This window comes from Condylostylus longicornis, unplaced genomic scaffold (assembly GCF_029603195.1).
Source record: "Condylostylus longicornis isolate FDR11 unplaced genomic scaffold, ASM2960319v2 ptg000004l, whole genome shotgun sequence".
NCBI lineage: Eukaryota > Metazoa > Arthropoda > Insecta > Diptera > Dolichopodidae > Condylostylus > Condylostylus longicornis.
Window position 1 is genome coordinate 15456286 of NW_026577973.1, and position 137806 is coordinate 15594091.

Here is a 137806-nt window from a genome sequence, read left to right on the forward strand (position 1 = left end):
AAAACAAAATAAAAAAAAAGAATTAAATAAAAAAAATTTCAAATTAATAAACTTACATATTTATTTATGCGAAAAAGATAAATATTACATAAAGATAGAAAAAAGATGAAATAAAATATTAAAAAGTTTAAATATTTTACCGCAAATATTTTGGAAATAATTTCAAAGAATAAAAAGAAACAAATAAAAATAATTCAAGAAAAAGAATTCAATGAATAAAGTTATTATTATGAAAATTAAGAAATAAAAGATCAAAAGGAAGTTATAATGGTAGATTTATATGGTAGTTAAACATATACATACAATTAATATTAATTTTTTATAACTCTATGTAATCATATTTACCACCTCTTCCAACCTGGATAACAATTATAAAATGAAAATTTTATTATTTTGGTTTTGTTAATTTCATTACAAGCATCTTTTATAAATCAAGGACATCTATATTTAATTTTTTGTACTAAAATGGAAAAAAAGGTCACAACAAAAATATTTTAAGGTGGCAATTTTATAATTATTTCAAACAGTATAAAATTTTAATTAAACAGTAATTATTGAAAATTATTTAAGAAAAAAAAAAACTCAACAGTGACAAAAAATTTTTTAAAACACATTGAAAATTTTTATATTTTATATTTAGTGATAATTTTGAATAATATAAAATAAAAAAATAAAAAATAATCTTAATTATTGAATGTAAGTTCTAAGTATCTAAAAAAAAATTTTTCAAAAATTTCGCCGGCGGCAAATGCAATCGATTAATATATTTATGCTTGTGTTTAATTGGGAGAAAGAAAATTGTAAAAATATTTAATGATTGATTTGACTACATTAACCAGTTTCTGTCAAAAATATTTATTGGATTAACGAGCCAATTCAAATTTATTAAGTATTTTACATACCATATGAGAATAATTTAATGTAAGACAAGAGAATCTCAAATTTCATTTCATGACAATTATGGAAAAATTATCACATATTAAATTCTAAGAATTCAAGGAGAAGGATTAAATAACATTTAAAATTGTGCTAGAATTATTTATAATTAACTTATCTAGGCTACATTCATTCATATAAATTGGATTTCCCACGGTAATGAAGTATGATTACGTTTTTCCAGCTTCATATAAAAGAGTTTTCCAAAATAAATTTGTAAAATCGTTAAAAAATAATTAGGAAAAATTAAATATTTTAAAATAGTATAGATAATACCGAAAATTGTGGTAACCTACTTCCTCTACACTACACGAATCTCAAATACTCGTATATTTAACAAATTTTTTTATGAAAGTGTGGGGTGCATCTATTTCCATCCGCTTAATACTTTTAAAATAAATAGAACGTTTAATGTTCGTTAATGGCATTTTTACCTGAAACCGGCTACCGGTAACGTTATGGTATATAAAGATCATCTACAATTCAATTATTTAATGGTAATTTATCTATTGGTACTTTTGAATCATTGTTTAATCATCCATTATAAACTTAGCACGTATATATTTAGTTTAGTGTTATAGTAAATATTATTTTGGAATATAAGTTGGAATATAAGTTAGTTGGCATAACATTCAGGATTTTTTTTTTCAATAATATTGAACCAAACCGTTTATTTTATTTTATTTAAGTTGAAAAGAATGCCTTTTGTGTTTGATGTGTAGTCAAATATAACAGCCAAGTTTAAATCCATAAAATTTATATGTATACATATATATATATTGCTAAATAAATTTGAAATATGTATGGATACAATTTGCCCAATATATATATATATATATATATATAAATAATTTGCTCAGATATTGTTCGGATGTCCCCCGTACACGCTATACTAACGTAGCTTGCATATAATTTGTTTATTAACAAACCTTATTGGCCATTTATATTGGTTCTCCATGTCACTACGTCGAACATAATTGTTGTGTATAAATAACATAGTGAGCGTTTTGGGGGTATCAGAAAAAATCTTCTCAACATTGTTGTTTAGATACTGGATGTTGCAGAGTTCTCTCTGCCTCTAGAGTTTTCATACTGCCTACATTATTTGATCCAATTAAAACTATTTTCAATGATGCCGAACAACAAGGAATCTCAAAAAAAAAGTTGGTTTACTTAACTGACTACCCTTGCAGTTCATAATGCTTTATAGAAATGCTCCGCTTTGATGCGCTTAAAGAAAAAAATAAAGGATTTATTTGCTTGTAAATCGTAACAGATGTTTAAAATAATCTGTTAAATAAGAAACGGTTGTAAAGTATTTCGGGAAAGATTTTATGTTTTGGCAAAATATTTAAGAGTTGCTCATTTGTTTATTCCTATATAAATTTTTGAAAGCTGTTATTACACACATATTGCACAATTCATTGAACTTCAAATTTGGTTGATTTTAAAAATTGTACTAATCTTTTAAAAGTTTTATTACTTAGCATCTTAATTTTGTGATTGTGTCGCCAGATGAGAAACGGAGTATACCTTTGTAGTACAACCACCTAAAAGAAATATAGAGTGAAAACAACATAGAGAAACAAAGTTCATCCAATAATGGAAACGTGTCCGACAACAATATGGATATCGATTCTTGTGTGTATGTTTTTGAAAACTCCTTTTCCACTTTTTGTTGCTCATTTTCCCTGATATATAAAAAAACGATCGAGGAAAACATCTCATTACCGTTGTGATATTCCGAATTGTTATTTATTTTTCTGTTACTGCGGATTCTTAGTTTCAAATGGTTGAGATTGCCGAGAAGTTAATTTCTATTCTTCTTTTTTCTTGTACTATAGCAAAAATTTGCATATTTCTAGGCCAATACTAGCAAATTTTAAAATATTTAAGAATTTTTTATGACAAAATTTTAGATGCCTAGTGAAAATTGGAAAAATTTTTTTTATGCAGGTACTTATTACGCAAAGAATATCCTTCCACCGTTTTAATTATTGTTTTAAACCAATAATGATACATTCTGAAAAATTGGTGATTACTTTAACTATTAAAAATTAAATTAATGTTGCGCTAAGATACATATGCAGATTTCACTGTCAACATTTTATGCTGACAGTAAAATTTTCTTCAGTAATATTTTTAATATTTTCCATTTTGGGGAACTCATCATTATTCTCTCATCCTCACAACTCATACAGGTTCGTAGTCCTCGCCAAAAAATAATTTCAAAATCTGATTCGAATTTATAAGAATTGTCTCAATCCTTGTCTAGATATTCCAATATTTGTTTTCAATAAAAAGTTATTGAAGATATTGACGGAAAATTTCACAAGATTACTGAATTCCACTTTTTAATTATAATGGCTCAATAATGTGCTTGAGAGTTCTACTAAACAAAATTAACTTCACATCTTTGAAGGTGGATTATTTTTACGTGTATGATTAATTTATCTCTTTAAATGGCTTAAATGATTAAGACTTTAGTTTGAAATCTTAAGAACCGAAATTTTTGCAAATTTTTAAGCTATTTTAAACAGGATAACAAGTAACAATACCGTCAATTTCCTTAATTTGAAGAATTTAAAGCAAAGAGTTATAATTGAAAAATACTCAAAATTTTCATATTTGCTTAATCTTAAGCACCTGTAGAATTTACGCTTTCAAAAAAAGAAAAATATGCTTTCTACCATTTTATTAGCCATTAAATACTCAACCATTTTAAACTTTTAAATGCGAAAAATTATTCAGGGAAATTATAAATTCTGTTGGAGTTATCATTCGTATAGCCTTTTTGAGTATTTTATTTACTAAATATTTGTATATGGTCTATTTCCACACATCTATACGTATGTAATTTTATATTTGAATTGAGAATAATTATTTGATATGCTGCGAATTGAGTTGCGAGTTCATTAACAATTTTTTTTTTATACAAAAACTATTTTGCATGCAATGTAAGAATATTAAAGTCACATAATAAAATTTGGGCGAAAAAAAATGTATACAGTATATACTTTTAGTTTCCATTCATTTTTCCAATTAAAAATTTTAATTGATAATTTCTTTTTCTGAAATTTGCATTGAAATTGCATTTAATTGCATTTTTTTTAAATATCTTGTTAAAATTATGCTTAAGGGGTAAAAAATATTCATGATTTCACTTTAAATTAAGCTTAAAAATTCAAAGATTTAATAATTAAAGAAAATTTTTGCATTAAATACAAATTACCCATATGAAATGTTAATGGTTAAAAAAAAGCATTGTTTAATTCTATACCATTTTTTTCTAATTATTTACTTTTATGTATGTATGTACATAATTGTTTTTCCTGGCAACCAGATGGATGAATGGCATTTTCTATAAAAGTTTCTTTAACATTATTTTTCAACTCGGTAAAATTATAATTGTTTTTCACTATAGTCAGTCAGTCTTATTATTCGTTTCTACCGATAATTATGATTTTCTTGGAATTGAGTTAATAATTTTATATATATATATATATATATATATGTAGGTAAGAATATGTAAATTTAAAATACATTTTTAAATGCATTATTAAATAAATTGCAGTTGCAAGAAAAAGTGTAAATAGGTAGGTAAGGTATACTATTGAGAATCAAAGAAAAAAATTTAAAACCTTTTGCTATTTCTAAAGAATGAATTACAATTGCTACTTCACATTATTTGTAAAACAAAAAGAGGAACAAAGCTGAATTCGAAGAATTGTAATTATAATTGTTGGAATACATACAAATTTGTTGCATATGTATTTGTGTATGTGCAATTATATAAAATATTTTATTACAATTTAATATGAAAAAGATTCACAGCAAAATCTATAAAGTTTGACAAGTATATTAAGTGAAATGATGTGTACTCCTGCATACGTATATATATATAAATGTGAATGGCTAATTTTTGACAGACCAACGGAATTTTTTATATAACAAACAAAGGCGTCAACGCATACTGTACTCCCTACAAAATTTAAATGCGTTATGGGTTGCGTTAATTGTGTTGCCTTTCAATTTTTCATAGAGTCTTTTATTGACAGAAAACCTTGTTAAAAATTGTGAACATTTTATAGTAAAGGAGGCGAAAATAAAATTTGCAAAATTCATTATAAACAGATTGGGGATCTTAGTCCAGACTTCAGAAAGTCCAGACTCTGCCAACACAACACAACTATTACTTTTATTTTAACTTCTCTAATGTACCTATGTAAATATGTATAATACAGTTTTTTTTATAATTTCAAAAATTATAAAAAAAAATTTATAAGTATGTATTTTATTCTTAGTATGAGAATAACTAATTACTCTGTCCTATAGTAATTAACTTTAATTATGTATGTGTGTGTGTTTGCATGAATATATGTATATTCACGTTTAGATGAGAAACCAATTTATTTTTGTGTTTTTTTCTTTCCAATTGAAAATTAAAAAATAAAAATGAAAAAAAACAAACAAAATATTAAAAAATTGAGTGTTGTACAGATTGGCTCCTCAGATCAGTAGACTGTCATTGAACCATTTGAAAAGTTGATTTGAATAAAAATATCATTCAAACACACACATATAATTACCAATTATACTTGCAAATGACTAAAAAAAATTATTTTGAAATTAAAAAAAAAAAAATATAAGAACTGAAATTTTAAATTGCGTGGAAATTTATAAGACATGAAACATAACAAATGAGTAAACTAGCGGAATAAAGAGTACTTAAATCTTAAAATTGCAATGTAAAAATTTAAGAAAAACAAAAAATTTTTTTCTTATTCTTTTGATTAACAATCACTTGCCATAATATTGAACGCAAATGAGTATGACGTTTTGAAATTTTTGATTTTTTGCTGAATTTTTAAGTAGATCCTTCAATTGGCATCTAAGTAATTACAGTTCCGAAATAGAGTCGTAAGCTACAGAATTTTTTAAATTTTAGGTATATAAATATAAATATAATAAAATTCGCAAATGATTATAGCGAAGTTAATTGTAATACATATAAAGAAATATATGTTGTAATTGTATATATATACACTTAAGCTTGTATTAGAATGTAAAATTTACAAAAGGAATGCTAAGCGAATTATGCTATCGCTTTGGGAAAATTTCCATTTCTACTTACATTCCTTTATAGGTTACTGTTCTAAGGGGCAGTGTTCCTTATATGAAAATTCCCCTTCACTAATTTTATTATTTTTTTTTTCTATACTAAAGTTTTTTCAAATAAATTTGTATTGTGCGAATATTAATTTAAATTTGAAACTTTATTATTTTTTAAAAATGTTAGCCACATTTTTGAATTTTTTAAATTTTCCATACGATATGGGCTTTGTTTACTCTTGTGACAGATGTGTGCTCTGTATTTTAATTTGTAAAATCTGAGTTTAACACGAGCTAAGGATTAATTTAGAGCTTGATCTTTTAATATACGTATATATATATATATACTTACTGTTACTTATTACACTTACTGTTACCATGAAGCTGAATTAAAGTTCTATTTATAACTTGCGCTACCTATAAATTTTCAATTATAATATGGCAGGGTACTGTGAAAATTTACGTTGCTTCTCTTATTTATTCGAATCTTTCCATTTGGCAAAGTAAATTTCAATTGAAATAAAAATGTTTTCCTCTCTTTCTTCATTTTGATTTATTTTTACAATCTCAAATTTGTTTTTAATTTTTCAAATAATTATTTTCATTTATATTCACGAAATTTACAGCCAAGGTGAAAACGTAAAAAAAAATATTTGTAAAAAAATAATTCACAATTAATCAAAAAAAAAAAACAAATAAAAAAAAAATAAAAAAAATTCAAAAATTTAAAATTAAAAATTAAAAAAAATTGACAGTTTTCAAAAAAAAAAAAGTTTGAAAGGAAAATAAATTTTAAATTTTTACAATAGTGTTAAAATATTAAGGATTTAATTAACGTGGTTTTGAAACAATAAAATGCTGCAACACTAATTGTCACAACAATAATAAAAATATTAAAATAAAAAGTGCATTTGGTTTGTCGAGTAACAAAATTAATTAAAAATTAATTTTAATTTAAAAATATTCAAGTAAAAGAAATAATTATAAAAAAAAAAATAAATACAAAAAAAATAAAAATCTGTGATTAACATTTGTGTGTGCAATGTGCATAAATTTTATTTGAGGACAAAGTGTGTAATTGTGATTTGAATTTGAAATAAAATAAAAAATAAAACTGTGTATGTTTTAATACCGAAATGGCAGTATCCTGCCCGGAAGTTATGTACGGTGCTTATTATCCATATTTATACGGCAGAGCCGGACCTAGTAGATCATTTTATCAATATGAAAGGGTAAGTTAAGAAAATTAAAATACATTTTGACAAAAAATTATTGTAGTAAACTATTGAAATAATTTTATGCAAAATTCTACCATTCTGCAATATGGAACTCTTCAGGTTGTTGCAGTTTAAATTAAATATTTTGTGCATGTATTTTATAACACAATCTGTTAAGTGTGTTAATTGGGAAACCAGAAACACAATTATTAAGTTCAATTACGATTTATAGGAGTCTGCAATTCTCTCATAGTTTCATACATTAATCAGAATTTTCGTATAATATTATGGCAATTCCCAAAAACGTATTCAAGGGGACAGCCTTCTTTTATTAATACTTATATAGAATTTTAAATAAAACTATATGAGTGAAAGTAATCTTACTAATTAATAAATAATAAAACTTTATCATGACATAAGTCGATATTTGATAAATATTAGCTATTTAATATACTTATACATTAATTTAAGTGTAATTTAAAATATTCACCGACTAATTTGAATACACTAAATTTCACATATTGAATTTTCAACTGAAATACACTTCATCTTGATGCAGCGAAAATAAATTATTTCTAGCGAGATGCAGGGCTATCTATCTGTGTGTATTTTTTTGTGCACATTTTGGGGATTAAATACTAATTTTCTTAAAATCTGAAGTAAGTGGAAAAAAGATTGTACAGCTCTTACACTGAGCTTATGTGAACATTATCACACGGGGATTTAAAGACGTTATCTAAAAAATACTTAATGTGGCCGTGCGGTCATATAAGCAGATTTTCGTTGTAATTAAAATTTTATACTTCACAGACACATACCCACATGTGCATATATGCAAATATATATTTCAATCAGTTTTTTTTTGCTGTATATGTTATTTTCAAAATTGCAATCGTTAAAACTGAACGAATCATAAAATTATTTAATTAATTTCTTTAAAATATGCTAAAAATTTGCCAAAAATTTCATGTCAGAGCTTCTGATATTTAAAAGAATTTAAGAATTTTATTTTATAAGGTATTAAAAAATTTTTTAGAAATTTAGAATATTTTTGAAAAGTCTTAAAGGTTTTTAATTTTGTACGGCTTTTTCATTAATAATTTAACAGTTGTATTCACAATTTCTTTAAGAATTTAATAGATTTTCAAAGTAGGTAAGAAGGAATTTTCATTTTTAAATAGGATGTCTATAAATTTTAAGTACTGTCCTTGAATCTTTGGATTTTGAATATTTTGTACATAATAAAAGAAATAAGACATAGATTTAACCATGTAATGACCCTTTAAACTGCATACACATAATTACTGCTGAAATAATTATTCCGTGAGCTTGAGTTTGTTTTATAACAATCTAAAAACTTTGTTTGTACTTTTATTACAAAACATACAAAAGCATTTAACCGTAACGTCAAACCAAATTAAAAAGTAAAACTTCCAATGTAAATTTTTTATTTTCTGTTCAATTTAGAAAATCTCTTAAATATGTTGTTAGATTTGAAGTCCTTAAAATGCGGTTCTGAATGAAGCAATTATTCAAATTTTTAATTAAAATGTTAAACTTTTTATTTTTGCGATTGTGATTAACAGATCGCAATTTTACGCCAAAAAAAATAAGAAAGTCGTTTCGGCTTTCTTTTCATTTGTAAAAATATTTTCCTAAATTAACGTGTGTGATGAAACAAATTTTTTGTTAGTTAATTTTCTTTTATTTAATAATATTAAAAATTTTCTATGTACGTAATTTTTTATGTAAATTTGCGAAAAAATTCTATTTGATACTGAAGATAAATTTGTTCTTTTTTTTTTAAGGTTGTAGCTGGCGAGTGTTGAAAGAGTTCTAAAATTAAATTAAATAAAATCATTTACAAAATTCAAAATATTTATTGTAATTCGTAATAAATAATTAAAAAATGTAAATTAAGTTTTAAAACTGTAGCATAGCATTAAAATGACAAATTGCTTCTTAAATTTAGAAAATTTACGCCTAAAAGTAAACTATTTAACAGAAATGTTGTTGCCATTTACTTATAATTTTTAAATTCAATTCAAAAATTATTTTTATGATTTTACGAATTGAAATAAGGTCCAGAAAAGCTTTGTGTTAAGGAGTTGAAATATTTTCGAATAAAAAATTTGATGAATTTGGATACTTGTAACTTTGTTTTCTTAGTTCATAAATAAGAATTTTTTTTTACATTTAACTCTTACATATAAATATATTTGAATTTTACATAAGTATATATATAAATTTTACAGGAGCACCTATCTAGAAGGACTTAATTAACATAAATATCTAAAAATTTAAGGAATATGGCAGAATAACTTTTAAAGAACTCCCCATATTTTTTGAAATTTCTTATTATTTTCAAGAAAGTTTCTAAAATAATAATTTTGTGTTCTTTGTAGTAATAGTGTTCTTTTGCATAATTGAGTAAAAGAAGAATATGAAATGTTTTGCAAGAAAATTTTTTGTAAAGGTATTAACAATAAAATCTTTAATGATCTAATTTAAATTTTATATGTATGCCTTTAATAATATTAAAGGCACGCACACAACTTACTAAATTAAAATTTTACATATAAAAACTTAATCTCATATTTTTGTTAATTTAAATAAAATAAAAATATTTTCCTATTTCCGAAATCATTATAGCTTTTGAATTTTTACCGTTAAACTGTTTGTATCATCTAAATTCTTAAAATTATTTTTAAATTTTCACCAGCTGTTCGTACAATATTTGCATAAGATTGTTTTAAATCTTAACCACTTGGGATGTTGTCCTATAGTAAAACAAATCGAAAATTTTCAAATAAATAAATTAATTATTGAAATGCCGTTTATTGTATCGCTAGAATATATTTAGAATATAGTATAGTGAACAAGAACTTTTACTATACATACTTATTGTGTTCGATTAGCCAAAAAATTTAATTTAAAAATTCATTGCTCTTCAAAAATTTTAAGTAAGTAAATTCTTTAATTTTTTTTTGGTTTTTTTGTTTTGGTTTGATTAAAGTATAAAATAAAATTTATTCGTATGTATTTTTCTTGCTACACGTACTTATGCCCCATGCAATATATAATTATGTATAGACATATAGGTGTATTGCTAAAAGACACTAATTTTAAAAATTTGAACTATAGAAACCTTTTTAGAAAAACAACGAGAAGAATGCAATAAACAAAATATGCAAAAACAAAAACCATCTCTTCCATTTGCGTACATTTTTTGGCTTATGTATACACAAATGCACACATACAAACTTATGTAAAATTGAATCTGATTGAAATCTTCTAACACAAATTCTATTTAGAAATTGAAATTTAAAAACAGAAAAGATATTTTTGTTTGTTCTTTTTAGCATTTTTCTAAAAGAATTTTGAAAAAAAGTGCTTATTAATTTCACACTGTCCGTTCGTTCGTCCGTTCGTCTGTCACAGAAATGTCCACAAAATTTCTACCCCCTTAAAGATAGAAAGCTAAAATTTCATATATATACGTAGATCTCTACTAGAAACTACCTATGTCCTCCCCTGGTGTAGTGGGGAGGACATACTAAAAAATCTGATGTGGTCAGAACATAATCAACCGCAATGTGTATTGTCTAGTTAAGTTAAAATGTCACAGAATATTATAAAAATATCTATTAAATACTTCTTTTCAATTTTTAGGGCATTAGTAAGCTTATAGTTAACATACCCAGAAAAATATAAATTTGGCTCTTAGTAGAGTTTCGCTTTGTGCTACCCGAATTCAGTGAAATACTCGCCAGTTAGTTTCGGTAATAAACAAAACTCAAATATTAAATTTCATCAATTCGTTCCGTAGATATGGTAAAAAATGTAAACTCGACCCGCAGATCAGTTTTCGAGCTCTGATCTTCCCAAAAATTATATGTTCATTGTTTCAATACGAAGAATTTAAATATTAAATTTCAATTAAATAGGTTGATTATTTCTCCTTATATACGCAAAAATGTATATTTGGCCCGTAGTAAACGTTCAGTTGCTGACGCCTGATTTCTTCCAAAAGTTACGACATTTTGCGGACGATTGAGCAAAGCTTATATATGAAATTTCAAGTAAATCGGTTGAATATTTTCTTTAAAATGGTCAAAAATGAAAAGCAGGCCCGCTAAGAAGTGCAGTTCCCGAGACCTGATATATCCCAAAAGTTGATCAATCCGTGCCATGGTCGAAATAATCTTACATATAAAATTTCATCAAAATCGGTTCAGCCGAACTTGAGATACACGCGTGCACACACAGACCAACAGACCGACAGACCAACAAATCGACAGACCGACAGATAGACGGACCGACTGGTTGCTAAAAATAGTTTACTTACACTTCCCTACTATGGAGAAATGCAATCCCACCGAAAACTCGATATGCAAAATTTGTGGCCATCACATAACCTAACAATTGTTTACACAATGCGGTCGGTAAAAAGTAGTGGCTGGCTTCTTCTCCGCGGCATACCTATTTGAACTTTAAAAAAATAAAATGGCCGTTAAAATTTACTGTTATCTTAAATCCTTTTTCAATTTTTTCTCGTTTTATTTCAAAGTTTGGATACATTGCTCATTCTAAATATATGCAATATTTGAAATTTTTTGGTATATGAAAAAAATAAATTTTAATAATGCAGTACATAGCAAGATTATTTTTAAAAGCAGTCTTTTTATTTGTTGAAGGGAAAAGTGCTATATTACAAACTGTTGGTTTGACCCAACTTTATTATCATTCAACTTCAATGAATCAAAAATCAATTCGAACTGTTTATTGGTCATTTTCACATATAAACTTTTAAATCTAATTTTAGTTAAGGAATTTCATTATTTTTCTGCTTTTAATTTTTATTAAAAAAAAAAAATTTATTTTATTTACTGCATTTTAACTAAATGCAACTGTAATTATATTTTTAGAATGAAATTTTTTAAACTTGTACAATAAATTTCGTAAAGATTTTTTTTATGCAGAGTTTTCAATCAAAAATTATATACATATGTACATGCGTATGTAGGTTTGTTATGTTTACACAGACACAAAATTCTTACATATGTATGTGTTTACATAGGAAAATATCTCGTAAATTTAAATTATTGCAAATATTTGAAATAATTAAATATAAATAAAAAAACAGGTTCGGATTTAGTAATTAGAAAATACAGTTTAGTTTATATTTGCAGTTCTAAAACCAGAATTGCAGTCCGCAACCCCTTTTTTGTTTACTGTACTGTCAAAGTAGTTAGTCAGTTTTAGTTTATAGTTTTGCTACATTGCTAATTTTAATTTTGACGATATTTGCCTTGTTTGTTTTGTTATTTGTTAGTTTTGACATTTATTGCAAATAGACGATTTTGTTTGCAAATCTTTTATTGGGTTATTGATTTTGTAGCAGTATTGACTTGAGTGAGTATATATAATTGGTAAGCTCTGTAAATTTTTAAAAAATAAATTTTTATCAATCATATCTTGGTTTATCTAAACACATGTATGTTTTCATGCATATTGGTAGTTCCGACGGCCACTGATATTTCATAAGATTTTCATAAATATGTTTAATTTAAATTATAGTTAATGTACATAAGAACATTCACTGTGTTCAGTCGGTAACTAAGTGCATACATGGCAACGGTTTATATATCATGATATCATGTGACATTTAAGTAACAAAAAATATGAAAAATGCAATTGTCAGTTGTTATTAAAACAAATATCAAACACAAAAACCACAGAAGTTTTCAGTTTCTCAGAAAATTCTCAAGCATTTCATTAGAAGTTTTTTTATTGGGAAATGTAAAAGAAGATTTGGAAAAAAATTCTTTTTATTAAAAAATTTCTAATTACTCAAAATTTAAATTAATTTTGGTTGCATTTGTTGCAATATTGGTTGTTATTAGTAATATCTATTAATTTTTTTTAATATAATTCATAAAATTGTGTAGCCTTAAAGTATTTTAAAAATTTTTCATTTCAAAGATATTACGTTTTCACAAAAAATTATTAAAATATTTTGAATATCAATTAAGTAAATCCCTCATAATTTTTTCCTCAAGCATCTTTTATTACTAAAAATTCTTAGTTTTATAAATTGTTTAACTATTGCATAACATTAGTGTCGAATTATTTAATATTCAATAATTTGTATTTAATTTCTAATTTTAAAATTGCAAAGTGCAAATTAAGTTGTTCGCTTCGGTTTTGAAAGCATATAAATATTTCTATAGTTTTTGAATTTGTTGTTGCATGGTAAACTAAAATTTTAACATTAGGTCTACGACAAAGCCTGGTGGTTGTTGACATATCAGACTGAAATGAAATTATTTGATTTGATTTGAGCTTGCATCAAAATTTAATTATTTTTTTTTTGTTTTTATTTCAAAATCAAAATCTCTGTTCAGAACTTACATAAAAGGCTAGTTGTGGCTAGTTTACTTGACAGAAACTCTGATGATAAAAGAGTAATTTTCATTATTTGCCATCAGGCAAAGTGTGGTGTTAAATAGTATTTGCATATACAACTTTCATAAAACTCAGATTGAATCTTAGATTCTGTCTTATATTATAATATACTTAATAGAACGCCTCAAATTCAGAAATCTGCTATGTTTTTAAAATTTTAGAATGAATTTTTAAATATAATAGAATAAGAACAATTTTTATTTAATAAATAAGTTGTAAATAATAATTACAAATAAAATAATATTTCTATTTGTAATATTTATTTATAATTAAAAATTACTACTAAACAAATTTTTTCTTGAATTAATGAATGTGCAGATGTATATAAATTTGAAATTGTAAAAAATATATGAGCTTGCTAATACCTTGCCTTAAAAAAAATGCTAATCAATTCAAATTAAAAGTAAATTTAATCACGTTTTATTGCTATAATTATATTTCAAATGTGTTATAATTTCATTGATTTCTAAGCTGATGCATTTTAAAATAGTTGAGATTAGTTTAAATACATAACATATTTAATTGTACCTACTTGGAAGACATGCGGTTTTAAAAGAATTTTATTTATTTCAAAGTTTAAAACTGCTACCAATATTTTTCTCTCTATAATGCAGAAAATATTTATTTAATAAAAATGCAAAAATTTAATTTATTTCTACATACATACATAAGTAATATATTTAACTAAGTATTTAATGTCATTAAAAGCTTAAAAGTTATCTGACTGCATTTTAATTACATACTTACTATAAAATGTTTGATTTATGGAACCCGCAAATGTGTCAACTTTTAAATTGTATACAAATAGCATAAATTATTTGCAGTGTTTAATTCACAATTAATTTTGTTTGGGTTTGGTTGCAAACTTTTCATGCTTACTTATCAACAAACAAATATCACTTTTAATTCTTAAATCGAATAATCTAGAAATTAAAGAATAAAAAACAAAATTTTCAGAAAACTTTAACATCAATTATAATATTATTTAATTACTATAGACATAAATTGTCATTCTTATTCGAAATTATTTGAAATCTTTAATGTTATATATGTATATCAGTAATATTTTTCTTATAATATACCTATATATCAGAATTGGTTAGCACAATAATTATAAAAATTTTATAATTTAATATTTAAATGTCACTATGTGGCAATTTTGACAGCAAATCTTGAATATTTTAATAGAAATTAATAATAAAGTGTTTGAAGTGCATTAGGTTAATTTGTTGAAAAAAAAAATTAAATTAAATATTTGCATATTTAATTATATGCAAAATTTAATTATTTATTTTCGAAAAGAATTATTACATACCGTGTTTCTAAATTATAGCATTGCATCGTTTATAATGCTATACAGAACACAATTTTTTTAATTATACAACAGAAAAAGTTTTTAATAATACTTAACGCTGTTTTAAATTTAAAAACTTAATACTAGCGCCCCTCAGGAACGTAATTTGTTGTGCAATTGCAAAAATCGTCTTCTGTACAGCACTAGCAACTACATGTAAACACAATGTAGTAAGTGAGAAAATATTTTTCTAATAAAAAAAATTACCGATCCATAATTACTCTAATATACTTACTAATTAATGAATGCATAGATTGTTGTCATCTTTGAAATAGTGTCGCTAACATGAAAAATTAAATGTAAAGTAAGGTTTACACATCAAACATTGTTCATGGATTTTGCTTCAGTCATTTTATTAGATGAAAATCTTTGAAATTTTAACAGTTTGATCTGCAAACGTCTTTGGATTTTATTGGATGGAAAAAGTAGAATATTATTTAAATTTTAAAAATAGTAGTAATTAAAAATTTCCTTTATTACTTACTGAAGGGGTAGATTTTTTTGTAATTTTTGCTTTTAATGTCATTTTAGTGTCATAGGTTTTTCTACTAAATTTTTAATTAACGCAAATTAAAAAAAGCTTAGCAGTGGTTGATGTGTAAACGCTGTCTTTGACTAAAAAGGCTTAACTCATATTACGTTTAAATTTATTATCCATATGAGACGAGGTAAACTTTGTAAAATAATGGACCAAGCATAGTTTTAATATGTGTACCGTTATGGAAGCAAAAATCACTCAGTTATAACCATTTTATTTATAAAATTTAAATTTATGTAAGTGCGTATTTGGTTCACTTTTTTTTTGTGTACAAAATAATCAAAATTCAATAAACTTGAATCTCATTTAGTTCTGAAGTTTGAACTTAAACTTTGAACTTAATTTACTCAAAACAAGGTTTTTCGACTCAAATGTTATGTTTTTTAAAATCACAAATCTTTTTATTAGAGAATATAAACTTATTGTGTATTGCTCTACTCATAATTCTAATTTATCAAAAATTATTTATCATTAAATTGGGATAAATTTAAAACAAATCTAATAAAATATATAAAGAAGGTATTGGAAGGACTTAAGGAGGATATTGGAATCTTTAAACAAGCGTCATTGAAACTGATTTATAAATGTTTTAAAAAATATTTATTGTTTAAATTTGATTATTGTTAGCAATACGACAATAAGTTAAATTGTTTTAAAATTAATTAAATTTAATAATATAGACGAATTTTAAATTAATTAAAGTTTAAAACCAAAAATGTTCGGTGTACCTCTTTGAAAATATTTAAATTTGACTTTTCAAAATTTAGTCAAATAAACGAACGCATAGCTATTAATTAGAAATTAATCGAATATTGACAAAAGTGTTAAAATTAATTATTATGCGTGCATTTAATCAAAATATCTGTAGCCTGAGAATTCTGATTCGAAATTATCGAATGTTATGTAATTTTTGCCTAATTTAAATTTCAAATATCGTAAATACAAAACAAACTTTAAAAATCAAGCAAGTACTTAGAATTTCAAAATAAGGTGAACAATAAAGAATATATTTGGAAGAAAACTATAAAATAAATTCAAATTTAGAGATTAAGTGCGACTCTGACTTATTTTTGACCCTTAATAACATACACACACATATATAAACATATATTCGTGCATTAATTCTTTTTATAATCAAAAATTTTATTTCCTTACTAAAAACTGATTTTCTTTTATTGAATTTTCTATTTTCAATTTTATAAAAATATCGTCGGATATACAAGTACTTAAAAATTTTAGACTGAAAGAAATTTTTTTCAAAATTTCTTGTTTTCGAAAAATTTTTATTTAGATTTTTTTTATTTTTCGTTTGTTTCTTCTTATGTGTATGCACGCCTATGTACAATTATTGTACAAATATATTATTGTTATAGAAATAGGAAAGAAACTTAAAATATATTCTTATCGCTTATAAAATTCTTTAAAAATTTAAATAAATTTCAACAGTTCCACTCTAAAATGTCCTCCTACAAAATATAAAGAATTTAAAATATTTATTTAATTTTTTTTTTAGCAATAAAAGAAACATGGGAGCACACGTATAGTGTGCAATGAACATACAAAAAAAAAAATCAAAAATTTTAAACTAAAATAAAATTTTAGAAATTAATTGAAAATTTTCGTGTAAAAATCCATTTTAAGTATAAATGATAATTAACGGGTTAACAAGAAATTTAGTTTTTGCCTTTTTTTTTTGTATTTTAACATTTTAATAGTTAATTTATTGGTAATAAAACATTTTATGCATTAGTGTGTTTTAGAAAAAAATTTGTAAAGTGAACTTAATTTTTTTTTCACTTTAATTCTAATTTATGAAAATGGTGTGAAGATTTTGCGATACATTTATGTCTTAAATGTATGTATACTAATGTACATAATTTTTAGTTATTCCTGTAAATATTGGGGTATACGATGATAATTACGATATGGGATGAGTGAAATTGGATTGCCTAAGGAACTACAACCAATTATTTATATAATAAAAAATTTAGTAATATTTCAAATGATATTGAAAAGTTTTACCATTTTCCAAGCTTAATACAATGAAACTTAAGTTATAAACATAAACAGAGTGCAAAAATGCTCTTCAAAATTTGACAACTGCAAAAAAACAAAATGTTATGTAATTAATTCATGTAGTTGATTAATGTACAATGTAATTAATTCTTGGTGGTGCACCCATAGTCAAGATGCAACTTCTAAGCATAAATTAAAAAGAATTTCATTTTCCAATTCTTAATAAGCCGCTTATCAAAATTTATAGTTTGACAGAAGTTTCAAATTGTTATAGTTGCTTCACCACACAAAAGTTCAAAAATGTCAAATTTTGAAATATTACTTTACATATTGATTATATTTCTATCAGTGTAACTATCAAAAATTTTTTAGTTATCACATTAAGTATAAGTAATGGGAATTTTTGCTCACTCTTTTATTTCATACGTTTTAAGTTTTGTAATCTTTGAGTTAGGAAATTTTACAGAGGGATAAAAATATACGTTGTTTCTTTACTTTTTTTGGCACATTGTTCTAAACTCCATTTTGTATGGAACATTTACAAAAACACATATTTTTGCCAATTTTATTTAATAGTGGAAGTATAGAACGCAAGTTGTTACATTTTTTATCCAACGGATAATGGAAATTGAATAAACTATGATGTTAACAACATAATCATTAATTATAAAATTTTTAAGGTTATTGAGTTCTATTGATATTAAAGAGTGTCAAAAACGTAGTGTTACTTTTATAACATTGTCAAAAACCTGAAAGAAATTCAGTTTAAATTTTCATATTCCAATGACTTTTGATGCATAAATGAAATATATATATATATATATATATACATACATTTTATATATATAGAATTTTTCTTTTCCTGATAAAGAATTTCCCTGTGATCACAAACATCTCACATAATATAGACCGTGTAATACGTGTACATATGTACGTAAACGCAGCATGTATTTTTATTGTTCAGATTGTAAATATTTTTAATGATCTTTGAACTTCCAATATAATGTCAAATGATTTAGGAAAATTTGTTGGAAATAAATGAATACTTAAAAATTTATATTTTATGTATGAGGTTAAATTTTATTTAGATTTTTTAAAAACCCAAAAATGTAATTATTATAGTTGCACTCTTTTTTAAAATCAATTAAATTGAAAATTCTTAAAATCATGTTCAAATAGGGTTAAAATTATTTTGTAAATATGTTAAGAAAAAGACACACGTGTCAACATATTCTTTATGTTGTTCGGATAATGAAAGAAAAACACTAATAAAGTGATATAGGCTTATAAAATAGGCGCCCCCTCTTTTATTTGTATGTCGGTTTACAAAACTATTTAAAATGTTATTAAGTTTTCGAATTATTTGTGATTATACACCTATTTGTAAAGGGGAAAAGTTTTATTTAAAAAACAAACAAAGGGGTGAAAAGGTTGCCTTTTTCTCTTCCACTAAAACATTATATGCATATAGTACATAGGCTTCTTAATGTTTAATATTTTGGAAACTAATGAGGTGAATTGGTTAATCTTTAAAATTACTTTACAACACATAATAAATTAATATACTTTATATATATATGTGGATGATTTCCGTGTAACAATAAAAACGATCTTATAAACAAGAGAGTTTTATAAGGTAATGGAATTGATTTATGGATAATTATGTGTGAACATTTGGAAAGAAATAAATTTTAAGAGAAAAAATAGGGAAATTTCATATGCTCTTAAGAGTTTTTATTAGATTTTCATTCCCGTTTTTATGTAAAGCTATTTAAAGTTTTTTTGGTGTCTTTTAGTTCATTTCTTATGAAAGTTATTTGTAATGGAAAAACGGAAGGTTAAAATAATTGATTAAAAACAATTTAAAAAAAGACTTATTATTAAATTTTCTTACATTTTTCATTTATTGTAAATATATTGTAAAATTAACCACAAAAATATTGCCATTATTTCATCAATTATTTAAATGCGATTCTTACTTGACTTTAAAATTTCACCATAGTACTGTATTAATACAAAATTCGGCAATTACAACCCAATTAAGTATAACAGTTTTATAGTAATTGAGCAATTACAAACCATAGGCGGAATTGTGTATTATACAATTTATCAATATATAGAATTGTTTTGTAATTTATCTGTTACATCTTATAAGCTAAAATGAATTAATGTAGTAATTCTGTACAGTAAACTGTACAGTAATGCAGAAATTATAATTTAAACTGCATTTTGTATTAATACAATATTAATGTGATTTTGAATTCTGAGAATATACTTATATTTCATTCAAGTGCCAATAAAACAAAATCATCTAAATCAAAATTCGTCTAATCGTCTAAATTTGTAGAGTTTCGAAAAAATCAAGTTCAAAGGTTTAAAATCTGTTTTAGGAATATGTCAATGATGTTAACACAAACCGAGTTTACTAGTTCATTCACTTCAAATTATCAATTGATTTCAAAAGAAAAGGGAGAGGATTGATTCAATAGAAAGAAATGATTCAATACCAAATATTTTAATAATAAGAATTTTCCTACATACACTGATTTTTCCAATATTTCATAGTATATAATATACAAGTATCGAAGACTCTATTATCAAAAGCATTGATGTCTGCGATAACAATACGTCTACTTTATGGTAATCCGGTATTATTTAGTTATTTAAAAAATTTAAGAGACATGTTCTTATAAAAGTACACTGAAAACTTTCGAATTTCTCCTATACTTCCATATATGAAAGAACAATGAACAAATACGCGTACAGCTTTCTTCAAAAATTCTAAAATAAATTATTTGAATTAATTTGAAATTCCAATGATATTAATGACAATTTTAATTTCAATTTCAGTTCATTATTACTCTATTAATTTAATTTATAATAAATGGATTTCCACTTCTTTTTGCACTATATATATACAACTAATTATTCTGCAAATATATAAGTAGTACGAAAATATTGAAAACTATTTAACATAATTTACGCTTTTATTATAAAACCTTCTCTTGTTTAATAGTATCACAAAATTTTATCTTCGCAAAATTATTCTCACACCTCTCAAGTACCCACTTTCCTTATGATTTCTAGAATCTTAAAATATATACTTCTATAAAAAAGAATATCTTAAGTATTATAAGAGACAATTGAATTATTTTCAAGTGAATATTTGTATAAGAATATTTTTATATATTTGAATATACATTTGTATATATATGTTGTACATATTGATGCTTCATATATTTCGGTACTTGTAAGTATTATTTACTTATATAATAATATATACAATAATATTTATTTGAAAATAACGCGATTAATTGAGAGATTCTTATATTAAATTCAAAAGATTTCGACAACTTAAACAGTCTTTGTTATTATTATTACTGTTATTGAGTATGTCGTCGCTATTACAATATGTTTTGCGATAAGTATAATTGTGTGTATTATAATGTCGATGAAAAAATATATTTTATATATGAACAAACTCACATATATACTTATATATACATTGATTTTTATTTATTTGAAAAAATAAGAAAGTAAGAAGAAAGAGATTCACTTGTTTAAAATTGCTATTCGAAAATATTATTGATTTAGGGGTGGAGCAGTGCTTGAGATATAAAATAACTTCAAACTTTAATGGAATTAAATTTGTTAGTATAAATTGGAAAGTTCTCCAAATATATTCATGAGGCAAATTTTTTACAGCTGATTGAATATTCCTTTTTCTGCAAAAAATATAATATGTAGCAAACGTAATCTCTCAGATGTTATTGATTTTCTAAAGTTTGCGCCGATTGAAATCTTTAATTCATATAATTAACGCAATATTTAGAGGAAAGATCCGTTTTTTTTTTAACTCAAGAACTCTAAGGGAACTCTTAGGGAATTAAAAGGGTACAAATTATATCAAGAAGTATGCAAGTTGTATAGAGAACGAAATACGAACTTGTTACCTTCCGTCTCAATATATTTAACACTAAATCGATCGATATAAAGAATCGATTACCTTTGATATCGTAATTTTTGTTCTTGATTTAAATGCTGAATTATTTATAAACCTTCGAATTACACATAAAGCCTCGAATTTAAATCGATATCAATGATATTTTTCAATCGATTCTTTCGATTTTTAACCCGATTTATCTCATTTTGGATCGAAAATAAGAATTCAGTATTTCAAATTATTTCAATTCAATTTTAAGACAAGATTTGTTAAAATGAGCTCCAATTGAATGAGAATTCTGCCGATATTACAATACTTGTTCGAATTTCACCATATAAAAACGCTCAACCCTATGAAGATAATTCCTCATACATGCCTGTGTTGTGCACCATATACAATTGAAAATAATGTCGTTTAAAAGAAAAATTGAAGATTATTGTTTCCGATAAATTTTTTTTATTTTTTTGGTTATTTTCTTTAACTCTTAAACGTATCACCGCAAAAACTCTTCATTATTATTATTATTCTTATATAAGAATCCCAGATGTAATCAGAAAAGAACTAAAACAAATGATTTTATTAAAAAAATAAAAGAACAAAAACCTTAAGAATAAAAAGACCTTAACTAACATGATTCGATAAATTTTTCTTATAACCTTACGAATTTTTCTCAAAAATTTCTCATATATAATTGACTAGTGAGTAGTGATCCCGCATGATGCAAAACAAAGAAAGAAAAAAATTACGATTAAACAGTTGCAAGATTAAACAACCTTAAATAAAATCAACAACCAACAACAGCACATTAGAATATTAAGATTTGTAATTTGAGGTAAGTTGATATAGAACATTTTTATGTTTTGCATTGCAACTTATTGATTAGAGTCAGCCAACTTTATAGCAAATTTTTTACATTATTACTCACATATCAAGAAAATTATTGACTTGACCAATATAAATGTATATGCTAACTAAATTAGCAGCTGCTTATACAACAATCCTTTAGAAACTCTTCGAAGTGAAAAGCATACATTTAAATTGTATAATCTTATTTTGTATAATACCGGGAGTTTAAAAGACATTCCAATTGTCTTAACGCCCAATTATACAAGGTCGGTTATAATTTTTGCATATATGTATATAAATGTATTTAAAAATACTCATATACGTAGCTGTATGTATAAGAATATTGGTATACCTTATCATTTTAATTTGCGAATGCATTGGAGAATATAAAGGCAAAATAAAAGGGCAAAATGAGGAGATTTCGAAAGAAATAAAATGAAAATGAAATACAAAATAAAATAATAAAAAAAATCGGAACGTTTTGTTTTTTAAAACAGAACTTGATCATCTTTTGCGTTCGGTGCTTATTACAAGGAATATATTATATACCTAACTATATCTGATTGCTACGAATGATAGTGGAATTAAAAAAAATACATAGGTTTTAAAATATTTTCGTTTTAATTTTGTTCGTTTCTTTTTTTTTGAAGTTTTGGCACATATGGAACATAGTCTCCATACAGAATATAGTATCACATTAGAGCTGCTTGAAGAGCCGTAATTGGGAACCGAAATAAAACAATGTCACCGAAAACAATTGTGTGCTCTATGTTGTGGTTTGCGAATATATATATATATGTGAAAGCTTTTCATGTTGACATCTATAACTTAGACCAATTAAATTTTGTCTGTAGTTTGCCAAATATAATTTTGCCCCTCAAATTTTTTTATTGTATTAATAAATAATCTGACGTGTTTAGAGCATAATTGCGTTCATCAATTGCAAATCATATCGACAGGCTCATGTGTTGAAACTTTAATTCTTTGAACTTGGCAACAGTGATCTGATAACAAATTACAATTTTTGGAGAAAATGTCCCTAAAGTATAAAAAATGAGGAAAAACAATAACATGTAATTTTTTTTTGGAGAAGCAAAGCAATATTGAACCCGATAGTAATGAAAAACAACGCACCGTCTATTCAATAGTAATGGCGGTTTAACATTTAACAACGACGCTGTATCGATTGCAACTACAAACCATTCCGAAATTCATATCTTTATTGATCTTTAATTAGACAAAGTTTTCGAAGTTCTATTTCATAAAGTTGGCCAAATATTTTCGAACTCCTGTTTTGTGAAGTTCACGTAATATACTTGCACTTTTAGCTCATAAAATTCATCATGGCGAACACATTTAATGAAAAGTCCCTTAGTTTTTCAGTACTTAATATCAAATAAATCTTTTTAAAATAAAATATATATTTTTCTTATTACTCTTATAAAATACTCTTATAAAATATACTATGTTTTTTAACACTATAGAATGCTTTAGAATACTTTTAGGCACTTCCATAAAAAATAGAGCTGCTTTAGCAAAATTCTACTGGTAATCGGTTAATGGATTAAAAAAACCTTAATATGTTGATTTCAGAAAAGTTTTAGTTTTTTTTTTGAATTCCAAAATTGAAATCAACAACTTGTGAATTTTCTCATCCGCACGTAATTGGCAACTGAATCGAAGCATTAAAAATTATGAATTTTTGGTATAAATAAAAAAGACTATAAGGACAATTACTTTTAAGGATTAAGGATTACTATTGAAAATTGTTAATTTTGGATCTTAAATATTGCGGTTAGAAAATTTTATGGTTTTTGAAGATTGAAAAAATTTTTTCAAATGTTTTTATCATTTTTCCATGGCATTTTTTCCCATTTTGTTTATTTTAAATATTAGTCTTGCCCAATGTTGATAGATAGAATGCGTTGTTTTTAAGAATCTTGCGTTCGATAAAATGAATAACTATAATATCAGGTCGTGTTATCTATTTTCTCTGTCTCCAGTTAATTTTTGCCGAATAAGCTTGTTTATTTTTTCGTTTTGCTTCTTTTTTCTTTAATATTTCAGAAAGTTTCTGTATTTGTTCTTAAATATATTGAAATTTCGGTTTCCTAATCTGATTTCATTTCTAAAGTGTTACAAATAAAGGATCATGTTCGTTGTTTACTGATAATTTATTGAGCTCTCGAAAAATCTACTACTTTTAAATCTTGTTATCATTTTTTTGTGTTTTTTTTTATGGAAAAATATTTGAACATTTTAACTTCTTGTTCCTTTGAACAATAACAAAATTGATTTCAGATTTATTTTATACTTGCATATGTTTATATATAGTTTCCAAAATAATACAATGTGTATAAATTTTGTGTAGCTTAATAGTAAGGACAATAATTGTTTATATAAAGTTGTGTAAAGTATTTCAGAACGATTAGAGAAATCTGCAAACACGATCGGTGATATTTATTGTCGCAAAATTCCTTTTTGTGTTTTATACAATTTGATGTTTTATTTTTTATTTTAAAAAGAACACTGCACTCTTTAAAGAGAAGGGTATATGAAGATCTTCATATGTTCGTATTTATTTATTTGTTGTATAGTAAAGATGAGTCAGAGTATGTTGTTGAAAAATTTTTATCGATTATCGTTAAAATGTTGATGACGGTCGATGAAAGTTTTGTGCAGAAAATCACGGCTAAACATTGAAAATTTAAAGAAAAAAAAATAATAAAAGTAAACAATAGGCAAACATTGTATTGAAACATAAATTAACCCTTGCTTTTTTCAAGTGTTCTAAATATTGGGTTTTATTACATTTTATTAGGTGCGAAACTTTAGCTTGAAAAACTATTAATTCGTTTTAATTTTCAAGCTTAGAATCTTGTCGTATTTCAAGTTTTATTCTTTTAAAATTCAATATAAATCTTGAGTTCCAAACTGGAATAGTACACGGTTCTAAAACTTAATTCTTAAACTTATTTTTTAAACTTAACTGTGTATAAGTTGAACTTAGCAATTTATGCCTCAATTGAGTTGTATTTAAAAGGCGCGTTGATGTATATAAATGAATAGATTAACAAATTTCATTCTTGAATTCGAAAGCTATTTATATAGGTTTATTCCAATTGAAAATATTTATTTATGATGTTAGTGCTTAAAAACAATTATAAGTTAATTGTTATAAAATAATGAAAAAAATCGACAATTCGGAATTAATGAATTTCTTTTTCACGGTCTCATCGACAACGATCGTTTTGTTGTTTGTCTTCGGTAAAGCTAAAATATGAACGTATATTAAGGATTTCAAAATATTCTATATTTGATTCGACACTTTTTAAGATAATAGCGGAAGCAACTTGTTACGGACCGACTTATTTCAAACTTTTAACATCACAATGTCAAAATATTTTGACACTTTGTGTTTTGGTATCATGAAAGTGTCAAAAGTAGATAAAGGTTAGATTTGAATCTAAAAACAATGAAAAATCTCTTCATTTTTTATTCACTTTTTTTGCAATTTTGAAAACATAGTTATTTTATTAAAATACATACATATATAAAGAACAATGGAATAAAACAATAGACTGGCTGGATTTGAAGATTAAATTCGTATATAAAATATAAATTGGAAGAAAATGTGACAAGACATGAACGAATGTGTGTTAAATCAATTTAAGATGAGTAATTACAAAATACTTGAGATTTTTTTCATACCAAAACAATGCGTAAAATAAACAAAGTAGTAGCATAAATTTTATTTACGCATAGAAACCTTGTAAAAAAAAAACTTGTCAATAAGCTTCGCTTTCAAATCCATATTCTGTAATGCCACTTTTGTGAATAATTTTCTGCTGTTATACTGAACATCTCTATAGGCTTTTCAAAATTTACTGGGAATTAGAATGCCTTTTTTGTTGTTTTTACAACATCAATGTTTAAGTGAAATTTGTTCTACCAAGAACATTAATAATTTTGTAAAAATCAATAAAAAAATATTCAAAAATTTTTTTTAAAAAATAGCAATCTTTGATTTTTAATTTAATTTTTTTCATTCAATAAGCAGCTTTTTTATTTCGAATTAAAGAAAATTAAAGAAAATTTTTTATTTGCTGAATATTTTAACTGAATTGCAGCCCACCCTATTATTATTTTCCTAATAACATAGAGAAAAAGAGGACAAAATGACTTGCATAAAGGTACGTTAATATATAAAATATCCCACTTTACACAATGTACGTACATATATAAATTAAGTAATAATATCAAGATAGAAAAATATGTTTTCAAAAAAAAAATTTTATATATGTATGTAATTAACACATAACCTATTGCGTTTTGTGTTTTCTGAATGGTTTTTACAAATCCACAATAACTCTATACACTTATTAGTTTAGCAGACGCGTTCCATGTGGTAATATGCTTCATATATGTGTGTGTAAGTACCTATACACCTTCAAATTTCATTTACTTCAAATTAATATACAAATTGTTTTAAATATCAACAAAATTACTTGCACATATGTATGTATGTATGTATGTATATCTTTTTGTTATATACTTAAAATATTGAAAATTTTCTTTAACAGATTCACCTTTGTGGAAATCAATTTCTTCTTTAAATAGAAGTTAAAAGAAGTTTGAATATCTGCTTTTCTTTAGAACAAAACAGATTGTATTCAAATTGGTTCAATGTTAAAGGAATGGATGTGCAAAAATTAAAGCAAAGCAGTATAATCTTAAGTAAATGTAAAGGAGTGTATATGCAAAGAGCACAGAAAAGCCGACTAGATAAAGAGACCAACACATTGCTTGAAAAGCAGTTTCTTTCTAGTTTTCAATTACATATAAGTTCATTCACATTAAATGTTCATAATTAAATTATCATAAGAAAGTGCTCAACTTATGCGAAATTTTTGGTGTAAAACTCATACTTCCCTGGATGGTACACGATGCGGAATGAGTAAAAATTGAAAAATACATTTTAAATAAACCATAATAAGAACAATAATAGAAAGTGGCAATACTTTCTGAATAAGAATTCCAAAATTCGGAACAAATTATTCGAATACGCACTTATTTTGGTAAAATAATTTTAAATTTCCTTTCATCTTTTTCATTAGTCACCAAAAATTATATAGTATAATTAAATAGATGAAATCAACAGATGCAGACCTTATGATTATTTTGGTTTTTTTTTTTTGGATTCTTTTAAATGAAATCATTGAATTCTTTTAAAAAAACCAAAATGTTTCAATGGTCATTTACGCTTTATACGCACAGATAAAGCAATTTCGGCTTATTCTTAAATTCACATTACACATAAGAATTTTACGATAATATAGCTATACTACCTCTTGTTTTTTTAACGTTTTCCTCTTACATACATACATACATACATTCCTGTATTTTTATGATGCAATAAAAATTTTGTTGTGTACATTAAAGAGCAACAAAAACCAACAACATTATTATCTTATTAGTTGTCCTTTCATTTCCAATAACAAGTTTATATTATCTTGTTTCAGAGTCTAGAAATTCCTATGATTCAAATTATTATTCTATTTTCATTCTTTATCATTTTGTAGAAATATTTTTTTTTTAATTCGAATGCAACAACTTCTGTTGTTTTTGCTTCTATTTTTTTTTTATTTTTAACCTTATACAATAGTTATTGCTGCCGCTGATGCTGGTCTAATCATAATAATATCTATGTATCTCCAATATACAATTTGAAATTTACTTTAAATACAAAAATAAAAGTTGGTGGCTTGTTCGCCTTGATTTTTTTCATTTTTTATCTTTTATTGTTTTTTTTTTCTTTTTAATTTGCTTTCAACATTAAAGAAACAAAAAAAAAACTCAACTAACTGAATTTGTTGAATGGATTGTTAATTTTGTTGCGCTATTCTATATTACCATTATTCTTAACACATACATACATATATATGTGTATATATAAGTATAAAGAAGTTAAATTAGATACAGATAGATTTTTATAAACCGTAAAAATAAAACGTAAAACAAGCACCATAAAGTGGTTTTTATTAGACTCATAATCGGAAGGTGTTTACATTGCAATAAAATTTGACTTTAAAATTTTTCAACGTTCCGTTTCTTTTTTTTATATAAATTACATACCCACTTACATACACACATTTATGCATTTACATTTTTGTTTTGTATAGTATTTTTTTTATTGGTATTGATACAATATACATACTCGTACGATAGTTAAGAAAATTAATATAAACTACGTTGTTTCGACAACATGTTATTCGTATTACAAAAATAGAGAAGATCTACTATACATAAAAACTAGTCAGATGCTTTCCACACAATCAAAATTAAGTATGTGTAACAAGCACATAATTAATGTCTGGAAAAATTAATTTTTTATATAAGAATAGAGGAAAATTGTGTGTGGTATACACTGGTATTAAAAAATATTGAAATATATTTATAATTTTTGTTTCATATAGACTTTCGAATTCATGAGTCGAACCTAATTTTTATTTTATAAATTTATAAGAAATTTTGAATTCAAAGAATTTTTACTTATTTTTTATTTATAATGGTACTCGAAATATCCATAATTTTCTAAATAATAGGAAGCTGACATTCATGGGCAATAAACTCACGTTTCTTAATATTTTTGTGACTAATGAAATGTTTTAATTTATTTTGGTATTTAGAATTTCAAATTCTCTAGTTTGATCCATATTTTCTCCTTTATTCTCTCCTTTTTTTAAGATAGAGTTTCCAAAAATTCTATTAATTTTTTATTTGCCATTATATTTTTCCTTAGCTTGATATTTCATTTATTGCATCTTCATATATTTTTTGATCTGCCAACTACCCCACTTCTAATCCATCGAGATTCTATTCTATCTGCTGTAGCTGACTTAATATATATAGTTTATAGCGATTTACATTATTTTCTCTTTATTTGTAGTTCAAACGAATACTTTTTGTTCAGCGACCACACTTTATTGTAAAAAATCGTATTTAACCAAAATATCTCCTATGTATCTAAATTAATTCTGAATAAAATACTTGTGCAATTTATTTAACATCAAAACCATTAAAATTATACTTAATAACATCAATAAATTTTCTCGACATCTCGGCAGAGTCGCGGTATTAAAGGTCTCGCAGAGTGGTGGAGTTCATAAGAAGGCGGTCTAGAAGGGGCATTCGTCGCTCTCAAAGTGGAGGCACAATAGACAATTACATTCGGTCCCAGTTCACTGTTACTCTGGAGCACTCTTTAATGAAAACTTACAAAAAATTTACTAGCAGTTCATATTACGGTTATTACTATTCTTGCACTTTAAATTTATCTTTGAAAATTCTATAATGTTAAGAGTACAGAGAGAGCAAGTCTTTATTATTATTATATAATTTTGCCTCCTATTCTACATCGCCTATTTTTTGCAGTCTTACATTCTTATTTTTGATATTTGAATATTCTAATAAAATTATGTCACTCTTCTTTAATTAGTATAGAATCTATACCTCGGAGTTTATAGTAATTTGTAAATGAATATTATATTTATGTAAAAATATCTCTGATAACATTACGACTATTATATTTTGTCGAGCACAATTTAAACACACTGTAAACCTGTTCATTTACATGTGCATTATAATATAATTAAACAACAAAACAAATGATTTTTATACAATTCACATGTCACATTTTGTTCGTTGTATAGGGCAACAGAGCGCACTTTTGTTTTTGTGTTTTTTTTTAATTATTCATTTTAAGCGTGTCCTAATAAATTTAAATTAACAAAGTTTTTAAAATTCAATTCTTTATCTATGATAATGAAATGATAAAATTTATTTCCATTTAAGTATTTTGTATGGATGGGCTTTGCTTTGATAATTTTTTTTGGATTTTGTTTTTCTTTAAAACGATAATAATTCGATTTTATATTCAATTCGATTGTTGATGAGATAAAAAATTAAATTATAATTTTAATTAATTTCGTTAGCGACTTTAAGGCATTTGAAAAACAATTTAAAATAAATTTTTTTTAATACTAAAAGAGAATGAATTAATTTACGCTACTAGTTTAATAGCAATTTCCAATATTTTATACTTTAAGTTTTTGTAATAATTTTATAATGTTTTTCAAAATCGATTATTAAATCGATATAGTAGAGAAATCGATTATTGTATAAGTAGTAATAATTTAGTTAATCGGGTGATAATATTTTAAAGTTACGAATTTCTCCAGTCTTGTAGTCAAAGTAATCGTGCAAAGTGTATTAAAAACAAATTCAAATACGTGATTAACTTCATGTTTATGAAACTCCTAAAGTTAAATACGCTGACATTTCCCTTGAATCGCGTATTTTTATAATTAATATCAAATTGCAATCGATTGAAGCATTGAATAGAGTACAAATTTGAAAGTAGGCTTATTAAGTTACACTCTTATTAAAAATTAATGTTGACAATTGGTTAAAATCCCAGAACATGCTTTACATTTAATACAAAATCTCTAGAGCTTCAACGAAAAAATCTCTTTCATTGTATCGCGTTTACTAAAAAGCTTACGCCAGTGCGAGTTTATTTAAGATTTAAAAGAAAAAAATTGAAAAATTTATGATAAAAATCTTTTGACATTGATCGCTTTTTTTTCAAAAAAAGGAACAAACCATAAACATGAGTTTCTATTGGGAACTTACAATTAAAAAACACGATTTTTTAGATTTTAAAGTAAAATATATTTTTCTAAATTTGAATATTTTTAAATATGTCTATATGATATTTTTCGAGGGCATGTTAAGTAGAATTTTGTTTCATAAATAACCTACAATTTTTTAGTGGTTGCATTACAAGTAGCAACTGCAAAATTTGTATTTGGTCGTTTTTGTTTTATTCGGGCAAATTTTATTAAAAATTGTTTAATTATTGTTGTAAAATTTTGAATGTAATCTACATTTAGTTTCAAGATAGTGAATTAAAATATTATATGAGTCAGACCAAAAGGTTTCTCAGGAAACACATTTTTTATAAGAATATAATAAGTGATTTTTTATTTTAGTTTCACATGAATAATTTTTTTAGTATCGCTTTACAGTATAATATCTATCTGGGATTTGACCGCATTTATCTAGGATGAATTTTAAAGTTCAATAAAGTGCAATATAATATGGCAGAATAAAAAGGGCAGTTAAATTAATTTTATTTTCTGACAGGAAGACGCCATTACTTCTTGACCATAATTTAGGGGTAGTACGCACTTGGCAAAAAAAGTAGGATTTTTCATACAAAATTACTCCAATAGAAGAATTATGGAGAAATAAATTTCTCAAAAATTGGGAACTTTGTCTGTTTTCAAACACAATCGAAAAAGTAAAACACTCTTTGTAAGTTTTTGCGAATATAACGTATTTCTTTCCAATCTTTCAAATTTTTTCTTGAATTTTATTATACTCACAATATTTTTTTCGGTTTTAAACTTTATAATAATCATGTACATCAAATAGCGCTTTAAACAAATGTTTCTAGAAATTTAGTGTAGTGGAAACAAGAACTTGTCTGATGTTTGACAACTATTAAAATTTCGAACTTCGGTCAATCAATTATTATAATATAAAAAATAAACACAAACTATACATACACAAATAATTTTCAATTTTCATTTTGTTAAAATAAGTAACATTTAACTGTTCTATTCTACGGTAACTATTTTTTTTCGGAAGAAACAGTATCTAGCAAAGATATGGCATATAAAATTGCGGCGTTTAAATATTCAGAGTAAATTTTTCTTAAATTTTCTTGCAAATGTGCTAAAGGCTAAAATTTTTTTTAAAGTAATATGAAATTTTCAATTCAATTTACTTACTTTTACAAAAAACCATTAAAGATATTTTATAATATAAAATTCAGTTTAGCAGTACTCTGTTTTTCTTAAAATTATTGTGGCATAAAAACTGAAAGCAAGCGATAATTTCCTCGAAATCGTTAATTTTGCCACATTAATGTTAAATTTTAATAAATTTTATTTTTTAAAATATTTTATGTTAATAATTTTAAATATGTTTTCAATATTATTGAAATTCAAAATTGTTATTTACAATTTTTTCAAAATACAAGTTCATAATTAGAAGTGGGAACATAAGTAATCGTCGTTGCTCTATATAATGTGAAAAGCAGTTGCCTAAAACCAATATTTTTAAGCGCTTTTCCAAAAAAATTTTGAAAAAACTGCTAATAGTTTCGCTCTGTCTGTCTGTTCGTCCGTCCACAGACATGTGGAAATTTTATATTTACATAGATCTTTGCTAAAAACTTATCTCTGTAGAAGAAAATTTTTACATATCTCCTCCCCCCCTTTAAAAGTTCCTCCCTGAAACTCTAAAAATGCTTTTTTTTCAACTTTTTATTCCAGTAAAACCACAAGCATTTTTCAAATTTTGCAAACACAGAAATAAAATGGCTGGCTTCTTCTACCGCGGCATACTATATTCAAACTTTAAAAAAACAAAATGGTTTTCAAATTTTGCCAAATGTTTTCCAATTTTCCGTTGTTTCCAAATTTTTGATACTGTTTTCCTTCTGCACTGTACGTTGTAGAAGTTTAACACTATAATAAAGTTCATTTATCTATCATTTCGTTAGAAGAAAATTTTTTCCCATCTTCACCCCTCTCAAGCTATCATCTCACGAAGTTTGTAAAATTTGAATATTTGGCACCTTTTATTTTCGAAAGCGCAAGCTTTTTCAAATTTCTATAAACGCAAAAAGGTAACGGTAAATTTCATGCCATTAAAAAATATAATTATTTTTCTTGACTCACACAATTAACCCATAAAATCGAGCAATATGTTAACACCTCTTAAAATTTTGTTTGAAATGTATTCGTATATAAATGAAAGTAATTTTAATAAATGTAGTACATCGCTAGATTGTTTTTAAAAGCAGTATTTTCTCTTGTTGAAGGTAACAGTGCTACATTACAAACTATTGGTTTGACCCAACTTTACTCAATTACACAAACACTTGTATCAACGGGCACCCTTTTTTTCCTATATGTACATTTGTATGTATTTGCATTTAAACACAAATTAACTCATATAGAGAAAAATAAGTAATGAATATGAAAATGACTTGTTTAAAAATGCTTAAATTGTATGTAATCATTGTTAATAGTTCTCGTTCTATTAAATTTTTTTTATTGAAAAAAGTAAGGATTGAAATACAAAAAAAACAAGCCAATCTTAAAAGCAATTATTTTAATGTGAAAAATATTTTCCTTTTTGAAAAATTCCGCCTGCAACTACAATTTTCCCACATCCTTTTAGATATCTTAATGGCAAAAACTCTTTTAAGGTTTCTTTTTCTCTTCATTTTTTTTTCTCTTAATTTCTTTATTCACATTCCTTTTTCAATATTTTGTCTACCTACATAGACATACATACATTATGTATTATATCAATAGACATCATTTATGTATAAAGAGTATATAGAACCAATTCCAATATGGTGTTTCTTTAAAATTTGACTAATTCTTACATTGCATTATAGGTTGTTGCGGTGAAACTGTGTTGTAACAGAGTTATGGAAAGGATGAGAATATCTTAAAAATAAATATCTATATGAATATGAGTGGTTAACGTAAATATATAGTTCTTTATGTGTATATGCGTAAAAAGTCACTTTTTGTACACCACACGTTATATAGTGGCCAGTTTTTCTTCTTTAATAGCAAACCAACAAAATTGGCTTCATTATTTGAACTCACTACATAGTCACTAGATTATTCAAGTTCAGTTGTTGTTTCTATATACTTTTACATGTTCTGTCTTCATTGTTTTTTACTGTTATTAAAAGTAAATGTTGCTGTCGACGAATAATTGCATTGCAATAATATTACTTAAAAGTGCACATATACATACAAACGCTTTATTCTCTGATGTTAAGGCACACATGATTGTGAGCAAAAGAATTGTTCATTAGTAAAAGCAAGTACACTCAAATCGAGAAAAAAACTTTTGCTTACTTGTTAAGTATCAAAGTTAAAAAACTATAATTGACCATTTTTTTTTTGTTTTTGCTGTTTTTTGTTAAGAAAAAAATAAACGAGTGGGTAACTCAACTTTTGTACCATGATTCAAGCTGGAAAATTTTTTATACACTTTACAATAAATAAAATAAAAAAATGATCAAGTATGTATGTATGTATGCATGTACCCATGAAAATTTTTGTTCTTTTCATTTGTTGCTGTTCCTTTGTACTAAAACAAAAATATAAGAAGAGGAAAGAGGATTTACTAGATAAAGCTATTAGCTTCTTGTAATACGCGCAATTTAACCGGCATATTTATTTATTTATTTACCACAGATCATGAGTTTGCATTTACAGCAAGAGTAAAAAAATAAAGTTTTGCACGAATTTGTTAGTCTTTTTATGTTTCTTATGTTTCTTTATCGGTTGCCTACAAAATAGTCAAATCAAAAAACCGAAATAAGTAATAAAAATACTATGAAAGTTTATCAATATAGTTATTTAATATAGCATATGTAGTCTAGTAAAAACAACTTTTATACAAATGCATGTACGTATAAATGAAAATGAACTCACTTATTTAAGAAGCAGCAACAATTTGCCAAGACCGTACAGTGAGAGCATGTTATATAGAAAATTTTTCTTTCGGCTGTAATTATCGGGAAATTCTGCAAATAAAATGAAAAATTTCCTATTTATTATTGTTATATTGAGTATTGAAAATTTTGAATTTTAAATATTATACAGTGTGATTAGAGTGTTAGAAGATCAAAAATGCGGTTAAAACTTCCAAGGTGTGCCAAAATTTTAGGGGTGCTACAAACATTATTATTTTAAGGGTTTTTAATTATTCATAACCCATAGTCCATAAAAAATACAAGGGCTTCGAACAAAATTTCGAATTATAAATGTTTTTACAGTATATCTACAACCATTCCAAAACATTTAGGGATCGACCAATCTAACATTCAAATAAAGTAACCAAATGGAACAGGCCGCGTAGCCAGACATTTATTGTCAAATATTTGTTATACTATGTAAAAATTTGTTGTTTTATTTAAATTCAAAAATCTTTCCAAAAGAAATTTATGTTTTGTTAAATTTTATGAGCTCGTTTTACATATGTGAATTGACAATAAAACAGACCAATTTGACATTAGAAAAAAAAGGGTATGACAATAGCTTGACATAAACACTAATCAATACGCGATCATTTAGGTAGATTCCATTAAATTTTAATTAGTTTACTTATGCTTGCTCTTATACCTTTTACGATAGAGATGCAACTGTAATATGCGCTTTATAATATAGACACATGCTCACTAGTATACATTAGTATTTGTATGTAAATATGTATCCAAGCCATTGCAAAATTTTCTTATGGTTTTTTTTTTTCAATTCAATTTTAGGTAACCACTTTCTTGTTTTGTGTATTTAATCGTTTTTAATTTTTTTTTTATTCTTTTGATTATAAAATGTTAAAAATTTGTGTAATTGAATTTGCGGTTCATTCAAAGACCTCAAAGGATGAAAAAACGTTGAGAATATAATAATAATAAAATTCATGCATACACAAGAGAGACTTAAAAGTATTAAAATCGTTTGAACTTTAAAAAATAGTTGCTTAATTATATGAAACTGTATGTATGTACAAAATTAAATTAAACTGTGCAGAATAAAAATAATAACAGTAAGAAAACTTTTTCATATATTACAAGTTACAAGATCTAAAGCCAGAGCCCACAACGGTCATTTAAAATAAGTCTAAACTTTAATTTCATCCTTGAGTTTTGCTTTTTTAACTCGTTGTCGTCTTTTTCTGTTAGGTTTAAACGTTATTTCCCGTAAAATCTTTTAAAATAAAATCAATATAACAATAACTAAGAGCAAAACAAAAAGCAGCAGAAGAATAAGAGAAATTTTCTGTAATCACGGCGGCACCTTAATTGTATGCAAATACATGAAGATAACACACATGTTTTAAGATTAAAGAAGAATTCTCCGTAGAGAATTATTGGTTATATGCGGAGTTATTTTGATTTTTATTTAATTTTCTTTTATTCGATTTTGATTTGTAGTCGGCTTGTTTTATTTTAAATTTTTTATACACAAAAATTATATAAAATGGATAATCGAGTTGAACACGAAATCAATTAATTCTTCTTTAAAGAAAAAAAAATAGTTAAATTTTTTTTATTCCATTTTAGAATAAAAATAAGTGTAATATGAATCTGAAATTTTGAATAATTATAAACTCTCAGGAATGTATGGGAATAAAATATAGTTTGATTTTGATAGTTAGAAGTCAACTACATAATTTGCATATATGTACGTATATGCACTTAGGTTTTAATAAGTTTCCAAAACAGAACAAAAAATATTTAGGGCTTTCACGTAACTGTGATTCGGTTTAAAATAAAGTCAACAATACTCTCTTAGTTGAATGACGTGAACGCGCAAAATTTATATTGCAAATGTCAGAAACACAGTGGTTTTATAACCAATCAACATTTTGGTTATCTGAACTATCAGTTCAAAGAAAGACCATGACATTCTCATAATAGGGCTATATTATAAAATTTTTTTATTTTCATAATTTATAGCCCTATTATTTATAATCAATATTTTAAAAATCTAATTTTTATCAAATTTTATTGAAAATTTAAATGCAAATAATAAAAAAGCAAAATATTGGAAATTAAATTTTATATTGCATTAAAACTAATTGAAAATTTGAAGAAACAAAAAATAAAAACTAATTTTCAATGTAGTTAAATAAGTATGTACACAAGTAAAAACTACGACCTAGTGGTCATGGCCAGTGATAACAGATTGACGCCTTTGTAATAATATGGATTATCTGCTGCGCATGGCAAACAACCAAAAACTAAAAATTAGAATTAAATAAATAAAGTAAAAATTAAATTAGACTAAAATTAGAATTATAAAAGTATTTCGCATATTCAAAAGGTTGATAAAAATTTATAGCTGACATAAATTGAAGAAAAAGAAAACTGTAAAAAAAAAAATAAGTGAATCAATTATGAAATTCTATTGTAGCCTTCAAAGTATCGTAAACTCACTCTTTTTACCGACCGTATTGTGTAAACAATAGGTAGGTTATGTGATGGCAACAAATTTTGCATATCGAGTTTTCGGTGGGAATGCACTTCTCCATAGTAGGGAAGTGTAAGTAAACTATTTTTAGCAACCTGTCGGTCCGTCGGTCTGTCGGTCTGTCGGTCTGTCGGTCTGTCGGTCTGTCGGTCTGTCGGTCTGTCGGTCTGTGTGTGCACGCGTGTATCTCAAGTTCTGCTGAACCGATTTTGATGAAATTTTATATGCAAGTTTATTTCCACCATGGCACGGATTGATCAACTTTTGGGATATATCAGGCCTTGGGAACTGCACTTTTTAGCGGGCCTGTTTTACATTTTTGAACATTTTGAAGAAAGTATTCAACCGATTCACTTGAAATTTCATATATAAGCTTTTCTCGACCGTCCGCAAAAATTCCTAACTTTTGGAAGAAATCAGGCATCAGCAACTAGACGTTTACTACAGGCCAAATATACATTTTTGTGTATATAAAGAGAAATAATCAACCGATTTCATTTAAATTTAAAATGAACATATAAATTTTCTTTATATAACATTGTTTTAATAATCCTAGTATTAAAACAATGAACATATAAATTTTTTGGAAAGATCAGGGCTCGAAAACTGATTTGCGGGCCGATTTTACATTTTTCACCATATCTACGGAACGAATTGATGGAATTTCTTGAAATTTGATATTTGAGTTCTGGTTTTTGAGTTCGGGGAATTCGGGTAGCGGAAAGCGAAACTCTACTAAGAGCCAAATTTGCATTTTTCTAGGTATGTTAACTATAAGCTTACTAATGTAGTAAAAGTTGGAAAGAAGTATTTAAAAGACATTTTTATAATATTCTGTAACCCTTTTACTTAACTAGACAATATACAATGCGGTTGGTTATGTGCTAACCACATCAGATTTTTTTGAGATGTATAGGGCATAAAGAAGACTCGTTATCAAAACTAGGGTGATTCAGAAAGCTATACAACAATGTAAACCATTGGTTAGAAGATCGAAAATGGGTAAAACTTTTGTTCTGGACTGGATGCCAAATCTCAAGGGTTTCCGAGTTCCTAGAAGTTTGAACGAATTTTCACGAAATTTTTACTTATCCAAGTTTATTTGATTATAACTTCCGTTCTGAAAAAAATAGGAACTTCAAAAAAATAGTTTCTAAAAGGCCTGGAAAAGGACTTAAAATAGACATGTTGCTTGATTCTGTATTTTATGTACCATCGGAATACCAAGCATTCGAACTTAAGGGAAAAAGTGAGTAAAATACAGTTTTCTTAACTTCTTTCTTAATAAATTTGGATGTGCTTTTGAATAGCGCAACCAACCGCATTCTAAATAAAAATTTGTTGAATAGACAAAATAAATAAAACAAAACACGGACGGTGAAGCGCAAAGAAATGCTGAGCGCCAAATTAAAAATTTTGTGGGGGAACGTTTTGAAAGTTTGCAAATTTGCGGGAAGGAGCCAGTTAATTAGAAAATATCGTTTTGTTATTTTCTATTTAAACTAGCATAAAATAGCTAGTAGTGTTAAAATTGCTATTATCAACTGACGTAATTAGCACATATTAGTATTTCATATCCTTTTCAGTGTTTCTCACGGTTTCTACCTGAACTAAACATTCTAAGACAGCATTTCGACACTAAGTACGACACCAAAATCTATACCAAACCAAGAGAACTATTCGAAATTTGTATTGGTGTATAAAAAACGCATTTTGAAAAATTTGTTACTTACCTATCTTTATTGCACTTAATTTGTGAGGTTAATGCTGCAATTAGATAACTCGCAATTATTGATTTAGAGATATTGACTTTTAAAGATTAAGCAATAACAAATAATTTATCATGAAAATATCTAGATTTGGCATTATCATTTTCAGATGGTAATGAACACTTTTAAGCTTAAATTTTGGTCTCAGATGAAAGAGTATTCGATTTTATATGCCGCTTAAGTTAATTATCTAAAAATATAAAATTTTCGAGTAATATAGTTGTAGCATTAATCTCAGGCATTAAGTTTAAGGTCAGAGTATCGTTTAGTCTAGGATAAAAAACATCGACACATTTCTTTTAAACATGCATCAAACAAAATCAGGTAAGAGTTTGATTTCAACTTTCAGAACACTACGAATAAGTGATAATTAAAAATTTAGTTATTCCGATTAACAACTTATATATTAATCAGCGATTCATAATTACTACAGATTAGGGCTATGATAATTCTGAGTCAAAACGAAGTCTTTTATATCAGAAACTGAACAAAAAACTTGAAATGGTAGTTCCGTTTTATTGGTACAAAAGTGCTTAAAAAATAGAAAAAATTTCTATTAGAAAATTTCTTTCATGTCATTCGTTCTCTAAAACTTAATATTAATTTAAACTAATACTATACCACAAAAAAAGGTTTTTACTCTAATAATTCTTTAACATCGTCATCTCTTCTTTGATTACTTGCTGGTAGCGCTTAGTTTTCCTACATACTTTCCTGACATTTCTTAATAAACAAGCTTATATCAGCTAATTAGTAGAAAAAATAGAACTGAATTTGAAAAACACGGTTCAGCAATAATAATTTAATGGAACTGCTGCGTGTAAACCACCAGTGATGCCTTAAAATAAATTTCTCAAAACATGTTTTACTGCCACATATTTACTAATATCATTCATTAATTGTTTACTTCACTAAAATATACAAATACTTATTCTTTTAAATAAAATAATTTCTTTCCTATAAAAAAAACAAAATTAAAAAAATAGAAAAGTAGTTTCATTATAATAAATAGCAAAATTTATTTAAAAATTTTTTAAATAATTTAATAATAATTTGTTGAAAATGAATATATTAAAAAATGGTAATGTCTCTACTATAATATAAACAATTTTATATTTATGTACAAATTATTTTACCCGGAAAAACTCATCAGACAACTTTACATTAAATAAAAATTATACGAAAACAAAATCATATAGTAAAAATATCAGGAAAAAAAGAAGAAAAAAAAACAATTTACAATTTAATTCAAAAAAGGAATTTCTATTGAATTTTTCTTTGAATTCTTCAATAATGTCCCAAATATGGTGGAAATTACGTTTTGTTTTTTCTTTAAGTATAAAATCATCAATTCTGGTTATCATTGATATCTTTCCCATTACAGTATATTTCAACGGTAGTATATTAAATAAAAATAAAAGTCAAGTGTTGTATTTTTATTGTTTTTTTATTTGAAATGATTAAAAATGTCGATAGAAAAAAAAAACATAGGATATATATACACACACTGACACACAACACAATATAAAAATTGTAATCATTGAGAAAGTGATGTTGACTTACCCATAGTAACGTTAATGTTCAAATGATTTTGATTTTATGCAGACGCCGCACGTTCAATATACAATTTGAAAATTTTTATTATATACACATATTCTTATTTACTATTCTTGTATATTAAATATTAAAAATCTATATAATTTACTTGGTTTTTTTTTAATAAATTTAATATTAATTATAATCAATAAATATTTCTTAAATGACATGAGAATTGCTTAATAAATTAAACTTATGACCAAGTTCAGGAATCACAGTAATTTTACGTCATTCTAATAATTAAAAAAAATGTCATATAAAAAATAATATTAAGAGTTACTCATTTTAGTAAAAATTTGTTTTCTCTTAAAAGAGAAATCATTTATTATTAAAATCTAATTCTCTTATTTCAAATTTATTACATAATTAATGTATTCAAATTTGTTTCTTCTTTTTTTTTAATTTTTTTTTTTAGTTTAATCAAGACTTATATTCATCATCTGGTGTTCCCTTAGCAGCATCATCTAGTGCATCTGGTAGTTCACATTCACCATGTAGTCCTATTTTACCATCAAGTGTAACAGCAAATGCAGCAGCAATAGCAGCTGCAGCATCACATAATGTTGCAGCAGCTAGTACTACAATACCAACATTACCAATTGGTAGTAGCGGTGGTGGTAGTGGTAGTAATAGCTCAATACATAGCCGTACAATACAAACCAAAGAAGAAGATATTAGTACAGGTAGAAGTGATAATGATGGTGAGCTAACTGTATATTAAATAATAATTGCATTTTATTGCAAAAATTTAATATTTTAATTTAATTACAACTTGCAACTAACAGACTTCGTATAATAATTTTCTTATACGTCAAGTTCCTTAAATTTTGTCTTATAATTTCCGGATTTCATTCAGTAAATGAGAAAAATAGTTTTTCGTCACTTTAATAACTTTGTATAATAACAAATTATCATACAATGCACTGATATTTTATTATTGTGTTTAATTAATGCCGTATTGTGATTATATACCGTATTAATGCTATTTTGAAGTCAAGGTTGCTTTCATGGAAAACGGATTTTTCTGCATATTGGCCGAATTTTAGTTTATTGTTTCTCTACAATTAATAGTGAAAAAATGGCAATTTTAATACTTCCATTGTTCAGCACATAAGTGCCATTGCTTCAGCACATAAAAATTTCCTTGTAGAGAAATAGATTTTGAGAGAAATTGAATTTCTCTCAAAAATCGATTTGTATAAAAAATTCCACTTTTCTATACCTACTTAGGAGTCTAGTAATTTTGTACAAAGACAGATGGACGAACAGACAGGAACAGGGTAAAAGAGAGACAAACAAACAGACAGAGATGAGGAGGGACAGAGTTGAAAAAACAGCACATTATTATTAATTTTGTTAGAAATGTGCTAAAACAGTAAAACACTTAAACGAAAGTGTAAGTGTGTAACTTATGCAAATTACCTTAGAAAGTTTTATACTTCAGTAGCACTGTGTATCAAAAAAACGTTGATGTTTGTGAAAAAGTTGATCCAGTTTTAGTCATTCCGTTGGAGTGTTATAAGTTACCTTTCCTTTATATTTATACTGATTTTATGACGTTTGCAGAATTTTAAATATAAACTATTTTTCAATTTAAATTTTAAATAAAAACAATTTTTCCCTATATAACGTAGCAGAGTTATTTCTTTATTTAAAATTTAATAGCTTCATGCTTTTAATAGACACATGCACATGTATTTCTTTTTGTACAAGAAATATTTTGACTCCAAATAGACGTTTGCTATTTGATTTCCGGAAAATTGTTCTATAGCTACTTTTCTTTTTTCTTTAGATTTTTTTCTCATAAGCCCTAAGGTATGCAATTTTTTCTTTGAAGTTTTTATTTTCTCCTTTTAATTTATTTCTTCTTCAGATCTTTTTCAGATGTTTCGATCGTGGCTTATTTAAGTTTTCTTTAACTAATTCCCCTGTTTTTTAAAATATTATTTATTGTTTTATTTTAATTAAGGCCAAATTAATTTAAGGCAATTTTATTAGCTGAAGGTCAAATAAAAACAAACATTAAACTTACAAGCTCAATAATTTCTTTAAAAAAATCAAGTTTAGATTTTTAATTTCTTTGTCTCCATTGCCTCACATTTTATATTCATGAAATTCTAGAAAAATTATACATAGCTGAGAAAATTAATTTTCATGCCATTTAATTTCCCATTTACTGGCTATATGTATTTAAATTTGATTTCAGCTGCGTTTTCGACATTCTATATTTGTTTTAATATTTTTAAAATTTCTTTCAAAGTTTTAAAGTTAAAATGAGCCCAAATTGAATATTTAATAAGTTTCTTATTAGCGTTCTAAAAAAAATTTTTTTTGTACTTTTCCATTTGAATATTGTTTATCTCTTTTTTCTATTTAACGTCTCAGAATTGCGGCTCGAATATACTTCGTTTATCTATTTTTCTTAACACACAATAAAGGACACTAAAAACTTAAAACTATAATATGCTTCACAAAATTCATAATAAATTAAAAAAATTCTAAATTTCCACAGCTTTTATTAATTTTCTAAGCACGAAAAATAATTTTGTAAAAAATGTAACACTCATAACGTAAAACAAGATAAAAGAAGTGAACGCATTACCGTGTTGCAGTAATTGTGCTTAAATATATTGCATTATTGCTAAACAACTAAATAATACAATGATATTGAAAATAATGGAAAAATTGCCATTACAATGGAGCGTTTTATAAAATGACGGAAAATTAATTTTTTTTTCACCAATTTAAAAAGCATATAACTTGAAGGTTACGTGAGGATTTTGTTCTAACGAAATGATTTTTCAACTAAAAATTCTATTTACCTTCAAAATGTATGCGTTTTTTAAAGGATTGGACTAAAGGACAGATATCTAGACTGATTGAAATGCATAGTACATGAAACTAATTGATAAATTTGAAATAACTCTGATTTGTCGCAAATATTTGACATAGACTAGAAATTTACCGTCGGCAAACGAACCATTTTATAGATAATACTAATTTAAGAAGGAGCATCACTTACACTTCTTATGTGTGTCAATCCATGCTAGTTCTTCTATAATCTATATTATTTTAAAATTCATAATTAAATGAAATATTTAAACATACTTATTTTTCTGATACTAGCTATGTATATTGAAAATAATTTTTTTTTTTTGCAAACTTTTATATTTAAAATTAACTTGACCTACATTTCTATTTAAGAATGCTATTTTTATAAAATTTGTGACTCATCGACAAATATTTGTACAAACTTTTAATATATGAGTACATACATACATAAATGTATGTGTATGACTGTATTAATAATTTGACTAAAATCTATTAAAATAATTTAAAATGATAATTTGCAAAATATTTTGTTTTAATCACAAGGGAATCATTTTGTATTTTATAATTTTTGTTAAAAATACTACAAAAGACTACACACTAAAAAAAAAAACAAAAAAAAAACACAAAAATTAATTTTTTTTCTTCTTTTTCTTCTTTTTATAAGTAATTTTTTAAATATTTGTGAAATTCCATTTGAATATTTGAAATCACATATCGCCTCGCCACCTACAATTTTTTTTTTTTCATTTTTATTGTTATTTTATTTCTGTTTTCCTCTAAACTTTTTTTTTGTTTTTTTAAATAAAGTTACCGCACACGCAAATTAAAACAAATTAAGTTTTGTTTTTTTTTTTATTTCTGTTTTTCTTTTTATTTAGTAAACAACAGATTTTTAGAACAAAACACAGTATACCAGTGGCGCAAAACAAAAAAAAAAAACAAACATAAAGAAAAAATTATAAAAATTCCTCAGAACTAACATAAGTTTAATTACAAATATTTTTATTATGAAAAAGCGTAAAATAACAAAAAAAAAGAGAAAAATTAATAGGAAATATTGCAAAAATCTCATAAGAATGGCGAGCATTTAAAATTCCAATTTGTCAAAATAAATCATAAGGAATCTTTTAATATTATACAAAAATTAAAGCACAAAATAGCAACAATAAAACAGGCGAACTCACGGCATTTTAGTATAGAAGATTAAAAAAAAATAAAACAAATTTTAGTTCATTTTAGTATTATTAAATTAGAATAACATTATTTTGTACATATATACTCGTACATACAGATATTAGCGCAAAAAGTATTTAATTATGACGCCATCGCCATGCTATTATTGTAGTTATTAAAAGAATTTAAAATGGCGTTCTATTCTCTACGAAATTCTCATTTCAATTCAAAAATATTTTTCGGGTGACAACTTCTTAATTCTATTTTACTATTTATTTACTTGATTTAAAATTGTATGTGACATATGTGAATGTATGTAATTATTATTAAATAAAAATATTTTTGTTTTTTTGTTTTCGCTTTTGCTCTGCTGACTTAAAATCGCATGCCGTCATTAATGATAATTTGTTTTCCAAACTAATATTAGCAAAATGTAATTAATAATAAGGCAATGGATCAAATCAACAAATGATTTGTAAAACATAGGGTCTTTTTCATACAAATTCAGAAATATTGAAAATATGACGTTATTTTGGTAAATTATTATTGAAAAGATTCTTCTATTATGACCTCTTGTTGAATATTTCTAGGAGGTTATTTATGATTCAGTTGATAAAAAATTATTACTCACCGCGTGGCGTGGGTTATGTGATGGCACTATATTTTGCATATCTGTAGAAATGTTTTTGGTAGAAATGCACTTGTCTATGGTTTGAGGAAGCGTAAATAAAGTATTTTTGAAAAGATATCGGTCTTTCAGTTTATGTGTACAAGCATGTATTTTATGTTCAGCGAAACGATGTTAATGACAATTCACATACGAGTTTATTTTGGCACGGATTGATCAACTTTTGGAATGTGTCTCGGAAATTGGACCTTTTTAAAATGAATTAGGAAATGGGGGTCGATTTTACATTTTCTACGATATCTTAAGAAATAATTCAACGAATTTCTTGAAATTTATTATTTGAGTTCTATTTACTGCCAAAACTCACTGGCGAACTTCTCAGGGAGCACGGATGGCATAAAACGAACCTCTACCAAGAGTCAAATTTACCTTTTTCTAGGTATGTTAATAGAAAGCTTTCTTACTTCCTTAAAATTGGAAAAAAGTTTTTATGTTCTGCACAATATTTACACTTTGCATTGTGCAGCTTTCTTGTTTAATTAGACAATACACGATGCGGTCGTTTATTCGCTGATCACGTCAGTTTTTTTATAGGATTATGGGAGGATTTATAGAAGGAATTTTCTTTCTTTTGAAGAAAGTTCGATATGAAGATGAAAAATGTTTTTAACCATTTTTTTTAAAACCATTATTAAAATATAAATTTTCGTTGTAAAATTAAAATTCTTTCAAGCTAATATGAACCATCATTTGGGTATTTCACGGTAGCAGAGGAAAACTATTTCTTGTTTAGTTTGTTGGATTTAAAACCTATTCAACACATTTGAACATAATTTAACCTCAACAAACAGATGGCACAAGTTTCTCGAGGTTAAATTAATTTTTTTATTTCTGATTATGTCATGCGTTACATTGATTTTCCTTTGAATACACCTTTAAATAAAAATATAATTAAATATTTCATAATTCCATGATAATTTGTGAATTGATTCAGACCCAGTCCCGATTTATTAAAATTAAATAATTGGTGCTATCTTATTTATTTAGACCTGAAATTTTATACTATTTATATTAAACCCGATTTTAACAACCAAAATAAATTGGCGATTTCAAATATTTTAATTTTCTTATTTAATTCAAAATTAACTTAATTTTTATCAATTACACATTGCATAAAAAAAGGGAGGTAATGTGACCGTGCCAATTTTCACGTGCCGATTTTTTACCGAAAATTCTATGCCTTTATAGCAAAAAATGCAACAAAACTATTCCGGTCGAAATTTCTGCGAATTTGTACTCTCTTGTATTTTGTAAGTTTAGCTGAACGGATTATAATGAAAATTTACATTTGAATTCATGTTTGGCATGTAACGAATTGGTTAGCTATTTGTCTTCTTCAAATCTAAAGAACTGAATCTTTATTGCCGAACGATTTTCCATTACACGTAATTCTTTAGAAAATAGTATATTGAATTCCTTTGGTTGAAAAGAAAAAAATTCTGCAAGTTTCCTGTTGATCAGGGAAACTTTTTTTATGTATAAGAAAATAATTAGGGATTTTATAAGAAAATTTATATTTTAATAACGGTTGTAAGGAAAGTAATTTAAGAACTTTTTCAAAGGATTCAGGGATTGAAAACGCAACGGTTTTTATGGGCTTTCGCCACATTTATTAAATAATCAATGGAATTTCTTAGAATTTAATAAAATCACTTCCTATAAACTGATAGCTAATAAATATTTCAGGAAAATCGGAATCCGGAAAATGAATGTATTAAGAAGAATGAAATTTACATTTATAGCTGGGGGTAATTTGACTAGAAGGTTTTCTTTTATTTAAGATAAATCAATAAAATACACTTAAGTAATTTTATAAATTTGTTCAGTTAAAATAATAAAAATGTAGGCTTTTGGATTTTAGGAAAAATGTTAAATGATATTTTTCGATTAACATACTCATATAACCATTTTAATAGGTTTCCAGTTTAATTCAAGTTATCGTATACATATATGCATTATATTGTGTATAATAGCAGGATAATAACTTTTATTGAATAAGTATAAAGATTTTAAATATTTAATAAAATTTTTTCAACATACTTTGAATTGATTCAGCGGCAATTCAACAAAAAAACCATTTTAGTTGAAAATATATACGATTACATACTATTTGTACATGCACTTGTGTATTATAAAAAAAAAAATAGAAAATATAAAAAATGTTCATTTTTATTTAAAATAAAAATTTCATAATATTTTCGATTAAATAACTATTATAAAAATATTTAAAATCTTTATAGTTTATTTGAAATTTCACCACTTGGTACTCTTCTATACGTGAACACAAAGATATATACGAGTATATAATTCAAAAATTACCACATTACTGGAATGAAAATAAATTTATATATGAAATTGCCGCAAATATTATTAAAAATTCTTCAGTAATAGCGCACCACTTTCATGCATAACTCTCTATGTTGTAACTTTGAATTGCATTTTTTTTTCAAGAACTCACATTTAACATTACATATATCAAGTTAGAGATGAATCAAGATGAAGGAAATGAAAAATATTTCAAACTAGTTTGGTTTTTTTTTTCAATATATTTTTATAAATTTTATTCTATATAAAATCAATGAATAAAACTAAATGAAAACAAAATATAGAAAAGGACTTCCAACTGATTACTCTTGACCAATTTATTAAGAAACAATTAAATTAATTAAAAACGTCAGGCTAAAGATTACAAAACAAATATCATTTTCTACCTTGGAGTTTTTCTTTCAACACAATAATAATATATTGCAATGTTGTGTATGAATGTTTATGTGTACATGTAACAGGCAAAAAAATAAATTTCACGTAAAAGATCATGATTTAATGAATCCTAATCGAATATTTCCGTCAGTCAAGTCTTTAAGAGTAAAAAGTATAAAAATTATAAAAAACAAGAAATATAAAAACGATGTATGTATGGAAAGTTCGCCATGTTAAAGAAAATATAATTATACGCGTTTTATATTATTTTCTCTATTTTTTTATTCTCTGTTTGTTGTATACGTTTACACTATATTTGAAAAGGAAATTATTTTCCGGGAAATTTAATCGACGCTCTCTGTTCAATTTCAAAGGAAAAAATTCCATTTATTAAAATCGATGTTGAAACTCTCAAATAAATAAAAATAATTTGTGAAATTTTTATAATCGCGACCGCTTTTTATTATAAGTATTCACTATTTTTGTAAACAATACAAAAAATGTTCAGGTAATTTCTGACATTTAAAATCATATTAAATGACAGATTCTCATTTACGAGAGTTTATTTGTCGAAAAGCGCTATATGTTTGCGATTGTTAAAAAATTTTAAAATTTTTTTTAATATTTTAAGTTTAAGTATAGAAAAATTAATAAAAGAAAAGTAAATAATAATTTTTAAAGGAAAAGTTTTTTTTCTACCAAAAGTTTTTATAAGGACAAAATTTTATGAGTAAAAAAAATTACGATATTTAATTTCAAAACTTTTGCATTAGACATTAAGGCATTGAAAACCAATAACACATATAATTGAACATTTTCATATACATACGAAAGAACTCAGAACGTCCGTTCCAACGTTTTACTAGCGGGCTTGTAACCCCATAAAGAGCAATATATATTAGGTTTACAAACCTCACTAATCCGTTCATGCGTCTGTCTTCAAAACGTTTATGATAAAAACCTGCCATTTTATACACAAATTCCTCTGAGAATATCTACATATTTTTGTAGAAAAAATAAAGAACTCCGGCTTTTTCGAATATATAACACAACTCAGCAAAATCTATAATTTTTTCTAATTGTCTTTTTGTTCGAACCGAGCATTAGCTTTTAATACCCTCGGACGTGCATATAAGCCATACGCTTATAAGGAAGTCTCACTATATACACTATGAGGAAGTCTTATTATATTTATCTACTTTTTATACTTGCGTCATTGACTATTCTAAAAAAAAAAAATGTTTGGCATTCAACTAATAATTTCAATTTGACATAAACTCCGGCGCTTCAAAAGGAGACTGAACTTTTGGTTTCATTCCGTTTTTTATGCCAATATCAGATTATTTAGAGAGAGCAAAGAGGATAGAAATAAACTTACTCCTTTCTTTAATATTTGCAATTCGTTGACATAATTAAACATCACTATAACAAAACTGCTATTTAAATTAAAAAAATATTTTTATTTTTAAACTTGGTTTCTCTCGGCACATTATATTATAGAATTTAAATTCAAAATTTTACCTCCTTTAAAATTAGTCAAATTTAAATTTTAATTGCTTCTGGAAATTGTTAATTCTTTCTTGCAATAAATTGTAAATTCTTTCTTTGAAATTGTATAGTTACGTAACAAACTGTATAAAGAATTGATAAATGTTTTCTTATGAGAAGCTATATGCGCATAAGTTGCTCTAATATTAACCAAAGTATTGTTCATTAATCATTACAATGCTCCCTTCATAAAAGTATCCAATAAGATTGCAATCTATTACATTAAGGGAATAATTCAAATGGAACATTATTTCCTATTTATACATGTTTTTAACTGTTGAAGGTACCATTTTACATTGGTTCCAGTCGAATTTATTTCAAAGTAAAATGTAGATCTTCTCAAATTTATTTAACTCAAATTATTTAGAATAATCTGAATCGAAAAAAAATTTTTTATATTTTTGGCTTGACTACGAAGAATTCAAATATGCTTATCTCGATTTTGTGTTACATAGCGTTAGGCAAACTTACCTTATTATAATTCAAATCATTTTCCCCTGTGTGAGGCTACTTATTTGATATAAAAAAAATAATTTCTCTCCAAAACTTTTTCGACTATTCTCGCATACTCACGTTTCTCATTTCTTTTGACGAAATTTCTTAACAAATCAATTTCTAAAAAAAATTACGAAGTAGAACTTTTTATTCTCATTCATTATTAGACTCTGTATACTTTTACACTATATATTTAACAGTAGTAAAATTGAAACAAATTTTCTTAAAATTTTTCAACGAAAAATTTGCATTACAAGCACTTTTTCACGTAATATAGAAAAAAAATCTAACCAACTTCTGACTCTTATTTTTTTTTCTTCTTTGACATAAAAAATATTATGCAACTTTTAAATGTAAACTCAAAATTGAAAATTATATAAACAAAAAGAAAAAAAAACAGAACTTTTAAGGCTCAATTACAAATTGAACTTGAAGAAAAAACGTAAAGAATTTGTAAAAGAATTTTAAAAATTCTTGTAAGAAGAGGAAGAAAAAATTAAAAACAGAAACAAAATATTTTGTTCATAATTTAACAAAAATTATGTATGAACATCTTTTTTATTAACCATTAGACTCAACAACAATATTAAGGTTTCAAATTCCATAAGATCAAATTTTTCATATACAAAAATTGAAAACCATGAAAAAGTTTACAAAATTACAAAATCACAAAAAAAAAACAAAATTCAGAAAAAATTCAATTCACTTAAAAAAAAACACAAAACGTTTATACTAAAAAAGCGTCGTCGCACTAAAGGTGATGGCAGTTGGGACTTTTGGGAATATTTTTACTCTAAACACACTTATTAAGGGCACAATTTATTTTCAAATTTTATTAAAGTTATTAACATTAAAATATTCATATTAATTCATTTTAAATTTTTTGTTTAAGTTCTACTTTTTCCCCCCTTGCTACTCGCTGTATGCTTTAGTTTTTTTTACTTTATATTGTCATTTTGCAATATTATTACAGATAGTTTGACATTTAAACAGTTGACCAAACGCAGATGCATTTATTGACATGAAACAAGTTTTTTTTTGTCCTTTTCTATTTATTGAGCAAAAATATTCTGTTTTTTTAAAAATCGCTTGTTTTTGTATTGTTTTATTGATTGTTCCATCAAAGTAGCTAACCAAGATCAACAATCAAATATTACAAAACAATTCAAGCATTAAGGAAAAAAAATTGAGCATGAAAAACCCCACTAAAGTTTTTTGTTTAACAATAATGAAAGTCAAAACAAAAAAAAAGGCAAATGTTTAAAACTGAAAAGTCAATTTGAAATTATGCACTTCGAAAATTTAATAAGTTTTTGTTGGAAAGTACATTTCAAATTAAGCATACATACATACATAAAAATATTCATTCAATTCCCTAATGCTTTCTATATAGAAAAAAAAGAGTTAAAATATAACAAAAGTATTTTAAAAGAGCAGATTTTCCATGCAATCTTTATAATCAGTTGCATACTACTATCTTGTACTCTAAGACTGAGCATACACACGAAATTGTTAGTTTTGCAATTCTGCTTGATTTTAAAATCTTGGAGCACACGTCTGAGCAACTTGCAAAATTGTCAAATTGTAATTACAATATTAAAAATTGTACATCCGGCGGAGCCCTAAGACATTACGCACACATGCAATTTTTAGTTTTGCAACTACTGCTTGATTGTATGAATTGTTGCGCGCACATCTGACTTGCAAAATTGTCAAATTGTAATTGCAATACTAAAAATTGTATATGTGCCGTAGCCTCTTCGTTTTGCAATTATTGCTTGCTTGTTTATTAAATGCGAACGCACATAAATGTGTAAGTTGCGACTATTGCATATTCAATATGTATAAACCGATTGACTCAACTTAAAATTGGTACAACAATTTATAAAAAAATGTTTGATCACAGCTATCATGCATATTGTTTGGTTGTTTGATTAAATGGAATTTCTCTGTTGCACATACAAGCGCTTTCATTAAAGCTAATGGGTCAAAAATTTGTTAGCGAGCAATTGCAAAACTTAAAATTGTGTGATGTCTAGGCGCTTAACAGACGGACAAAAAATAAAAATTACATTTTATAACAAAATTGAAAAAAAAAAAGAAAATTAATCGAAGTAATGAATTCAGAATGATATTTGATCGTGAATAAAAATTCAATTTTAAATGCTTAAACAGAAAAGTAACAAAAACTTTTGAGAGAATAAAAAGGCAAGAGTTACAAAGTTATTTGTTTTATTTGTTGATGTGATGTTGTCGTATTAAATTGTGATAATCGTAAAATATTCAACGCTCCGTTTTTATTTTGTTTTTGTGTAGTTCCATTGTTTATGATGAATTTACGATGAAAGGTGACAAACAACAGTCAAGAAGATTGTAATGAATTTCATAAGTAGAATAAATTCATCAGTTTAGTAGGGTTTTACTGAAGGTTTCTTCCTATAGTTTTTTTTTATCCAACTGTCATTTTTTTTGTAATTTTCATATTTTTCGTACCGGCTGCCACGAAAAATTTTTTTATTTAGTTTTCCTTATTATTTAAATTTATTTTAATATTTTGACATTTAACAACAAATTACCGTAAAATTTTTACTATAAAATAAGGTGCTCGCTCACAATTGATTTTTAATTTTCAATAGCTACATATGTATGTTTTTACAAAAATTAATGATAATCGCTCCGCTAATAAAAATTGCCAGAAATAGAAGAATAAATTGATAAAAATTAATTATAGATTTTTACTGTATAAAGGTTTCATCGTAGATTTTTGATAGTATATCTATTCGATTCGGTGAATTACCCTGACATTGCGGGATTACAATAATATTGTATTTCTACATAATATTGTTACAATTACTTCAGTTCGGTACAATTACTTTACTAGAATTTAATTTACTTAAAATTTTACTAAAATTTCAACGTCAGGATTAATTTATGACTTGTTCTGGGGTATTTGGTTGCGTAATACACAATGGTAATAATAAATCATAAAACAACAAATTCCAAATAGAATGCATACTACATATTATAAAACATTGCATTTTTATTTCAGATAAAATAGCGAAAAACTCATATACGATGTTCCAATGTATAAACCTGCATTTCTATGTAAACTATACCCATATACGAAATGACAATATTGGATTTTGAGAGAACCATTTTCTACTATCAAGCAACGTACTTAAAAACTAACAAAAACTAACAAAAAAAAAGTTATCATAAACATTTATCATAATTCAAATCTAACGTCAGTTCGGCTCATTAAGTAATTTTGATGTATGTAATCCACTTCTGAAACCTCTGAACCACGTATACATTATTGCAACCTCTGAATTATGTAGACTTAACAGTTATACACTTGCTTACATTATATTATAATAATATTGTAATAGCTAAATAATGCCAACTGCAGACGACGTCAATTAAAAATCTTGCTCTTATATGGTATGGAAAATGATTTATTAAAATATGATTTTCCAATAATATTGATTCGGAAAGAATTGGAAGAGAATTGGTATTATACACTGTTTTTCCCTGTTAAAGACGTGTCCTCCTCGTGGTTAAGAACTTCTTATGCACTAGTATTAAAATAGAAGTTGAAAACTAACAATGTTTCATTCTCTTCCCGTTGACATAATAACAGCAACGTTGCTGAGTATTTATTTAGTCCCGTACACTACGGCAGTACATATGTAGATTATAGATACAAAAAAAGCTGCGTAGATCTTCGCTGTTATTCAATTTTTTATAATTAAATTAGCAGTTAAATAACATTTTTTTCGCTCTTTGTTTCGAATAAAAATAAGAAAAAAAAATGTTTATTAAATATTTCACCGTTTTGTTTTGATTATTCAGAGTATTCAAAAAATTCAATAAAATTATTTTAGGAATTGTCGTTAAAAAATGAACAAAAAGTTTTAAATTTTTTTAAAAGAAAAAAATTTTGTCTTTTGTTTTACCTTCGGAAAATAATGAACTTTTTTAAGAAATAAAATTAAAAATAATTTATGGTCCTTAAACAAAAAAATTATTACAATTCTCTTTTTTTTTGTTTATAATTTTAGGGGCAATAATCGGGTCACATCATAATGACTCATCATGTTCATCTGGACCAGATTCACCTCATCATCATGGAGGTGGGAATGGTGGAGGTGCATCATCATCAAAAGAACATCATTTAGATGGAAGTTCAACGGGCCGAGCACAATATATTTCCGCATCCTGTGTAGTTTTCACACATTATACTGGTGATACAGCAAGTGTAGTTGATGAACATTTTTCTAGAGCACTTAATTTTAGTAATAAAGATAGTAAAGGTAAGTTTTTTATATTAATAACATTAATTTGAAAACAAATTATTAACCATTAGGCAACTTCAAAAATAAATTTGGAATGTTGCCAACTTCCTATTTTGTTTTTCTCCTTAACATTTGTAAATTTATTTAAAAAGAAGCAAAGTAAATAATTTGAAGGTGATTTCATGCTAGGCTCTATTGTATCCGATTTTACTTCTTATTATTGATAACGAGCTTATGGAATAAATTTTTTAAGGTATATTTCATATACTAGAGGATAAAAGGATATGACATTAAAATAAGCCTTCGTTGAATCAGGCACACTTAAGTTATTCAAATCCATAAAATGAAGATAACAAGAATCAATATAAAATATTTTTAGTTAACAATTTTTTTGAGTTTTAAATGATGACTAAATTTTTATAATTTGAAAATTCAATTTTGATGTTGCCATAAGAATTGTATGAACATTTGCCCCATTTGATGATAGACAAATTTTTTCACTTATTAATCTTTCATAATTGAAAATACGAGCAAAATACTACTTTTTTACATGATCATTAGTCGTACATACCAATTTATTTTATTGATCAATTGTTTTAGGAACCTTTATTTTAGACCTTTATTTGCAATCTCGTAATCTTACTTTGAGCTGACATATTGAGAGGTGTTCTATCATCCGGTCACTTACATGTATTATTGCAAGGCGAATCACTGCTATATCTAATCAATGCATATCTACTGTATTCCTTACTTTGTTTAACTATATCTTTAGCAAAATTGAAAAAAAAATATCTCATCATCCCACCCCGTCAAACTTATCTAAGTTCTTAAATTTGACATTAAATAAATGTCATTTTTTTGCTTTTTCGCTTGATTTGCTGGCTAATCTAAAGTAAGTTGTTAAAAAACAAACTTCTAATACTAAATAATGTGTGACTTACACATTATTTACATTAATTGCAGTGCAACTACGTTTGAGGGAATGTAACTTACATAAATAGCTCAGCTGCCGAACTAAATTTTTCTTAAATGTTCCTGGTTATGCTGAATTTACCAAAAATATAAAAATAAAATTTCTTCTGGGTACAGATTCACGTGTCGAACTATTTCAGAAAAAACCAAGATTTCAAAAATTAAGCTGAATTTAATTTCGTTTGTCCGATATTAAAACGTTATTAAATTTAAGGTTTGTGATTTACAAGTCATATTGAATTTTCAAATTTAATTCATCGTAACTTTTTTTGCACATTCATAATTTAAATGAAAACTTATTTATAAGGCACGGAATTCATGTAGAAAAATTTTTATGCATTTCTTAAATTTACGAGCAAATTATATTTATGTAAATTAAATAAAATAAATGAAGTAGATTTCATTAATGTTGCTAATTAATTTATAAATCATCTCAGCTCCGACACCCGACATTGACGTTGTTAGTATATTGTGTTCCATAGTACTTAAGTGAAAAAAAAAATATATGTGACGGATAATATCTTTATGTAATTAAATATTGTACTGTAGATATGTGTGTACACACATGTTTGCATAATTATATACTAATATGAAATTTACATATCATTTAAGTGTTTCATATATAAATATATGTACATATGTAATGTGCATGTGTATGTAGATTATCAAATAAAGAGACGACAATTCTTATTTCATTTTTAAATTCCAAAAAGGAATAAATAACCGAAATGAAAAAAAAGAGAAAACAACAAGAAACCAAGTTGAACACAAAGCTGAAGCGAACTAAAAATTCATTTATCGTGTAAAAAGATCTGAAAGATATCGCACGGTATGTGCAACTTTCTTGTCAAAACTTCTTTCTACTGATGGTGTTTTTATGCTATTTATGTGTCTTATTTAATTTTAATTTATTGGTGAAGTTTCTTAATATACGAGGCGAGGACGTTGAGGACGTATTTAATGCGCCTTTAATCATTTTAATCTCGTTGTTAATTCTTTGTTTTTTTTTTTTTATCACTTTGTGTAGGTACGACTTTTTTATTTTTTTTTTTTGCTTTTTCTTTTATGAAAAATCCGTACAACCGTGAAAATTGTAAGAACGATGAAAATTCTTAAATGAGGGAATAAAAAACCCTTTCGTCGGATATTTAAATGAAGTAGAAAACAGAAAAAAATTCTTTATCCTTCATTCTATAAAATTTTTATTAAATGTAATATACACAATTTGTAACTTAGCAAGTAAAGAGTGTATCATGTTAAGCTACGTATTCATGACAATCTTAAATTTTATGTCATTTTAAGTAAAGCGTAAACAAAACTTTCTAAAAAGTGAAAATGCAATGTGACAATAGGCGTTTGAGGATTATTAGAGTTGGGACATTACAAGAAAAACTGCAAATAATATAGCTTAAAAATTATCTGTTCAGGAAAGTTTATAATTGGTTATTCATTAACAAAAGAATCGTACGGAACTCCTAATCGAAAATAAAAGAACGCGCGATTGGAGCGCGATCGTCTACATGAGTTTTACCGTTTTCATGAATTCACATTCATGATTTTTTATGTTTCATACTGATTAAGAAATATCTACAATTATTGTTTGATAACTTTTTTAATTTCAGTGTCATATGTTAAGATATAGTTAACCTAAAATAGGCAGGTATTCAGTTTCGGCAATGAGCAAAATTTTTTTTTTCTCCTTGTTTTCATATTAATAAACATACTTTAGCTTTAGGAAATTAAATTAAGAGTAAAAGTACTTTTACTATACTCTCATTTACAATTGCGACTTAAATCTAAGAAACTATATGGATATGGACAGTATGTGTGTTTTAACAAAGTTCGGCAAATGGATACAGGCATATGTAAGATTTGAAAAGAACTCATAACACAATTTACTATTTCACATAAAAACCCAGAAAAATTTTTTGAATTTTGAATAAAAACCTGTTTTCCAACCCAAATTTTGGAACACCTTCCATATTTTTATTGTTAAGTAAATATCAAATGCATGGAATAACAAATGTTTTGTAATATACATATAATATGCAGTACATACACAAACATACACATGTGTACCTTAACGTAATGTAAACGTTTCCTAAGTTTATGCATATTCATATGCTATTTAATAAAAAAATTTATTTTGTATTCTTTTAATTTCTTTCTTTTTTAATTTTTATTTATGTAATTTTTCTTTTAAATTGATATTTTCATTATAAATGGGTGGTTGAGTATTTGTCACAGTCGAGTCACAATAAATTTCATATTTAAAGAGTCATTTTTAATCGTTGTGTGACAGTTATGTGATGCTTCAAAATTTATTTCAAAAAATATAAAAAAAATAAATGAAATTGAATTTTTTAAATGGTAGAAAAAAAGTTGAAAAAGAAACGTATATACAAACATATTAAAGCATACATGTATTTACATATGTACATTGTAAAATATGTGAATAGATACTTGTATGGTGTCATATTAAGTGATATAAGGTGAGGTGACATTTTAACAATATTAACATAAAATTAATATTTTCTTCTGGGGTCTTTTTGTTTTTATATTTTATAAATGAATGTGTTAATTATTAAAAAAGAAAGAAAACAAAATAATAATGAAAATTTATAAGAGCTAAAAAAAAAATATTAAATAATAATGATGATTTTGTTAGATCTTAATTTGAAAATGAATTTGTTTGAAAATGAATTTCCATATCCTTTGATATTTGTGATTTTTCGAAGAATTTCCTAGAAGATGATTACTAAAAAAAATTAATTTGACATTTTAAAACTTGTAATGATTATGTACATTATAATGTCAAATCATATCAAATAAAAAAGTGCCGCCATTTGACATTTTATTTTAATAAATTGTAAATTTCTTGGAATAATTAAATTAATGCAAAATGAAAAAATTGCAATTGAATTGGAAATAAAAATTAATTTTTAGGAAATAAAAATTAAATAAAATCTGAAATCACACGTGTGAACGCCATAAAAAATACTTAAAGTATTTTTATTCGTTGGTGTTATGCAGTAAACTGCTTTTTTTAAGTTTTGGAACTGATTACACCACAATACGTAGGCAGGGAGGATTCTATTTTTCCGACAAAAATACAAATGTGAAATATAAAAATTGTGCGGATAATATTCAGAAATATCAAATTTTTTGAAAATAAATATAGTAGTAAAATTCAGTGTTTGAAAATCTCAAATTCATTTTACTTGAACAGTAAATTTTTAGACATGTGTCTACTGCATAACAAAGCGTAATCCGAAAAATGTCATAACAACAAAAAGTAAATCATTGTAGACCCTAGAACAATAAATTCTTCTTGCAATCATTTACTTTATATGAAAAAAATCATATTTTCCACTTATAACACAAATTTTATACACAAGTAGAGTGTACATCATACCGAACTGAAATCATATTCAAATCATAATTCGGCATAGTTTATCGGAAAACGATTATTTGTTAATCGACATGGTCTTCCTACAACTTGAAAGTGAAATAGGCGACATGTGATTATCTCCTTCGAATATAAATGATTTCCGAAGGTTAAATTATTTTAAGTGCTCCGTTTTCATTTCATTAAGTCATACCATACCATCTTTCTTAAAAAATACTTTTCAAAAGGAAGCCAAAGAAATCTGCACATATTTGTTTAATTGTGAAGCAAGTTTTTCCATAAATGGTTTTCAAATTTTAAACTATGTACATCCTGTTTAATATTTTCTTTTACTAATCATTGTACATGAATGACACTCCAGAAAATGAATTACAATATGGCACTCAAGAAACTATGTATACTTACTTGCATTATCATAATGTCAAATATAACTGGGCAGCTCTTCAATTGCAGAGTATGATTAAAGCAAAAGGTGTCATGTTTAATTTTAACCCTAGTTAAAATTATTTCATTTGATTTTTAGCCACTTTTTCGTTTGACCTTCAACAAACCTTGAAACTTTTAATTGTCTTTAAATTTTAATTAAGAAAGGAAGGATTGTTAATATGCTTTTTCCTAATTCAGAGTACTTGTTGGCAAAATTTGCTAAAATAATGGTTCTTCTTTTCATCACAGCTATGTTTCAACTTCCAAAACCAAAAAATTAAATTTATTGAGTTAAAAATAATCCAAATTGATCTTGCTTTTCAATCATTTGTGCGTGATTATGTTTCAATCTATAGACAATATTATATTGTTCATTAAGTGGGAATCATGTACAAATTTTTACATTACATAATATTTTTATTTAGTTTTATATTTTATCCAACACTTCTTCTTCCTCAATATCAGTTTCGAAATGAGGACGTTTATATAGTCATTGATTAAGAAAGTTTACAAAAAGTAATTCACAAAAATCAAGTGTTTTTTCAATATTTCATTCATATTGTAGACAATTAATTCCCTTTAAATTGAATAGGTTCCCTAATTTTCAACATTATTAATGTGTTTCAGTTCTCTAGATTTAATCTAGAACAACATTTTTCATTTACATACTTCTTTTTAAAATATTTCTTGTGTTGCATTGGGTTTTAATTTTGATTCGAATCAATTACATGACATTTTTCACTTTATTTAAGCGATTATTTTATAAATAGAATAATCAAATTGTTTCTATCTTCTTCATTTTATATATTTTAAAAGTCACACTATTTAGGATCAAGATCCAATGATTTCCAAACTTTTTTGTTTGAGTTCCTTGTTCAATCTTGTTTATATACAAAAATTCGTTTTTATTCAATTTTAAATTTTAATTAATACTTTAAATTTTTTAAGGATGCGGAAATTCACGAAAAATAGCTTTTATAAAATGCCATATATATCTATATCTATCTATCAGGCAATCAAGCTTGAAATATTTTCCGGAATATTACGAAGTAACAAAATTTACCAAAACAATGCTTCCGAAGTATTCCTTTTCGAATATCTTTTTCTTTGTTAAATTAGAGGTAGTTTTATACTTCTCTCAATTTATTTCTTTCTCAAAACGGCTGCTATTGGGAACCACCGGCCAAAGTGACATTTTTCTTATGTGTCTGTTTTTAGAAACAACTTGTAACTTGAATTTACTTTTGATTTGTTTTTGTTCTTATTATTCGTTTATTATGCGTTTATTTGATTTTTGTCTTGCTTCATGTTCTTTACAAACCATGACATGATTTACAAGCACAAAAAATCTATTACGCATGAGTTTCTCTTAATTTTTATCTCAGTAAAAATGAAATAAATTTTTTTAATTTTCAACTGCACGTATTCATAATGTTTTGCCATTGATTTTCTTTTGCTTTTTTTCTTATTATTATTATTGTCGTTCATTGTTGAACTGAGCCTATACCAACACAACAATATAGCCAGGCGTGCGGTATGAATCAATTTAGTTAACAACATTTCATTTAAAATTATTGCATTCAGAAAAACTATATTCATTTTATTTTTTCACAAAAATTCTATAAAATATTAAAAATGTAATTACATACGAGTTGTGGCACAATATTTATGTACTTGTATTTATGTACTTTTGAATAATATACACGATTTGTGATGTAATTTAGTTGTATTACATTTAATGAAATACGTACCATCAAAAATGATAAATGATGTTTAAGACAAATTTATAAAATCAAGTGACATTTCATTTTCTTTTTTGTTAATCATACATAAGCGCATGTGCTTAACACTTTGAACGATTAAAATTGTAATTTTTTTTTAAATAATTAAGAGATTGGTGGCGTTGCGGAACAATAAATCAATGAACGGTGTAAATTAATGAAAACTATTACAATTACTAAACTATACGAAAAAACTATTTGAAAAAGTATTAAGTATTGGAAAGATGTTTTGTAAATAAGGAAAGCACTTTTGTTGGAATCAAATCGATTCAGCACAAATTTTTAAAATTTAAAGTTTGTACCTCAAGTACTGGGCTAACCTATCAAAAATTTGAGATATTCTTATATTGACTTTGGAATTTGATTTTGCAATCTAATGTTTTGAAAAGGTACGCTGCATAAGCTTTTGACGTATTTTAAAAGCAATTATTACTTTTTTTTGTGTTTTAAATGTCAATATTATGTAGACGGCCTTAATAAATTTAGTAACAGTTTAGCAATATTATGCTATAAGACAAAAAAAAGGAAAATAAATAAGCGCAAGTTACGTACCCTACACTATATAAACTCATATATAATATAACTTTCCTACACTATTAGCATATAATATAAATTTTCTATACTATAACCAATCATATTAAATCATATAAAATCATATTACAATTATTTTCCCAGACTATGTATTTTAATAGCCAATTAAAGTCACATGTTCTAAACATATGTATTTAAAATAAATAATTATGTTCCCATAAATACTTTAAGTTATATATCATATTACATTATTGTTTCTCACAGATTTTTGTCAATTCTAAATATTCAAATTACATACTGTTACCTAATTTTTATAATTTCTTTGTTAAACTAAAATTGCTGAACTAACATAAAAAATGTATAAATACTGTAGAAATAAAACAATCAGAATTCAGAATAAATCTTAAGTTAAGTGAATTAATTGAATCTTTAAATAAAGTGTATTTTTGATAATCTAAATTCGCATTTTTTTTCCTACCTGCGTTAATACGATACGTAATTGGCGCAGTCGGTAGGATCGGTAAAAGTTAGATAGTTCGCATTGAATAAGTATACAACGGTTTATTGTATAATTTATTTAATTCGGTTCGCGGTAACAACATAAAGCTTTAAAAATTTAAAAACATAAATATCACAAATTAAAATTTAAAACTTTGAACTTATACAGTGAATGTTGTTTTAAAAAAAAAGTGATACAAACTTAACAAAAAAAAAAATTTTTAAAGAGTGTTGTGTGTTGTGCTACAAATCAACGGATTATTGATTAGTGAACTACAGTGTCAAGAGTATATTGGTGCTGGTTCTGGTAACAACCCTGCGGATTGCGAACTTCAACTTGGATTTCAATCCTTCATATACCGATCTGATGAACCTATCGAAATTAATGCTGGTAGAATTAATGTAAGTGAATTTATTATCATTGATACAATTTTACACAAATATTTACACAAATTTAAAGAAAAATTTTGCACAAAATTAAAGAAAAAAAAAAAAAACAAAAGAAAAATTATAAAAACATAAATTTTTAAATAAAAACTAAAAATAATTTTTAATTAAAATAAGAAGTAAAATTAAAATATAAATAAAAATTTAAATCTTAGAAAAAAAAAAAAGAAAGAATCAATTATAATTTTGTATACATATAATTTTTTAAAATTGAATTAAAATTAAGCTCTTACAAAATTGTAAAATTAAATGAAAAAAACTAAAAGAATTTTCCCTGCACCTTATCCAAGAATTAAATCCAAAAATTTTGAAACTAATAGCGAAGATTACAGCTTAACATTAGATTTAACACATTTATTTGAAATTAAGACTTTTGATATGGCTACAAATCCTTCTCCAACTACCACTACCTCAGATATTTTTAACTCTTTACGAGTACCTGATGCCATTAAGGATCTACCACAATTCCAAGGCAATTCCAAACTTTTATTTGATTTTATTAATAATGTAGAAGAAATTCTTGAATTAATTTCATGTACACAGGGTACACCATACTTCAGACTTTTATTAAGAGCAATTAGAAATAAAATAGTTGGCCCAGCCAATGAAGTTTTAAATATGTATGGAACGTCTCTAGATTGGGATAGTATAAAACGGAATCTTATACTACATTACTCCGATAAAAGAAATGAAACTTCCCTCATTCGAGATCTGCATAGCTTAAAACAGGGAAATAAGACAGTTGAGAATTTTTATAGCGAAATAATAGAAATCCTTGCTACCATAACGGCGCATGTGCAAATGCATGAGGACGATTCAAACGTTATCAAATCGAAAAAAGATCTTTATACAGAAATGTGTCTGAACACATTCTTGGCAGGACTAAGAGAACCACTTGGGTCCACAGTGAGAGCCATGAGACCCGAAAGCTTAGCAGTAGCTTTTTCATACTGTATTAGGGAACAAAATATTTCATATAGTCGACTGGAAGCACATCATCCTAAATCGGCTTCCACACATAAAACCCACACACCCATACAGAAATTTAATATACCCACAAATAATAGAAATAATTTTCAGAAATATCATTCGTCAAATAGTGGAAATTTTAACAATAGGAATTTCAGTAATAATCAATTTAATCGCAGTCATAATCTTCACAATAATCAAGTTAACTCAACTAATCAATTCTCTAAACCAATTAATCAATTTCCTAAGCCTGAACCAATGGACACTTCCTCGGGTAATACAAACTTCCGCAAACCTCCTCAAAGCAATTTCTTCAGGCAAACAAACCGGCCTACATTTACTAGTAGGGAACTTTTCAATATATCCTCATCTCCCTATCAAAATTTAGATCAATACTATAACCATAACTATCAAAATTTAGAGCAGCATAATGGCGAGAATTGTCAGAATCTGGAACCCGAAATTGACGACACAAATTTTTGTCCCACAGCCTCGAAGAACCGATCGGATACATAGATTTCAACAAACATGGATCCGTCCTTCCATATATTAATATAAACTCTCCTTTTGGAAGACCTTTAAAATTCCTTATAGACACGGGTTCATCTTCATCTTTCATAAATCCTGAGTATATAAACCCAGAAGACCTCCAAAAAACAAATCCTATAATAATTAAGACTATTTTAAATTCTCATACATTGGATAAACAGGTTACACTACCAAATTTTATCGAATTCAACGAACCAGGCAACACAACTTTTCTCATATTCAAATTTCATAATTATTTTGATGGTTTACTTGGCCTAGATGCATTGACATCCTTGGGAGCCACTGTAGATCTTTCTAGTAAAACATTAAACACTAGGAATTCAAAATTACAACTACTATTCAAACCCAATTTCATGTCGAATAAATATATCATAGAACCAAACTCAAAATTAATAACTAAGTTACCGGTAGATGTGGAAAATGGAAACATTTTCATAAATAGGACAATAATAGGACCAGGGTTATACATCCCTGAAGGAATTTACAATTGTCGCGATTGGTATAGTTGTGTCGAAGTTATAAACTCTTCAAATAAAAATCAAACCATCTTCTTAGAACAACCACTAAAAGTGACTCCGTACCGATCTGACGAATTCATCGAGATTAACAATTTTAATGTTGAATGCCCTTCCAATTCTTTTTCTGCTGATATAACCAATTCAATTAGGACTTCTCATCTTAATAAGGAAGAAAGGAATCTACTGATAAGTATCTGTAAACAATATGACGATATATTCTACAAGGAGAACGAGACTCTAACTTTTACTAACCGGGTTAAACACAAGATAGCGACAACAGACGACATTCCCATTCATACGAAATCATATAGGTACCCATTCATACACAAAGAAGAAGTCAGGCGACAAATTAATGACATGCTTAGTCAAGGAATAATTCGACCTAGTTACTCTCCTTGGAGTTCTCCGGTTTGGATCGTACCCAAGAAAAGGGACGCATCTGGAAAGCAAAAATGGCGTTTGGTAATAGATTACCGCAAGCTTAATGAGAAGACCATCAGTGACAGATATCCGTTGCCAAATATAACGGAAATTTTGGATAAACTTGGCAAAAGTATGTATTTTACAACGTTGGACCTTGCGAGTGGATTCCATCAAATAGAAATGGATCCAAGCGATATACAAAAAACGGCCTTCACAGTGGAAGGTGGACATTTCGAATATGTTAGAATGCCATTTGGGCTGAAAAATGCCCCTTCAACCTTTCAACGCGTAATGGATAATGTTCTTCAAGATCTTCAAGGCAAAATATGTCTAGTCTACTTGGATGATATAATCATCTACTCAACCTCCTTACAGGAACACGAAGAAAGTTTAAAAAAGGTCTTTGACAGACTTCGACAGTTCAACTTAAAGGTTCAACTCGACAAATCAGAATTTCTACATAAAGAAGTAGCTTTCTTAGGACATATTGTTTCTACCGATGGTGTAAAACCAAATCCAGAAAAAGTTAAGGCTATAAAAAATTACCCCGTTCCAAAAACACAAAAGGAAATCAAAGGATTCCTCGGACTATTAGGGTACTATCGTAAATTTATAAAGGACTTTGCCAAAATAACTAAACCATTGACGGAATGTTTGAAAAAAGGAGCAAAAATAGATTTTAGTGATAATTATATTAAAGCCTTCGAAAATTGTAAAAACTTACTCATAAATGACCCTATCCTTCAATATCCTGACTTTTCAAAACCTTTCATTCTAACTACAGACGCTAGTAATTTCGCGATAGGTGCTGTGCTATCACAAGGCCAAATTGGAAGCGACCTACCTGTCTGTTATGCAAGCAGAACACTTACAAACTCCGAAACAAATTACTCCACAATAGAGAAAGAGCTGTTAGCTATAGTTTGGGCTACCAAATATTTTAGACCATATCTCTTTGGGCGACAATTTAAAATCGTTACAGATCACAAACCACTAACTTGGCTGATGAGCTTGAAGGATCCTAACTCAAAACTAGTTCGTTGGAGACTCAAGCTTGAGGAATTTGACTATCAAATAGTGTATAAGAAAGGAACACAGAATGCTAACGCCGATGCACTTAGCAGAACTAAAATTGAAGAGCAACCTGAAAGAAAAATAGAAGTCAACAATTCTGAAACTACTAACACATCCTCTTCAGAGCCAGGAAACGTTTCTACCATTCACTCTGCTCAGGAAAACTATAATGACGGTATTCCTATTTCGGAAAGACCTTTAAACGAATTTAACCTTCAAATCGTATTGGACAAAACTGATAAAAAACCATTCACATCCCTAGAAATTCCCTTTCGAAATAAATTGCGAAAAACGTTCAGAATTTTGAACCCAACAACAGATAACATAACAAAAATTTTTAAGGAACACCTAGCACCTAATAAACTTTCCGCAATATTTACAGACGATGAAACATTTAATATAGTCCAATCAGTTTATTCTCAACATTTTTCACACAGTAAAACATTTAAACTAATTCGCTGTACTGAAATTTTAATAGACGTTAAAGAAGATGATGAACAGGATAGAATAATATTAGATTATCACACAAAAAACAACCATAGAGGTATTAACGAAACTTTAGCACATTTGAAAAGGCAATTTTATTTCCCATTTATGAAACAAAAAATAATTAAAACTATAAATAACTGTGAAACCTGCCAATTACTTAAATACGACAGACAACCTGTAAAACTAAAATTTGAAAAACCAGAAACCCCTTCTAAACCTCTAGACATAATCCATATTGATGTATACACTATAAACAATAGATCCAACTTAACGATAATTGATAAGTTCTCAAAATTCGCCGCAGCTTACCCTCTCAATTCTCGAAATAGTTTAGAGATGGTTAAATCGATTAAACATTTTATAAGCCTACACGGCGTCCCATCAAAGATTGTATGCGATCAGGGTACAGAATTTACCTCAAATATATTTAAAGACTTTTGTAATCAATATAATATAAAATTGCATTATACATCCTTCCAACAATCTAGTAGTAATTCCCCAGTAGAAAGATTTCACTCTAGCTTAACTGAAATATATAGGATAATTCTCTATAAGTTCAAGTATGCAAAAATGGAACATAGTCACGAAGACATTTTAACTGAAGCAATTATAACTTATAACAATGCCATTCATAGTTCCACAAAATTGACTCCATACGAAGTTTTCTATGGCAGAACTTCTAAATTTAACGATGGTGTTCAGTTTAATAATGAACACGATTATTTAGAAAAATTAAATGCATTTCAGAAAGAATTTTACCCGTCTATAAAAGCTTACCTAGACTACATCTCTACTAAAAATATAGAAAAAATAAATGCAAACAGAGAAGATCCAGTAAGTATTAATGAAAACGAAATAGTATTTAGAAAGGAAAATAGAAGAAATAAAACTACCCCTAGGTTTAAGAAACGTAAAGTTAAGAAAAATAATAAAGTTAATATAATTACTTACAATAACCAAAAAATTCATAAATCCAAATTAAAAAGGAAACTTAAATTTCAGAATACTACCACTAATAATAACCCAGAGAATGGAAATTCTTAACCTGTCAAATAATAACGGTATACTCCCACTGCAGTTAGGTTCAGCTAGAATAATTCAAAACCACATAAATTTCTTACACATAATAAAATTAGATCAATATAAACGGAACATAATAAAATTACAAGAATCCCTATACACCTTTAACACAGAAGACTCACTTAACCCATCCCTTAGCATTACAAAATTAAAACTTCAAAAATTACAAGACAAACTTCAAACATTAATGCCAACATCTAGAATAAAAAGAGGTCTTATAAACGGCCTAGGCACAATAGTTAAAAGCATTACTGGTAACATGGATGCCAATGATGCTCAAAAATTGAATGAGGAGATTGAAGCCATAATCAAAAACGAAAATACTCTAAATAAAAATCAACAGTCTCAAAACTTAATTAATAATAGTATGATAAAAAGATTTGAAAATATAACTAATCATATCAATAATGATCAAGATATTATAATGGAATATATAGGTAAATTTCAAAATCAATTAAAAAACAGTATCAGATCCGAAGAAGCCAAATTTAAATTTATTCAATATCTTAATCAGATAAATTATAATATTGAATTGCTATACACACATTTGAACGATATAGCAGAAGCTGTAATTCTTGCTAAATTAAATATAATATCCAAACAAATTTTAAACCCTTCAGAAATTTCGGAAATACGAAATAAATTTTTAAAACAAAATGTAACTCTTAACTCCGATGAAAGTATATACGAACTTTTAGAACTTCAAGCCTATTATAACGGCACTAATATAATATTTAACATACAAATTCCTATAATTTCCCAAGAATCCTATTCCTTATTTCATTTAATTACACTACCAATCAATAAACACAAAACAATAATTACAACACCATACATAATAATCAATGATAATATTATTCAATATCTCGACACCAAATGTCCATTTATAGAAACCAACTATTATTGTAAAAATACTAACCATAAAGAAAATGTAATAAATTCGAAATGTATAGGAAATCTTTTAAGTAATAAACCAGCCAATTGTGAAATACACAACAGAGAAAAGGACATCGAAATTCTACAACCAGAACCTAATTTCATCGTAGTAGTCAACATTCCAGAAACCAATATTAACACAACCTGTCTTCCAAATAATATCAAAATTAAAGGCACAATTCTTATTCACTTTAATAATTGCGAAATCACGATCAACGGCATAACATACACAACCGTAAAGCACAACCATTGGGATGAAATCATTATTCATCCTGCAATATTCAACGAATTAAGTATCACATACACAAATATTAACACAACATTCAAAAAACTAGAAAACTACCAATTTACAAAAAGCGAACCATTCAGCCAAATTGATTTTTACGATAACAAATTATATTCAACATTTAACATAACTACAATTACATTCAACATAATCTTGGTAATTTCAATAATCATCGCTTTAACACTTTATCTACATCATCATCGTAAAGTATACTTCGTCAACAACAGAGCTTCAATCAACACAACGCAAGTTCCTGCCGCTGAACATCAGAAACCTCAGTTCATCTGGCCGTAACTTCCAACTAAGAGGGGAGGAGTTACGTACCCTACACTATATAAACTCATATATAATATAACTTTCCTACACTATTAGCATATAATATAAATTTTCTATACTATAACCAATCATATTAAATCATATAAAATCATATTACAATTATTTTCCCAGACTATGTATTTTAATAGCCAATTAAAGTCACATGTTCTAAACATATGTATTTAAAATAAATAATTATGTTCCCATAAATACTTTAAGTTATATATCATATTACATTATTGTTTCTCACAGATTTTTGTCAATTCTAAATATTCAAATTACATACTGTTACCTAATTTTTATAATTTCTTTGTTAAACTAAAATTGCTGAACTAACATAAAAAATGTATAAATACTGTAGAAATAAAACAATCAGAATTCAGAATAAATCTTAAGTTAAGTGAATTAATTGAATCTTTAAATAAAGTGTATTTTTGATAATCTAAATTCGCATTTTTTTTCCTACCTGCGTTAATACGATACGTAATTCGCACGATGCGAGGTCCCACGCAAGACTGAATAAAACTTACGAAGTGTTATGTAAATACGAAAAAAAAATTAAATATCGCTATATCATATATTGTACGCAAATATCGATATGCTTTTGAAATCGAAATTGAAATATCGAATTATCAATGCTTCACTATTTTATCAATAGTACACTGAAAATTTTGTATAATTTTGATTGCAACTTACTGCTTCAGCTAATAAATGAGTACCGATAAATTCGATTAAATCAATAATTTGTAAAATCAAGCATTCCCTTTTAACAAGTGAAAATATTTCTCTTTAAAAATAATTTTGAAAATTTTTAAAAACAATTTTCTCCCATTATATCATATTAATGAGTACTGAACAAATATTGCATAATATTAGGATGTTTTGATCAGAAGACATTTGCACTTGTTTATATTTATAGAAATATGGAAAAGCGTGGAGTTTCGGAAGCACTTTTGTTAATATAAATTTTTGACAATCAAAATCGAAAACTATTCTTCTTTGTCAAAATAAGTCATTTAATTATATCCACAAACCATTGAAAACTCAAACTTCTACAATTGAAAATTTAAGTATACAACGGTGTTGTCGATGAGATCGCAAGTTTCCAAATAACCGTTCGTGCAGGAAAGGAGGTATTTTTTTGTATTAAAGAGACGACTCATATAGAAGAATTGATAGGTAAAAATTTCCCTTTATAAATATGAATTTCTTGCAAAAATTTTATAAAAAAATTCTTGTTCCCATCTTAGAGGGTATAGAAGTTTCATATACAACAAACGCTTAAATAGACATCAGTTTAATCTAGCTATTAATTACTACACTATAATATTATGTATAAATGATTAAAGTGCATATTAAAACTGGTAGCTTCAATGCCATCCCTTCAAAAATTTGAAAAATTCGGTTAATTTGAACTTTCTTTTTTTTACTAGTTAGTTTTTTATGAAATAATATAGTTTAGTTTTGTCTTCTTGTCAACTTATTCACATTTATGTATTAAACTAATCCAGAAATTTGGAAAAATAACGCCGACTTACTTTTCACAAACACATGCAAATATCATAAAAATTTCGTCGGCTTGACAAAGTTGTACGCAACATTTAAAAAAATTGGAAAATATAAACAAAATAATTTTTAAAGGTCAAATTATCGCCCTTTTTTTTAAAAAGTTCTTTGTTTTCGACCAACCAATATTAAAATACCAATCAAAAATCAATAAGTGCCGAACATTATATAATTTTTTTTTGTTTGCAAACAAAAAAGGAACGAAGAAAAAACTAAAGAAAAACCCAAAAAATTCCATCAAAATTGCAAATAAAAATTAAAGAAACAAACAATTTCGGGAATCCTGATTCAAAAAGCGCGTATAAATAAAATAAAAACACCAGTCCGTTGGAATTTCAATAGAAAATAAAATGCAATTCCAGCAGAAGTTAAAAAATTGTTTCTCACGATTTTCAATTTAAACGAAAAAGTTGTAAAGCGAAAGAAACAACAAAAAAGAAACAAAATTCGCGTTTTTAATGTGAAAATAAAAGCAACAATTTCCGATAAGTTTATCCTTTGGTCTTTTGTCCTTTTATTTTTTAATATTTGTATCAAATTATAAAAAACAATTTTTTTTCAGAAAACTTTTTAGTTTTTTTTTGTCTGCAGACAATATTAGAACAAAAACTAGTGATTTTACATAATAATCAACATAAGGAATTGGACGAAGATGACTCATTCAAAGAGTATGTTTAAAGGGAGTTAAAATTAGGGAACTCGTACAAAAAATCATTTTTAATTTGTGATCTCTGTAAAAATTTTGCTATTTTTTTTTTCTTCAAAATAAAGTCGGAGCAAATCAAAGATTTACAAGGTCCAACAATATTGAAAGAAAAAAATAATATTTTATTCAGGTTTTTCTTTCTTATAATATGCTCGCTTATTGCATAACGTAAGGATGAGACAAAAATTTTTGAAAGCAAATATGATTAACTAACGTAAAGAGGGTAATTTGGGATCAATTAAAATTTATAATTATATTTTTCTGATAAGGAGAAGCTAACCCTTTCTAATATTATTGTTATTGAAAATCAAAGCAAATGATTTAGCAGAGGGAAAACTTTATTATAATAAAATTTATTTATTATAACATTATTATGTTCTAATTTTACCAACTTTGTTATAACATTATTACTTTTATTGTAGCAGTTTTCCCTTCAACAAGTGAAAATACTACTTTTAAATACAGTCTATGTTTACCTATCAAACTATTAAAATTATTTGTATTCATAAACGAAACTATTTCTGGGATTGCATATATTTAGGATGAACGATTTATTCAATCTTTATAAAGCAAAAATTAATTTAAAGAGGGCTTAACATAATGCTCGATTTTAAGGGTTAATTGCGCGAGTTAAGAAAAATAATTGGATTTTTTAATGACATGCAATTTACCGTTAACTTCTTGCGTTTATAGAAATTTGAAAAAGCTTGCAGTTTCTCAAATCATCAAAAATCATCAAAAATTCAAATTTTACAAATTCCAAAAGGCGATAACTTGACAGGGGGTGGTGATGGAAAAAAATTCTTTTCTAATGAAATTAACTACTTATTATTGCCTAAAAGCTGTTAAAATTTCAGGATCACACAACCTGAGGTGTAGAAGAAAAACGTCACCAAAAATTTAGGAAAAACGGATTTTTACATATTAAATTTCAGCTTTCTATCTTCAAGGGTGTAGAAATTTTGTAAACATGTCCATGGACGGACAGAGTAAAACTAATAAGCTCTCCAAAATTTTTTTGGAAAAGTGCTGAGAACTAAGAAAAACTCAATATTAATAAATTAAGAGGAAGTAAAAATAAATTTAAAATTTAAATAGTAATTTTCTCTAAGTGATATTTAGTAGTTCCGTTTAACTAAACAGAATAAGTAAATTGCTAACAAATTAATTAAATTGCTAACAAATTTTATAAAATCGATAAATTACCGAATGGGAGGAGTACAACAAATATCACTAGTAAATCTTACTTAGTTTATGTTTTATATTGGAATTTATGAATTACAAAATTAAATACAACATTTAACAAACGTAATATAACAAAACGCAAAAGTACAATAATGAAAAGCAAAAGTACTATGGTAAACAGCACGCAATGAGCAAGAATTAGCATGAAGACAAAAATTATACAACCATAAAGAAACCATCAATAAGAAATCAATTCAATGATAAATTGGTTCTAAAATTTTACTATTTCCATTTCTTTTTATGTTTTTGTTTTTCCTTTTATTTTACAACCATTTCCATTTACGAGGACTTTATCGGAAAAACGAGCTTTGAATTTTTAAAATTTGTAAAACAGACAAAAGAAAAAAGTAATCAAATAATATAATTCCGGTGATTAAGACCTTTAAAAGGCAATAACTAAAACTCCTTAAAAGTCCGTCCTTGAATACTGATTTATATTTTAAGGATTGTATATACATAAAATTTCTTACTGTGAGAGCATAAAAATTGTAAAATAGAGGAGAATGCGGGACAGAAATAAGTAGTTAAAATAATCTGTTTTTTGAAATAATTTTTTTTTTATTATTATTATTTTGGTCTCGAAACTAAAATAGTATATGCCACACATAATAAAATGAAATCCTTATCAACCATTTTAGAGTTTTTTTCTTAGTATTTTGTTTGGAGATGGATGGATCGTATATATTTAGAGATTCAAGCATTTTAATTATTTGTTGGCACGTGTTGCATAAAATTTTCATTGTAATTTTCTGCTGCTGAATCATTTATGGTTAAATAATTAATTCTATATCATTAATAAGTAATTGAAGAATAAAATTAAAAGAACAAAATATTTTAATTTGTGATTTTGGGTAAAGAAGTTTAAAAAAAATATGAATATTAAGGTTAAAATTTAAAGGAAAAATTATCTTTTTGGCAATAAAATTTAAATAGAAAATTATAGAAATTAAATAGAAATAGTGCTAGGTTTTTGTACATCCAAATAGTTTGAAAAATTAAATATGTGTCAATAAATTTAAGTTTGAAAGCATGCTTCCATTTCTTATTTTATAACGCCTTTTTTACTAAGAAAACGTTAATGCAGTAATGAACGATTATTTTTTGAAAAACTTATAAATAAGCTATAATAAATCTACACCAGCTTCATTTGTTCTACTAAAATGAGCTACCTATTTGGTTCCAAAACCTTCAAAAAACTTCTAGAAAATTCATTTCATACAAAAATAGGTGGATATCTTTTTATGGAATCCATTTTTCAAAAAATTTCTTTTCAAAGATTTTGTGAAACTTATGTTCTTCTTTGATATCTCTTTGATATCACATAGAACTTACAAAAGCAAAACTAGTAAAAGTTAAAGACAAAATATGAAAAAATATAAATTACTGCAGTATCGTTCGAAAATTCGAACATTTAGTAGTTTAAGCAATGAAATGATTCGTTTGTTTTAACTAACATAATTAACCGTCTAACAATGGGACCATATCAGTTTATCGCTTCATAAATTTATTTTTGATCCCTAAAATTATGCAACAAAAATTAAATATATTGATATCTTGTCCAGCAATTTCATCACACAGCAGTTCGGGCATATTTTTTGGTTTTATATTATAATTTTTTTCAATAGTCAGAAATAGAAAAAGGTCAGGCTGTCGCGGTTGCATTATATCTGTATTGCATTTATAAAAAGTTTACTTCCCGAAGAATTCCGAAAGTTTCCCTAAAATTTATTTCAGTTAAACACCTTCAACTATCTATTTTTATTACTGGCTTTGAATTCACAATTTTTAGAGCAATTTTATAATATCTTGAATCGTTTTTCAAAAGAAGTGTTGTATAACAATCGATTTGATTCTTTGTGTGCGTATAATATGAATTTTTCAATTGCATGCTTGTATATTAAACTACAAACCATGTGAGTCTTAACACATTTACTTGCTTCATTCATAATGTATGTTGTCATTCGAATAGAATAAAAATAATGTTAGAATGTTATATTATAAGAAACATACACATTCGATAAAATAACTTAGTGTGACCTTCAATGTGATTTATACTTTACATAAAAACCCTATTAAAAACTCTATACTATAACAGTGTAAAGAAGTCTACTAAAACTGGGTAAATTAAAATCCTGTTTTCGGCAAATATACTTCTCAGAAAAGGTGAGAATGTGTGAACTATAAGTTATTCTAACGAAATTTCTCCCGCATAGTAATTTTATAATTGTTTAAGAAAAACTAATTCCCTATAATTATTAAAAAGACAAACATTTTTAAGGATGGGAAGTAAAGGCCGAACCTATGCTCACCCACGCACATCCACTAGGATTGAAGCCGCCACCAGTTTACTAGTTCCGAACTCTCTCCAAGTTTACTAGTCCGTCAGTGCAAATATTGTTAAAGAATTAATATTTTGTAAATAGGAGAGATCAATCTATTTATCTATTTAGGAGAGGATGACGGGATGTGATCTTGGGATGTGCTCGCAAAACAAATTGGTTTTTATATTTTTTCATTTTATCATTTTCAGACATATCCATAACGCTTTCCCTACTACTTTTCCTTTAGAAATTTTCAAAGTAGGTTGTATGGTTTAAAAAACAAATAAAAACCAAAATCGAATAAATGATTAAAATTGAATAAAATATTTCAAGTCGAACAATTTTTTTTCTTAACTGCTCTTTGATTCTTCATTTATAAGCTGAGCGAATTTTCTTTTAAGTCAACTTAAATTGTGAAATATGCAATTTATGTAATAAAGTGTAGGAACTAATAATAAAAGTTCAATTCGGTTGGAATTTTTAAGAAAGATAAATAAAGAGAATGTCAATTTCATATAAGATACAATCTACTTATGGCTCAACCAACGAATAAGGCTTAAATTTCAATTATTCTCTTTTGTATATGGACTGCTATTGATGAGAGTTGATATTTTAAACTTAGAGTGTTATACGTTTAGAGGATTGTATACACCTTTAAATAAGAATATATGAATAATATCTTATAGTTATTCTTTATACACGTTACATATTACATATAATACTCGTATACACACATATTTGCACCTTGTTAATTTGACGTCAACTAAATCTCACTTTCCCACACCATCGAATTTAGCGCTTTTTATTTTGTATCTCACGCTCTTTATTCTATTAAAAATAGTTTTACTTGCATAAGTACATGACAATAATAGACAAAATTAACAGTAATTTAACGGATAAAAAGGATGCTGGTATTTAAAGAACGTGCACCTTATATACGCGTTTGAAGAAATGAAAATTTTTTTTTTGTAAAATAGTGCTAGTTGAATATCAATGTGAATATTAAAAAAAAACTCAAAAAATATAATAAAAATAATAAGAAAAATGAAAGAAAGCGTAAATTTGACATCACGTAAAAAACCTCACCTTTGTACAAAAATACTTATAACAGTTTATTAGATGAATTCTCAATTTCTCACATATGCTTGCGTATTTTATTTTCAGTGTTGTTGATTACGCGCGTTGTGTATTTTTGTTCTCTCTCCGACTGCGATTGTTGTTTGTTTATTCTGTATTATCGGATTATTCGAATATTGCGAATATTACAAATATTTAACTAAAAATGGCAACAAAAATCGAAAAAAAAAATTTCTTAAAAATAAATGTGTAGTGTAAAACTGCAGTACATACGAGGTTGATGATATTATTATGCCATAGAATTATTTTAATGGTGGAATTTTTATTCGAAATTTACACATTTTTTTTAGTTTTGTCTCTGATTTTGAACTGTTTGTAAGTATTTTACAGAAAAAATTACAGAAAATGTCGAATCTGAGAATTTTTAATTTGATTTTTGTTTTGTTTTTGTTTTATTTTATAGCACAGTTTGCGCGCACTGCGGCATTTTATTAACAATCCAAAAGAAAACCAAAATTATTATTTTTTTAGTTCACTTATTTTTTGAAAAATTGTTTTTTTTTTTGCCTGTGAATTTTTGTTATTTTTTCATTATAATATTTATGTACATATTATTATACTTAATTAAGAATCGAAGTATTTGTCTTATTAAAATTTCATACTTCTGAATGGAATTTTTTTTTCTGATTTTATTTAGAGGTGCACAGACTATTTAAAATTTTTTGTTTTATTACTTTTCTTTTCATAATAAAATGATGATGATTCTATGAATGTCTTAATTTTGCAAAATTATCTTGTATAACAAAATAAAATAATTTGTTATATTATTTAGGTATAATGTTCTATGAATGTTTTACATGCATGTAAATAAAATTATAACAAATACATGCATGCTACATACATAATATACATAAATATAAAAAATTTTTTTGAATTTTATTAAATGAAATAATTTTGAGAATTTTAATTATATGAAAATATTTTTATAATTTATTTAATTTTTTTGTATATTAAAAATTTTTTTACGAGCTATGGATTATAAAAATACAATATGCTTATATTTAACAACACAGGTACAAAAGAGAGGCGCATATTATGCATGAATGGTCTTTGAAAAATTTCGAATAAATTTTGAACTTTAATTTGATTTAAATAACTCTTTGCAACTTGAGGCATTTGTATATGCTTAAAATGCTTCAAGTTTAATAAATAAAATAATCTACATATTTAAATATTCTTTTTATATACAATGTAATTTTTATGAAATTTAATTAATTTAAAAAATTTTAAGAAAAAAAAATTAGAATGAAAGTGTTAAAATTATTTGTACTTACACACATAAAAATTATTTCAAAATTGTGTTTTATACAAGTATAATAGTTTTTTTTTTTAAATTCAGCCAATTTTTATAATATTTGCGCTTTTATTCGGGCGCTATAATGAAAAAATTTTCAAAATTTTAAAATAAATGTTCTTAACATCGTAAATTATTTTTTACAAAATAAATTCAAAAAAAAAATATAATGACAATGAATATTTGGATTTTATAATTACATATAACTATAGTATACATACATACAAATATACGTACATGTATATTTACATATAATTATGCTAAAAATACTTATGGTATTTGAACTTTAAATATTTTAATAATTTAAAATTTTTATTTAAATTACGTGAAAAATTTAACCGAAAATTTATTGTATAAATCTTATGGGAAAAATAAAAATAAAATTTATAAATTTAATTTTTTAGTTGGTAAAATAAAATATTCCCCTTCAATTCCGGAGCTTGCTTTAATGCAATTTATAAGGTCTCAATAACGAAAAAGATCTATAATATTTAAATTATAATAATATAATTTTGCATAATTTTAGAAGAAATCTTAAAGTAACGATTTTCGAAAAATTTGTGTTCGAGTTTTATTCCTATTTGAATTACAGTGAAGGGTTAAGGGTATATTTTTAGGTAAGGGCACGATTACTGTTTTATATGTTTCCTTTTATAGCATTTTGATAGAGTTCAGTTGCAAACTTTAAAGGACATAAAGCTCTGGATTGTTTTGTTAAATAAAATTAAATTTCAATACATATTTTATTGCAAAACCCCAGTTGCTTCATGGAAGATAAATTGTTTTAAAAATTAACAAAAAACCCAGTGGAGACAATGATTACTTATTAACTCAATAGGAATTTGAATGACGTAATCAAAGAAACGAGTTAAAGGAAGAAAAATTAAAAAAATTTTCTCTTCGAACTGGACTCGAACCAGTGACCTACCGCTTTCTAGGCGGACGATCTACCAACTGAGCTGCAGAGGTATGAAGAAATTGCCGATGAATTGTTCTTCATATTGCTTTATACTGTAATCCACTTGATTATCAAGTATGGTTTACATTGAGATATTACATGCAATCTTCTATTTGAAACAAACAATCGCAAGAAAATATTAATAGGATGAGCCTATTACACTAACAACATTACTGAATAATTAATACAACGTGGAGTTGTTTAATTAATAAATATTGTGCCTGTTACATGATTATTTATTAAAAGATTCAGTTCAAAAGTTTTATATTTGTTTATAGTTTTTTTGATAGAAGAGGAAACTTCTTTTGCGTTTGCAGAATTTACAAATTGCTTTTAGTTTAAGCACAGTATAGTTTCTCAAAAACTTACATTTTCACGACTTGTAAAGGAAAGAGGGATAGGAAAAAATTATTTGGGAAATTTCTCCAAAAAAAAAGTCTTTCTGTCTTAAATGGTAAAGAAGTTTTGTGATTTACAGACGCGCAGACGGACAGGTGAAGTAAAATTAGTAGAAATAATTTTTTTGAAAAATTTTTTGGGTATACTTGGCGCGAATACCTTAAACTTTTATCTTTAAAATTATGCATGAATGAACCAATCTAGTTTAATATTTGAAAGAATAAATGTAATGTCAGGGTAAAAGTGTATAATTAATTTTGGACCGCCTTTCAGATAAGCACAACTTTCGTTTATGAAAACTTTTGCAAATAAATTAACTTAAGTGTTAATGACATTCGTTTGATAAGATATGACCATTACTTCAGGGATAAAAATCATTTTTGGAAAAAAATTACTTCCATACCTTTGCCCTCACACCGGAAAATTTTAAATTTTTTTTGTAAATTTTAGTTGTGCAAAATAATTTCCTTCCCCCCATTATCTCATACACTTAAATCAAAAGTGATTCTGATTGTTTTAATTCAATTTCAGTTTTTTTCACAATTCTGCAGGGAAAATCAATTTTTGGTATTAATTAATAATACGAGTACTAATTTGCATATGGAAATAATTTTTTACAGAGTTAGATCTGTAAAAAATTCTGATATTAAACAAATTTTGTAAAATCACCACATATTTAAAAAATTTATCCAAACCGATAATGCACATTAATTTTATTCTTTTGGAAAAAATATTTGAACATTTTCAAATGGCGAAATTTAAATTATGCAAACAAGTCTAGTACTTTAATTCCAAAAAAAAAAAGAAAGAGAAAACAAATATTCAAAATGAAAATTCAAAGTGTTCAAACAACTAAAAATATATTTAAAATGCACATAATTATTATTTAACTTGTTATAATGTGTGATGAACCGTTGATTTTTATGAATTTTTGTTCGATAACCCTATACAAGAGTGGAAAGAAATTCAATTTTTCAAAAACTATCAACAAAAATACAGATGTAAAAAGATCAGTCGATGTTTTTAAATTTTTATTTTTTTATTTTTGAAGGTTCACTTAATATCGAACCCATATTATAAGATTGTGATCTCTAGTTATCCTCTACTACTTCAATACAAAAGCAAAAACAAAGGAAAACTAAGCAATACAAAACCCTAATATCCTAAAACAAACAAATAAACCAAGATACAGGAACACAAAAATGTCTTTCAAAAACATTTTTATTTCATGTTCCTGAAGGAGCAGAAAAAAAACCAATAAACAAATACAAAGGAATATTTTCGTTGTTTTCACCATTTCATTTGCTACTTATTCGAACTCGCATTTATCTTTTAAATATTTTTTATTTGTTTTATTGAAATTTTATGAAGTGAATTCATACATGATTTTAAAAAAATTTGGTAAGAAGACAAAAATTAGGGAGCTGATATCATGCTGGGTTCTTGTGTAACAACCAACTGATCGTAATAAATTACATAACATCTTTGTATATATACATATATATATATACATATAGTAACCAAAATCATTAATGGCTTTTAAATTAAAAAAGATTTTTGTATTTACCTATTTCTTTTATTTTATAGTTTTCTAGATTATATTTTAAAATTTTATAGATGACTTTAAACGATTAATAACCTTTGAAGGTTAATAAAATTGTCAAAGAGTTTTAATGTCGAAGGTCATATAAAAACCAACAAAAAGAATATTATAATACGTAAAAAAAAACAGGGATAAAATTTTTATCTAGGAAATCCTTTTCTACAAATGACATGGTTAAACTCAAAAGAATTATTGTTTTATGATAGAATACTGAATGGGTACTTTTGTTACCACTTAATCAAATATTAAAGTTATTATAAGTCTATATACTTACTATATAGAGTGTATGTGTATATATACATAAATTGGCAGAATGCATTCGCATTCCTTCAGAACAGAAAATATCTCTGATATTAAGAAATTTATGACACTATTTATGACATATCTATTGTTGATAATTAATTTTTACCGCCGGATTAAAAATTTTTTATGATGATCTTATGTAAATGATTACACGCAACTATTAAACACAACTCACCACACTAATCTTTAATAAAGTAATTTAATTAGCTCTTTTTGAATTTTGATTTATGTTTATGTTGTGTATTAATATTAAATGCATTCTATTATCCGAGTAATTAGTTTCAGTACGTACACCGTTAAATCACAGAGCCTTACTGAATTTACACATTATAATATAAGAACAGATCAGAGTGTTTAATAAATATATGAATAAATGTACGAATTGCTTTTCGTTTGGACACAGTTATTTGCTGAAAACTTGCATTTGGACGATGGAAAGGAAAAATATGAAAAATTTGATCCAATATAGAAATTGTGCCTCTCTTTTAATCTTATATAGAAAAGAAATTTGCAAAAAGACTTGAAAATAATGCGGAACTAGCAGTCACATTTTTTCAGTTTTTTTTTTAAATTAAAAGTTTCTTTAATTTTCATTTTGCTTAATAAAATTGAGTGAAATTGAAAATGCAAATTATGTCGGACAGTCAGGCTCCAGGGCAGTATGGGGCTGTCTTAATAGGCTCAGTGAATTGGGTAGATGCAACTGAGAAAGGGAGCTAAGACATCTCTTCTTGGCCTGGAATCGTAATGCCGAATTGCATATGTTTTAGTTTTATATGGAATTTATCTAAAAACGCCTATAAGTATTTTCCAGTTTTCTCATATTAACATTTGGAATATGATATAAAAATCAAGGAACAATATATATGAATTTAATTAAAAATTTTAGTTGAACTTAAACTTAAGCTAAATGGGAAATTAGAAAAAGACTTATACCATTATTTTATTTTTAGTAAATTTTTACAATATAGAAATTGATGCGTCTTACACAATTTCACTTCTCTCTTATAGAGCGCGAAAACTATATTATAGTGGGTTGCCGTCAAATAAAAATGGCAGGCGGTATAAAATGAATTAAAAATAAAATGCAAAACTGTAGTTAGATATTTTAGATTTCATGCTTTGTTTTGGAAATTAAAACGTTTAAGAACGAATTTTTTAACAATATTCCACGGAATTTTTTAGTCTACTGCCAAGCAAACTGACTCACCATTAATTAGATTTAAAATTGTTTGACATGCCAATATATTTTTTTCCTAAAATAAATATTTTGTAATAATATCAAAAAAACTAGCTTAATTTATTAATTTAAATAAATTTTTTTTAAATAATATTTTAGAAACAAGTAGTCCTATGTCAGCTAGAAATTTCCCACCTTCGTTTTGGAATAGTAATTACGTACCTCCGGCTCCTGTTTCAACTCATCCACAGGTAAAAATTTTTAATTATATGTGTATAATAAAAGAACAATATAATTATATATTTTATTTTTTTAACTTCAATTTTGATTAATTTCTTATAAAAATTTTTTAATATTTATAGTTTTTTCATAATTTCCAGGTTTCTGATTTATATTCAGCGGATGGAAGTTATACAACAGATCCATGGGTACCGCATGCAGCACATTATGGTTCATATGCACATGCTGCTCACGCACATGCAGCACATGCACATGCCTATCATCATGCAAATATGGCACAATATGGTAGTTTACTTAGGTTACCTCAGCAATATGGACATGGAACAAGGTACATATATAATTTTTATATTAAGGTATATAATTGTAGGTCTTAAACTGACATATGTGCTTATACGAGTATGATTATCAAACTTTCTTTTATTGAAATTTTTTATAATTCTCATGCATATTGTATTCCTGTTTACTATAAGAACTTTGGAACAGAAAGGAATATTTTAATTAATTATTAATTAATTTTTGATATTTTGATTTATTGCAATAAATAAGCCAAATATGAACTTCAACTTAAGCCCTGTAAATTTTTCTTAATAGGCTTTCATAAACACAGTATAAGGCGATATATATATAGCAAAAACGGTGCTATATTTCTATAAACGAATGTTGCAAATCTAATTTGTTCAAGAAAGTGGAGAATTTTCCGCAATATATTCGCAAAATAACTTTTCTCGAAATTAATATGAGTAGAGCAGCTAAATCATGTATGATCTATTTTGATTTTATAGAACAAATCAAAATATTTTTGTTTTTGCATTACGTATCGCTTTTATCAATATATCTAACAATTTGAGTTTGATAATTCTTTAATAATAAATTTCGTAAGTTTGAGAATTCCTAAATATTGAACTTCAATAACACTTATGACGCCTGAGGTCCTAGAATTAAATGATTTTTTGAAAACGCAGTATTTAAGGATTCCGCGGTAGTAACTCGTAATACATATATAAGTACAATTTCATTGGATCGATGAATTGAATGAAATGGGTGCACTGCAACTTAATTAATCTGATGATAAGAGATTCAAAGAACTCTCAATTGTCTATAATCAAAATCATTGTATCTCAAATATTTTCAATTTGAAAATATAAAAATTATTGCTTAATTTTTGCCTGAAATCCGATTTTTTCTTATATAAATTTTATTTATTTAATTATTCCATATTTATATAAGCAATATATTAAAAAAACTTTATTAACTAAATTTTATTTATTTACTTATTTTTCTTTTTTATCAAATTTGAAGATTACATCATGACCAACAAACAGCGCATGCCTTAGAAAGTGCAGCTGCATATTCAAGTTATCCGACAATGGCCGGTAAGTTTACTTCTTTATACTATTACCACAGTGCCTAAATTCCAATTGAAATATAATTTTTTATTCATATACTTTAATTTCTCTTTTATTTTTTCATCATAAATGTATTTTCGCATAAATGAGATTCCATAGATACATATAAATTATATATGTATGTGTGTAGATATTGCATATATTGAATTATTCAATTTTAAAATTATTAACTGCAATATTGACATGAATTATTAAAAAAAATAATAAAAACAAAAATATTTTTATCTACAATGCATTTATGTACGAATAAAATATGTTGAAACATTTAATCAAAATCTCCCCTTAAAATATTTTACAAAGGCGGATGACTGATGCGCGTATATATACGAACTTTACGCTGTTATATAGTGTTATACACTTTATAATGATAACATTTTGCCGCCATCTGTCATAAATTCGTCATTAAACTGCATTCCAATGAAAATTCCATTTTAACTCTTGTTTTTATAATGAAAAAATTCAATATGTTTGTATTGCTTAAGGAACAAAAACTATGTTGAATGTATGTATGTATGTACATCGTATATAAATAAGAAAATTATTTAAAACTTAAATCTAAAAAATTTTAAATACAATTTTGGTAGTATAAGCAACAACAAAATGTGCACAACGAACGTACCAAAGTAAATCAAAAACAAAACAAAAGCAAACCCCGTATAACAAAACTTATTTTGGAAAGAAGAACGTTAAAATATCGGAATTCTTCAATAACTTCGAAAAAAAAAGCACACACTGTTTTTCATTTGTTTTTTTTACTCTGCTCTCTGTTTTTTTTTAAATAAATTCTTCAGTTTTTATATTTTGTCACAAATTGCTTGCTTTTTAAAGTTTTAAGTAGAAAAACAAAAGTTTTTGCGAGAAATGCTTGGCTTTGAAGACTCAACACAAATGGCTACTGTTAAAAAACAAAAAAATCAATTTTTGTTAATTTTGTTAGCTTTTTTGCAGCTCAAATATGCCACTAGAAATGTTTTGTAGTTTTCTTTTTGAATGATCATTTTCCTCTATACTTTCCTGCGTGTTTAGGTTCCATTTGATTTCCATTTGATTTTTGTTCATCTTATTTTCATCAGTCAAGAATATTCAATTTTGATTTTCAGAACATTCCATTAAACCTAAAAAGAAAAAAATGAAAAAGAAAACGAAGAAATAAATAACAATTTTATTGATGTTAAAAAATGGTAGTTAAAATAATTAGTTAACTTTTTTGACATTTTTCGGTAGTCGCATACATAAGAACAAAATGCTATTACGCATTGTCCTTTAGTAAAAGAATTTTTTAAGATTTTTTTATTAAATTTTTTTTCTATATTAAAGCTCAAAATTACAATATCATGACAAATTTATATTGGAATAAAGATTATTTGGAGCAAATAAAAAGAAGTAGGTGTTTTTAGTCGAAAGCACATGTAACAAAGATTGTAATTTATTAAGGCCCTTACAAGTTATGTCGTTGAGTTATACTAAAAAAACTTGTCCATTTACATGCATTAATTGTAGCCCTGTAATCAAATCTTCATTCAATTATTTCTATTCATTTGTCTATCTGGCCGCCTTTCTATTAATTTCAATGAGAACTTGAAAAATGTGTTGAATTTGCAGAGTACTGATGGTTCAAATAGCCACAAAATTTTGGAAATGATTTGATGATCTTTTAGTATAGATATGTTAGCTTTTTACGATACACTCTTCACATTTTGTATGGAGAACTTTAACATAGTAGGGTAAAGTTATGGCGAGTTTCACGTTTTTCTGATTTAATAAAATTTGTTCGACCTACTATGAAACTTCTTTTCGTCGAAAACATATGAATTCAAAAATAAATTAAGCATAGGAGCGGGTAACTACCGAGAATGCAAAATATGAACAAAATCAGTATTTTACTTGGGTAAGATACTTAAGAAACTTAATTAAGCTAGATTCTTAAGTAACAATGTAACTCAACAAATTGAGTAGGTGCAACACTGTGCTGGGTGCCTGGACATGTGGGCATAGAAGGAAACGAGACAGCGGATGCGTTGGCGAGAATGGGGACAAGCACTCCTCTTCTTGGACTACAGCCCTTCTGTGGAATCGGACCACATACAATTCAAGGAGAATTGAGAAAAGAAATGGAGAGGCGGCGTTGGGGATGTCTTCCAGGATTTCGACAGGCTAAGGAGCTTCTAGGATATTATGACCAGGAGCGCTTTAGGAAAAGAATAGGACTGGACAGGAATCAGGTGAGAATTCTCACCGGGCTCTTGACGGGGAAAGTGAAGATGTTTGCAGGTTTTACGAGTTAGATGAGGAAATCTCGACGCACCTTCTGAGGGAATGCGGAGCGCCTTCTGAGGGAATAAGAAGGGAGGTACTGGAGAATTGCGTGCCCACACTGGTGAAGGTACGGTCTACCGACCCTTCAAAGTTGCTCGAATTCATCAGGATGATGGGTCTCGAGGGGGTGTCGTAGGGCTTTGCCCCAATATAAAACAACTTAACCAAATCATTGTACACAATTTTTTGTTTATATAACAATGTAATTTGGATTGAAACATTGAAACATTATTAAATGTGATTTAGTTTTACGAGTATACGGGTATTGAAGGCATCTTGACGAAACTCATTTTGAACAAGAAATTTTATTAGGTTACTTTTTCTAAAGCTTCTAGCCGTATGTTGATTTCCAGAAACAAAATGAATAATGTTGGTCTCCCATGTTAAATAAGCTTCACAGAAAATAATTTATTTTATTTAAAACATCTTCTTGTCAAAACCTTATACGTATGTTGCGATTTTATCGCTGAATACAATTTTGCAACTTGATGGATGGACGACAGATTCTTAAAATTTACTGATAATACTTCAGTTAGAGCTCGTTCTATTGTTAACTATTTCGTAAGATCTCAAACTGATAAAGAATAATTAGGCAGTTCTGAATCAATGGTTCTATTTAAGCAGAAAAGTACCCCATATACATATTTATTTACATAAATAGTATCTCATAATGATGATAATGAAATGATCCAGTACATTTAATCGTTCTACATATTTTCATGCTTATACAGACAACTTTGTTGTCAGTTTTTTTTTTCTAAAGTAAAATTGATCGGAAATTCTTTGATTTTATTTGATGTTATAAGAAAACCAGACTCCTTTTATCGTCATAATAATTGAATGAAATTGTGCTTCTTAAGTTTATTCCCTCTTTTCTTTTAATTTCTTCGTTCAGCTTTAATGTTCGAATAAAACATAGAGAATGAAAGTATGTGCGCACGTATGGAATAGTACCGCCGTTATCACTTTTTTGTTTTTGCATTTTTCTTGATTGTGCTACTGAGAACAGAAGCTTTGGTTTTATAATTATAAGATAATAATGACGGTAAAATTTTTTTCAAAAATCGCTACTGAGGAATTTTCATAGCAGAGTTAAATGTTCTAAAGGTACTTTTTTTTTATAAATATTAATGACGTTTCTCTTTTCCTAATCCTTTTCATTTACACATGCATATTATGTAAACAAAATGGGATTAATTTTAAAGAAATTTAAAAATAAATAGTTTTCTGTATCAAAGTTTTTATATACACAGACTGTCAAAATTAACACTATTTTTTAAAGAAACTAGGCGATCGATCATGATATTTGAATTGTTTATACCTGGTCTTGTAGTTGGGAGAAATTAAATAGTCTTCTATTCAAGTTAATGAAACTTTGTTAAAGCCTCCAGTTTCTATGTTTTAATTTCAAGAAAGGTCCTAAATATTCCAGTAACATGTTGGAGGTAAATTAGATCTTTATATACTTAACTTGAAATTCGATTTTGAAGAGAAAATTCATTTATTTATTTATAAATAAATTAATAAAAATTATTAATTATTAATTTATTAATTAATAAATTAATAAATTTTGTGGCATGCTTAAAGATTGCGAGATTTTTATTCGAATCATAGTGCTAGTGAGTCAAAATCAACTCATACCGAATGTCGCCATTACAAAAGTATTCGAACGTTCTAGTTGTTTCGAATATGTAAAAATTAACATTGTGCGGTCTTTAAAACCTCACAATGAGATTTAAGCACTTCTTAATAAGACACATAGGTTTTACTGGAGGGTTCATGTCTAATCGATGACTGAACTGAAATTGAATTTCACTGCTGAAATTGTAGTGAGATCTTTTATGAGTGGCTGAATGCCTTTTATGTTCAGTTTTTCGTTGTGCAGAGGTAGACAATTTAAGCTTCCACTTTTTTGTAAGCTAAAAAACATGTTCGGTTGCAAACATCTTTATATAACGTCATATCATCCTAAGAGTAACGGGATAATACACCGTTGACACAGCGAACTCAAAATCTCGTTAAAGTTAAAACTAATTGAGAAATAATAAAAAAGTTCTTTAAATTGAAAATTTTGCAAAAATTAATTGCTTTTGTATAACGTCACATAATACGTGTGTGTCCAATATTATTCATAAATTTCATTTCAAGAAATTGTGCATAAAATTCTAAAAAATTGTAAAATAAATTTTAATTCTTCTTTCTTTACAAGAGTGTCTTTTACAATAAAATATTTTGTAAAACAAAGTTATAAATTTTTATTAAAATTTTTTTATTTTTAACCCTCTTTAATTTTTTTATGATGTTAAAGAAAAACTGTAATTTAAATTTTTTTTTTGTTTTTTATTGTTTTCTCCATTTTAAACTTGTATGACAAAATATTTTATTAAAAACATGTTAAAGTCCCCTTTTTAGAATTCTAAAATTGCCTGTTTTGCATTGCACACACATCACATATGCGAATTTTTCTTCAATTTATTTTTTAAGTTAACAAAAAAGTCTTACGTCCATAAAGAATTTTTTTTTATGTTTTCATCATTACTGCTATTGTAGTGTGTTGCGTTGCGTTTTGTTGTGTGTACATTGTTTTGTTGTAATAAATATCCTTTTATGGCTTTCATGTTTAACATACATCTAGGCAAATTTATATACAAAAAACATATCACCTGACAGAAACGAAAAAAAAAGAAAAATAATGAAAACTCAACTTTCTAATGGAAATATTTTTCAGCCATTTCTAAAGAACATAAAACTTTTGAACTTTTTAATATATGAATACGCTCACATATACAACCATATAACATATATTAAAAAAGATAGAGGAGAAAGAGAGAGAGAGAGAGAGACAGAGAGAGAGTCCTATACAATGATATAATTTTCATTTTTATTTTACAAGGGTACTTTTAAACAAAAATAAAATAAACAGAAAATGAAAAGAAAACCCAACCATAAAGAGTATTAATTTTACAAAAAGGATGAAAAGGATTTTTGTTCCTTTTAACAATGACAATTTTCTCTTTTGTTCTTTAATTTTTATTTTCTTATTCCTTTTATTTAAATTTTTGCTTTTTATTTTGTTTTTTGAATTGCAAAAATATTTTTTACCCTTTATGAAACTTCCCTTAATAAAAGAGTTTAAGAGTTGTTGGTTGTTGTTATTCTACGCAAGTACAATAATTGTTTGTATTTTAAATATATATACATACATACATATTGAAAAATACGTCATAAATGAAATATTAAAGAAAATTTCTACTCTAATTTATATTTAAAATATTTAAATTTAAAATCTAAATTTAATATTGTAGGGTAAAATTAAATTTTAAATTTAATGTTGAAAATTTATAAAAAAAAAAAATTCCGAATATTTCGTAAAAAAACTTAACTCTTGATTAATACTATCAAGATGAAAAGGATTTGTCCGGAATTGCCCAGAGCTAAAATGGCCTAACTTACAATTATATTTCATTCCATTCAAAATGCTGCCAAATCTTAAAATGCTTATGAGATCTTTATATTTAGATAGAATTTTATTTTTATTAGGTTTGAGTTTTGCATTGTAAAAACAAATCTTTAGAAATTTTTGTATTACACAATTAGATTTAAGAAGTCTTAAGAATTTCTATTGAACGTATAGAATCGTATAGAATTTGAAGATTATGAGATTCGCAATTCTTAATTAAGGCATCATAAAAAATAAATTTGAATTTGTAAATAATATTTGAACTTTCTAGTATTTTTTCTATAAGTAGCAATTTACCATAAAATGATGTCAGATTTTTTAATTAGAACTTAGTCTAAATCGATAAAATTTTTCTCGATTTAAAAGGAAACTATAATTTGAAATGGATTTTTAGAATGATTTTGAAATCTTGTCCTAATTTATTCTTTATGTTAGTCTAATGAAAATGGCTTTTAATTTCTAATTTTAAACTAGAATTTCCTGATTTCTATCTGATTCAGTTATTTTCAACCAAACGTAATATTAATCCTTATAGGATTACAATGCGATTTTATCATAGGAAAGCTTAAATTGCTCGATGATCACAAAACCTTTACATTTTGTAAAATCTTCAAATTAAAAAAAAATGAATCTTGTGGTAGCTAATTCGTAGATAAAGTCTAATCTTCATAATTAACTTCTAATCTAATAGTCTAACTCTAAAATTTTATTGGACAAATCAAAAGACCAGTACGTTTTTATTTATTTTTTATTTATTTATTCAATTCAATTCACATATGAGCTGGGAAGCTCGTACAGTGTTTAGTTTCAATTCATTCTTTGTGTTCATTTTTTTAATATATTTGAACATATTGTACTGCTTGTCTATTATATGCTACTAATCAGAATTAATAATATATTTTTTTTTTGCTCAGCCAAGAACACATAAATTTAAATAATCATATCTCAGTTCAACAGTTTGCTTTTCTGTCCCTTGATCCGTGTTACTCCAAATATATTTCAAAATAATATTGACACTAAACCAACCATAACTTTGAATTATAATTTGATGACTGACATTCCGATTCAAGTACGTTGCTGTACGAGTTGTTTTCTGTAGGCCTCATTAAGAAAACTTAATCTACTTAATATAGAGAATCCATTTATAATATATTTATAAAAAATTAGATATTTTTAGCCGCTCGTTTCCTACAAAGTGTGCTTATTAGTTTCACCCAATCTGTCACTATTGATTAAAATATAAAGTCGAAATTTGATATTATATAATGTCATTTGAAATTAAGTGTCATCTTAAAACCGCTTTTCTTGAAACTTTTCTTTTAGTTTTCAAAAATTTAAAGTTTTAATAGTTTTTAATACATAGTAGATTTGTAGATTTGTAGATTTTAAGGGAACCGAGTGGGACTGGAGTAACCCTCCAAGCCATAGTAATACATAGTAAATTTTGGCAAGAAATTTTCGTAAAATCGCCTCTTTCAATTAATCGTCTCTCAAAGTTCGAATGAATTCCTAATTTTCGTCGAATTCTATCATTATGTTTACGGTTTCTTTAATTTTTTTACCCCCAAAAGTATGCAATATTTTCATAATATAATTTATAAAATCAAAATAATTTAAGTGCAGCCTTTCTTTTAAATATTAATTTTTTTAAAGGAAATATTCTTCCTTATATTAATAATTGATGTTATTTAAAAATATTAATTAGATATTTCGCAATTAAGCCTGCTTAACTGATAAGCCTTGTTATTTGTACTTACTACAATCGAACATGCTTAATATCACATAGAGTCCCAAAGTTTGTGATTTTAAGCAAGTTCCAAAAGCGATGTTCGAATAAATTCACATTATGTGAAAAGAATTACTTCGAAAATAGGTGAAAACGTTTTTAAATAACAAATATTTAAATAGATAGAAAAACTGAAACCAATGACAATTATAACTCCTAATTAACAGCTACTTGAGCAGGTACTTAAATTCGAAAAAAAATTCGTTCACATTTAATAGTTTTGTAGAAAGAAATTGCCAAAAAAATGTCGTAAACAAAAAACACGAAAGCGGGCGAAATTGAATGAAATTAGAGATTTTGATGTTGGGAATTACGTGATTTTAAGAAAGTTTAAAGGAGTTCGAATATGTGTGTGTAAAAGTATATGAAGGAGATTTTTCTTGTCAAAAATTTTTCTGAATTTAACCGTGTTGTTTGGCTGTGTATAGATGTATTATAAAGTAATTCATTGATTATTATAACCATTACAATAAGCGTTTCTCTATAAAAGGAATCAATTTATCGAAAAAAAAAATTCGATATATATATAGCAAGGTATCGATATCAAAGCATTCACATACATATATATCTATATATATAACATTGCAATTCATTGAATAACATAAGTTATCTGTTATATTGGCTAAGAAAATTTGAAAAATTTCTAATATGTTCACGATATTTATACTTAAATAGGCACCGACCACTTCTTCTTACACTGAAAAAAGTTCAACATTCGCACAGATAGATGATTTTATTAGGTTTATTATAATAGCTCTCCAGCAAATCATATTAGTTAAAAAAAATAAATTCTTTATATAATATTAATTATATTAAAAGGAAACCAATTTATACTTACATACATACATACCAAGTTTTCAAACGGATTTCTTTGCAGTCTCAAAGAGATCACATTTTTGTTTTTCACTATGCTCTTTATGTACGTTATATATAAAACAGAACTGTTATATACTAAAATTGTAGATTTATAATTACATAAAATCTTAATTTCATCTCATCATTAAATTGTCTGAATTTATCAATTCACTAAATCTTTTTAATTTGAAACTTGAAATACGGCATTCTTTAAATTAAAATACATTCATAAAAAATTATTGCATACAGAGGATTGCACACACACACACACATATATTATATACTAATATTGAGTAAATTTATTTATTGTACATTATTAAACACATAAATAACAAAAACCAAAGATGAAAAACGAAAAAAAAATCTATGCAGTAGTTCTGAAATATTTGCACAATCACCTCATACGTCATTTCGTAACATAATTGCATAAAAATGGAAATGAAAAAACACAAAAACAGAAACAAAGTTAATAAAAAAGTATTTTTTTTGTTTTTTGTGTATAGCTTGGTGGCTACCTTAACTATACATTAGTAAGGGCGGAGTTCATTTTTCTGATTTTCTCAATTGCTTTAAAATTAAAAACAATTTCAATAATACATACATATAGATATTCGTAATTTATGTACATATCTTTGTGTGTTCTATAAACACACACATTCTCATAAATATGGTTTGTGTCAGTCAGTATTCATATACACATACATATGACATACAAATAGTATGAATGAGTAAATGAGATTCGTAATGTATGCATGTATGTATATACATGAACGTAAATTTATGAGTTATGACGATCCGTAAGATTTACAACCAGCCAGTGAAACAAAATCACAAATTGAAAACATTGAGAGCACATTGTATACGCACTAAAAACCGAAGAACCCCTATGGTGGCTTTAAAGAATTTTTGTATCATAAATTTTTTTAAAGCTTAAAAAATGTATTCAGCCATTGGTCAAAAAATCTTTACATTTCTGTCCATTTCATAATTATTTGCAGCCATTATATTCACGTTTTTCTTACATATTTCACAATATACATACATACATACATACATTGCATACCTATAATTTTCTATAGAAAGATGCTCGATTCAATGGAAAACAAAAATATAAAAAGAAAACGAAAGAAAACAAAAAACCGAAGAGAGTAAATGGTATGAGAGAAACAGAAAAATATAGAAAAGAAAAAAAAAACATAAACGACAGCCAGAAAAATATTTTTTACTTTAAATGACATCAAACAGAGGCACCGCTTGCATGCATTCCACTTATATCGCTTCTGGTTGGTATATTGTGAGTTTTTGTTCTCTTATTTTCTGCTTCTTTGCAATCTTTCTTATTCATTTTTTCAATTTTTTCTCCATTTGATGCTCTTTAAATCGTTTTACTATCATTTACACTTGAGTTTTTTTTTTTTTCAAAGTTTTTATACAAAATATTTCTTATATAAAAAATTCTACCCATATAAAGACCTTCCATATAGACATTTGATAATAACAAAATATGTAAGTTAATATAATCCGCAATTTATTTGTGCCGCTCTCATTTTTAAACTTGTTTGTAATAGAAATTAGATTTTTTTGGTCAATATTATAAAATTTGTGACATAAATGAAAAACTTGTTTTTTATAAATTTTTAAATTTTAATTATACAAGTGATCATAAACGTATGTTGTGATAAAAGATAGTTTCTAAACTAAAATATATACCGAAAAGAGAATTGCATACATTTGGGCGGGATTTTTTAAAAAAGAGAATAATTTGAAAACAAAATCTCTTTTATATTTTCTAACTTCACAAAAAGACAAATAATGTTAAGAGATGATTTTGGAGAAATATTTTGTTCGGAAAAACGAAATGCTTGGTACAACTTGTACGACTGCTATATTTCACCAAATTCTATATGGGGCGACACTATAGTGAGTGCTTTAATATGTACGGCATCGTTTAAGGCATTAAGAACAGTTAAAATTTATATTTCGAACTATGTGTCAAATTTCTTTATAAAAGGTTTCTGTTATTAATAATAAATTTGTAAGAACTTTTACTTGTTAGTTTTATACGGTCTAATGCAATGGAATGCATCTAAAATCTCGATAATAATATTCTTAGGGGGACACTTTACTTCCGAAATTCTTTACAATTCAATTCAATTCAATTCAATTCTTCTCATAAATATGGCAAATGACTTAAAATCGAATATTAGTTTCTTTCATTTCGATTGTAAGTTTAATCACAGATGACAAAATAGTTAAAATCTCATTGAATTGTCAGCCTAATTTTGAATTTTCACAAACAATCTTTTCATTTAAAACAAAAAATTTTTATCAAAATTTTAATTTTATTTATAATTTCTCTTTTCAGGACTAGAAGCTCAAGTTCAAGAATCTTCAAAGGATCTATATTGGTTCTAAAACTATAATATTATTATTAAAAAAAAAATTAAATTTAAAATTAAAAATTAACAAATGAAATTTTTTTTATTTAATTCTTTAGACACTTAGTTTGCATATAAATTTAGTTAGAAACCAATTGAATTAGTGATGCTAATAAAAAAAAAATGAAATCGAAATAAAAAAGATATGTTAAATAAATTTGTAATTATGTATATCATGTAATTATAACCTATATGTATTTAAAAAGATATAAAAACAAATGATTTTTTATTTATTTTAAAATTTTTCACGTTTTAGATCAATTAATTGGCCATCCACAGATTATTTAACGGGGATATGAAAAATTTTTTATTAATATTGATTAATCGAGCAACAATTGTTGCTTTAAAAAACAATATTGAACGTATGTAATCAATGATATTTCGACTGTAATTGATCTAAGTTAGAACAGAATCTTGAAAAACCAACTTACAAACAAATACTTAAAAATCATCCATTAGAATATTTCACAATTAATTGATTTATAACCATGAATATGTATACAAACCAAGGGTTCGATAAAGGTTATTCTCTATGTATGTGGTGTAAAAACGGTAATTGTAAAGTGTAGATTACCGAATATGAGCAAAAAACTCCTCCCTCATATCCCACTAACTCTGCCCTGATATAAAGTAAATACCTGGAGATATCTCTCAGAGAGTTGGATTTAAGCTTTCCAACACTGAAAAATTCCCGCGCAAGCCGTTTACGCTTCTTGAAGGGCAGAGCAGAACAGTCACACAATATTTTGGGCTTCTCCTTATTCTCCCAGTAGAATCAACTCAAAATGCAGTCTGATTTAGCCAGTTTGTGCAAGTAAGGACGGTAACGCTTTAACTAAATTCAACAATAAAAAAATACCTATAAACGCACAAATGAAATGATTTATTTTGTTTTTCAAACTCAACAAAACAAAAAATAAGCAACCAAAACTAAAAATATTTAAAAATTTTAATTATTACTTAAAAATTTGTAAAAATGAAACAAAAATATTCAGAGTATCTAAATATAAATTCAAAGTTGCACATACATACTCGCTAGGATGAATAGCATATCTACATTTACCCCCTAGCATACATTGTGTATCAAAAATTAATTTAAAAGAAAAAAATATAACAGTAAATATTGCAATAATTAAATGAAATATCGAAACGTGAATGAATACTTGAATTATAATAAAAATAATTATCACTAACAGTCCAAGAATAATATAGAGATATGCTTTTGTAAAATCAATGGTGACAATGAAGGAGAACTCCAATGAAGGAGTAATTGCAAGAGACGTGAAAACCTGCAAAGAAAATTAATAAAAATTAATTAAAATTTTGTAATCATTTTCATTTTTGGCTTAATTTGATTACATTCAGAGTTGCCAGATCGCACTCTGCAATAATATGAAAGTTCTGTTTCTAAAAATTGAACCGGTTAAGTTGAATATGTGATTTTAGAAATATTTTTTTGAAATCAAAGCTCTGTGAAATTTCAAATTGATTTTCGAACCTGTAATCGCAATCTGAGTAAAAAACGAATCATTCACCGGTTGAACAAGTTCATAGGATAAATGACGTCATCGAAAGAGCTCTGGAAGAAAAGTGCATCTGCTCTTCGGTTTTCCTGGATGTTTAGAAAAACTCAAACCAACTATAGAATGAAGAAAGTCTCTTGTATACGCTTAAGATTAGTTTTTGTCTAAAATTATTTAAAAAAAATTTAATTATACAAGGCTAGACCTAGTAAGTTTTGATCGAAAGATGGCAGTGTAACCAAAAAAAACTCAGAAAGCCCCCCCGAAGCATCTTAGTCGCAGGTGAGCAACCGCCTAGCACTCACACAGTAAGTGTTTCATGGTTTCGTCCTCCTCCAGGCATAAACGGCAGACCTCATCCGTCACCCTGTCCATTCTTTTCAGGTGGACCCTCGAGAGGCAGTGTCCAGTGAGAATCCCCACTAATGTCCTCAAATTTGAACGACTGAGCATGGTCAGACCCACAAGAAGGCCCCAAGGGCTATCTACTTGTCCACCAGCGCCCCCTCTATCTCTTGAGTGAGGCGGTGCAGGACAATCTCGGTAGACATTCCCGCCCGATAGGCGAATTGCTCTCCGTGCAAACTTGAGGTCGCCTCGATTGTGGCCCTCATGTGCACATCTAGCATCTTCTCCATCGACTTGAAGAGAAACGATGTCAAACTTAAAAACGATGTGGCCGATATGACTTCGGGTGAGTATCAGGATGATTGGCCTTCGGTATGAATACCACTTAACTTGATCTTAAAATAAATTCATTCATATACATATGTACATACAATCTATTACGATCTAATACGAAATTATATTTAAACAATCGCGTATGGAAGCTATCATTTTTACTAGTCTATCATTTTACTAGTACATTTACTAATATTTTACTAGTCGCAAGTTTGTCTTGTGAAAAAGACGTTTCTTTGTAAATGGTTCCTCCGCAACCTGTGTGATTATTTTTACGCAAATATTCATTTTTTGTCATATCTTTATCTTCTATTTGAATTATTGCAGGTTGACTGCTATTAGAGTTTGAATCTTTCATTTTCTTTTATCCTTTTTCATTTCTATCAGTCATTTTTCTAGTTAAATTCTTGCTTTTGTTTTTCTTCATAATACATATGTATGGATGTATGGTATTTATATTTTGTAATTTTAGTTGTTAAATATTTTATTTGAAATTTATGTACACAAAAAATATCTTAAAAATTATTCTTTATTGATTTTGTCAAATGACAATTTGACAAGAAAATAAAATTGATGTATAGATTTTTAATAATATTATAATTTTATTTCAATAAACAATTTTATCTGTTCAGCGGAATGCGTATAAAACTTAAGCTTATTAAGTTTAAAAATTTAAGCAATTTTAAGCATTATTTACCAGCTGGTTTTAAGATGTGCTAAGACTATAATTATTACCTCCAATTACTTGTTTATTCCAACAGAAAAACTGCTTCTCAGAAGAAAGATACCAATGTTTTTATTATTAAAGAATATAATTTTTTTTATATAAGAGGGTCCGCCAAACTGCAGCTAAATTATTAGCGTTTCTTACGTTTTTAATAATATCAAATTTCTGAAAAAATAATAGAAAAGAGTAAGTGCAACTTTATGCCATAAATTTTATCTGCGTCTAAGTTAAAAAAAACTGGCCGATTGAAGGTAAACAGTAGCGTTATCGTCGGTAATACACGGTTGACATCGAAATTTGAATGAACTAATTTGTTTCACTTCCTAAATTTTGGAAAAGTTAATTTCTTAATACAATTGTAATTGCGGTTCTCAAAAAATTTCAAATTCCGATAAATTGGTAGATTTATCAAGTATCTTGATCATCCTTGCCATATATATTATTACTTAAATTACTTACTGCGTATTTAATATACACAGATCAATGAAAAAAACATTTCTTACACTATTTTTGTAGCACTAATTTTTTTTTTACATTCAATATTTAAAATATAAAACAAAAATTATGTTGGTCGGCAGTCTCACATGTAAGTGTCCAAATTTAACCCATTTTTTATGACATTATCACCAATTGCATATCCAATACTGTTTCCATCTAATATTTCAGGCCAAAATCGACTTCGCATATCCAAAATAAACAAAGAAATTCTTTTGTGGAAGAAAATTTCTTCATAGAATGGATGGCGAAAATTTTCTCCTAAATCTGGACTCGAAACACTAAAATAACAACTTCTTGCCTCGCCTTTTACCTACGTAATCAATCTGTATCTGTGGAAACATCGTTCAGGAATCAGTTCCTCTACAAACACTTCACGTTATAATTTCTGCAGGCTCTGATAAGCATGAAACTGTTAACACGGATCAAATCTATAATTTAATACTGGAAAAAAAGAATAGTTTTATGTTTTAGTTTATAGTCTTGACGATGAAAATTTGTGTGAGTATTGGGTAACATCAAATTATCTTACTATTATCTTGAAATTTAATAGTTAAAGAGAGATCAAATACATATTCAGAATAAACATACATATATTGATAATTTAATATCTGAAAAATGTTAGCGCAACTTACTGATTACATTCCTTTAACAGAATACTCGTAGTTTGTATTTTCCATATTATTTACTATTCACAGGCGTTGTTTTACACAATGGCATTTTTGTTCTGTATAGGAAATATCTGCAATATTTTCATTAAAAATTTTGTGTTTTTCTCTTAGAAGCTATGCGCAAAATCATTTTTATTAGTTCAAAGCATCTTTTAAACCTAAAAACTTAGATAATTCTCAATAAATATTCGTTTTAACATGATTTCTAAACTGTTCCAAAATATTTTCTTAAATATTTTATATTGAGAATCTTTACATACTTACAAGTGTAGGGTATGTGTATGTGACTATCATGAAAATCATTTGTTGTTGGTAGCTTACTCATACTAATTAATTATTCATGCATTATAGTAGACGCACAGTTCTCTTACTATAAAGGCCGTAAATAAAATCTTTGAATAACTAAATTTCATGGACATTTTTTTTAATGTCTCAAATTTTGTTGGCGTATTCATCTTTGAAATAATTTGATTTTATGTTCAGATAAGCAAATCAGTGGATATTTTAATATGAGATTTATTTTGTTTCTGTTAAAAAAACAAAAACAAACTGTAACAAAATATCAAAGGAAATAGTAAAAGAAAGAAAAGATATGGTGACCATAACTTAGTGGGATAAATATAGGATAGTTTTCAAATTAAAATTCCTAAATCTTCAAAATTAGTTTTTGATAAACCTTCTAAGAGAAATTTGTTCGACTGAAATAGCTCAGATTGAAATTGAAATTCAGAAAATAAATATGAAATTACGGAAATTTGTTCTATTTTAATATGCTAGCGAAAATTCTGCGGCTCGAACTACCACTCCCAAATTCATAATGAAAATAATAATCTATGCTTAACATATACGTACAATTTAGTAGACGAATTTTATAAAAAGATCTTTTGGAAAAAGTTACACTTAATATTTTGATAGCATTGCGGGAAAACATTAAAAATTTACAGAAAACATGACCACTATCTTAATCTACGTATGACCAAAACTTAACACATAACATATACATAATTATTATTCATAAGCAAAATACTAATATAAATTAACAAAAAAATTTCAGTTTTAGTATGCTAAATTTTTAAATATTGTCAATTTTTATAAAAAGCACTTTTATAATTTAAAAAAATTTTTAATTTATCTAAAAAAAAGAATGTTTTCTGAGATTATTTGGCTGAAATGGTTGTTTTACTTGCAAAAGCTATCTTAGTTCATGAAATTCAATACCAAGCTGAAATCGAAATGCGGTCTGATATAACAGAATGAAAGTATAATACATTTAAGTACAAATTCAAATAAAAGTTGTCTTCTTTTAGGAATCAAATAGATTTATTCATTATAGAAAGTGCTGTATTTTGAAATTTACTCATAATTAAATCTAAGCATAAGATTAATATTATTAAAAACCCATTGAAAGACTCCAAAATCGCATTCATGTAAAAAAAGCAAAAAAATATCCAACGCAATACCAACGCTTCTCCAACTACAACGCAAATTATAATTTATGCTAAATTATTTATATAGAGATTTTGGCGAATTTTGCCGCATATAAATGGCAACCTATGCCTCCTCCAAGACGTCCGTGCACATACAAATGTAAGTAGAATGGTTCTAACTTTTCAGGTGCGATCGTTTCATTTAAACACATATTTACATACATACGAGTATTAAAAATATTATAAAATATGAAAATTTGTTCTATTCTTCTACAATTTTAAAAATTTGACATATTTTTAAAGAATTTTCGTCAAATTTGAGAAAAACAGGACTTTAAAGTACGGAAACAAAAGAATTTTTCCAAATCAGTTTTTCCCAAAAATGAATAAATTAACAATATGAAAATAAAGTACTGTACACTATAAAACATAATAGTACGAATGGTCAGTCTAAGAATAGACTTAAATAAAATGTCAAAATGTTGTTTATGGGATTTCAATTAAACTCTCATGTAAGAAACCGAATTCTCTAAAACAGAATTGAAATTATTAATTTAACATCACATTTGAACAGTGATTTTTGTTATGAGTTTTAATTTTTCATCTTATAGAATTTGATTTCTGTTTTTAATATAAAAGTTTTTCGATTTTGATCCTCACGATTATAGGGGTAATGAAAAAAGGGAATTCTCATCAACTGAGATCGCGATTGGAACTCATTTTGGAAGCTTTATATTTATTCAAAAATTTATTATGGAAATGTTTTTCAACTTCTTCATCGGATTTCCAAAGATTTCTTAAAATTTCATTTGTTCTAAGTTAATCTTTTAAGGCAAACGTTTCATCATTCATTTTTTTGTTATATGTGTGTATATATGGCTGCGTTTAAATTTCGCAATAAAATAAGTTTATTGTAAACGGAAGAATATATTTAAGACCGTGTTTACCTTTTATACCGAGTTTTGTAAATTCTACATATTAAAATTTTATTAGAATGATAATACGAATTTGTTTTTGTGCAAAAAAACTAAAAATCAATTAATTAATGACTGTCTGTGCTCTAATGGATAAAAACTCTCGACGTGATCAGCGTCATCTATTTATGCTATTTTTGTTACATGTACCCAATTTTTTCGGTATATCGCTGAAGAACGTTTTGCTAAACATGACTATATGTTATATGTAAGAAATACATATATGAATATGTGAATATATATGAAAACAAACACATAAAACCAACAAAATTAACCACAAAAATTTTATTTTAACAATTTTAAATGGGGCGCCATCGATAGCAACAATAGATTTTTTAAAATTAATTTAAATGGTTATTTGATCGAAACATTTTAAATGGTTATTACTTTTAAATTGATAGTTAGTTCCAGAAAATAAAATTCGAATTAAATTTTAAATCCCAAACGGCAACAAAAATATCAAAAGAAATCATAAGAAGAACCTTATTTCAACGTCACATGTGTTTACTTTTTAATTAGAAAAGTAAAAATTTTAAGAAAATAAAAGAAGAAGTTTATGTATAAAAGGTGTCGCAACCGGTGCCCAAACTAATCTTTTATTTATTGTCATTCGATTGTTTCTTTTATTAAGAAAAAATAACCATTGAATTCGAATGATTTTCATTAGAAAAAAAAATTTTTAAAAGTTAAGTTATCATAAATTAAAGTTTATTTTTTATCCCTAATTTCCAAAGATTTTTTTTCAATTCCCTTTATTTTTTAGGTTCCCTATAGATTGTTGTCTTCAAAATATGTACATACAAGAGCACATCGAAATTTTTAAGAAATAGATTTATTTTTCTCTTTTAAGAATTTATGATGTGGTTATCGTTCATTTTGGATACAAGAGATATAAATTGGTAGCAAACTAAATACATATTTGTTAATATTTCCTCCACAATTCTATTTTGAAGGTTGGAATTCCTGTTGTTTAAAAGATATGATTACCAATAGACAAAACCAAACCGTCTGAGCAACAGTCTGAGTTGTACGGTACTTTATATACTTTGTAAAACAGTAACTCGTTTTGAATTTACCAAAAAAAAAGACAAATGATTTATTAGATAAGATATTAAGTTTCGTTTATACAATGCAAGTTTACTTTATACGAGTAGTAAATCTTTATATCAGAAATCAATAAACATATAACAAAAAAATAAAAGGTACATTGGTTCTTCCATATAATTTCGAGCATACATGAGTCTGTATGTTTTGCCTAATGTTTTGCAAAATTACTTCTTTTTTAATTTGCACAACTTCATTAACTTAACTAAGTTAGAGAAACTCAACTAACTTAAAGCAACTCAAATTTAATATAAATTCAATCTACTATAATAATAGCTCAATGTTGTATGTTAGTTTGTTTGTCGGTCGGTTACACTCTTTATAACATTTTTCAATGCCTCTAACATGAAAAAGGTTTAACGCAGAAAGCTGGGCTCTGGATCTTTAGAACAGCTCTTTTAGTGACTTTTTTGAATGATTTTTTGAGTGCCTTTTCAAGGGATTTTTTTTAAGTTACTTTTTGAGTGACTTTTTCAAGCTATTTCCTTGATGATTTTTTGTTAATGTTCTCATGGTACACAGCTGGGGATTGGTCTTTTTTTATCTGGAGTTTTTTTTAATGATTCTTTCAGTGACTTTTTGTTTTTTTGAGTGCCTTTTTTTAAGGGATTTTTTGAAGTGACTTTTTGAATGACGTTCAAGGGATTTTTAAGTGATTTTTTGCAAGTGGTTTTTTAATTTTTAATTCGAATGAATTTAAATTTTATTTAAATTTTTAAACAGACTCTCTCAATCGAGTATAATATATTACAGGACCTTGTAAATATCTAATTTTTAATGCTCTACAAGAGTTTTCAATCACATATGTATATATTATGAGCACATAACTCATATGTATATAATCATAGTATGTTTATATTATACATACTTTCTCCGTAATATACATATATTTATTATTCCTTTTACTGAAATTCGCACATATTTCTACGACTTCGGCATACGTACATGATACATGCGAGTATATAAATGATTTTTTTTTCTTTTTCTTAAAAAAGTATATAATGATACATATAAATGCAGGGTTTGGCAAAAATGGGGCGATATAAAATGTGGAAACACACCACAACCACGAGCAACCGAACAAACAAAAGGGAGTGTTCGAAACAGCTATAAACAAAATGAAAGAAGCTATTTTACTGTCAGCGACTACCCCAAGATCAATAAGTTATCTTAAATATCATACTAACGCAATAGTATTAAAAACAGTTTTTTTCTTATTTGCAGGTAATTATAGATATGACATTTAAAATGTCAAAAGAAGCTAAGTCCAGTCTGCCTTTCGAAAGAAGTTTGAAAACGACTCTAAGGCGTCATTATAATAAATATTATATGAAAAATCCTTCCGGCATACCTGAAGATCTCAAACAACGTTTGTTGTTTCATTCCGGTATGTCAAATAAAAATAGACTTGTAATATTTGGAAAGGAAGAAATTGCTGTCGCCTTAGAATCAGCAGATAATTGGATGGCAGAGAGGACGTTCGGCAAAGTACCTCAACGGTTACTGGAAAAACGTTCGGAACGTACAAAACTTTTTTAAAAATTATACGAAATAAATTGAAATTAAGTAATCGAAGTCGAGAGCACGGCACTTATCTTATTTAAAAACGTTGTCCCAGAAAGCCAAATACTGGGTTGCTCTTTTCAATTTTAACTAGGCAAATATAAGGTGTTTTGAATAATTGGGTTTGAAGACAAAATATAAAAAAGACTATGAATTTCGCAAGAATATTAAAATGTTCTTTGCATTATCAATGCTGCCTCTGAATTACGTTGAAAAGAGATATAAGGTAGTTTCCCAACTACTTGCAGGGTAATTTACCTGCAATAGGTAAATAGAGTATTTCCATCGCACTTATATGTCTTTTAAAGGTCTTTTTCCTACAAACTTTTGGAACCAGAGACAATCAATTTTGACAGGAGTTCAAAAGTCTACAAATTCCATTAAAAGATAGCGTAATGGATTAACATACGCGTTTGGTTTGCGAAAGCTGCCTCTTTTCCAATTCCTACTGAAGTATAAAGAAAATGAGTATCAGCAAACAAAATTCGATAATCCATTACCGCCTTCAAAAAATTAGTACATCATCTTAGCAAAGAACCTAAGAATATTGATCGAAGCATAGAATATGATCCCCAAACTTCCAATACAACGCATTTTTTTAAAGCAGTCTCCCACGTTGTCTAATTCGTCCTCATGGGACTCAACATTTCTCGTTTTTGTGATCTACAAATTTATAAAATTATTTAATTTACTTTCCAAATATTCAATTAATTGAAACCTTGTGAAACACTTGGAGGATTTAACAATACTTCAAGGCATCCATTGCATTAACATAACTCAATGCTTATGAAGCATATGCCGTTTGAAGCAAACCGCCTTAACGCCACTCTTTTTCCACGCTGTCTCCACATTACTCCTCACACACACCAGACAATAGTACTTATCTTTTTCTAGCCCACATATAGCATTTTCAGATTAAATTAACCCTTTTGCGAATTGAATTAATCTTTTTTTTTTTGAAATTAAACCATTTTCAAGTAAAATTAAACCTAAAAAAAACTAATATTTTATGAGAAAGTAAGTAAAACACATTTTTTTGTATTTTTGTTTATTAAATTAAAAATATATTTTTTTTTAAATTTTTATTGTATGAACTACCTAAGTTGATATTTTTTAGCAAATTAATTGCATATATTTAGAAGAAGGAGATCTTTTTAAATGTTCTGTATAACTGTACGCATAAATCCAAGTATTTGAAAACAAAAAAAAATATTAATTTTAAATAAAGTTTTAAATAAGTTTAAACATCGTGCTCTTTAATTAAGAGTTAATTTAAGGTTTTTAATAAGAAAATGTACGTAATCTATAGTGTGTAAGTCAATGAAAAAAATTTACATTAAACAATATAACTGAAATAATCAAAATTATCATGAAATTTCAAATTCATTTCTACATTTTTATAAGCTAAATTTTCGTTTGAAAAATAATAAAATTTTTTTAACTGAAAAACATTCAAATTTAGAATAGGTCCATATATATATTTCAATATGTTGCTATTATTATTAGGATCACACAAACAAATACACTAACATTAAACTTTTTTAAATGAAAAAATATAAACTTATTCAAAATTAAACATAATATTTATTTCAATAAAATTTTTGTATCTTTAACTTAAAACTATAAACTTTTAATTAAACATTAAAATTTATTTATATTTAATATTTAAAAAAATATATTAATGTACATAAATTACATTTTAATAAAAATTAGTGAAGTGGAAGACCCTCTCCAGCCCGTGGAATCTGCAGAACCATATCCATTATATAATTTGAACAATCATTGGGTGTTAATTGAACAACACTTTCATTTATTATATGCATAAGGTCATGGTTGTTATTGGTATCACTTAACATTCCTCGAGCATTAGCTTTAATTTTTGAAAATGCCTTTTCAATAGGGTTTAGCATTGGGGAGTAAGGCGGTAAAAATTTTAATTGGCACCCACCAGTTGCAATTATCGCTTGAACCTCTCGCACTTTATGTATTTTGGCATTGTCCATAATCAAAAAACTATTTTGTATTTCCGGAACATTTGCAATTTTTTCTATTAATTCTTTAATAAATAATTTAAAACGTTCACCATTTACACTTGTGTTAGAAATAACTTTGTGGTGCACTATGCCTCCATTATTTATCGCTTGAACTAGAGACACATTGCGGCCTTGTACAGTAGGAACAACGACATGTGCTCTGGTACCAATTTTTGAGCGAGCATGAGATCTACGAAGATGCAGATTGAAGCCACATTCGTCAATGAAAATAAGTTTTTCTCGTTGTCGTGGAGCCCATCTGCTAAACTCTGTGGCATATATCAATTGCGGGCATTTTCAAAGTGATTTTTAGTTCTTTTAAACCACTGAAAATTGTGGAGATCGAAATTTGTATACTGTGGTTTTCAAATAATTTCTTTTTTATATTTTTCAGCGTAATGCCTGGATCTCGTTCAACAAAGTGTTCAATATGTTCCAATATTTCTGGACTTAGTTTCTTGACACGGTTTCCACCTCTTTTTTTTCAACTACAGTACCATAATTTTTTTTGTAAGAAGATAATATGGATTTGGCTGTATTTTTGTTGATCGATGTTAATATAGACGCCTCTGTTATAGTTTTTCCCTCTTCATATAACTTTATAAGAAGGAGTTTCATATCCTTTGTAATTTTTTGTATTTTGTCCTTCTTCCTTCGGCTTCGTCTTTCTTCCTGTGAAATTGTTGGGTGTCTTCTAATTCTTTGTGGTTGTTCTATTTCTCATTCTGTACTGGAACTCTCTTCAGGTCGTTCTTGACTAGGCTGACTAGGCTTTTCGAAATGTTAGAGTAGGTTATTCATGTCCATTTCTAACTTTTCAAATCAAAAATTCATATATTGAAATCTTTTAAATGTAAACTTAACATTAATGCATTTTAATTCCATGTAAAATTATGGATATTAATTATTTTTTATTTTATGCAAGAATAAATGTAAAATATAAATTAATGTCATTTAATTACATGCATACATATGTCTCCATATATAATGGTTTAATTTAAAAAAAAAAAGGTTAATTCCATTCGCAAAAAGGTTAATTTAATTCGCAAAATGGTTAATTTAATCTGAAAATGCTTTATATCCATAGCAACCATTATTGTTTTTTTTTCAATGTACATATCAGTAAACTGAAAGTATATGTTAAATAAATTAAAAATATAATTTAACATAAATAAGTTCAGAAAAACAAAATAAATATGAAGATGGTATGACAGATTCAGGAGAATTTATTGCAAGTCATATATTTTAATAACACTTCACAGGCAAGTGATGAAATATCGGCTAAATGATGCAAAACAAAAATCAAATGTTCAATCTTTAAATAAATATTGTTAAGTAAAACCATAATCACTAAAAACCTTGTATTGTAGTGAAAATATCGGAAAAATAGAATCTCGAAAAATGTAATAACTAGAGCATGGTGTCACAATACTTAATTTGACGACACACTTTACGCACCATATTTAAAACCATTTCTTCTTCTGTCACGTATAACCTATGGCATTCACAAATGCAATGATAAAGTACTCACTAAAGTAAAATCACTTATCGTCTGTAATTACTATGTTAATATTTTTATACCTTTTAATAAGAATGTTTTATAATGTTTTTGTAGAAAGCGTTCCACTTAACTCGATGGTCCGATAGCCAATCGAATGTTTTAACAAAAAACAGTAATTAATCTTATCGAAAATATATAAGTATGTATATTGAATCGGACTCTTATCAGATTGTTAACTAAAAATACTAAGAATTAAAGCAGTGCCTTAAACCTATTATAGCTTCGTTCTATGGCCTTTTTTATAAAATAATAGTGAAAAACAAGTACATATCAAATAAATACGCGCAAATTAAAATATTTGAAAAACTTTGGGAAGAACAGGAATTATCAGTACATGTCGAAGGTATTGATAAAATTTAACAATAATAAAAGAAACTGGTCAAAGAAGAGAAGATGAAAGAGAAAATTAGAAACTAATAATAAGGCTACTTAAAAGTTTGGTAATAGCACTTAAGCATTAAGGTTATAAATTTAAACCTCAAATATTAAATCAGCGAATTGATTTTTATAAAGTTTTTTGACTTACAACAACTTTGTAATTACACTCTACTCGTGCATACTCGTATAATATGGAAGCCAAAAACTTCTATTAAGTTTGTCATTTTTATTTTGTGGAAAAGAATTAAAAATTACAAAAAAACAAAAAGAATATATGTATGTATATAATTAAATCAAAACAAAATCAGAAAAAAGACGATAAGTTAACAAATAAAAGGAATTCCCAATCATCGAATTTGGAAACAAAAAATTTTTCATTCCTCTTTTATTTTAACCGAAAAATCGTTTTATATGGAAGCAAAAAGGAAGCGATTATGTAAAAAAACAAACAACAAAACAGAAATAAAACAACAACAACTCATGAAATTTTGCAAAAGAATTCAAACCGCAAATAAGGCGTATATTTGTATAATAAAATTGTTTTTCTGATATATTTAAATGTATGTAATGTATGTGTACTTTTACTTATTCAATCACCTGAATCCAATACACTATGCATTATTCTGAATACCGCAACTTTACTTTTTACTATAAAATTTTTGTTACTTTTTGATTTTTTATATTTTTTATTATTGTGGTTACAAAAAGGATGTTTATGGAATTTTTGTCTCCCCTTTTACTAGGTGTACGCTGTCATATTAAAGTATAGGTTCGTACTTTAGTATACATATATGTAATATGAATATAATTTGTAAAAGTATCTTTATAGATATTACTACAAAGTACTTGCATACATAATATATGAACACTTAGTTAAATCTATACATAAATTTATAAATACAATAAACAATAATATTTTACATAATGTAAAAGCGATAGCAGAAATGAAGAGGAAAAATTAAAGTTAAGACAAATAAGCTAGAGATCGAAATTTTCATTATTCTTCCGTACTTGTATGTGCATTGTATCATTTTTATTAAGAAATTTCTGAGTACAGAGCCCCTGATTATTTTGATAAACTTTAAATTTAAAATGATTTGATAAATTTTCGACAATACTCAGAATATTTAAAAATAAACGTTAAGTTTTTGATTCATTTTAAACAATGTAGTTGATTTCTTCTCTTACTTCAAGAATCAAGTGAATCCCTCTATAGCTAATTTAAAGTAAAACTTTAGAAATACTAATTTATGTTTTTAATCTGTTTAAGCATGTTCTTTACAGCTTGAACACATGTAGCATGACATAACATCTGGAAAAGTTCCATACTTCAGAACTTAATCTCTTTTTTGTGGTAAGCTTTAAATTTTTTAAATTTCAATTTAACAGTTGAACGCAAACTATTTTTATACTATCCAACAAATTTTTATTAGATGAAATAACCTGATATGAGAAGAAGTTACCCGACCGCAATGTGCTTTTCTATAAATAATATTTATGTATATATAATTATGTAAGTTCCACATATCTGCTTTCGTAGTATTTAGTTCCTTAAAACACTTATTTCATGATATAGCTAGTAGCTTTTTAGTTAACATATATACCTACAATAATTAAATTTCAACTTGGCTATTGAGGTTCATTTTCTGTTATTCAATTTCTCTGAAGAATTTCTCAATCACTTTCGTTGGCCGTTACTTTCGTATTACGTTCGAAAAGAGCCCAATCCCTTTGACATTCGATGCGTAGCAAAACTTCATTTGCTGAAGCTTGGCATACCCCAAAAGTTTATAAGCGACAAACGGTCTAATTAAACACAGAGGTTTTCATTAAATTCTGTTAAGCCAAAATTGAAAAAAAACGAGTCTGCTCAGACTGGCAGACGGAAAGATCAGCAAACTATTTTCTCGGTTAAAGTATGTAGTTTATTATTTGTTACTATCGTGGAGAAACGTATTTCCGCGAATTTTATCACATCTCACATATTCACCCTTATGATATGCAATGATCGGTAAAAAGGCATTTTGATTAATTTTTATGCAAAAAGAGACAAGGATATCATTGTCAAAAGTAATTGTTCAATAAAATAACAATTTCCTAAAAAAAATCTATATGCATCCTATTTTGTTTTCTATAAAGTTTGTTTTAAATTTAAATTTTTGAATTTACTCGGAAAGTCTCTACTTGGACGACAAAAACTAAAGTGATTTTTGTAATAAAATAGAATGCGCAACGGTCGGACAAATTCTGATTTGACATTGCTTTTAATTATAATCACTTTATATCTTCGTTATATGCTATGCAATATAAATATATATATGTATTTACATAATGTACTATACAATGAAAACTAATACAATTTAATTTTTTAGCTTTAAATGCAAATTGTTACTTATGACTGAGATAAGTACTTGAATGTTATTAAAAATTTTTAGTCGCATCTATGTTTAAATATATATATATATACATATATATATATATATATATATATATATATATATATATATATATATAAATATAAATGTAAATATATGCCGTGTAAAAGAAATTAAATTCAAATTTTTATCCACATAACTATGTAATAAACAATTTAATCAGTTCAATATTAAAATGTATAGGTGTATAGCATTGTTGTTAACATTATTATATACCTATACAAATAATTGTATTCCATTAAAGATGTGATGTAGTTTTCAAATTGCGGTTTTTATAAAAGAACTCTTTTATAAATTTTTGTAAATCAGCGATTATTGTTTGAAATTTTTACATTTGAATTGTATATGGTAAGCTTTAAATGCTTTTATGTTAATTCTCCGCCTCTTTTAAATTACCACAAAAATTTCAATATTTATACATGAAACATTGTTATCACATCTTGTACTTTAAACTCAACATTAAAAACTTAATATACGTTAGTATATCGCAGGTAATTTAGTAAGAAACTATACATATATACTTTTATATTTGTGCGTATCCAAAAACATACGTGTGTTTTAAATATACTTTTCTAAAGATTATACGAATCTCTTTCTTCTTATTGAATATTTAAATATGATTACATTTAATTCAAGTTTTACTTAAAATAAATAGAGTTATCTTTGTTAACATTAAGACATTGGCACGAAATTTAATCATTAAGAATATGACTCAAACCAAATTCAATAAAAAATATGCGTTTGGGATCAGAACACACAAATGTTATTATAAACTACTCCATCACGGAACATCGATAACACAATATTAAATTTATAGAACACTATAAAAGTAGAAGAACGCAAAAGAAAGTAAAAAAAATAGTGCCTGCGCACTTTTAATTTAGTAAATATTAAAGCATTAAATAATAAATTGATTAAAATTTTAAAAATAAAAAATATATATAACCGTGCATAAAAAACATATACAAAAAAATTTGACGTGGTCAACACATTGACAAATCACATTGACAATTGACAAATCCCTATTAATTTATTCTTATTTGGATTGCACAAGATTGTAAAATGTCCTTTAAATATTTATTTCAATTTTTGAGTAAGTTTTCTAGTTCAAGCAATCTATCTTCAAAAATGTAAACTTGTTTCAAAGTAGAGGTTCGCTTTCCCGATTGGTAGACGGGGCTCATACAAATTCCAGGATATTTCGTTGACTATTTGTGAAAAATCTAAAATTTGGCCCTAGTGAGATTTGGTTTTAAAGCCCTGTAAAACAAAAATTTGCTTATCATTTTATTAGCGCAAAATTTTAAATATAGGTACGTAGTTAATGTTCAGTTGCAGACCCCCGATTCTTCCGAAAAGACGTATTATCTTGTTTTCCATATGATGCTTGTATATGTTTTTTTTAAAGAAACATATAACGAATTTCCTAACCTTTAAAGTTTTTATTTTTTTAGCGGCCGTATTGTATACAAAAAGGAAGGTGATGTAACATCATAACATTTCTCAACTGAATCGCTTTAACCAAAAACATGTCTGAGTTTAGTTATGTATAATTATGACTAAATAATTAACTTTTGTGATATTTCAGGTCACAGTTACTGGATATTGAGTTCACCGAGAGAACATAGAAAAACTGAAACGTTTTTTAGAAAGACCAAATTTGAGTTCTCATAAGTAGAAAAGGAGGTCGAAAAACAAAAATATGCTCCCTGAGTATAACAAATATATACTTGCCGTCAGCAAAACCAACCCGCTTAAATACCCGTATATACTTGATGTCTCGCAATACATTTGAAAGAACTTTAACATGAGAAAAATTTCTCATTTGCAAGCAAAAGTGTCTATTCATTGGAGACTCAAAAATTATGCTTAAACACCACTAAATATGCATAATGCTGATAGCAATATTGATATTACTTGTTGGTAAACATACAAAATTAATTAGTGTCTTTTGCTTTCACGTAAAATTAATAACTTATGATATTTTAAATATGTAGTGCCTTCTCATTTATTTTTACATACCTTTCACAAATTTCTAATATCTATGAATGCGAATATCTTTATTTACATAAATATACATATGCATATTATGTGAAGCCCATATAACATGATTTGAAATTTTTTTGAACATATTCATTGTAAAGAAATACAATAGTGGCACACATAATCTTTATTCCTTAAAATTATTTTCGATTATCAAATAATGATTTTCATTAAGTCTTCATACTTAGTAGCAAGTTTTTAACTTCTTTAAATCAAATTCGCGTCATGAGAACTCATCAGGGTTCCATGATTTATAATGTGCCTTTACTTACTTGACTTATTTTATAACCAAACGTTTAATGGGTAATATTTCAATTTTTAAATGAATCCATCAATTTTATATGTATGTATCCCAATTAAATGTTAATATGTATGTATACATAAACAAACATAATTTAAATGATTTTATATTAATTAATTTCACAAATTCCCGTCATCTTTTGTTGCTTCTTAATATGGTTCGTGCTGATCTTCATCTATTATGTTCATCTTGATCATCAGTTTTTAAATAATAATGAAAAAATTTACCAAACGATTATTTTCCAATTGATGTATACACGAATAAGAGTTTAATATTATCATGATAAGAAAACTATTCAAAAATATCTTTAAACAAATATCGAATCAATTGAATTTGTACTTGTCCAGAATATTTTTAACATCATTTATCACAAAATTAATTTTTTTTCCTTTCATAATTTTGTTATGAAACGCTCTTAAATAAGTTTTAAGTCTGGCTGACTTCTATTATAATATTATAATATTGTGCTGTACTTTTTCGTTCCATTTAAGCACATAAAACACACTAAACGTTTAACATTCCAGGTGTATGACATCTCGAACTATAAAACCTATTAAGAACTCAAGCCTAAACTCAATTGAACAAACTTACTGGTTTGTAAAATACACTAGCCTTTTGAAGTCAAACGTCAAATTCATAATATTTACATTTAAAGTCTTTATTCCTACATATGAGCAAAAGGACTTCCAAATAAAAATTCGATCTGTTTATAAACTACTGCGGAGTAGTTAAGATTGTCATATTTTAATGATCCATAAATCTATAATGTACTGCAAAATTTTAGATTCTGCAGAATTGTTCGAATCTCCATGAAAACACAATGCTTGTTTTTCTTATAAGTTTCTATAATACTATGTGTACATTCACTAGCCCATAAAAGAGTAGTAGATAAGAGTTCATTCAATTATACCAAATGATGGATTTATATCCTTTAATAGAAAACAAATAGTTAACCCTTGATATTTAACTATGCACATAAGTATAATAGTTCATATAAAAAATATGACTATAGTGTACACAAATTTACTCGTGTATAACACAATTTATACACAAATGCATTACATTCAAAAACTTACTACCAGCTCAAAAAGAAACGAATCAACTTGCTTAAGTCATTTTGAGCTCGTATAATACAAATTTAATCCCCAGATTAATGACTTTTGGTATTAAATAAAATGTATTTATCTTCTTCGCTTGTTTAATTTATTTTATTTTTTGTTGTTTTTTTTTTCTGTTTTCTTTTTGCTGTTCTTCAATTCCTTTATCTTAATATTATTTTACTTTACAAATTGAAAGGAATATTAAATGGCGCTAAATTTCTTTATGGAATGTTGATGATGTTGTAAAAATTTTAAAAACGATATGATAATAATATTAAAAGCAAGGTTTTTGCGTTTCTCGCACATATTTTTGTATATCCAAATAATGACTCCCAAGTCGCCAGTCCAATGAAAAATATATAGTTTTATATACGAAATACTAACATATATGTATGTATGTATATCTTCCACCGACTAGATTTCATTATTGTAAAACGAATGAAGAAAAGAAGAAAACATTGTTAAAAATTTCACCATTCATCCATCCGTGGAAACATTTGAATAAAACATGAACGTAAATTTAAAAAATTAATAAAAAAAAAAAGAATTATTTTCACATATTATATACAAACATAGGTATAAATACCTATATGTACCACATAAAGAACACACACTTATTTTACATTCAAATTTGTTTGTATGTAGACATGGTATGATACACTTTGTACAAACAGAATCTTTTTATGTGTGTACAATTTTTTCTTTTTTTTTTTCAAAAATCTGCTATTTCGGGTATACCGTTGTTTTTTCTTCTTCTTCTTCAAGAAACATTCAGCTAAATCACTTTTTAATACCACTTGTAAAACACACATTTAATTGACCAGATGAGGTGCCATGTGAACGAACTTGAATTATTAGTGATCCGTAATAGCATAACATTAATTTATCATAATATGATATGCAAACATACACATTACATATACACAGATATATATATATATGTAAGTTTACTTGTCTCATGTTTATTTACATATTGAAAAACAAAAAAAAAAAAATAAGTAACAAATGAAACCATATTAAGGAAAAAAAAAAACCCCAACACACAACATAGAGTTGAAAAAAAAAATCAGGAAAAGCGTCTCGCTGGCTGAAATTGGTGTTGATTTATGTGACTGGAATTTTTAAAATTTAATGAAAAATTTATCAACTTTCAAAAAATTATAAAACAAATTCATAAATACAAAGTAACAAAAACAAAATATTTATGTAATATTTTTTAACTTTTATTCTATAAAAATTGTTTTGGCTTTTAAAAAAATTTGTAGCAACTGATTTTTAAATCAAACTTTTGTATTAGCGAATATAATTTTTGTGAAAACAAATACAGCTTTTTAATGACAGAAAATTGCCATTAATTTAAAACAGATACGAGAACCGAATCTTCTAGGAGTCAGATATAAAAGTGATTTGTGCGGCTATTGAAAATTAAAAAAATACCAGGGGGTTAAAAAGGAATTAGAAAATTTTTACATAGTTTCTAAGAAACAGGTGGGATTTGAGAACCACATTTATGAGGCATCCAATGTAGTAAGGCACTACCGCGTATAGCGCAGGAATGAGTAAAAATCTGCCAATCGCGAAATGCGAAGGCATTTGAGTTGAGAGCGTCCTTCAGAAGTAGATAATCCAAAAGGATGAAATAACGATAACGTGATCACGTGGAGTACTGTGGTGAATCTGCTTCAGGAAAGCTCAACAGGCTTTTTATGTATAACCTAAATTTGATTCAAATGTAAGATTTCGTTATATATGAACGTTAAAAAAAAATTATTCATCCAACAAAATGGCAGGAAGAGGATTTTGCTGCCGTACTGAAAATAAGTGTCTTAAAATGATTAGAGCAATCATTAAACAATATTCACGGGCATTTTTTGAAAGCACTGTCGTCCCTAAAAAACACCTTACAAATATGAACTTGGAAAAGCCTTCATAAGAAATGTGGGGATGTTGTTTCCCAAAAAAAAAAGAAATGCTGCGGAATTTAACACTCAGAGCAATGTAAAACTGCCAAAATCTAAATCAAAACTTAAATCACGACAAGTTACCATTTTACAAAGTTACACTAAAAATCGATCCTTAAAATTTTTTGTATATGTACTTATTTCCAGTTGCCCTAATCAATTACAAAAAATATGTGTTCTACAATTAAAATAAAATACGTTTCACTTTCCAAAGACAAAAACCGAAGTCTAAAACGATAAAAAAAAAAATTATTTTGCAAATTCAATTATACAAATCATCTCGGAAATGTTTTTAATACAGTCAAAACAGAAGGATAAAAGCAAAAAAATTAAATGACTAAATCAAATCAGCATACGTAAACCATTTAAAGGCTCATAATCTTTAAAGACAACTCAAAATTTTATAAAAAAACAAGATTTTTTTTTGTCCCGAACGATCCTTAAAAAAATTTGAAATTCAATTTACAGAAACGAGTTTTTAAATATTATTTGGTTTTATGATTAAAGTACATGACTTGAACATGTGTATTTCTTGGTGGCACTAAAGGCGGGTCGACGATCATTAATCATTTTGCTGTATGTAAATAAGATTCCAAATTTATAGAGATGTAAAATTTTCTCATGATTTTTCTTTTTCATCTTATAATTTTCCCTTTTAAAATCAAAAAAAATTTTTTTGTCCTAAAATTTAAGTATAAAAAAGTCAGTCCCTTATTAAAGACAAGAAAAAAACAGTTGCATGAAAACAAAAATAAAAAAAAATAAAAAGATTTTAAATAAATAAAAATTAAGTCGTCTAAGGAACATCAAGAAATTCATTTAGCTAGTTAGAAACTAATGTTTCAAATTGGTTTCAAATAAAAACTTTGAGGAAAATTTTAAGATGAAAACAAGCTTTTTATTTCGTAGTTATTCAATGACACTCCGAAGAAAAATCTTTCTATTTCAGATTTTTTTCTAGTACGATAAAGATTGGGTATACCAATTTTATGAGCAAATAGGAAATAAAATTAATTTCACTCATTTTATATCCAAAAAGTATTCAAATTAATGTATTGCAATAATATAAGTGTACATATATATGTGTGTAGATAGTCTATATAACAGTTAATAGGGCATAAGATACAGTTACTAAACAAGCACAATTTGCATTGGAATACTCAATATATGCATAATATATTTTGTATATGCATGTTATATGCTATTATGCATATAAACAATTGCAAACCTTAGGTTTGGGTTTGTAAAATTCTACATTTCCTATCAATAATTCAAGTTTGAAGCTTTAATTTATATAGTTCTAGATTTAAGTAGTGAACACAATTTACGTAAATATACGTATATATATATATATTTATAGCAAAAATATTGGAGCAATAATATTGTCATACCGGTAATTTGTCATTATTATGGGAGTATGATGAACGTACGATATGGGAGTGCGATCAACGAAAAAAAAGGGAATCGAAAATTTACATTTTTCAAATTTCATGGAATAATATGGATGAGTTTGGTGTAAGAGTTACAGATTTGATCGCATTCCAGTTAATGAAAGAAGATTATTTTTTACGTTTCTCCTTTTACAGAGGTCACAAATTGTTTTTCGTTCGACACGATAATTTGTCAAAAATTGTCAAAGACAGACAGACACTATAATGTAGGCAGAGTTAAAGTAATAAATAGACTTTTTGCAAAGTTTTTTAGAAATATGCCAAAAACATTTTATAGACATAAACAGTGGTATAGTTACTTGTTTCTAAACGAATATTGAATTGTCTTCATAAAAAAAATGGCAGTAAATATAACATTTTAACTATATATGTATGTACATATAAATGTATTTGTAAAGCCGTACCAATTACTAGATTTATACATGCCTATATTAAACATTTAATGTATGTATGGGAGCTGTTTATGAATATACGAACAAATAATAAACAAGAAAAATATTGTATATTAACCACAAAATTTTGAAAAACTAAATTTGCCTGAGAGTGAATGTACGTTATACAAGTATAGTCTATAATTTTCTTTGATCTACGATCCGTGTACGTAAGAATAAATATTTTGAAATTTAATACAGATAACATCAAAAATAATGTTAATAAACAATTTCAAAAAGTTCTACCGATTTTTAAAATAAAAAGAATGTATTGTTAAGTAAAATTAAAAAAATTTTATAAAAGATTATTTTGTACTTTACAGTCTTATTTAAAGAATTTCTTATGAAAGGTATTGGGGTTATAATTGAGGCCATAATATGAATCGAAAATTTCGGCGTCTGCAAAAGAGCAGATCTGATGTCAACTTGATTAATTTAGTATTTGGATTTTGGTAAACGCTCTTTCTCGATTACTTAATGCATACATTTAGTAACTGATTCTTTTGGAAAACTTGCATTCGTTAAACACCTTTAACAAAGCACTGTACTAATACTCTGTATACTTTTAATTCTAAATTTCTGAAAACTTGGAAATATCCTTATAAAAAATTACAAATTATTTGAAAAATCACATTATATGGTTAAATTTTTTAGCAGCGATCAAATTTTCAAAAACATTTCTAACAATAAAGAAAGTAGAACATTTATATTTAAGCAAGCAGATGTGAAGGTCTATTTTTTCTGTGTGACAAAAAATCTCTTAATTACGTGTTTAAGAAAACCATTTCCGGTTGTGCACTATCCTTACTAATTATGAATATTCCATTTCCTTAAATTTATGTTGTTTAAAAAATGTCAGTGGAAATGAAATGTCAAACTATATTGACATTCATAGGTGCTTATTGTATATTATGAGGTACATATATAAATATGTATTTAATCATTTCTTATTACATTTAGATCAAAGAAATGTGATTTATTGCTTTAAAACGGAAAAAGTATAAGATAAAATTTACATTTTAAATCTAATTAGGATTCTACCCAAATTATGTGATAACTAACACGCCTTGAATTTTATTTCTTGTCAAACTTCAAAAGATACTCATTTAGAATTATATGATTTCTTTTAAAATACAAACAAAGGTTAAGAAAATTTTTGTATTTTTATATTTATATTTATTCGTTTTACTTAACTGTTATTTCAAAAAAAATGTTAAATTTCAGATTAAACCACATTTTTGTATAACACGGTTTTACAAGAATTATCTAATATATTATTGATAAATAAATAAAAATTTAATCAATAATAATTACATTAATTATAAATGTACATTAAACTTGAATATTTTATCCAAGGATTGCCCCGTGATCATTGGCTCAATGTTTGTTTGCTCATAGTGCCAAAAGGTAAATCAAGAGAAGAGCAAAAAAAGTTCAAAGTATATAGCTCTTTGCAATTTTGCTTAAAAACATAATTTCAAAATTTGAAGTAAAAACTTTATACTTTGCGTATAAAAAAAAGCCACAGATGACATTTTGCTTCCTACAATAAAAACTTAGCAAAATGCCAACTATGCCACCTACCTTTCACAATACATATAAACTATTTTTCAAATTCAAGACAAACAGAAAATGTGTTTGGCTTATCCCTAAGAATATTATCGAGTTCCCTAAAAAAACAAATTAATTTTTTTATTTTACATAAGAAACTTAATTATATAATACCTTATAAGGACAATTTATTTTATTATTTCCCGTTTTCCTATCGCGGATTTTGGCCTTTTTATATTTCCGCTCCCACACTCTGAACTGTTGTTCGATTTAGCGCAATTGATGACTTACAAAATTTATGTACATAATAAAATACTACTGAATTTCCATTTATATTTCAAAGCTTACCTATTTTCAAATAATTTTTTCCTAATTATCTCCCACAATTTTTGTTTTTACTTTTCAATTAAGTAGTTTTACTAATTTGAGGAGCTTGTCCCTCGTAGGTCGACAAAACTTGCCTCACAGAAGATTCTATCCATATTGATTTCCCAATTTTATTTGGGCTGAAGCAGTGGACAACCCTTCTGGAAGATTTAATGCTAGTTGGGGATCTACAAATATGGTACTTTAACGATTTAATAAATTTATAAAAAATTATGTGAAAAATTTTTTATTTTATTTTATTTTTAATTTAAAGTTTTGGAAAAAAAAATTTTGATGACCATAAAAATGTTTTTGAAAAATAAAACCTTCTGACGTAACCAAGAAAAACATATGTTTTGACAGCTTTGAAATTTGAAAAGTTTTTAAAAATCCAAAATTTTCTTTTCAAAATTTGAAAAATCTTTAAACATTAAGAAATTTAAAACGTCATCATTTTCTCTCATTTTAGCTCAAAAAGTAGTATAATACTTTTATATAAGGCAGTGTGCACAATAAACCTTTATAAATTTGAAGGTTTTAAAAACTCTCTTATTTCAGACAGATCGCATACATGTTTTATATTAATTCGGATAATTTTGATGAAGCCGAATTAAATAAAAAAAAAAATTTGAATAATTTCAAAAATTTGTTTAAATTTAAAACTATAAATAGAATATCATAAGTAAAATATCAGTATTAACATGAATTCCGCAAACAAGTTTTTAGTTAGTCTTTAAATTTTCTCAATAATCATTAAAATTTTAATAGATTTACTAGAAACTACCAGATATTTAGACTAAAGTAAAGGCTTATTGCAACGAAAAATATTTGTTATTGCGAATTGTTCTCCCGTTCAACCCAACCCCTAATATAAGACCATGTCAAATCGTGTACATACATATATAACTATACATATATAATATTTTTGAATTAATCTCATTAAATTCTCTCACCTTTCAAAACGGGTACCTTGCTCAGAATAAAAGTAATATGATTTACCACAAATCTTAAAAATATTAAATGAATATAAAAACATGATGTTACTCGGTTGTCATTGCATTGTCATTGACAAATTTATCCCATATAAATATCACAACACACAATTAAACATTCTATTTAGATATACGTAAGATGTGCAGCATCTTTGAGAAGAGACACTTATACCATATGAATATAAAATATTATACGAAGCATAATTTTAATATTATTTTAAGGTTTATTTAAAGTAAATTTATGATCCATAAAATAAAAAGATTTCAGACATAATATTATTTGTAAAAAAAAATAATAAAAATTAGAAAAAAAAATTATTAATGAGATTCTAATTTATACATGAGAACATACAACGGTATACCATAGCCAAGATTTTCTATCATTTTAAATTATCATCTTAAATTAATCTATGATCATTGATCAAAAAAAGTAAACTTTTTCCCATTTCACTTATTTTCATGTTCCTCATAAGAAAAATTATGCTTTTTAACAGTATAGATTATAGAACAAGTGGGGAACCTGAAAAATAAATGTGTGTAAATAAAAATTATACTTTTGAAAAATTTGTTTTATAGTGCATTTAAATATGCTTATAAATAAGTGCTGTGTAACAAAAGTTCCAAGGAAATATTTCCAAATAATAAATACTCCACATCTTCAATCTATTTTCATGAAAAAAAATATCTGGACCAGAAATTCAACAATTTAACGCAATTTCAACACAATAAAATCTAAAATAACCCAAATGAAGTTGAGTTTACAGCAGTCGCCTTTCTTTGCAAACTACTTTCTATTTTAAAAGAAAAAGGAATGAAAGTGGCAAAAAATAAAAATTTTAAAATTATATTTTCTTCAATATTTTTTATATTTGTGTTTACTGTCATTTTAAAAATTAATATTAATAATAATTTATTATCAAATATTAATAAGATTTTAGAAACGAAAAAAAGACTAAAAGACTAGAAAAAAATAAACTATGCTATTACGAATCAAGGATCATCTACAAACTTCCAATTTAAAATAAAAGAAAAATTTGGCAATCTTGCTTGAGATTCACGATTTAAGGGAGTGGGAAAATTTCGGAAGTAAACAATATATGGAGAAAAAGTTTAAGCAACTAATGGAAGAAAACCAACAATAAATTATTTCAGTGATTTGCCTATATGCATATAAATAAATTCATAATAAGCATTCAAGTCCGACAATATGATGTAAAATCAAAAAATGGCAAAATGGAGTTACTTACAAAAAAAGTTTATTAAAAATTCAACTTATGATTTTTACATAGAGGTCTAACAAGAACATTTTTAAATTACACTCCGACTTCAAGCATTACAGATTCTTGACAAAGCATATACAGTTAAACTACTTAAGCTATCCAAGAATTTAAAAATTCATTTTAATCAATCATATAATAAAAAATAGTACCTTTAAGGATAATTCGGTGATTGGTGAACCTCCAATGTAGGCTTAAGTAGGAGTAACACACCATTAATTTGAAGCAATATTGACGGATTTAACAGCACAGTTGAGTGAAAAAAACACTTTACTTTCATAGTTCCAATATTTTTTCCCTTACATTATCAATATTTTACTTATGGGTAAGTATTACATTTCATTTTTAAATTTTTCAACAGTCATCATTTTAATCATTCCAGCACAAATTCTACACGTAACTTATGTTTTCCTTTCATGCAAAAAATTGTTTATTTATTACAAGATTTAAGAAATTTAAACATATTTTTTGCACCAATTTAATTTACACCAAGAGTAATGACTATATAAAAAACTAATAATAAAAATAAAAAAAAATTACTTCTATTTACTTAACATAGGTCCCAAAAGTGTAATTTCCAATGTTTTTTGAATTAAAATTTTAATATCATATTAATCTTAATATTTTTGCGTCTCGACACGCCACCAACACGTCATAAATAAAGTGTAAAGTTAAAAATATTATTTTGTTCCAATATAGGTTCAATTCGACTTCGCCTGTTTTCTTTTTGACATTGTTACAACCCACCTGTATACAAAATTTCTTTAAAAATAATTTTATTGAGATACTTTATATGTATATCTACTTTAATTTTAATAGGTCATCTTGGTTTAACATTTTGATTTCTCTCCAGATTTGTTTAGTAAGGGTCGGCGCTAAAAAAAATATTACAAAATTATGTTACAACGATATTTCATTTTTAGTTTCCCTATATACACAATGGATATTAATAAAATTATCTAGCTGTCATCTGTGCTTACTTAACGGGAAATTAAATTGTTTTATTCAGGTTGGTTAATCGGCTCCAGCAGAGGTCTTCAAACTACAATTAATCCGAATTACCACAGGTTAACAACAAATTTTGGCATAACAATATTAAATAATTGAACGGCATTCCTCTAACGGGTTAATGCGGAATTAAAGTTAATTAAAAATACCTATAATACGATTGAATGACATACCCTTGAGCAAGAGAAAAAGAACACTGAATGTATCTCTGAAATTCTTGGAAAACGTTGCAAGTTGAATTTCGAAATTTATTGAAAATTAATGCCACGTAACCCTATGCGTTTTAAGTTTTTGTTGATGTTCAAAACTGCCCATCAATTTAAAGTGATTGCTTGTTAAGCGTTCACATTCATCAGTAAGGATTGGTCTATAAAAATAATAGATAATAATAGATAATGTCACCTGCAATATTACAGCAAATAAACAGTGTGGTCCTAAAGCTGAATAGTTTGGAAGCCCCTGGTTTATAAAGTGATAAAAAAAAATATTTCAAGAAGCCCTGTTAAATTGAAAAAATCTTAATATAACAAAAATTATAATATCATAAGTTAATCATATTTTTACCTATACATACGAGTACATACATACGTTACCTGTACATAAAACGTGATTAACGATGTCAATTATTTTAGAATATTCATATTTTTCATTTTTGTAGACACATTCTATTTGTAAACTCTTTTATAAATGATGTTCAATCAAAACTGCTGAGAATATAATTAATGAAGGGGGAAAACCAGTAGCATTTTTTAAATTATTTTGTTGGGCAAGATCATGGGCTTGAAGTGACCTTCACTATAGTCTTTATAACATGTAAATAACATAACTTTGTTTTTATTTTACTTTCAAAAAATAAATATAGGAACAAGTTTTTTCCAAAAAAAAAAATATACAAATGTTACAAACGAATAGAAAAATAATGGATTTTCTACACAACGGTTTCTAATTTTAAATAAATTAGAAAAAAAACGCATCACAAGGTTTCTCTTGATATTAGCAATTATTACTGTATTCAATAAGACTGAAAGGCACTCTTTTTCAATTGTACATTAACATGTGTATATACAGGGTGTTTCGAATATGGTTGCTAATAATATCCGGGATGATTCTTTGATCAATTTACAGTAAAAAATTTTATGGGTAGTTAGGACCGATTTTTTTCAACAGGCTGTAGCTCGAAAAGTATACCTGTACCGCTTCCAACCTATACGATTTTTTCCTGGAAATTGATCAAAGAATAATCACACAAATTATTACCAACCATATGTGAAACACCCTGCATATACACCGGTAAATGTACAATATTATTGAAAAAGAGAAAAAGCCTTTATAAATGCATTATTTATCTGTTATATTTTATAATTTGAAAAACCATATTTACTCCAAAACAACAAAATATATATTTAAATTGTCAGCATAACTACAAATTCACTTAAATTCAAAAAATAAAAACTTTTTCAATTTTTATTTTAATTATTGTTTAATATTTTTATATATAGAACTAGAAAAATTACATAATTTCAAAGCATTTCTAAATCCTTTCAGACCCTTACTCATCAATTTGATACGTTCCAACAAATCTACGTACATACACATACATATGTATATGTATATAAAAAATAAAACCAAAATTTTGCTTGACTCCTTCCTTTACAGTAAACCATCAACATTTGATCATCATGAACCTCTGCGAAGACAAATAATCCTGAGATGCTTTTTAGAGAAAAAAATTTTTTGAAAAGCTAGCCCGTTCGAAAATTATGCCAAACTTTTCGGGCCTTAAAAGCCTAATTATATTAAAATTGAAAGTCATCAAATGTATTTTCAACGGAGTATTGTCGGAAAAGTCTCTGTGAGATCTACAAATATTTATTCGAGAAATGAAGAAAAATTTAATATAATCCCGTATGGTATCAAGAATAAAATCTCAAGGCGTTCGAGAATTTTGTTAAAGTCAATGCCCGATAGGTCAACTTATTTTAATAATACTTGCTATTTTTGTTACATAATAACTATTTAACTCTGTATATATGTTTAAGCATATATATGTATATAATTTATTAGAGAGACTCCTGTTGTCTTTTTTTTTTGATAATAAAAAAAGACTAAGTCGCCTAAAAAATTCATGAGGTTCTATAAGTACAAATTTCCGCTTAAAAAAAAAGTTTTTACAAAGAAATATTGTTTCAACCCTTATTTCGAAGAGACCGTCAAAATTAATTTATTGACAATCAACAAGAGAAAAGAAAAACAAACAAATTTTTTCTCCTCATAACACATGCAACTTTTCCTTATGGTTTTTTAATACTTTCCTTGCCATTTAAAGTACATACATACATACATATATAATCGTATATGTAAGTGTAAATATTATGTACATGTAAACAAGGAAAAATAAGGTTTTTTTTTGCGACAACCTGTCGTCAAGGTGTTCAACAATTTGCAGTTTAAATACGGTTTTAATATATGGTTCAAACACATAAATTTATCGTTTTTTAATACGTTTTTTTTCGCAAACAGGAGTTCCTCAAAAATTTTTATCCCTCTTATATGCTAAATTTTTCCTTTTTTGTTTTGGAAAGCCTTTATTGAATTCAAAAACAAAAGGACTAAAAAAAACAATAAACAAGTTGCCAGTAGACTTGATATACGACATCGTGTAAGTTTTTTGCAAAGTCGATTTTTTACTTCTTGTTTATGATCACCAGGTCATATTTAGAAATGAATCTTCCATCTGAACAGTACAGAAATCAATTTTAAAAACAAAAAGAAAATATGAAACTTGAGTCCTTTTAAGGAAGTAATAAAAACGGAAGCGAAAAATTTTCTCAGTTAATTTTTTTTTTATATAGAAAACCATGTTTCCTCTATTTATATTTTAATCCTATTTATTTTTATCCTGATCACCGAAGCGAATGACGTTTTTGGCGAATACAAGTTTTTTGCTTACAATGAATTCACCTAAATTTTAAGCGAATGACTGTCGACTTAAAATTCTGTGTTATGCCATTTCGAGGTTTAATTTTTGATGTCCAACGATTGAAATCATTCGTCGATATGTGGTTGAAGTCAAGAAATTCATTAGATTCGTGATTGAAGATTTTAATTTCAATAACAGAAACTTATTTACTTAAAAAATGCTTTTAAAACTTAAAATGCTATAAGCATAATATAATGTGCCTTGAATCAATTGCAAAAATTTCAATAGTATAGACCATGTTGATCTTGCGGACATTGAAAGTTTATAATTTTAAATTGAACGCCGTTTTGTATAAGCATACCTATATTTAGTGTAACAAATTAACCTACAAAATTAAATTTCAAGAATTTAATATAAACTTAGCGGTACTGTACCTTAGAACTATATGGTATTTTACATGTTGAGTAGAGTTGAGAATGGGATACGCTTCAACGTTATATAAGTGTGGATTTAAGGAACTTTGAACAAACAAAGTTGGCTCGCGAGTTTTGCATAACAAAACAAAATTTGCCTTGTTTTGGGTTGCAATAATAATAACGCTCATTCTAAACACACAAAAATCAAGCTAAATGAAAGTAAATGGTTGGGAAATATAGATGAAGTATTATGGACAAGCTCAAATTCTTATAGTAATTATTGTCAATTTTATTTGTTATATCTTTAATATGACCAGTTATGTACTTAAGTTCCTGAAAAGTTAAACTCATCTTTAATTTAAAAGTCGCAAGCTCATATTATAAGTTTTCCCTCCCTACATTAACTTTTAGTAATTTACTGTTTTAAGATTTTGTGCGTTTTTATCACATATGTGCATAAATATATGTATATATACTTACAATATTTTATTTTATATACATACATATAGATAAATGCACATAGATAATACGAACATAAAAAACCACTTCAATAACCTTAGAAGCCCCATATAATTTTATTGTCATTTAATTATTAAGTAGCAATAAACATAAATGTTTCGTCTTCATACCTCTATGCAGCAATATAAAATTATTTAGAAAGTAAAAAACAAAAAGATCTTATATATGAAAACTTATTGGAAAGTGTGCACGCTATTTAAAATTTGAATTAATTTTATTTAATTTTATTTTTATTCTTTTTGACCACAAATTACCCATAAATCTATCAAAATACCATTTGAAATTTTTACATTTCTATTTTTAAAGTTCCATACTGTTTCAATTCTTTAAATATTTTTCAACAAGCTTAATTTTTTGCTTTTGTTAAAAGTGTATTAAGAAGGCACACTTTAATTCGTGCGCTGCCGTGCTTTGTAATGTACCTTAAATGGAATGAGGACATTTGTGTATGTATGTATATAATGTTAACTTTACAACAAACAATAATACATAACCGTATATTTGTTTGGTACTTTCCGTTATAATAAAAATTCATTTTAATTTTTGTTTTTAAAGTAGACGCAAGAAATTAATTTTGTGTTTTATTTATTTTTTCTCTCTTTGTGTTACGTATTCGAATAAAAAACAGAGCAAAGTGCGATTGGGTTCACTTAGTGTGGAGGGTTATCTTTTACAGTAAACACGAATGGAATTTGACTAAATAAATTTTATATTTTAAGCATTTTATTTTTATTGACGATGACGATGGCAATGATGACGACCTTCAAGCCTTGACTTTCTTCTCTCGAGGGAGTATTATTGTTCCTTTATTTACCGTTCGTGCCTGATTCTGTTTATTTTAGAAGAAATTCTTTAAAATGTACATGTTTTTTTTTATTACTGAAAGAATTCTAATAGATTTTCTTCCTATTTATGTTCCCTCAAATATATTTTATTATTATTCATTTAAAATTCAAAAGCGCCTAAATACATACATACATATGTACGTATTGTATGTACACACTGTGTTTTTTATTTTGTTACGTTCGTGCCATGGATTTGGTGTAATTTTAAAGAGATGCTGTTTTAATAGTTAAATCATATTATTTTTTTTGTGTATTAAAAATTTGGCGATATGAAATGATTCTCATAGTAATTTGATTTCGAATTTTTCCTATTTTTGGAATTTTAAATGTAAAATTACATATTTTACGTTAAAATTTTCAATTCATTCTTATTGAATAACACGCGTATATACATACAAATTATATAAACATATATACAATATAAATTTGTTCGTTTGTTTGAATATATTGAAATTTTTGAATATTTTGTACTTTTGGGATGTTTATCTTTTGAAATTTATCGCAATTCAATGGATGACATGACATGCTTCCATAAAATTAAAGAAAATATTTATTGAATATTGTGAACTATATAAAATAAGTATATATTAATGTGCATATATATGTATTATTACTATCTGCTTATGGTTGATATATATACGTTTGTATATTTATCATAGTAATTTACGATCCTTTTCGCTATTTGATTACTTTAGATCTTAAAAGCGTATAGGGAAATTTAAATTTGAATTTTATTAAATTTAATCTGTGGATATACATATATACTTAAATATGTAATAAAGTAAGATAAATAGGCCAATTTCAGAAATAAATTAGATCCGATTGATGTGTAAATTGCTACCAGATTTATGATCAAGAAAGAAATTAATTTAAGATGAATTTATTTCAACAATATATACAACAATTAGTTCTTATAGTATAGAAGTTTTAATTTAATAATTTTCTAATTTTTCTATAAGATACTTCATTTAATATTGTATATAGATCTAGAAATTATAACTAGACGTTTTTTATACTCGTAAGTGTGTATGATTTGATATATAAATAAAAAATATGTAACATGCATGTGATAGAGAAAAATTATTAATGAATTGCATTGAATATAAAATTAACTTCTCTGACATAAAGGTAGAGGAGAATGGACAGGTTTACTTTCTATGCTACAACAACGCTAAAAATTGTTAATAAATACGTAAAGTACCAAAACTATTACGTTGCAAGAACAATTTTTTTTTTATCAAAATTCAATAATTTATCTTAGCATGATGTCTGCTTGTTCTATCCCTATATATATATCACATTCAAAACCTAAAATTAAAACTAGGTTAATTTCTTAGAACGTCGATCGAAGAATTTGTTCTGCTATTTGGTGCGCCGCACTGCTGTACTCCTCCTCTGTTTTATGTACCCCGTCATCAAATTTCCTAACATAACAGAATAAATTTCGCTAATCGCTTTGAATTGAAAGTTTTTGTTTTTTGAATATTTAATAATTTTTAATTAATCGAGATGTAATTGGAATACAGTAATCAATTTATTAAAACATATTTATGGGAAGTTGACTAGAGTTTGCATTGTGTGATTTAAGCTTTACGAAATGAAGTGGTTTGCACCTTAATAACCTAATTCTCTTCGAAAATATTTCGTTTTTGATTTAAAAACAATTAGATATCGAAGAATTAGAAATCGAAATTAAAAATTTTTGTTTTAAACAGAAATTGTACCATTTTAAAATTATAATTCGTATAGTTGGTAAATTTTAGCTCTGCATTTAAATATTTTTGTCTTTGAGTATTTGAATTGAAAACTTTTTAATTTTTTTAAATATGTCTAAATAATAGGTTTGAATTATACGTTTTAAAATGAATTCAATGAAAGATCAACTTTTCTAAATAACTCAAGAGAAAATTGACGACAATACAAGCATTATTAATTTCTGTTGGTCCGAAAATATCCTCGACCCATCTGATATTTTGTACGGGCTGCATAAACATTATTGATCAGACCAACAAAATTTAAGTTTAATAGAAGACAAAATGAACTTTTCAACAAAATTTTAAAGCTTAAACAAAAAAATTAAATTTTCTAAAAAGAATTGTAAAAATCAATTTTATTTTGAACAATGCATGTATGTACGAATATATACACAATATATGTAAGTATTTCTACAAAACATCCCTTAAAAACAACAACTAAAATGTGAATATAAAACAAAATCCAACTGAAATTCTCTAACATTTTGAAAATTTTACCCTAAAAAATTTTTTAAAATTTTTCTTATTATTTTTTTTTTTTTAATTTTGTGTAGACTGACATGATTAATTTGGACCAGAACATGTGCAAAGAATATACTGAGGAGGAAGTATATTGTGTGTTATAAATATGTTAGTTGGTGTTTATGTAAGTTGATGAAAAACAAAATTGCCAACTCTTAATATATTATCCATTTCCTTTTATTTTTTCCTCTTCACTTTTGCTGGTACTTGATTTGTATAAATCTTGCCACTGCCGAACTTTAAACGCTGATAAACTTTATATTATTCAAATTTGGAAAGTCTTATAAAACTTAACATTAGCCGTAAAAAAATTTAATAATCACGAATTATATAATATGTATATAAGTTTTAATTTAATATTGACGGTTTTTTTATTAAATATCTTTCATTTTATTAAAAATATTGCAATAATTTTTAACAATTTCATGACTTCATCATCACTTTCATTTTATTGTCAGTCATTTTATAGTAACATTCCTTATATAGTTACTTAGTCAGGCGTTTACCATGGTTATTTCTGTTACCATTATTGATAAAAGCAAAGGCCCAATTTATACGTTGAGGTCGCATAAATGTGTGTACATCTAAGATATTAATTTTTAATAGTGACACAACATGCGAATGCCAATCGTAAATATTCTTATTAAAAATTAGTTTCCTTCAAAATTTTTCTATGTATACAAGAGTTGTTGAAAAAAAGTCAAAATAAACCCTTTAATCACCACTCATACAAAACTAAATGTAATTTTCGCTCAAGTCTCAAAAAATCATGTTTTATTACGAAGGATTGCTAGTCAATGCGCGTGTAGAATATTTTTAACATTTAGAAAGATCATATGCAAATGATGAAAGTTTTTTATGACCAAAAATTTATTTGTTTCAATTTTGCTGTTTTTATTGTTTCTCTTTTTTTTTTTGCTATTATACTTTAATGTGCGACGTGCTCATTTTCTTATTTTCCAAATTGCAAATGTTAATAATTTTTTTCCTAAATGGTATTAAAAAAGTAAATTTTTGAAAAAATTTAATAAAACAAAAGTTATTATTATAATTCCATTTCTTTTATTTCTTTTTTTTTTAAAAGACCCACAACATAAAAAGTTTTCCTCATAAAATAAATAAAAATTTTATTAAAATAAGCGAAATTACATATTTTAGTTATTCAAAACAATTATAAGATAAGTTTGGAATTAAAAGTGGATTAACTATTTTGTATGCAATGTTCAATTGCAATTTCACTTTTATTTTTTTCTTTGCGTCCTGTCTAATTTTATAAGTGCTTAATGTTTAAATTTTGTCAGGAAATACAGAAAAAAGAGTCCCCAAATGCGACCATTAACAAAAATATGCGCTAAAAGAAGCATATTCGGAAATTTATTTTGCTGGGTAAATTTAATAAGTGAATAAATTCATCGTTTTGATACTGTCATATTCATGACAGTATCAAATGAATTTCGGTATATTTCAACCGAAATGAAATGAATTTTCGAACAATGTTCAAGAACAGAAAGCGTCGATTAATGGGAGATCAACTTTTTTTCTTAGTATTTAATATAGTTTACATGTATGTACATATATTTCATATTTTTTTATTTTATTTTTGCCTACTAAATGCACTATATATTATATATGTATATATTTATATATACATATACATATGTAATTGAATAAAAACTGTAAAATTATTGGTGAAACGGTGAAACTTTGTGCAATGAAAAAAATTTTTCTATATTTTAAATGAACGTACTATTTAAGTTGCATTTGAATGTGTGGGTCGCATAAAAAATTTGTACTTATTTTGAAAATGGCCCTCCATCTGAAAAGGAGGTTGCGAACCTTTGTTTTTGGTGGTACATTCTTATAGTTCGAATGCAGCATTTGGTGAAGAAATATCAACAATCACATACTGTTCGGTACCAATTGTGACTTGTTCTGCTATACAGGTAATATGTTTTGATTAAGTACGTGTTTGGAACTACAAAGAAAAACTTATTCAAGTTCTAAACATGTAATTAAGAGCTCATCTAACATATTTCCAATTTATATTTAGAAATTTTAAGCGTCAGTCTCTGCTATTCATTATATAGTCCGCAACCAAATTCAATGGATTTGACATTAAAAACTGTCATTCACATTTCAATTTATTTGTTAAAGCGATGTTGAATTAGAGGCGAGGCTTCCATCAAAAAAAAATTTTTTATATCGAAATAAACGCTAATCTTGTCGTTTAAGTTAAATCTGGAACATTCGGAATAGAACTAGTAGGTAGCAATTGATTCAAAATTTCGAGAATATTTAGAAAGTAAAAGGAAATATTGAAGTATAAAAAAGGCTAACTATATTTACAAATGATATAAATGTGAATAACTCTAGTTTAACCCAGTTTTTCTTCATAACAAAATGTAATAAAAGCGAATTAAATTACGAATGCTTATAAAAGATATTATATATAGAGGAAAAAATTTTTAATGAAAGTAATAAAGAAAAAATGGGTGAAAATTTTTGTGGGAAATACGACTTGAATACGTAATCTTTTATATTCTATGCAAGAGATACGCTGAAATTAATTAAATTATTGGTATTATCATTATATATAAAAAAAATATAATATGTGAATATAATATTACATAATTGTGTATGCATATATACACATATTTATAGATATATATATAGATATACATATGTAGTTATGCTATGTGATTAAAACATTATGTTTAGAAAAATAAGTATAGAAATGGGTTTTAATCAGATATTGCTGAAATTATGCAAAATTAACAAAAAGAAATTTAAGGAACGGAACCATTTTGAAAAAATGGACATAATCGTTGCAAAAATAAAAACTGATTCTTGAAATAGTTTCAACCTTTGCAATTGTAATTCCACAAAATCAAGAACAGATTTCTTACAAAACTTTTTTGTAAAAAAAAACGCATATAGAATTTCTAATTTTAAAAAAAATCTTGCTTGCGTCAATTACGGTGTTTGACGGTACTAAAATTGCATCCAATGGCCACCACCAAATAAAAATCAAAAATTTTTACAAAATATTCGTATGGGATTATCGACTTTTATTAGTTTAATTTTTAGTTGAAATAAATATTGGAGTTCGAAAAATTTTCAATTAAAATTCAAGTTTAAATTCAAGTTTTATCCAATTAATTTTGATTCAGTTTTCAGATTGGAAAAAAAAATGAAAACATTCAAAGTTTTATGCTATATAAATAAAATTATGTCAAATCAATTGTTTTATTTAAACTTGGCTTTTACTCAAAGGGTTATTTCAATAGTACTTTTTTTTTTAAAATAATGTTAACATTATTTTGCATTATTGAATTTATTGAACTATTTATGTACCTGAAGTTTTTTTTTTTAAATTATTGAAATAAATGTTTTTTTTTTAATAATTTACATAATAAATTAATTGTTGTTAAAAATAATTACAAAACAATAAGAATAAAATAAAAATTAGAATAAGTTTTTGCAAATTTATTTTTAAATAAAATTTTTGAAATTTTCCAATACAAATGGTTTTTTTATCATATCTCTGGAACCATAAACGTTGTTCTCATTATTTTTGCATTGAAATTAAAGCCTAAGTAATAGGGCAAATATTGAAACACAAAAAATTCGAAGTTTTGAAAAATTTCTTATAAGAATGTGGGGGTAAAAAAACAAAAAAAAAAAATGGAAAAAAAATGAGAATTTTCTTAATTGTAGCGCCTATCTTTCCGAAAGTACAAAACTTACAAACTTAAGTCATTGTTTTAAAGGTCTTAATAAGCTCTTTAAAAAAACTTTGTTCGAAGCCCCTATCTTTCTTAGATTAGGAGCTATAAGTGAAATAATGAGAGAAAGTAAAAACTCTACCAAATTTTTTTAAAATCCCTATATCTCGCAAACCATTGAGATTTGACACCTACTCCCGAACAAAAGTTTTACCCTTTTTTGACCCTCTACCCAATGGTATATGTTGTTGTATACCTCTCTGAATCACCCTGTATTTCAAAAATTGCATACCTTTAGAATAAGCAATGTACTCAATCTTTGAAATAAACCAAAAAAATTGAAAGAGTCGTTAACATAAAGCTGGAATTTGAAGGTTAATTGCCCGAGTTAAGAAAAATAGTTATATTTTTTAATGGAATTTACCTTTTGTATTTATATAAAATTGGAAAAGCTTACAGTTTCACTAATATATCTAAAACCTTCTTAAATTTCAGACTCCTATAATTACGGTTAAAACGAAAAACGATGTCGAAAATTAAAATCCGGGCTTAAGATAACGGTTAATTTTAGCGGCATTTTGCTTTTATAATATTTGATTAGGCTACACCGCGGTAAAAAAAAACTGTAATATATCTAAAACCTTCTATGTTAACAAAATTTGAAAAATGCTAAGAGTTTCACTGCAATAAATAGTTAAAAAATAGCATCACTTTTAAAGTTTTGGAGGGATGTAACTTTTATAGGGGAGGGAAACGGAGGGGAGGGAGATGAAAATTTTCTTCTACGGAACTAAGTTTCTATTAAAGATCTATATGTACATATGAAATTTTAGCTTTCTGTCTTCAAGAATGTAGAAATTTTATGAACAGACAAACGGACTGACGGGTGGAGGGACGGACAGAATGAAACTAATAAACACTTTTTTTCAAATTTTTTTTTGGGAAAAGTGCTAAAAATTAAAAAATTTGATCTATATACACTTCTACAAAAATGTACTTCATTATTTCTATAAAAATAGTTATGTATTCAATCCGTTTGAAAATTGAACGACATAAACTCCATTCAAACATAAATCGAAGAAACTTCAAAATAAAAATACGATATAACAAGAACGGTATAACTTTGATGAATCAGTTCTATTAATGACTAATAATATTTTGAATTTGAAATGCAATTGATGTAAAATCGTTAAAGGAAAAGTTAGTAATCAAGTAAAAATATTCAAAAATGAATAAAATTGATTTAATACAATTTGTGAATTTGGAAGTAAGATAAATAATTGATAAATCTTTTAAATTTTAATTTTAATCTTTGGTTTTTGTCGTAGATCTACCCGTACCGAAGAAACTTAAGTATCCGATTCATCGACATTATGGATATTTTAAAAACATTCAAACTAAAGAAGTTTATCGAAGCAAAATATGCTGTAAGATATGTTTTGTAGACAAAAATGTAAAAATATATCAATCTATAAGTCAGGTGGCGTATGAACATATAGAAAACTTTCATAAAATTAAAATGTAAGTAAAAGACTTGTTAGTTTGTAAGATTCAATTTTATTTGTTATTTTGCCATTTTTAGACGAAATAAAGATCTTCAGACGTTTCCGACATCTGCAACGGACCTTCATCTGTTGCCACAACTCTCTTGAGTGACAAAAAGTATTGTGCAGTATCTTGTGCAAAATATTATTAGTGATTAATAGAACTGATTCTTCAAAGTTATACCGTTCTTGTTATATCGTATTTTTATTTTGAAGTTTCTTCGATTTATGTTTGAATGGAGTTTATGTCGTTCAATTTTCAAACGGATTGAATACATAACTATTTTTAAAGAAATAATGAAATATTTGTAGAAGTGTATATTGATCTACTGATTTTATAAACTTCTAATGAAACTTTTTTCTTTGATTTTGATCAAAAATTTCAAAAAAAAAAAGCAAAGTCAGTAAATGTAAAAAAACATTCGAAATAGAAAAATCATCAAAATTGTTGGGTCAACAAAAATGTTTTATGTCGATTCCGGCATAAGAGTAATAAGAAAACAAACAAATAAACAAAAAAATACGCCAAAAATAATTATTTAAAATTTAAAACAAAAGAGTTAAAATGGTGATTTCCCATTAGGGGAAATAAACATAGTGTAATATAGTACATATACGTATACATATATATATATATGGAAGTATTTATGTACTAATGTTGCATGACCGTATATAAAATAGATTAAAAAGCATTCATTATGTTCAAATAAGTTTGCCTACTACTTTTTATCTGTATAATAAATAAATAAAAATCGTGCGCACACATTCTAAAAAACAATTTCATATTCATAGAGCACAGAAATAACAACCACATAAAAAGATTTAGTTTACTTTGTCATATTTTTAAATTGTATTATCTTTTATAATATTATTATTAAGGTTTGAACACCAACACTTAAAAAAATACAGTGCACACCCTTATATTTTTTAGATATATAACTGTTTGTTGATTAAAACAGAAAAAGGCGGAGTTTGTACATTTTTCTTTTTTACTTGAATTTCACACGAATTCAATTTAGACGAGCCATGTGCCATACTTTTAGTGTGTTGGTAAAATCTTGAAATGGACATTAAAATTTGTACAAGTGTGTGTTAGATATAAAAATATTTATAAATTTTGTACTAGAGTTATTCAAATGAATGTACTAAAATATTATAATTAATTTATATTATAACTTTGATAAATAAAAAATTTCCTTTAGATTATGTTGCAAGGGTTGAAATGGTTACAAGAAAAACAAAATCCTCTAATGCATGGATTTCAAGACTTTTGAAACTATGGGCCAATTTCCAATATTCTGTATGACAAAAGGGCCACAAAATAAAACAATTAATTCAATTTTTAAGGTGTATAAACGTTTATTTATTTTTTATTAGAAGTACTGGGAGCTGAGTGACACTGCTTCTGTTGAACAAGTCTTAAAATATTGGGTTGCATATTTGTAGTAGCCAATTGGGTTGCATATTTGTAGTTGTAATATTTTAACAATTCGTTTTAGAGGGCCGCACCAAAATAAGAAAATAGCCGCATGCGGCCCACGGGCCGCACTTTTGACATCCATGCTCTAATGTATTTGTGTACTATGTACATTGTTGGAGATGCGGAAACATTAAAAAAAAAATTTAAAATAAAAAAAAAGTATTCAAAAACTTGAAAATAAATCCCGAGTTTTTTTAACATACATTTATGAATGTATGTATGTGCATGTACATAACTTATATTATATTAAGTATTTCGTCTTGATTGCAAACCAAAACCAAATAGCAAAAGTAAACCAGATTTTTATTTTCATTTGCCGTTTTGTTGATTTATTAACATAATTGTTGATATATTTTCTGATATAAGTACAAGTATATACATATTTATTATGTATATCCATACATATGTACATATGTATATGAATATTAGAAAAATTCTAGCGCCCAAATCAACTTTTTGACATGTGCTCAAACTAAATTTTTTAATAAATTTTTACATATACTTAGTTTTAGTTTGCCCTCTTTATTAATTAATTTGCACCATTTTTGCAAGAAACAAAATCACCTGAATGCCACCATATTGTGAATAAAGGTAACTTGCAGTAGTATACTATTCTTTGACTCTGGACTGTTTTAACAAATAGTTATTAATATTATTCAAAAGTCTGAAAACTTTTAAATAAATTTTTTTTTTCGTGTTTGCTAGATTTATGAAAACCTAATCACAATTGCTTTTTCATGTAGTGCATCATTGAAATAATAAAAGCCTAGACTCTTTTTTTTAAACTCTTCTTTCTGAGAAATGAAATTTTCGAAGCACAAATTTTTTGTTCTTTCTTTTGTTGATAAAATGATGGTTTTTACCGATTTTCATTTGCGTTTTCTTTACAAAAAATTGTTCAAAACCTATAGTATGAACCTTTAATATTTATATATTAATGAAAAATGGACTTTTTTAAATATATTCAGTAGCTATGATTCACAAATACAAAATTCATGGTTGTCTGTCCAATTATAAATAAAAAAAAACATAGAAAGAATGTTATAAAGAAAAACTTACCAGCTTTTCTAACATGGAGATTTGTAGAAAAACATAGATTGAAATTATTGCTAGAAAAAATTAGAAATCCCTTTGTGATTTGTGAAAAAAGCAGTGGTGTTTGCTATTTGCATTTTAAAAACATGCATTAAATATTCCAAAAAAAAGGCATCAGTTGATTTGAGCAAATTTTTTCTCCCGTATCTATTATAAAACCGGTGACAGACAGTATTATAAAAGCTTTTAACAATTTAGTAGATAAAAATTAATGGTACTCGTATCATTATAGATTGATGGTTAACATTTCAAAATAGTTTTTATATTGTTTTATATATTTTAGAAAATAGTTAACACTTTGTATGTAAGTTTAAATGTGAAAGATAAGAATTAGTTGTTTTTCGGGAAAAGCCA

The 137806-nt window shown here is 26.2% G+C and overlaps 1 protein-coding gene across 3 annotated transcripts; it reads left to right on the forward strand.

Moving 5' to 3' along the window:
• Window positions 1–802: 802 nt before the first annotated feature.
• On the forward strand, window positions 803–94694 carry LOC129609864 (protein vestigial). Of its 3 annotated transcripts, none has more exons than XM_055522038.1 (8): window positions 803–1433; window positions 6675–7280; window positions 41348–41615; window positions 54430–54681; window positions 82238–82329; window positions 82441–82646; window positions 83618–83691; window positions 94507–94694. In XM_055522038.1, the coding sequence occupies exons 2-8, from the start codon at window positions 7185–7187 to the stop codon at window positions 94554–94556; spliced, it is 1038 nt and encodes a 345-aa protein (XP_055378013.1). In that variant the 5' UTR covers window positions 803–1433; window positions 6675–7184; the 3' UTR covers window positions 94557–94694. The 3 variants fall into 3 exon arrangements, with proteins under 3 accessions (XP_055378013.1, XP_055377994.1, XP_055378003.1); XM_055522019.1 differs by having other exon boundaries at window positions 807–1433; window positions 41348–41633; XM_055522028.1 differs by lacking the exon at window positions 803–1433 and having other exon boundaries at window positions 41348–41633; window positions 82459–82646.
• Window positions 94695–137806: the final 43112 nt, after the last annotated feature.

Bases quoted from the DNA above. Each gene is read 5' to 3' on its own strand.
- LOC129609864 (XM_055522019.1), top strand. From the start codon at position 7,185: ATGGCAGTATCCTGCCCGGAAGTTATGTACGGTGCTTATTATCCATAT. The intron at 7,281-41,347 runs GTAAGTTAAGAA...TTTTTTTTTTAG, and splicing joins CATTTTATCAATATGAAAGG to TTTAATCAAGACTTATATTC. The intron at 41,634-54,429 runs GTGAGCTAACTG...TTATAATTTTAG, and splicing joins AGGTAGAAGTGATAATGATG to GGGCAATAATCGGGTCACAT.